Source organism: Vicia villosa, linkage group LG5 (genome assembly GCF_029867415.1).
Source record: "Vicia villosa cultivar HV-30 ecotype Madison, WI linkage group LG5, Vvil1.0, whole genome shotgun sequence".
Classification (NCBI taxonomy): Eukaryota; Viridiplantae; Streptophyta; class Magnoliopsida; order Fabales; family Fabaceae; genus Vicia; species Vicia villosa.
This window is the reverse complement of record NC_081184.1, coordinates 171,912,659-172,056,837: the sequence shown is the minus strand read 5'-3', so window position 1 is coordinate 172,056,837 and position 144,179 is coordinate 171,912,659. Positions and strand designations below refer to the sequence as shown.

General features: G+C 32.8%; 7 protein-coding genes, 3 long non-coding RNA genes and 1 other non-coding gene across 19 annotated transcripts; 5 read left to right on the top strand and 6 right to left on the bottom strand.

The window, feature by feature from the left end:
• Window positions 1-8,796: 8,796 nt before the first annotated feature.
• Window positions 8,797-11,391, bottom strand: LOC131603977 (uncharacterized). 3 transcript variants are annotated; one of them, XR_009284562.1, is made up of 5 exons: window positions 10,801-11,391; window positions 10,313-10,658; window positions 9,711-9,931; window positions 9,207-9,564; window positions 8,797-9,106 (listed from the first exon to the last, which is right to left on the bottom strand). It is a non-coding gene; the product is annotated as an uncharacterized LOC131603977 (long non-coding RNA). The 3 variants fall into 3 exon arrangements; XR_009284563.1 differs by having other exon boundaries at window positions 9,428-9,564; window positions 10,801-11,389; XR_009284561.1 differs by having other exon boundaries at window positions 9,465-9,564; window positions 10,801-11,388.
• An 8,609-nt stretch (window positions 11,392-20,000) lies between these two features.
• Window positions 20,001-22,595, bottom strand: LOC131603976 (uncharacterized). 3 transcript variants are annotated; one of them, XR_009284559.1, is made up of 5 exons: window positions 22,005-22,595; window positions 21,517-21,862; window positions 20,915-21,135; window positions 20,411-20,768; window positions 20,001-20,310 (listed from the first exon to the last, which is right to left on the bottom strand). It is a non-coding gene; the product is annotated as an uncharacterized LOC131603976 (long non-coding RNA). The 3 variants fall into 3 exon arrangements; XR_009284560.1 differs by having other exon boundaries at window positions 20,632-20,768; window positions 22,005-22,593; XR_009284558.1 differs by having other exon boundaries at window positions 20,669-20,768; window positions 22,005-22,591.
• A 17,916-nt stretch (window positions 22,596-40,511) lies between these two features.
• On the bottom strand, window positions 40,512-42,387 carry LOC131608223 (protein MOTHER of FT and TFL1). The gene is made up of 4 exons (XM_058880143.1): window positions 42,131-42,387; window positions 41,985-42,046; window positions 41,865-41,905; window positions 40,512-40,976 (listed from the first exon to the last, which is right to left on the bottom strand). Exons 1-4 carry the CDS (start codon window positions 42,323-42,325, stop codon window positions 40,753-40,755), a joined length of 522 nt encoding a protein of 173 aa, XP_058736126.1. The 5' UTR covers window positions 42,326-42,387; the 3' UTR covers window positions 40,512-40,752.
• Window positions 42,388-54,429: 12,042 nt separating this feature from the next.
• Window positions 54,430-57,164, bottom strand: LOC131603974 (uncharacterized GPI-anchored protein At4g28100-like). Its single transcript, XM_058876460.1, has 2 exons — window positions 56,196-57,164; window positions 54,430-54,890 (listed from the first exon to the last, which is right to left on the bottom strand). Exons 1-2 carry the CDS (start codon window positions 57,072-57,074, stop codon window positions 54,555-54,557), a joined length of 1,215 nt encoding a protein of 404 aa, XP_058732443.1. The 5' UTR covers window positions 57,075-57,164; the 3' UTR covers window positions 54,430-54,554.
• Window positions 57,165-57,374: 210 nt separating this feature from the next.
• Window positions 57,375-64,023, top strand: LOC131603975 (uncharacterized). 2 transcript variants are annotated; one of them, XR_009284557.1, is made up of 4 exons: window positions 57,375-57,705; window positions 57,861-57,953; window positions 58,300-59,091; window positions 63,606-64,023. It is a non-coding gene; the product is annotated as an uncharacterized LOC131603975 (long non-coding RNA). The 2 variants fall into 2 exon arrangements; XR_009284556.1 differs by lacking the exon at window positions 63,606-64,023 and having other exon boundaries at window positions 57,386-57,705; window positions 58,300-63,576.
• An 11,878-nt stretch (window positions 64,024-75,901) lies between these two features.
• On the bottom strand, window positions 75,902-76,959 carry LOC131608222 (uncharacterized protein At5g39865). The gene has a single exon (XM_058880142.1). The coding sequence runs from the start codon at window positions 76,849-76,851 to the stop codon at window positions 75,988-75,990; it is 864 nt and encodes a 287-aa protein (XP_058736125.1). The 5' UTR covers window positions 76,852-76,959; the 3' UTR covers window positions 75,902-75,987.
• Window positions 76,960-84,039: 7,080 nt separating this feature from the next.
• LOC131603972 (pentatricopeptide repeat-containing protein At4g02750-like) lies at window positions 84,040-91,282 on the top strand. 3 transcript variants are annotated; one of them, XM_058876458.1, is made up of 5 exons: window positions 84,040-85,522; window positions 87,139-89,137; window positions 89,293-89,385; window positions 89,732-90,523; window positions 90,828-91,282. In XM_058876458.1, the coding sequence occupies exons 1-2, from the start codon at window positions 84,104-84,106 to the stop codon at window positions 87,943-87,945; spliced, it is 2,226 nt and encodes a 741-aa protein (XP_058732441.1). In that variant the 5' UTR covers window positions 84,040-84,103; the 3' UTR covers window positions 87,946-89,137; window positions 89,293-89,385; window positions 89,732-90,523; window positions 90,828-91,282. The 3 variants fall into 3 exon arrangements, with proteins under 3 accessions (XP_058732441.1, XP_058732440.1, XP_058732442.1); XM_058876457.1 differs by lacking the exon at window positions 90,828-91,282 and having other exon boundaries at window positions 89,732-90,731; XM_058876459.1 differs by lacking the exons at window positions 89,732-90,523; window positions 90,828-91,282 and having other exon boundaries at window positions 89,293-89,386.
• A 1,184-nt stretch (window positions 91,283-92,466) lies between these two features.
• TRNAL-UAA (transfer RNA leucine (anticodon UAA)) lies at window positions 92,467-92,549 on the top strand. The gene has a single exon. It is a non-coding gene; the product is annotated as a tRNA-Leu (tRNA).
• Window positions 92,550-92,589: 40 nt separating this feature from the next.
• LOC131603970 (pentatricopeptide repeat-containing protein At4g02750) lies at window positions 92,590-96,165 on the top strand. The gene is made up of 2 exons (XM_058876454.1): window positions 92,590-94,109; window positions 94,778-96,165. The coding sequence occupies exons 1-2, from the start codon at window positions 92,634-92,636 to the stop codon at window positions 95,582-95,584; spliced, it is 2,283 nt and encodes a 760-aa protein (XP_058732437.1). The 5' UTR covers window positions 92,590-92,633; the 3' UTR covers window positions 95,585-96,165.
• Window positions 96,166-96,204: 39 nt separating this feature from the next.
• LOC131603971 (mitogen-activated protein kinase 9) lies at window positions 96,205-101,428 on the bottom strand. 2 transcript variants are annotated; one of them, XM_058876455.1, is made up of 11 exons: window positions 100,899-101,428; window positions 99,564-99,972; window positions 99,353-99,480; window positions 99,158-99,217; window positions 98,881-99,030; window positions 98,502-98,657; window positions 98,260-98,397; window positions 98,097-98,170; window positions 97,543-97,656; window positions 97,142-97,301; window positions 96,205-96,577 (listed from the first exon to the last, which is right to left on the bottom strand). In XM_058876455.1, exons 1-11 carry the CDS (start codon window positions 101,181-101,183, stop codon window positions 96,503-96,505), a joined length of 1,749 nt encoding a protein of 582 aa, XP_058732438.1. In that variant the 5' UTR covers window positions 101,184-101,428; the 3' UTR covers window positions 96,205-96,502. The 2 variants fall into 2 exon arrangements, with proteins under 2 accessions (XP_058732438.1, XP_058732439.1); XM_058876456.1 differs by having other exon boundaries at window positions 96,205-96,574; window positions 100,899-101,426.
• A 7,234-nt stretch (window positions 101,429-108,662) lies between these two features.
• On the top strand, window positions 108,663-111,173 carry LOC131603969 (uncharacterized). Its single transcript, XM_058876453.1, has 3 exons — window positions 108,663-109,672; window positions 110,462-110,521; window positions 110,615-111,173. The coding sequence occupies exons 1-3, from the start codon at window positions 108,746-108,748 to the stop codon at window positions 110,936-110,938; spliced, it is 1,311 nt and encodes a 436-aa protein (XP_058732436.1). The 5' UTR covers window positions 108,663-108,745; the 3' UTR covers window positions 110,939-111,173.
• Window positions 111,174-144,179: the final 33,006 nt, after the last annotated feature.

Sequence of the window (144,179 nt, the reverse complement as noted above, 5' to 3'; positions counted from 1 at the left end):
AGGATTTTTCAAAAAACTATATGTTTTTACCAGATTTTTCAAAGAATCTATGAGTTTTTAACGAATTTTTTAAAAAGTTTATGAGTTTGTACCTTATTTTTCAAATATTCTATGAGTTTTTATCAGATTTTTCAAAAAAAAATCTACGAGTTTTTATCAAATTTTTAAAAATATACTACCAGATTTTTTCGGAAAACTATATTTTTATCGAATTTTTCAAAAAATTCGGTAAAATTAATTTCGATTTTCTTTTGCCTTAAGAAATGAACTAACGAATTTTTCAAAAATTCCAAAAAAAATTTTATCGGATTTTTAGAATACACTACCAGATTTTTCTATTCATACCGAATTTTTTAATTGCACTACCGAATTTGTCGTTCACTCTTTTTTGGTAAGGGTATTTTGGGTAATGTAAAAATACGTGGGGGGTGCTAGATCAGATTTGTTGAGAAAAAGCATGTGTGAGTTAAGAAGTGTTGAGAAAGAAAGTGTGGAGAAGTCTCACATTGATTAGAAAAGCGAAGACTAGAGCATTTTATAAGTGAGAGAACCCACAAACCTGTCACTTTAAGGTTTTGGGTAAGTATATGGTGCGTCTCTCACAAATGTGTGTTACTCATAAATAAAGACCCCAACGAAAAAATGCTCATTCATGTTGAACCATTGAATTGATGATCCAATTGTGGTATTAGAGTCAGGTTCGATTCACCAAACACCTAGTGTACAACATGAATTCTATCTCCAAAGAAAGAATATGCAAACTTACTCATCCTTGACGCAAAGAATTACAACAAATGGTGCAAGTGATAAGTGCCAAAATGTTGTTATTTTGAGTATATAATTGTGGCACTTATCGATTCTATTCATTCCGTTTTTGTAATAAAATCCCCACTTTTGTGTATATATTCAAATTATTTAGTTTTCATATGTTTTATATACCGTTTAATAGTTTTTCCTTTGTTTTTATAGGTATTCATGCTTATTGGAGCCTCGAGGAATAAAGTGTCGAAGGCACGGCTCTGATTGCGCGATTTTGGATCAAATAAGCAAGATTTGTGCAGAGAGGTCCGCTTAGCGGCGTCTAAGCGCGCTTTCCAGTGGCGAACCAATTTTCCTGGCCGCTAAGCGCCAGCTCTGGCCGCTAAGCGGAGCCCTGTTTACTGTTCTAGATATTTTTGTAATACGTGTAGTCCGCTCAGCGAGGTTTGGCCGCTAAGCGGCCGTAGCAGAAAATGTGTTTATATTTCTTCAATTGTAACATTTCTAGGGTATGGTTTTGGAGAGTTTTTGGTTCCAACTCCATCATTTTCATTCTTAGATTAGGATTAGCTTAGAAAACAACACCGGGTCATGCACTTGGAAGATCGGAGGTGGATTTCTCATCAACCGGAGCTGACAACCCGCGAGATGTTTGGTTTATCTTCTCTATTCTTTGTGTATTTCTTTTGTGTTGGGTTTGTTTTTATAGTTACTCGAATCTTATGTATATTTACCGATTATAATGTTATATTTAACTTGCTTTACATATCTGTGTTGATGTTATCCTGGATTTTTGCTCTATGCTGGGGATTTAGGTTGCTTTAGAGATAAACTGCTTGAATCTTTATCTAGGATGATAATCTGTTGGTTCTGAACTCTAGAGATAGATTTAGAGCTAGCATTCACTATTTGTATCTGTTCTTAATGCTTTCGTGTTTGAGCGGCGCGCGAGAGATCGCCGACGCAAGAATACGGATGTTCTCGTGACTTTGCGTTAGAGATAACCTTAGTTGTGAGATGATCTCGTTTGTGCTCCAGAGATGGACGCTTATGTGAGAGATATGTGATGACATAGATGAGTATCGTAGGTTGAGTATAATGGGTTGGTAAGTGTATGTTTGTGAAGAGCGAATATATTTACATTCCTGATAAGTTCTTTCTCTTCTAAGAATGTGTTTATTCTTTTCCTGTCTATATCTTTGTTTACTTTTTGCTCATTCAAACCCAAGCTCGAAACCGTAGAAATTGTTGAATGGCGTCTCTCAATCTCTGTGGACGATAATTCCCGGATCAATATTTCCAAATCTTTTTTGTTGCTTGCCCTATACTGCATTCAACAGCAAGCAAATGAAAGGGTTGTTTGGCTACCAAGATGTTCTTGAAGTGATCAAGAACGGTGTGAATCCTCTTATTGAAGGTGCAGTGAGCATCGCATAAGGAAGAAAAGAAGAAAGAAGGCGTTATTTTTAATCCATCAGTGCATTGATACAATTAATTTCGAGTATTTGGTGATTAAGAAACATCGAAGCAAGCGTAAGAAATTTTTTAGAAGGCATACACAGGGGCTGACAACGCAAAGTTTGTAAGGTTACAAACTCGCAAACGTCAACTTGAGTTAATTCAAATGGAGGAGAAGGAATCCATCAACGATTTCATAACAAGAATTACTCGGCTGGTGAACCAAGTAAAAGCATGTGAAGAAACAATCACGGAAAAATATGTTGTCGTAAAAATTGTGCGTTCTTTGACGGGAAGATTCAATAACATAGTTGTAGCGATTGAGGAATCGAAGGATCTTGTGATGATGAGAAAAGAAGAACTACAAAGCTTTCTTGATGCACATTAGCAGAGAATGAAGGAAATGAATGTTGATAAGGCAAAGATGGAGATCACTTTGCAAGACCGCTTCTATGAGAGAGACAAGATGAAGGAAAAGTGACCCATGAACAAAGGTAGAGTGAACTTTCAAAATTTTGGTGGAAGAGAGTCCCAAAATTTCAAGTATTCAACATTCTAAAAGGGTGAAAAATATCAGTATCATGAGTTATTGGTTCAAGTGAAGGACCGAATTACTTGTAACAAAAGTACTCCTCACATTTGGCGGGTATGAGGTATCCCATTGAAAAGTGTCAATGGAGGTACATGTTTATATGGATGAAAGAGCTTTCGCTTAGGGGAATCATTATGGATAAACTCACAATTGAGGGAGGATGTTGAGAGAAAGAAAGTGTGAGTTAAGAAGTGTTGAAAAACAAAGTGTGAGTTTAGGGTTTAAAATAAGTATTAATATAACTCACACAATCATATATGAGTGTCCAATTGTGAGTTAGAGAGATACTGCAAGGATATGGGCCTTGGGCCCAATCAATTTCTTTTAAAAATGATATTAATTATTTTCTACATAAAATAAATTAAAAATTCCATGTCAGCAACGTTAGTCCCATTAGAGCAAAGTTAAAGCACCACATTGTTATAATTAAATAATCTAAAGGACCCAGCGGGTAATTTATCCATTTTAATATTATGTGTAAACAATGTAATTTCAAAGAAAAGAATAATGATTCACCTCGTTTTTGTCATAACCGAGGTGATAGTTAAAATAAGAAGATAATTTACCTCGATTTTCTTATGAGGGCTAGTCTAGATTTTACTATAAAAATTCTCGTTAAACAGATTTTACCCTAATACTAACTTATATGTAGCCGCCCCAAAGAGAGAAAATATTTATCACGTCCATTTCATGAGTTGCTACTACAAAAAAATGGATAGATTTGTCATGAAATTTTTTTATCTAGATACGCTCAAAGACTTGGAAAACAGATTTCTGGAATGGATTGCAAGTGCCAAAAAAAAACTTATTAGAAGTTGGATAAGTTGTGGAGTTTTTTTGGGAGAAACAAAGGGTATGCAACAAAGTTTGGATATCACCGAAATACCTTTTTGACTAATATAAGAAAAGTTGTTGTTCTGAAAATCACATAAATATTCTTTTGTTAGTTTAGTCTAAATTAATAATTTAGGAGCAAAAAGACAGTTGGTTTTTTCCAACTCACTTTTCACTTTTCACTTCATATTACTTTATTATTATTATTTTTAATAAATTATTAATCAAAATATTCCAATAAATTATTTTTTAATAAAAAGATTATTATGATCATTTTAAATGATTGTTTATTTACATTTAAAATAGTATTTAATTTTTAAAAATTAACTTTAATAATTGAATATTAATAACGAAGAAATATAATTTGAAATAATTTTTATTTTAAGATAAATTATTTTTTAAGAAAATAATCATAATTTTAGTTTAAAAAAATATTTCAATTAAAATGAATTTAAAAATATACTTGAAAAGGTGTGTTATTGGATAAAATATAAAAATGTGTGTCACTTATCATTAACTTTAGGGTTAATACCTATTTTGCCCCCTGCCATATGGGCTGTAGTTGAAAAACCCCCTGCCAAAAAAAAAGTTGCAAGAAGTGCCTCGTAAAATTTCAGAAGTTCGATTTTGAACCTTTATCCGGCCACATCATCCAAAAGTGTGATGTGGCAATTTTTTTTAATTTTTTATTATTTGGTTCTTAACTAATTAAATGAGAAAGCTTAAAAAATTGGTCCCATTGGGTATTGAACCCATGACCCAAGAATGAATGTCAAACAACCCTCCCCACTGGGGAGCACGTTAGTTTCTGTTATGATATTGCTTTACCTTACATATATTAACTACTCGGAACTTACCATTAATAGTTATTATTTATTAGTTAATAGTTAATTTTTATTACTTGTTTATTAGTTAATAGTAAATTAAATTAGATTAAATGAATATAAACTAATATTAATTAACAACTTTAACAGTAAATTAAATTAAATTAAATATAAAATTAATATAAACTGTTTAAATTAAATTAATTAAATTAAATATAACGTTAAAAGTAAAATAACATTAATTTAATTAAATTAAATATAAAAATTAAATTAAATGAAACTAATATTAATTATAAAATATAAACCAAATTAAATTAATATAAACTAATATTAATTAATAGTAAAAGAAATTAAACTAAATTAAATATAAACATTAATATAAACTATTTAAATTAAATTAATTAAGTTAAATATAACGTTAACAGTAAAACAAAATTAATTAAATAAAATTAAATATAAACATTAAATGAAATTAAACTAATATTAATTATAAAATATAAAGCAAATTAAATTAATATAAACTAATATTAATTAATAACGTTAATAGTAAAAGAAATTAAACTAAATTAAACTAAATTAAATATAAACATTAATATAAACTATTTAAATTAAATTAATCTTAATCTACTTAATATAAATGTAAAGAAGTCATGATGGCAACCCTAGCCACATGTCATCTTGATAACAATCTTTGCCACATGTCATCATTTGCTAATAATTCTAAATACAAATCCTAATTATACAAACTCTATATTAAAATAATTAAAATAAATAATGAAATAATTATAATTATAATAAAAATAAAACTAAACCATCACTAATAATAATAATATAATATCTAACTAACATCATAGTAATAATAATAATATTAAGAATAATAATAATATAATATTCAACCACTGCTATTAATAATAATAATAATAATACTACCACAATTTAATAATATTATATTAATAATATATTAATTCTAAATACAAACCCTAATGATAGAAATTTTATATTAAAATAATTAAAATAAATAATAAATAATTATAATTATAATAATAATAAAACTAAACAATCACTGCTAATAATAATAATATTAATATTAATATAATATTCAATCACTACTATTATTAATGATAATACTACCACAACTTAATGATATTGTATTAATAATATAATATAATAATAATAATAAAAATAATAAATAATAATTTAATATTTATCTAATCATAATAATAAAATAGTAATAATAATAATAATAATAATAATAATAATATAATATCTAGCACTAACTATTAATAATAGTATGATTTATGTAAATTTTAATTATTTATTTATTATTGCAATCCAGTTATATTTAATATTAATTTTAATAAAAATAAAAAGTAAAAAAATATTTAAAGCGTGAGATTACTAATACTTTTTTGTCAGCTATAAAATATCTAATAAATTTATAAGATAAATTATATTCGCCTATAATTTTACACGTATAAGAAACCAAAATATATTTCATTTATTAAAGTAATTTTTATATTTTTTATTTTTTATTTATTTAAACTATTAATTTTGGTAATTTTGTCTATTACTTTAATATTAGATGTTTTTAGTATTTTCTTTTTTATATCAACATCCTTTTAACTACTATTTCATCTACTTTCTAACTATGATCATGTATTTACCCATTATATTAATGTTAAATTTTAATTTATAAATTGATTTTAAAAAATTAATTTAAGATTATTCTTTAAATAAATAGTGATATAATAAATTTGGGATAAATTAATTATTTAAAAATATTTGTAATAGTGAATTTAAATTTGTAACTTTTAAATTAATAAAAATTTATAACTAATAAATTAAAAAAAATAAAGTTTATAAAAATGTTTACATTACTATTCCATTTATTAAGGATATCTAATAAAATAAAAATAAAGTTTTTAAAAATCTAAATTTAATATATAATTTTAGAATATAATTATTTATTATTTATAAATTAATAATAAATTAATTTTGAGTGTTTCACAATAAACATAATAGATAATTTAAGATTAAAAATTCCGTAAAACACTCTTTAATTTCTAACTTAGTGTACTAACAATTAATTAAAAGAATCTTCATTTTCTAACACTATTAAAAATTCATTAAAAAAAAGGTTATTACATTAAATATTCATTATAAACTCTTTAATTTTCACACTTTACAACTTAATAGTCTATTAATATTTTTTACATTATATACTAAAAAAAACATTTAATAGCATATAAAGAATAAAATATTGTAATAACATTGAAAATATAAGAAAAAATTCTTTTGGTTTAATCATATATATATATATATATATATATATATATATATATATATATATATATATATATATATATATATATATATATATATATATATAATTTATACTGTGTAAAAAGTAACGGTTCTTACACTAAAATTTCATTAAAACACTCTTAAAAGAAAATTGTTACAAAACACTCTTAAATTTCATTAAAATATTCTTAAATTTCGTATATTATTATTTTTGATGGTATCCCTTCAAATTTCTATTTTTTTTCATAACCGCTCAGTCTTTATAACCACGATTCAAAGATTTATTTTTCAATCGTATTCACTTTTCATTGGAACTCGGTCTTTTCCACTTTTCATTGGAACTCCCTCAATTGTTTGTTCATGTATTATTATTAATGGTTTTGGCGGTATCATTCACACTTTCCATTGAGTAGAACTATGAGTCATCTAGAATATCAAAGATATCTTATTTAAAAACACTGATGTTATCCACATTCTACATGAAGTTAAATCAAGTTGTAGATTTTATGTGAAAGCTCGCCTCCACCAATAACAATCTTCAGATTCACAACTCCTATTCACCGGGAAGAAATTTATTTTTATGTTTTTAGTTTTTTCTCTCTTCTTTTAAGTATTATAATAAAAAACAGTTTATTTTTGTTATGCATCATTTTAATAATAACGTCTTATATGAATAATAGGTATAATTTCTATTTTATTTTACACATCAATTGAATTGTATAAATTATATTATTATTATTATTATTATTATTATTATTATTATTATATTATTGTTATTAATATGATAATAATTATTAACTATCTCTATATATCCTTTTAAGTTATATAATTATTTACGGGAATTAAAATTGCAAAATTAAATTAAATATAATGTTATAATTGATTTAATTGTTAGTTACATAACTCTGAATATTATTTAAGAAATACTTAATAATAGAGTATTTGATTTATTATAATATTTAAATAATATATATTATGAATAATTGATTTATTATATAAAATGGATAAAAAATATGATGACTTATCATAGTGACAACTCAATATCACTATTTAATAAAAAAATTAAGATAGTTTGGCTAAAATATTAATAACCTAAATTAATAAATTTTAGAATCATCCATGTATATAAAACTGAGGAGAAAAACTCTTTAAAATTTCATTTTTATTTTCAAAATCATTTTTTCTTTAATTTAATTTAATTATTGATGTGAAAATAGTTAATTTATTGACATGATTATATAAAAAATTTATATTCATTACTGTCATACCCCAAATTTGTCCTACCCTTTAATTTCTAACTGGCTTTAGACTCACATTTCATCGGCATACCTCCACTAGGTCATTTAACACATCATGCCTCATTAATCAACAAACATGGCAAGGGATCGAGGTTGTACATGGAGCTGAGGTTTCACGTTGTTTGAAATTCATACCTTGTACAAGCTTGTTTCTATTGAGGTTTTCAATTGGTCATGGATTGAGGTTCATTTCACTATGCTTGTGTCAATTGGTGGATTTTCAGGGTTGTTCCTATGATCATCTTATTGCTAGGGTTTCATTTGGTTCATCCACAAATTCAAAAGTTTGGTTCATCGGATTATTCGGAATACAAGCTATTCGTATGAGGCTTCATTAAAAGAGTGTGAATTCGTTCATATGAAGGTCGCATTGGGCCACTTTCAATTTTTGAAAGCATTTGATGAAACTTTGACTTTGTGACCGAAGTCCATAAGGGATTATCTTATACTTTTATCTTACGATGCTTGGTCAAGTTGCAAATTAAAAGAGTCAATGGTGAAAATGGGTGCTCAAAAGTGATCCTCTTGATATTCAAAGCTTTATTCTAACAAGTTCAACACCGAAATTCTTCCCATCCATATTCTCTTGGACTCAATATCAAGATGGGATTAAATAAAGCCATGGAGGATTTATGTTGAACAAGGTTACATGACTATTAGTTCCATTGGTATTTATATATTTTTGCAACAAAAAAAAAGGGGGATAAGGAGGTATCATGCATCGGACTCATCATTAATCATATATTACATATAGCCATGCAAAAACTTACCACCATGCAAAAATTCAAAAAAAGGTTACTACAAGATATCATGATGCTACACCTTAATAAAAAAGGATTACATCAGAATTTGTCCTTCAGAATCGTGTGCTATTTCTACATGGCTTTACCATCCAGTTATGAGACGATTTCAACGTGTAACTACCAGACATGTGAGTGGCGAAATGGGATCTCAATCGGCAAGTGCATATCATTCTGCTTAATCCTCAACTCTTGAATCCTCATGCCAAATACACCTTCAGACCCCACTGCATACACCTAAAAATTCAAGCAGCATCAGTACTAGTCCAAACCATTATTTCCAAAAATTAATCCACAAAGCATCACAGGCAATTTGCCGTAACAAAAATAACAGAACCTTAGCATACTAAGTTTCCAACATTTTGATTTTTGATTTCAAACTAACATCAATTAACCAAGTTGTACATTCCGATCCTGACAGAAAAAAGCTAATCCCCGTTGTTTCCATACAATCCAAATCCAATCTCCATCTCAAAGTTCATAGCACGACAGTTCGCATTCAGTTCAGTTTCGAACAAATTACCACAAACACATTCAAAGATTACATTAGTTTTTAACCTGTCACAACTCCGTTCAATCTACGCCCGGTTCGTACCTGTACTGAATCAGACCTGAGACACATCACGGAGCCTCAAATTGCAACCACGCTCATCATCTTGTTCCGTCTGCAAGCAAACGCCATGTCGCTGTCAGCCCTGCACACAATAGAACCAGCAATATACATTTTATCCAAATACATGAACCGGTTCAAGCATAACAGAATTTCAGCACGATCTCTAACACGATACAGACATAAATTAAACCATAAAAAAAAAAATCCTGCAGCAAAGAGAGTGGTTACCATACGGTCGAAGGAGCCACCCGCGACTTCTAATTATACCGAATTGAGAATCTTTCCAGCTCTGCACACTCAGACACATCAGAATTTGACTTCGTGCTTACACTATCCCGCTGGCATCTGTTTAGAACCAATTCAAAGTCACACCGCGGCAAGGCCGGTGCATAAAACATCAGGCTTGGCCGAGAATTGTGACATATTGATTAACAGTCAGAATCAAACACCTGCATCAAATCACAAAAATAGAGACAAGAATGCATCAGTCGCAATTCAAGTTCAAGCCAAAACCAAAAGGAAACACCGGTTCAGCACAATGATAACCCCCGTTCGTTTTTGAAATTGCAAAGCAGACTCATTATAATCAGTGCAGAAGAAAAATAATGACCAAAGACATTCATATGGCTAACATGCATAACAGGGATTACAGGTTTTCTTACTAACATCAAGATCATACTAAGTACCTATTCACCATAACTAACATTCAGCAGCCAGTAACTTCCTGTAACTACATAACAAATCAGTAACATTCCAACTACCTATAACAGTTATAACAACCAGTAACAGATTCATAACAAACTTTCAACAGAAAAACAGAAATAACTAACCTCTTGACAGACTCAATCCACACCTTCCATTCCTTTAACTAACTACTTCGATCCAACGGCCCAGGTTCTTCAACTTCTAACTGATTTCCTCTCCTTCAACCTCTATATAATCGAACCATCATCTTCAGATTCTCTCTCTCGATCCATTTTTCACCATTTCTGAACTTCCACACTCATTCACCATAGCATACACGCTCATCCACCACCATTCACTCTCATCTTCAATCTCTCCCACCGTTCTCCAAGCCATCTTCTTCATAACCACTCTACTCGATTCTTCATCTTTCAGAGCTTCATCCATCTCTTTCCATCACCTTCATCTCCAATCGACCTCCTTCAATCACCACTGAAATTCACAAGAAAACAATCTCACTTCAACGCTCAACATACACAGCAACACTATCGCAGAGAAAACTCAAAAGATTCATAGAAAGAAGAAGAAGAAGTGTCGAACACCGAAATACAGAGATTCATACAAAGAAACTCACCTCTAACAGAAACGTAACAAACTTCTGGATTCAATCTCCAATCCTTTCTCTTCATCCTCGAATCTTCACTCTTCGATTCAGAGAGAATCTTCAACAATCACCACAAATCTTCATCTCTCCCTGTGCAATTCTTCATCGATCTTCTTCAAATCCTCACGGAAAAGCTGTGTCTCCGAATCGATTCAGCAACATCCTCAATCACCAACGATTCAACACTTCAATTCGAGGCAAGAACGTACCTCTGCACACATCCATAACACTGCATCATACTGCCGGTGGCGAGGTTGAGAGAGTGACGATTTGAATCGAGAGGGAGATTGAACCGAGAGAGGAGTCGAGTGCGAATCTGAGAGAATCCTGACGCGTCATGAAAGCTGAAGAAAGTCTGAGATCGAGAGAGGACCGGAAGTGAAATCAGAGTGAGTTTGAGAACGAAGGAAGGTGGCCGTCGCGTCTGAATTTGACTTCGCCGGAGCCCCTCCGCCGTAGCTCGCGAGAAGAGAAGAGGAAGAACGTAGAGTTCAAGGGTCACAAACACAGGTTAGCCCTAATCCCCTTTCTATCTTATAATTTTATTTTTTATCATATAGTTTTAACTGAATCAATTAGAATTAATTAGGACTAATTGAGATTAATTGAACACAACCATGACATTTCAATTGGGTTAATATGATTATTAGGATAATTGAAGTTTAATAATTGGATCAAGAAAAATGATGGTGGACCTGAACAAATACCCGTGGGACTATTTGCTATGCTCACCCCCCACTTGGCCCATGCTGCTATCGTTTTTGACATAAGAGATTCTGAAACAAAAAAAAACACTTCTGGGCCTTTCCCTCCGGGCCCTACGCCCTGTTTGCTAATGGCACCCCTGCAATTCAGGATTTCACCCCTTGTTTCCTTTTTTTAAATTGTTTCTTTTGTATTTTAAATAGTTTTTTTGTCATTTCTTTTAGACATTAAAAATACTAATCTTTCTCATACATTTTAGACCTTTAATCCAATTCTTGACATATAAAAAAAAATCAATATAAAAAAAAGTAGTTTTAGGCTATTTTCTTTTAGTCTTTTTTTTGCTTGATTTGTAATTCAATTCTCCCTTAAAAATCACCATATAAAAATAGTAGTATTTTACATCATTTTAGTACTATATTTTGACTTGTTGCTTCATGCTTGTATGTAACTTTGTACCATTGTATCATTCTCCACTTTTTGCTTTAATTTTCATGCTTCCTTAAATCCTAACCTTAGGTAGAAACCATGATAACATTAGGTAGAAATTCCCTTCATACTTAGGCTAGTTTCTTTTTCTTTTTACAACCATAAAACATCTAAAAATACTTGGATTTAATCCCTTTAAAAGACACCAAGAAAACTCATAAAAAATGACTAATAAATACTTTGACTAATAAAAAGGGAATGATAGCTTGTAACTTCCCTTGCTTAAGGGATGTTCGAGTGCTTGGAGCTCCCTTGCTTAAGGGTTCCATTCAGGCGTAAGTTCCCAACCTCTAAAAAACACAAACCAAAGAGTAACTCGAGTTTCCCTTGCTTAAGGGATTTCCTCGAAACACTCAAACTCTCTCTCTCTTCTCTCGCTTTCTTAAGGGCACCGTTATTTCCGCTCCATTGCATCCTAGGTTGTCCCCTTGTGCAAGAGCGCGAACGTTAACGCCGCCCAACTAAAAAACACAAAAACAAACAAAACTATGGAGCCGAACTACGGCGCTCTGATTCCTGAAAAGGATACGTAGGCATCAAGTCGCGGGGCTTGAACGAGCACACTTGTAAATAATTCCTTCTTTTCCCCGTATTTCTTTTTGCATGCATTCGCATTTAGACATAGACATAGTTACACACCCTTTAGATAGAAACAAACATAGGTGGATACCATCGAGTACGATGGGCGCGAGGGGTGCTAATACCTTCCCCTTGCGTAACCGACTCCCGTACCTAGATTCTCTGGTCGCAAGACCTTGTTCCTTCCTTCGTTAGGTTTCCTGGTATTCCTTTCCCTTATGGGATAAATATATTGGTGGCGACTCTGTTCATTTTTCGCGAGCGTGCGACAGCTGGCGACTCTGCTGGGGACGTTGCTAGACCTGTTGCTGGTCCATCCTTAGTGAGTCGATCCTAGCCTGCGTTTGTTTGTTTATTTACTGGGTGTTTACTTGTTTTTATGTCTATACCTTGTATATGTGTTTGCATGCTTAGTCTTTGCTTGCATATCATGTTTATTTCTGTTTGCACATCATGCATATGGATTATATTCTGTGTTCCTTGGGGTCTTCTGTTCTGTTTTGCAGGTGGGGGGTTTTTGAGGTAAAAGGCCCACTACCCAGGCCAGAGACACATAGGATTAGCGTGGATGCTCATGTTGACTACCGTAGCGCTTGCTATGGATGAGTTCAATATGGGGTACCACAACTGGGCGAGGTTCTTTCATGGAACACTGTGTCTGGCACGCTTGTTGCCTCAAACACTTTGTACCCCATGGGAACTGTAGACCCTAGTGACCATTAGGGACCACCTGTCCGTGTCTAGAATTCATACCCGTGAGATTGGGGTGGGACAGGAAACCTTGGCTCCTACATACCATTGCTTCTTCATGGTTGAGGTCGGACCTTTATTTGGTCTGTTCTCATGGTGCTTGATATTCTGGTATTCAAAAAAAGCGTCGAACCTTTGATCCTGTGACACTTGGCCTGTACAGAAGCTTCACATCAGTTATTCAGAGGATTGTACATATGCTACTCAGATTATGTGGACCCTTGATCCCATGCTTGCATTGCATAACATCATTGTTTTATCCACTTCATTTGTGAGGAATTCTAAAGTCTATTTCCAAAAAAGAAATGAAAAGAAAAAGGAAATAGAAAAGAAGGAAAAAGAAAAGAAAAGATTCTATAAAAAAGAAAGCTTTAGTTTCAAAAAAGGATAAAAGAAAGAATGTGTGAAAAGACTTTAGGATTCCTCGGAAATGAAACATTGCATTCATATCATATTGCATGTCATGGTTCCACATCAGAAGCTAATTGGGGTCCCTTTCAACAGATTTCTGCTTCATCATCAAAGCTGACTTCCCTACATTCGTATCATACAAGGATTAATCAGAGGAGAATCATGGACCGTCTTGAACAAAATCAGGCTGAACTTCGTAAGGATATGGATACTATGGGGGAGAGGATGACCCAACTCTTGGAGACTCTCAATTCTATTATTCAGGGGCAAGAAGAGCTCAGACAAAGTGTTGCTAAATTGGCTAATAGTACTCCGACTACTGTTGCTAATGGGGGATCAAAACCTGTGCCTGTGGAAGTTCCTAACAAGGAGGATTTACACCATGAGAACGATTCTGAACTCGAAGCTTTCAAGTTCCCAATTGAGGAAAATGAGAGGAAATTTCATCTCTTGGAAGAAAGATTGAAGGCTTTAGAAGGTCGAAGCTCCTCAGGATTAAATGCTATTGATTTGTGCCTAGTGCCTGATATCAGAATTCCTGCTAAGTTCAAAGTCCCCAGTTTTGAGAAATACAAGGGTACCACTTGTCCGATGAGTCACATCAAGGCATTTTGCAACAAGATGGCACCGTATGCAGAAAATGATAAGCTTCTCATGCACTTCTTCCAAGATAGCCTAAGTGGGGCATCCCTTGAATGGTATACAAGACTTGAACGAATACATATCCGCACATGGGATGAATTAGCAGAGGCTTTTCTCAAGCATTACAAGTACAACAGTGACATGACTCCTACTAGACTACAACTTCAAAGTTTAACTCAGAAGGTGGATGAGTCTTTTAAGGAGTATGCACAAAGATGGAGAGAATTAGCTTCCAGAGTCCAACCTCCTCTTTTGGAACGAGAGCTTGTAGACATGTTCATGAATACTCTGAAAGATCCTTATTTGAACATGATGATTGGATGTGCTTCCTCCGAATTCTCAAGTTTGGTTGTCGTAGGAGAACGAATTGAAAATGCTTTAAAGACGGGTAAAATCCAAGATATGGCCAATATTCCTGAATTCACTGAAGAAGAGAAAAATGAAACAAATGCGACTTCAGAGAATGGAGAAGAGGAACTCCCTGCTTATCCTCAGGTTCATGTTCTTAACTATCACCAAAATTACCAACAACAAGGTCCACGAAGGCCGAGAAGACCACCAAGAAAGATTGACCCGATTCCCATGACATACAGTCAACTGCTCTCTCATTTACTCAATGAATCCTTGGTCGAACTAAGGGAGGCTAAACCCCCTCCAACACCGATTCCTCAAGGATATGACCTAAATGCAAAGTGCGAGTACCATTCTGGGACATCTGGACATTCAACTGAGGATTGTAATATTTTGAAACACAAGGTCCAAGATCTCATTGACTCCAAAGTGATATCATTCACTCCAAATGGTCTTCATATAAATTGAAAGGTTCATGGGGCTCCCGATCGAGGGATAAGCAAGACGTACTCTTATCTTGAGCATTGCATCATTCGCTTTGTTCGAATCCCTTAAAGCATTACCAATTCTGGAGTGACTTCGTCAGATTCTTTTTCCAAGAGGTAATCAAGAATTTCCTGTAGAAGCATCTCTCATTCTCAAGGTTCTTGTGCCCAGTTGTATCCGTGGAGGTTGATGTTTCAGTTGGTGCTTTGGTCTTTCCTTACAACAGATAGCTTCCCTAAGTTTGATGACCACGCAAGGTTCCTCCGTGTTTGATGGTGAATATCTCTCCAACATCTATGCTTGGGGCTCCCGCACGAGGGATAAGCAAGACGTACTCTTATCTTGAGCTTTGCATCACTCGCATTGCTCGAATCCCTAAAGTAAGACAAAAATTTACAACTCTTTGGTGACTTCGTTGGAGTTTTCTTTGGAAGTAATCTGAAGTAATTGGAAGGAACTACAAAAAGTATTCAAGATCAACAAGTCCAGAAGGAGTCAAGCCTCCTCAACCATGGCAATCATCAATTCATTTCTGCATTTTCATTTGTAATATTCCTTGTTTTGTTAAATGTTTCTTCCATGTAAAACTTGTTTGTTTTTAATAAAAATAAAAATGCATTGCATATGCTAGTTTCGAATCAATCCATTCGTGTTCACTCATATCTTTCTGTCTGTCGATATCAAAGTCTTGGTTAAGCAAAAAAACATCAAAAGGAGAATGATGAAAAATAATAAAAATGCAACATCTCTAATTGTATGCTTTTGAATAAAACCCCGCTGAGGATGTACAGGCATTGTTTCTAATCCCCAAACACTGGAGATATAAGGGAGATAGACCCTCGTTAACCCCTTTGAGCCTTGAAGTAGGAGTTTCTTTTCTATACCAAAGAAAAAACCCTCACATTTAACCCAGGGGCAGGGTAGCATTCAATTAATCTGATCGAGCAATCAAAATTCATCAGAAGTACGCATCTGAGGATACAATAATGGTTATCTTTCAAAAGGTTGAGGAAAGTCAATGCCACAATGGTAACCCCTCATCGATCAAAGACTCAGGAAGTCACTCGTTTCCAACAAATTCAAAGATTCAGGATCACACGACTTGTTCAACAATAACAAAAAGGAAAAGATTGAATAAAAAAGGAAAGAAAGCCCGCTAAGTCAACAACTTGAAAACAAGTGACTTAGGCAAAAATTAGGGCATCCCGCTGGGCTCCAAAATAAGAATTTGTCCAGGCAAAAGTTAGGGAAAAAAAAAAGGAAATGCAAAACAGAAACGAAAAACGAGGATTACGACATAAAGATCCTCATCAAAGGAACAATGTCGTGTGATCAGGCACCAAAAAGAAAATGAGTGACTTCCATGTCCGAGAAGACTTCATTGATTCCTCAATCATCTCAAACTCCTCTTGAAGGATGGACGCTCGTATCAGGTTAAGTTGAACTTAGGACTGGAGAACATCACGAAGAATGGGTGGGTTAGGTTAGACTTTGAGCCTTAAAATCCTTTCTTTCTGAAACCGTGAACCAGACCACGTTACAACCCTTAAAAGACCTAATTGAAGCGGGGTTTATTTCAAAAGCAAGTTGTGTAAAACTGACTCCTAGATGTTTTGCTTACCACTTATGTTGATATCGATATGACAAATAATTCAAACACTGAGTGTCACAACTTTGTTTTAATAACTTTGATTTCGAAACTATCATGAGCATTGCATTAAGATTATCATCTTCAAAACAAATATCTTTTACTTGTGAATAAACACCTGACATCAAGGAAGATCAAGCAATGAACAACTGCAGAAAAAGTTGATCGATTCCATGAGCCATTCACTTCAAAGGCTGATTACTCCAAGGGGCAAGTTGTGTGAAGACTCTGTCAACTGAGGCATCCATTCAAGCTTTGATCAATCTGGGGCAATTAAGTCGAGGAATCTCTCTTGAGTTCAACCAATCTGGGGCAGTTACGTCGATATTTGACAAATCTCTCCAAGGATCCTTTGGGGCAAATTCCCTCGTAGTTCATGAAGCTTGGGGCACAATCTTCTGAGCCTTATTGTCTATCCCCAATCATAGAAGTTTATTTCTCCTGGAACTTTGGTCTCTCCTCAAACACATGAGTTTATTTCTCATGGAATTTGTTCCACTCCCCCCAACCTGGTCTCCTTGTTTGAATCTCTCATCCTCAACATGGTGAATCGAGGGAATCTCCTCAAATTCACCATCCCCAAGCAATACAAGGTGTAGGGAAAGTCAAATGAAGTCACTTCCTCCCCAACAAAGCTACATTCTAACCCTCAAGGCAGCTGCCAATAGTCTTTGGTACTGTAGGGTTTCCAACACCGATTCATATTGGCATCTCAAGACAACAAGCAACGGACCCCAATGATCATGCTTCTCTATCTCACTAACGCTTTTGCATATAGAACCCATTGCATATAGCATTGCATCCTCAAAAGCGTAGCATATCCGTCAAAGCGGATCATTACGCCATAGAAAAATTCAAACATGCATCAAAGCATAAGCCAGATAATACAAATCACCACTCAATCAAGACGACGATACTTCCCCACATAAAAAAGTTATCCTTACAAACTCCATTTGATATCTGCTACTACATCACAAATCTCCTCAAACCATGGTGCCAATACCTGGTATTCTCAATCCCAAAAAGAAATCTTATCTTCTCTCTCCTGTCTTTCTTCGTCAGAATCATTGTCTCCGAGGTTATTTCCCGTGTGCTGCGTGAAGATTAGAGTGTGAGTGAGGGTGGGCATTCAACCCACCTCATTTTTCAATCATTTGAATAACCATACTTGGTGTGTGGCAATTCGAACGATTGCCGCTCTTGAAGAGTTACACCCCGCCTTTGGCCTGAGGGATTAATGTAATTCTTATGCTTCACCAGCATCAACATCTCCGTGAATTGCCAATGTTTACCGATCAAGTCTAGTCGTCACTAGTCTTCGTGATCCCATCCCTCGTGCGGGAAAACTTTTAGATCCAACCCCCGTGTTGTGTATCCTTTGCCTTCCGTCCTGGCAAACCATTTCAAAACTAATCCCCAATTTCCAACCTCAGTGTTGATATTAATTCTTTCTTCCTTCGACCTCAGTGTCGATACCTTTCCTTTTTCAACCTCAGTGTTGACGCTTATCCTTTCCTTGTCCAACCTCTGTGTTGATGCCTATCACTCCTTCACCGACCTCTGTGTCGATGCCAATCGTTATTCACAACCTCAGTGTCGATGTTTATCTTTCCTCGTCCCAACCTCGGTGTTGATGTCCTCGACCTCAGTGTCGACGCCTTTCCTTTCACAACCTCAGTGTTGATGTCCCCCAACCTCAGTGTTGATATGCTCCAACCTCAGCGTTGACGTCCTCCAACCCCAGTGTTGATGTTTATCCTTTCTTTCAATTCTTATGGGTCGTAGGTCCGTTGACCTTATCCTCATCTTTTTCATTTCTTGTGGATCGTAGGTCCTTTGACCTTATCCTCATCTTTTTCATTTCTTGTGGATCGTAGGTCCGTTGACCTTATCCTCATCTTTTTCATTCTTATGGATCGTAGGTCCGTTGACCTTATCCTCATCTTTTTCATTTCTTGTGGATCGTAGGTCCGTTGACCTTATCCTCATCTTTTTCATTTCTTGTGGATCGTAGGTCCTACCTTTCCATCAAACCCATACTTTCCAATCATAGTTTCATACAACAATCATTTCCATTGAGAACCTTGTATTCGCACCGTTACCACGCTACTTACTACCACCATTCAAATCCATTACTCATTGTAAATTCTTCCACCAGAAAAATAAAAATAAAAATTCTCTTTCCCCAGCAGATATCAAGATAAAAAATAAGGATAACGCTTACACCATCTTCTTTTCAGGACAAATTTCTGGTACTTTGATATTTAATCTTCTTCTACCTTGAACGTTCGAAAGACTAGCGTCAATCTCACCTTCAGGTTTAAGACGATTAAATAGGGGCAGCTGTCATACCCCAAATTTGTCCTACCCTTTAATTTCTAACTGGCTTTAGACTCACATTTCATCGGCATACCTCCACTAGGTCATTTAACACATCATGCCTCATTAATCAACAAACATGGCAAGGGATCGAGGTTGTACATGGAGCTGAGGTTTCACGTTGTTTGAAATTCATACCTTGTACAAGCTTGTTTCTATTGAGGTTTTCAATTGGTCATGGATTGAGGTTCATTTCACTATGCTTGTGTCAATTGGTGGATTTTCAGGGTTGTTCCTATGATCATCTTATTGCTAGGGTTTCATTTGGTTCATCCACAAATTCAAAAGTTTGGTTCATCGGATTATTCGGAATACAAGCTATTCGTATGAGGCTTCATTAAAAGAGTGTGAATTCGTTCATATGAAGGTCGCATTGGGCCACTTTCAATTTTTGAAAGCATTTGATGAAACTTTGACTTTGTGACCGAAGTCCATAAGGGATTATCTTATACTTTTATCTTACGATGCTTGGTCAAGTTGCAAATTAAAAGAGTCAATGGTGAAAATGGGTGCTCAAAAGTGATCCTCTTGATATTCAAAGCTTTATTCTAACAAGTTCAACACCGAAATTCTTCCCATCCATATTCTCTTGGACTCAATATCAAGATGGGATTAAATAAAGCCATGGAGGATTTATGTTGAACAAGGTTACATGACTATTAGTTCCATTGGTATTTATATATTTTTGCAACAAAAAAAAAGGGGGATAAGGAGGTATCATGCATCGGACTCATCATTAATCATATATTACATATAGCCATGCAAAAACTTACCACCATGCAAAAATTCAAAAAAAGGTTACTACAAGATATCATGATGCTACACCTTAATAAAAAAGGATTACATCAGAATTTGTCCTTCAGAATCGTGTGCTATTTCTACATGGCTTTACCATCCAGTTATGAGACGATTTCAACGTGTAACTACCAGACATGTGAGTGGCGAAATGGGATCTCAATCGGCAAGTGCATATCATTCTGCTTAATCCTCAACTCTTGAATCCTCATGCCAAATACACCTTCAGACCCCACTGCATACACCTAAAAATTCAAGCAGCATCAGTACTAGTCCAAACCATTATTTCCAAAAATTAATCCACAAAGCATCACAGGCAATTTGCCGTAACAAAAATAACAGAACCTTAGCATACTAAGTTTCCAACATTTTGATTTTTGATTTCAAACTAACATCAATTAACCAAGTTGTACATTCCGATCCTGACAGAAAAAAGCTAATCCCCGTTGTTTCCATACAATCCAAATCCAATCTCCATCTCAAAGTTCATAGCACGACAGTTCGCATTCAGTTCAGTTTCGAACAAATTACCACAAACACATTCAAAGATTACATTAGTTTTTAACCTGTCACAACTCCGTTCAATCTACGCCCGGTTCGTACCTGTACTGAATCAGACCTGAGACACATCACGGAGCCTCAAATTGCAACCACGCTCATCATCTTGTTCCGTCTGCAAGCAAACGCCATGTCGCTGTCAGCCCTGCACACAATAGAACCAGCAATATACATTTTATCCAAATACATGAACCGGTTCAAGCATAACAGAATTTCAGCACGATCTCTAACACGATACAGACATAAATTAAACCATAAAAAAAAAAATCCTGCAGCAAAGAGAGTGGTTACCATACGGTCGAAGGAGCCACCCGCGACTTCTAATTATACCGAATTGAGAATCTTTCCAGCTCTGCACACTCAGACACATCAGAATTTGACTTCGTGCTTACACTATCCCGCTGGCATCTGTTTAGAACCAATTCAAAGTCACACCGCGGCAAGGCCGGTGCATAAAACATCAGGCTTGGCCGAGAATTGTGACATATTGATTAACAGTCAGAATCAAACACCTGCATCAAATCACAAAAATAGAGACAAGAATGCATCAGTCGCAATTCAAGTTCGAGCCAAAACCAAAAGGAAACACCGGTTCAGCACAATGATAACCCCCGTTCGTTTTCGAAATTGCAAAGCAGACTCATTATAATCAGTGCAGAAGAAAAATAATGACCAAAGACATTCATATGGCTAACATGCATAACAGGGATTACAGGTTTTCTTACTAACATCAAGATCATACTAAGTACCTATTCACCATAACTAACATTCAGCAGCCAGTAACTTCCTGTAACTACATAACAAATCAGTAACATTCCAACTACCTATAACAGTTATAACAACCAGTAACAGATTCATAACAAACTTTCAACAGAAAAACAGAAATAACTAACCTCTTGACAGACTCAATCCACACCTTCCATTCCTTTAACTAACTACTTCGATCCAACGGCCCAGGTTCTTCAACTTCTAACTGATTTCCTCTCCTTCAACCTCTATATAATCGAACCATCATCTTCAGATTCTCTCTCTCGATCCATTTTTCACCATTTCTGAACTTCCACACTCATTCACCATAGCATACACGCTCATCCACCACCATTCACTCTCATCTTCAATCTCTCCCACCGTTCTCCAAGCCATCTTCTTCATAACCACTCTACTCGATTCTTCATCTTTCAGAGCTTCATCCATCTCTTTCCATCACCTTCATCTCCAATCGACCTCCTTCAATCACCACTGAAATTCACAAGAAAACAATCTCACTTCAACGCTCAACATACACAGCAACACTATCGCAGAGAAAACTCAAAAGATTCATAGAAAGAAGAAGAAGAAGTGTCGAACACCGAAATACAGAGATTCATACAAAGAAACTCACCTCTAACAGAAACGTAACAAACTTCTGGATTCAATCTCCAATCCTTTCTCTTCATCCTCGAATCTTCACTCTTCGATTCAGAGAGAATCTTCAACAATCACCACAAATCTTCATCTCTCCCTGTGCAATTCTTCATCGATCTTCTTCAAATCCTCACGGAAAAGCTGTGTCTCCGAATCGATTCAGCAACATCCTCAATCACCAACGATTCAACACTTCAATTCGAGGCAAGAACGTACCTCTGCACACATCCATAACACTGCATCATACTGCCGGTGGCGAGGTTGAGAGAGTGACGATTTGAATCGAGAGGGAGATTGAACCGAGAGAGGAGTCGAGTGCGAATCTGAGAGAATCCTGACGCGTCATGAAAGCTGAAGAAAGTCTGAGATCGAGAGAGGACCGGAAGTGAAATCAGAGTGAGTTTGAGAACGAAGGAAGGTGGCCGTCGCGTCTGAATTTGACTTCGCCGGAGCCCCTCCGCCGTAGCTCGCGAGAAGAGAAGAGGAAGAACGTAGAGTTCAAGGGTCACAAACACAGGTTAGCCCTAATCCCCTTTCTATCTTATAATTTTATTTTTTATCATATAGTTTTAACTGAATCAATTAGAATTAATTAGGACTAATTGAGATTAATTGAACACAACCATGACATTTCAATTGGGTTAATATGATTATTAGGATAATTGAAGTTTAATAATTGGATCAAGAAAAATGATGGTGGACCTGAACAAATACCCGTGGGACTATTTGCTATGCTCACCCCCCACTTGGCCCATGCTGCTATCGTTTTTGACATAAGAGATTCTGAAACAAAAAAAAACACTTCTGGGCCTTTCCCTCCGGGCCCTACGCCCTGTTTGCTAATGGCACCCCTGCAATTCAGGATTTCACCCCTTGTTTCCTTTTTTTAAATTGTTTCTTTTGTATTTTAAATAGTTTTTTTGTCATTTCTTTTAGACATTAAAAATACTAATCTTTCTCATACATTTTAGACCTTTAATCCAATTCTTGACATATAAAAAAAAATCAATATAAAAAAAAGTAGTTTTAGGCTATTTTCTTTTAGTCTTTTTTTTGCTTGATTTGTAATTCAATTCTCCCTTAAAAATCACCATATAAAAATAGTAGTATTTTACATCATTTTAGTACTATATTTTGACTTGTTGCTTCATGCTTGTATGTAACTTTGTACCATTGTATCATTCTCCACTTTTTGCTTTAATTTTCATGCTTCCTTAAATCCTAACCTTAGGTAGAAACCATGATAACATTAGGTAGAAATTCCCTTCATACTTAGGCTAGTTTCTTTTTCTTTTTACAACCATAAAACATCTAAAAATACTTGGATTTAATCCCTTTAAAAGACACCAAGAAAACTCATAAAAAATGACTAATAAATACTTTGACTAATAAAAAGGGAATGATAGCTTGTAACTTCCCTTGCTTAAGGGATGTTCGAGTGCTTGGAGCTCCCTTGCTTAAGGGTTCCATTCAGGCGTAAGTTCCCAACCTCTAAAAAACACAAACCAAAGAGTAACTCGAGTTTCCCTTGCTTAAGGGATTTCCTCGAAACACTCAAACTCTCTCTCTCTTCTCTCGCTTTCTTAAGGGCACCGTTATTTCCGCTCCATTGCATCCTAGGTTGTCCCCTTGTGCAAGAGCGCGAACGTTAACGCCGCCCAACTAAAAAACACAAAAACAAACAAAACTATGGAGCCGAACTACGGCGCTCTGATTCCTGAAAAGGATACGTAGGCATCAAGTCGCGGGGCTTGAACGAGCACACTTGTAAATAATTCCTTCTTTTCCCCGTATTTCTTTTTGCATGCATTCGCATTTAGACATAGACATAGTTACACACCCTTTAGATAGAAACAAACATAGGTGGATACCATCGAGTACGATGGGCGCGAGGGGTGCTAATACCTTCCCCTTGCGTAACCGACTCCCGTACCTAGATTCTCTGGTCGCAAGACCTTGTTCCTTCCTTCGTTAGGTTTCCTGGTATTCCTTTCCCTTATGGGATAAATAAATTGGTGGCGACTCTGTTCATTTTTCGCGAGCGTGCGACAATTACTGATAAACATTAACCCATAATAAATAATAGTTTTCTATAATAAATAATAGTTTTTTTTATATCTCATGAAGTAAACAATTTATCAATCATGTCATAACATACCTCTTCCACTATAATAAACAAACAAAAAAATCATGAAATAAAATGGAGTTACTTGATTAACATAGGAACACTACAGAAAAAATCAATATGGTATGATATATTATAATTTTAAAAAAAAATCTAGAGAATATATGATTTAAAAAAAAAATCTAGAAAATATATGATTTAAAACTTTTTTGGACTTGACATTAAATTAAAAAATTCATAGTTTCTGTAAATTATAAATTAAACACTTATTCGTATTATAAATTTAATGATTAATCACAAATAATATATACAAACAATTAAACATAACTATTTTTAAAAATATTGCATTATTTCACGTAAATGTGATCTTTCAAATTTAAAAAACATAATATATATATATATATATATATATATATATATATATATATATATATATATATATATATATATATATATATATATATATATATATATATATATATATATAATCATTAAGTATTTTCATAATGTTAAAATTTTATTTATATTTAATACAATTTTAAAACAAATTTAATCATAAGATTATAATTAACTATAATTAATTAAATATATTTTTTTCATTTGAAAAATATTAAGGTAAAAATTATAATCAAATCCGTGCAACGCACGGGCCATATACCTAGTATATATAAATCCAAGGTTGTCATGATGGCAACCCTAGCCACATGTCACCTTGGTAGTATCTCTAAACCAAATTTGCCACATGTCACATCGATAATAAATCTAAACAAAAATTATAATTTTGACTTTTATTAATTTAACTCTATATAAAAAATAAAATAAATAAATATAATAATCGTAATAATAATATAATATGAAATCACAAATAATAATAACAATTATATAAATATGTAATATATAATATCTAAATATATAAAACATTTGAGAAATAACTTATTTATGTAAAAATAATTTTTTCTTAAATTATATTAAAAACTCTAAATAACTTTTATATAATTAATTTATAATAGAGAAAAAATAAAAATATATATAAATACGATTTTAATTTATTTGCAGCAAATAAATATATTAAATAATTTTTTCTTAAATTATATTAAAAACTGTAAATAACTTTGATAATTTTTTTCTATTATGATCACACTAATTTTCTAATTTTTCTGTTTTAAATAATTTGAATAATGTTCTTTTTTTAGGTATTGCAATAAATAATTTAAATAATTTGAATAATTTTCTAATTTTTTCTGTTTTGGTTTTAATTTAAAAAATAAATTTTATTTTAATAATCACTAAAATTATAACTAATAATGATATGTAAGTATAAAATAAAATAAAATTTCATTTTAATAATTATTAAATTTTAACTAATACACTTTAATGATGAGTTTATCTTTAATATTTTTTATATTATTAGTTTATAAAAAAATCAAATTATTTTTATGAATTTCTAAATTTGAATATTTTATTTTACAAAAAATTGTCTTAACTGAAAATTAAAAAATTCAGAGGTTAGATTATATAATATTGTTTCTATAGTGTATATTAGTTATATATTTTTTTGTTTTTAAAATTTTATTATTTATATTTATACAAATTAATATTATAATATAAACTAAAATGTATTCATGTAATATTAAAAAAATATAATAATAATTATTTAAATTATTTGAAATTAAAAAAATAAAAAACAATTTATATCTATGAGTTTGTACAAAAATGTTTATTAATCATAAAAAATCTAAATTTTAAGTTAATTATATTATAAAGAGTATGTAATAAGTATTCAATTACGTTTTTTTCACAAATTGATTACATTCATGTAGCATAAATAAATAATAATAAATAGAATAATGAGTAAATGGACAAAATAAATAACAATTGATAAATAAATAGTGATTAATCCAATAATCATGGTTATTTATTTTATGTAACGTAAAAGAGTTAAAATTTTAAATTCTTCTATTTTTTATGGAATGTTTTAATGAAATGTTGTTAATATTATTAACAGTATTAATAATAGTCTAAAAAAACGGTTATAAAATAGTGTCTTTTTGCATTTTTACACACCTTTATAATCACTCATGATACTACCTTCATCATTTACCAATTTCATTTTGTATCATTTTTCACCTATTTGTTCTTTTCTAGGATTTTCATATCTCATAACAACGATTTTTTTTTCAATTTCATTTGCTAACATTTTCTACCTATTTATTCTTTTCTAGAATCTGCATGTCTCATAACTATTTCAATCAGTAAGAATATTTTTTTCCTAATAACTATTTATAAATTTGTTTATCTTTTTGTTAAACTTCATACACATTTATTTTATTTTCTTATAAAATACAATATATATTTTTGCAGGTTTAGCGAAGATAAAATATTGCAAGGAAAATCATATTTACTTTGAAAAACCTCTGTCAAAAGTGATTCAATGGAGTAATTCAAAAATTATGAATTTATCAAAATTATGAATTTTCTTAAAAGAATAATCATATTTTGATGTAAATTTTTTTTATAAATATATTATAATAAAAACCATGCAACACACAATTTAACGAGTATCATAGTTTTTCATTTCGAAAATACCCGTGCATCGCACGGGTCAACAATCTAGTTAAGTTAAATATAACGTTAACAGTAAAATAATATTAATTAAATTAAATTAAATTAGATATAAACATTAATATAAACATTAAATTAAATTAAGTTAAATGAACATTTATATAAGGTCTTTAAATTAAATTAGAAATAAGCATGTATATTAACTCTTTAAATTAAATTAATTAAGTTAAATATAACGTTAAGAACAAAATAACATTAATTAAATTAAAATAAATTAAATTAAATATAAACATTAATATAAATTAAATTAATATTAATTAAAAACGCAACCAACTCAGTAGTTATTATATTTTAGCTAAGGAAATTGCATAACACAATCCAAAACGTAGCTCAGTGGTAAAGTTGAGTTTCATGTGTACTTTGGGTCATGGGTTCAATATCCCATGGGACCAATTTTTTAAGCTTTCTCATTTAATTAGTTAAGAACCAAACAATAAAATAATAATAAAACTGCCATGTGGAATTAAAATAAATAAAAAATAATTAAAATGCCACATAAGCCAAGCGAGTCATTAAAAATAATAATAAAAAATTAAAAAAAAGTTGCCACATCACACTTTTGGATGATGTGGCCTGATAAAGGTTCAAAATCGAACTTCTGAAATTTTACGAGGTGTAACACCCTTCTAAACCCTGCGGAAATTAATAAAATAATTCAGAGTAAAACATGAAAACAAGGGTGCCACAATTCAATTTAAAACAAATTATCATAAATCAATTGTCATGCTTCACTTAGGGGAAAATCATCCATTTAACAAAATCATGTTTCTATACAGCGTAACATTAATCAACAGATAAGCATAACATCATCTATGCAATATCTCACAAAATTACTCCAATAACAACAAAATAGAGTATCATCATAAACTCTAAACTAACGTTCCCCCAGTGTTACAATATCAGAGCATGACACTGACGCTATACCAAATAAACTGACTCATGAGCTAATCCTCACCGAGCCAAAAGCCGCTATCCTCAATCTGAAAATGTCAACAGTAAGGGTGAGTCTCATTCACAATTAACAAATGTTATCGAATCATAAACAATAACACATCATAGTCACATTATTCATCCAATTTCATTATATTCAGATTGTCAGGAAGTACTCATCAACATACAACAACAAATAGAATACATTACCAAGAAACAACACCATAATTCATACAAACAAATCATAGCCATTACACAATCATCACATATTATAACATTGGACAATCTTCCATTCATGTTATAATAACACAAGTAGCCTAATGCAAATGCAACTATATGCATGTGGTACCAAAATCTGGGATAACCCAACTCACCGATCCACCATCGTCAAGGATACGGCAACACCCACTCACTAATTCCACACAATGGGAATTAGCTACCACTGATCCACCATCGTCAAGGATCAGCCACATGATGATTATGAAATGCATGTATCAACCATAACATGCTCATCATCAACAATAAACAACCAGATGTCATAATCATCAACCAACACAATAATCAATAGCCACACACAGTTATGCTATTTCTCAACCATAACAAACATATATTTTACATCAACAATATATGTATATCAGTCACCAGTTACAACCACAACATCATAACAGATATAACATCCACCACACAGTGCAACAACAATAGCACCTCTCACAATCGTATACCAAGTACAACAAATCAACCCAACAACAACAGAGTATTTACATCATCATTCATCAAAACGCATGATAACCATATTTACCATGAACAACATCCATTTGCATAACAATCAGGAGCAATCACATTATAACAACACACATCATTGCACATATTCAATTATGCAAACCACAAATCATTGCACCTCATCAACTATGCAAAACAAGAATAAACCACATTTGGAGAAAACGATACTTTTCAAAATAAAATCAAGTAACTGTTGTTTTATTTATTTAATATGGTAGAGCATTCAATTTAAGGGACGACGTTCAAAACGGCGTCTAAAACGGGCTTACGGTTTGAAAATTACACATCCTTCCTTTTTTCAAATATTATCATCAGCACGCGGCGCCATCCGTCTTTCGCGACGCGTCACCCAAAATCGACGCCTTCGCGACGCGCACAATGTTCGCGGGGCGAACTGACAATATTTTGTCGCCTTCGCGGCGCCAACCTACCTTCGCGGCGCGAACTGGCAAAAATCAGAGATCTCACAGCGATTGACAGCATTACGGGATTTATCCCAAAATCCCCAAAACCCAAATCAAGTTATATCATGAACCTCAAATACCACCATATCAGCCACATACATGTTATAACACAAATATAACACACAAAGAGGATCATTTAACCATCATAACAATCATATAATCATACAATTCATCAAATCATACAATTCCCCTCAAAATCATCCCAAAACCCCAATCCATCATATAACCAATTGACACAAACAATGCATCTAAATCAGTCCTATTATCTATAATACGATAAAAGATATTAACCGGAAGAGTCCCCCCTTACCTTAGCCAAAGATCTTGATTAGCCCTCTTCCTCTTCTATTCCTCTTTCACGTATCTGCTTTCCAATCTCTCATCTCCTCTGCTCTGCTTTTCACGTTCCTTTTTCCTTTTTCCCAATTTTCCTTATTTCCTTTATTTTATGAAAACATAAAATAATTAGTAATGGGCTTACTCACTTAGCACCCCCATACTACTAATCTCACCACTCCAGCCCAATGGCCTTTAATCCATAATTCTCCAATAATTCAACAAAATACCAAATAATTCTAAATTATAATTTAATTTCCAATTAAATTAAAATTATAAAATATGGGGTGTTACAACTCTCCCCCACTAAAAGAGTTTTCGTCCTCGAAAACATACCTCAAGTAACCAGCTCGTATAAGAGTCCTTTACCTGAGTCTCCAGCTCTCAATTAACATTACCATCAGTCAATCCCCAAAAATCCATCTGACATAACCAACAGGAAACATGTTTCATACATTCAAATCCCAGTTCTTACGTCGCATTTGACTACTCAAAGGAGTACTACCCGTTATACCTCCAAAAGGTTAACAACAATAGTACATTGAGGTACGACTCATACAATACGCCCAACATTTGAATAATATAATTACGCAACCATGGTATGATCACATTGATCAACACTGCACTAATGCATTCCATCTACCAAACGTACCAACCTTAGACACACTCTTCCATCTGAGCGATAAAGTAATACTTACACTTTTCACCAACTGCTTCCGTCAAGAAACTCAATAATAGTATTTTTTTATACCATTGAATTCAAATTACCTGACTCCTCTTAAGTCACACCATCAACTATCCAACACTTTACATTCTGCTTCCGCTACACTACTCCGACTACTCATTACAATCATCTACACCAATTAGATTTCTGAGTTTTATCCGATTCCGACTCTCTTTACTCATTCGTTTCAAGAATCATTCTTCATCATTCATGGTGCTAATCTACCATTTAGCAATCCTTACTCGCATCCAACGAAAACCAATTCCTGATTTACTTCCTCTATTTAAACATCCTAACCATCAGAACAAGTACACACTCATCAGCCTCAATATACCATCGCTTACAAAATAGCTCAACTAAGTCACGCTCCCTACTAAGAATCAAATCAACTCCGTCCTTCATAGAGTGTAGGACTATTGGTGAAGGAGTTAGATTTAATTGTCCAATTAAATCTAACTCCTTCACCATCGCTTACAATATCACTTCAATAACAGCACAAAATTATTACAGCATCATATATTATCAATCCTTCGTTTTAGTTTCGCCGAATACATACTCGTTAACTACGTACAACCGTAATGACATATTCATCATCTCGGAAATTATTCAAAAGAGTTATAATTCTTCGACACGACATCCTTACATCCACTGGATTCTAAATCCAACATATAGATCAATACATATTATCTATGTAGGCTTCCGACATATTAATTCCTTACTTCCCATAAGTAGTACTCATAACACTACTCCACATCACACTTTCGCTGCGCGACTCTGATTACCCGTCTTAAGTCATTTGTTCATTATGTTGCACTCTTTCATATTCACCTCTTCATAAGTTCACACAACATAGTGAGTGATTATTCCCGCGGCTTAGCATTCGTCACATCTTATACCATTAAGGTAACAAAACAAGCTCATCTCATCTATATGATTTTCGTCTACTACTAACAAGAGATTAAGGGTGATCAAGTCCTTAATTTGTCAATAGATAGCCGACAACCATATATAAGCATAAACCGTCGTTACTACATAATAGTGTCCTTTCCGAGTTTGCACTCAAACTCATTAGCATCATCATAGTTCAATAATTCACTACGGTGTCCTTCTTCTAGAATATTCTTCCGAAGCTCAAAACATCAGTTACACAAATCCAATCACTCAACCTCATTACACTGTTCTCGCCGATTCTGAATTCACCGCCTTTACCTTGGTAATTCAAAGTCAACCTATCGATCAACTCAACATCATCTTTCTGACCTTCTCTAATCTCGTCAAGAATACCACTAGCCCGCCTTAGCATACCCAAACTAACACTATTAAGATCACCTTCACATACCAACTCAAGTCTCTAAATTGTCCAATTAAATCTAACTCCTTCACCATTAGCACCGACATATTTAAAGACTTCCTACGCAACACAATAGCTCAACATTTTTCTTACCAGGATGGTAATTCAAACCAAAATCTTAATCCTAAAAAAAAATATACTCTAACCATCTCTGTTGCCTCATATTAAGCCCCTTTCTGACCAAAGACGTACTTCAACTCTTATGATCACCAAACACTTCGAATCCTGAACCATACAACTAACCTGCAAGACCAAGACCACATTCATAACTCGTGGTTTTAATCCAAATTCCATGACATCCTTCACGTCCAAATATCATTCTACTCGGAATCTCAACGAAGTCTTCCTCACATCAATAGGTGTCAGAAATCCTCTAAAATTCTTCTTTTATACTTATCGTTACTTTGCCATCACAAATACGATTCCAAGAGTTCCAAAGTTTATTCCATATTTACTACTAATGCACTCTTCACTAAAATTCATCGGCACTCAAACCATCTTTATTACCGAACATCTCATCAACCTATTCATCAACAACATGTTCTACTCAACTTCGTTTCAAACAATCACGATAGTAGGCATTCTTATTCAACAAGTTTCACACTTCCGTAACCGACTTTAAAATATCTCCTCATAGGATCATTCTACTGTATTTATAACTCTCCCATAAGATAGAACATAATCTCTCCTCTTCATAGGTTCAAACGACACGTCAATCTGACACTCGAAACCCAAGATATGAACTTTCCATCGTTATCCGAAATGCAACATCGACATCATGCAGCGACGCTCTATACGGTATTCCCAAAACTCTTCAAATGGTACATCCAATTCTTAAAATTACTTCTCAACAAACCTTCTAATTATTCCTTAAATCCGTTCAACACTGACACTGACATCCCGTGCAGTACCAATAAACAAGTCTAATTCTAAGAACAAGAGTAACCGTAACTTCACCTCTTTCCAACGTCATCCAGTCACAATTAATTATCTTACAGCTGCTGCAACCATTTTTATAACAAAGTTCATCTCGTTAGCTTTCCGACGTTTCAAACGGAACTCAATTCGGATGTCCAGAACTCCAGTTATGAATTTTCGAAGTTCCGCAGCTATTCAGCAATTTTCCTGCGTTTTACTTACGAAAATCTCTCTCCAAAACTCATTCTCTTCAACTCTATCATATTCCAAACAGCCCCTTATCGTATCTCTTCACTTCCAGACATTCTTATGACTTGAGCAACACATGCTATCGCCGAAGTGCGATTTCTGAAACATTACAACGTCAATCCTCTTTGCAACTTGCAGCTGAATCTCTTCCGAGGTGTAAGGCTACACAACTGACAACTTCGCAACACACCAGCAGAGCTGACAAATTGCAACTCTCTCATTTTCCCCTCCTCCAAATAATCATCAATTACCTCTAATCATCTTCTTTCAAGATGTTCCAACTCAATTACCAGTCAAGTCTTAATTCCAAGTCACCTTCTATTCGGGAAACAACAAACTCCAACAACGCTTGCACTGTTGCCAACAACAGCCTACTGAATCAATCATCTTAAAACTGAAACATAACTGAGAAGCGAAGCTTCTCCCCCACCTGTTTCAATCCAACACCTGCAACAAACAACCAAGTACCGACAGTGATTCACTCACATATCGCGTACCAAGGAATAAAACGCCGACAATATACAACTGTCGCGCAACTCAACTGACTCAACAATTGGCCGGACGGACCGACCTGCTCTGATACCACTATTGTAACACCCTTCTAAACCCCGCGGAAATTAATAAAATAATTCAGAGTAAAACATGAAAACAAGGGTGCCACAATTCAATTTAAAACAAATTATCATAAATCAATTGTCATGCTTCACTTAGGGGAAAATCATCCATTTAACAAAATCATGTTTCTATACAGCGGAACATTAATCAACAGATAAGCATAACATCATCTATGCAATATCTCACAAAATTACTCCAATAACAACAAAATAGAGTATCATCATAAACTCTAAACTAACGTTCCCCCAGTGTTACAATATCAGAGCATGACACCGACGCTATACCAAATAAACTGACTCATGAGCTAATCCTCACCGAGCCAAAAGCCGTTATCCTCAATCTGAAAATGTCAACAGTAAGGGTGAGTCTCATTCACAATTAACAAATGTTATTGAATCATAAACAATAACACATCATAGTCACATTATTCATCCAATTTCATTATATTCAGATTGTCAGGAAGTACTCATCAACATACAACAACAAATAGAATACATTACCAAGAAACAACACCATAATTCATACAAACAAATCATAGCCATTACACAATCATCACATATTATAACATTGGACAATCTTCCATTCATGTTATAATAACACAAGTAGCCTAATGCAAATGCAACTATATGCATGTGGTACCAAAATCTGGGATAACCCAACTCACCGATCCACCATCGTCAAGGATACGGCAACACCCACTCACTAATTCCACACAATGGGAATTAGCTACCACTGATCCTCCATCGTCAAGGATCAGCCACATGATGATTATGAAATGCATGTATCAACCATAACATGCTAATCATCAACAATAAACAACCAGATGTCATAATCATCAACCAACACAATAATCAATAGCCACACACAGTTATGCTATTTCTCAACCATAACAAACATATATTTTACATCAACAATATATGTATATCAGTCACCAGTTACAACCACAACATCATAACAGATATAACATCCACCACACAGTGCAACAACAATAGCACCTCTCACAATCGTATACCAAGTACAACAAATCAACCCAACAACAACAGAGTATTTACATCATCATTCATCAAAACGCATGATAACCATATTTACCATGAACAACATCCATTTGCATAACAATCAGGAGCAATCACATTATAACAACACACATCATTGCACATATTCAATTATGCAAACCACAAATCATTGCACCTCATCAACTATGCAAAACAAGAATAAACCACATTTGGAGAAAACGATACTTTTCAAAATAAAATCAAGTAACTGTTGTTTTATTTATTTAATATGGTAGAGCATTCAATTTAAGGGACGACGTTCAAAACGGCGTCTAAAACGGGCTTACGGTTTGAAAATTACACATCCTTCCTTTTTTCAAATATTATCATCAGCACGCGGCGCCATCCGTCTTTCGCGACGCGTCACCCAAAGTCGACGCCTTCGCGACGCGCACAATGTTCGCGGGGCGAACTGACAATATTTTGTCGCCTTCGCGGCGCCAACCTACCTTCGCGGCGCGAACTGGCAAAAATCAGAGATCTCACAGCGATTGACAACATTACGGGATTTATCCCAAAATCCCCAAAACCCAAATCAAGTTATATCATGAACCTCAAATACCACCATATCAGCCACATACATGTTATAACACAAATATAACACACAAAGAGGATCATTTAACCATCATAACAATCATATAATCATACAATTCATCAAATCATACAATTCCTCTCAAAATCATCCCAAAACCCCAATCCATCATATAACCAATTGACACAAACAATGCATCTAAATCAGTCCTATTATCTATAATACGATAAAAGATATTAACCGGAAGAGTCCCCTCTTACCTTAGCCAAAGATCTTGATTAGCCCTCTTCCTCTTCTATTCCTCTTTCACTTATCAGCTTTCCAATCTCTCATCTCCTCTGCTCTGCTTTTCACGTTCCTTTTTCCTTTTTCCCAATTTTCCTTATTTCCTTTATTTTATGAAAACATAAAATAATTAGTAATGGGCTTACTCACTTAGCACCCCCATACTACTAATCTCACCACTCCAGCCCAATGGCCTTTAATCCATAATTCTCCAATAATTCAACAAAATACCAAATAATTCTAAATAATAATTTAATTTCCAATTAAATTAAAATTATAAAATATGGGGTGTTACACGAGGCACTTCTTGCAACTTTTTTTTTGGCAGGGGGTTTTTCAACTACACCCCATATGGCAAGGGGCAAAATACGTATTAACCCTTAACTTTAATTTATATGATTAAAAATATTAATATATTAATATATGTCATTAATGAAGTTTATACAATTAAAATAATGTCCCCCCAATTAAATGTTAGAAAAATTATTTGTAATTGACGTCATTTCACAAATACTATATGTTCTCAATGTAAATAGGAAATATATATATATATATATATATATATATATATATATATATATATATATATATATATATATATATATATATATATATATATATATATATATATATATATATATATATATATATATATATATATATATATCTACGGAAAAAAGTGTATTATTACTTATTCAATTGTAACATACTACTATTATTTATAGTCAAATTATATTATTATCAAATTCTATTGATTCAAATAGTTTTGTAAATGATAGCTAAACAAAAATAATAATATTTTTATACAGGAAAAGATATATTATTGACCTAAATATTTTTATATACGAAAAAATTGTATTTATGATTCAAAAAGTTTTTATTCAAAAAATGTATACGGAAAAAAACTATTTTTGATCTAAATATTTTTATGTAAACGATACCTACACATAAATAATATTTGTATATAGGAAAAATCTATTAATGATCTAAATATATTTATATAAGAAAAAAGGTATTTATGATCCAAAAAAATTTATTCAAAAAAGGTATACGGGAAAAAAACTATTATTGATCTAAATATTTTTATATACGAAAATTTACAATTGATTCAGATATTTTTGTAAACGATATCGAAACATAAATAATAATTTGTATATGGGAAAAATCTATTAATGATCTAAATATTTTTATATATGAAAAATATTATTTATGATCCCAAAAAATTTGATTCAAAAATGGTATACGGGAAAAAAATCTATTATTAATTTAAATATTTTTATATACGAAAATTTACTATTGATCCAGGTATTTTTCTAAATGATACCTAAACATAAATAATATTTGTATACGGAAAAAAATCTATTATTGATCTAAATATTTTTATATACGAAAAATGATATTTATGATCCCAAAAAAATTTATTCAAAAAAGGTATACAGAAAAAAATTATTATTGATATAAATATTTTTATATACGAAAATTTACAATTGATTCAGATATTTTTGTAAACGATACCTAAACATAAATAATATTTGTATATGAGAAAATTTATTAATGATCTAAATATTTTTTATATATGAAAATTTGTATTGATGATTCAAAAAAAATTTATTCAAAAAAGATATATGGAAAAAAATTATTATCGATCAAAATAATATTTCTATAGGAAAAAGTTTATTATTAATTCAATTTTTTTTAATCTTTTATTTAAAATAAATATATTATATAAACAAATGCGCATATCAAATCAGAATCCGTGCATATCACGGATTTGTTACTGCTTAGATCATTAAGAATCATAGTTTTAGGATTAAGGATTCTGTAGAGGGAACATGGTATTAGTATGCAATGTGAGATTTTAAGTCACTCAATTCTAACGATGAGAAAATAAACGTGACACTTATTAGGGGAAATGACTCTATATACTGATGAAATCTGAGAGATCAATACTTCTGTTGTTGAATGGGTTTCAAATCTTTCATTTCTAGATAGATCCTTCACCTAATTTCATACAAATGGTAAAGTCATGAGTCATCTAAATCAAATTTGTCCTATTTAATGTTAAGTTAGATAGTGTGGGCTATAGACTAAACAATAGGCTCTTTTGGGCACTAGTGTATGGTTGGTTGATTTTTTTTCTCAACAGCAAAGGATATATAAATAATTCTATTGCAAGAAATCGAGAATCAATTATTGTGAAGAAATAGAAGAATATATATATATATATATATATATATATATATATATAATGAACTTGATTTAAATTACAACTCCATATGTACCGACTTGATATATAGTATAATTTTTATTGAGAATTTGCTTGTAAACTTAACATCAAGAGCAAAAGTAATAATTTGTTTGCAATTTGATAATAGATATGTGATAATTATAAATTCAAAATTATAAAAATTAACAATACAATAGATAAAAATTAATAGTGGATATCACATTCACAACAGTTTTAAACCGTCGAAAACAATAACAAAATAAAAATTAAAGGCATATTTATGACAGTTCCAATTGTCAGGATATCACATTCACAAAAGTTTTAAACCTTCGCGAACAACAACGAAAATAAAAATTAAAGGCATATTCACGACAATTTTTAACCGTTGTCATTTCTAGTTAAAGTCAGTCCCAATCTGTCGCGAACTAGCGCGAAGGTTGGTGTGACGATTTTGATAACTTTCGCGAAATAGGTTGGGGACACACAATTCTGCGATAGTACTACAACCGTCGTAGATTGTAAATTGTGGCAGTTTTAACCGTCATAATCTGCCAAAATAATTGTCGCAATATGCCAATTTTCTTGTAGAGAACACTTAAGTAAAAGATTTTGCATTTGTACTATTTACTTTAGGATCCATGGCTTTAGTTACAACACCCGCATATTTTAATCTAATACAGACACCGGCTTTTCAATTAAACAGTAAAAAAAATTCATAAAATTATTTAGCTACTTGATACTTTTCTGGGGCATATCGGAACGTATTAAGCACATATCAATATCCAATATGTAGCAGACAATATCAAATATGTATCTGACACTGGTTCATTATCAATTTTGGAATATCGAAACTTCATAGATTATAAACAAAAATAATGTACTCTTCACTTTAGGATCCATGGCTTCATCTACAACACCCATAAATTTATCCAATGCAGACACCGACTTTTCAATTGAGCAGTAAATTTATTTTCATAAATTTATTTAGCTACTTAATACTTTTTTAGGACATATCAGAGCGTATTAATTAAGCATGTATTAGTATCCAATAAGTAGCTGACAATATCAAATATGTATCTGATATGGGTTCATTATCAATTTTGAAATATCGAAACTTCAAAGATTATAGGGTTAATAGTAATTCACCCCCCTATAATGTTAGTGAATTTTGCTTTTTCACCCACCCTACCTTTTGGCAACGGTTTTTTCAAAAAAAACGTTGCAAAACTTGCCTTTGGCAACGGTGAGGGGGTAAACCGAAACACGCTCATATTACATGGGGTAAACTACTATTAACCCTAGATTATAAATAAAAATAATGTACTCTTCACTTTATGATCCATAACTTTAGCTACAACACCCATAAATTTATCAAATATAATGCAGAGATCGGCTTTTCAATTAAGCAATAAATTTGTTTTTATAAATTATTTAGCTACTTAATACTTTTCTGGGACATATCGAATAAGACCCATAACTTCAACTATAACACCCATAAATTTATCCAGGGTCGGTCCTGAGTTTCTAGAAGCCCGGGACAAATAATAAAATGAACCCTAACAAAAAAATTGAACAATTAATCAAAATCAGAGTTGTCTCATACAATTATTTTAATATATATTTTTCTAGTATTTTAATATATATTTTTCTAGTATATATTTTTAAAAGAATACTTAAAATTTTAGTATGGAATACTTAAAATTATAAATACTAATTATAAATGCTAATCTAAGTACATTCTTTTTCGCTCGGCTACATAAACTATTGATAAATGATCTGAACTATAAATATATACAACATATTTTATATTTTTAAAACATCCAATCTATAATTTGAGGCTTCTAAATTTTTGAGGCCCTGGGTTGTGAGTCTGTTTATCCTCACCTAGGACCGGCCATAGATTTATCCAATGTACACACCAACTTTTCAATTAAGCAATACATTTGTTTTCATAAAATTATTTTGCTACTTAATACTTTTTTGACATATCAAAACGTATTAAGCATGTATCAGTATCTAATATGTAACATAACGTATAAAGCATATTAAACACATATTAGTATCTATAGACTAATATGTAGCATGTATCAATATGTAGCAAACATGATTGTTTCACCATATGGCCACCCTGGGCAACTGCCCGGGCTCTTTAGTCTGGCCCAATTTTTTTTAGGTAAAAAAATTAAAAGAAAAAACAAAAAATAGAAAGGAAAAAGGGCAAAAAAATCAACAGAAACGACAAACCGCAGGGGCGGTTCCTCCATCTCCGTGACCACGACTCCCTCTCCGCCCTCCTGATCAATAGTCTCCTTCTTTGCCCTATATTTTTCTTTCTCTTTGTACCGTTGGTGCGGTCTCCGCCCTCCTTTGATCAATGGTTGCCCTATATTTTATTTTCTCTATTTTTCTTTCTCTTTGTACCGTTGGTGCGGTCTCCGCCCTCCTTTGATCAATGGTCTCCTTCTTTGTCCGCTATTTTTCTTTCTCTCTTCTTTGCCCTCTATTTTTCTTTCTCTATTGTACCATTGGTGCGGTGGCTTCCGACAAGTTATCGATTCCTTCTTCTCTTTCATTGTCGTTAACTATACTATAAGGTCACACTATTATAAGATTATGTTTCATCTCTTTTATTTTAAACAATAATTTTATTAAAAATGAAAATTTACGGTCTTTAAATTTTGTTAACAACATGAATTTGTAGTCTTAATATTATATATAATGTTAAATTTGCGGTCTTATCACTGATTAATTTTTGGTTATTATCAATTTTGAAATATCCAAACTTCATAGAATATAAATAAAAATCATAAATTATTTTAAAAAATTAATTAAAAACTTTCTAGATTTCATGTAAAACACATTTAAGATTTCATAAACTATCCCGTATAATTTAATTAACTACTTCCATTAAATGATTTTTAAGTAAGTAAAATACGATTAGCATCAAATAACTTCAAAAGGTTCTAATTGTGTAAAGTAGTTAAACTTATATCTCTCTAGTTAAGTTAAATGGGTAAAAAAAATTATTCTAAATTCATTCTTTAACTTCAATATTTATTTATGTTTATGTATTAATTTAAATAAATTATTAATATTTATAAATCAAATAGTTTTTAGAATAATAATAACTAAAATTTTATGTCATTTATTAGCAAATGAAGTATATAAAAATAATATCCAATGATATAGAAGTGTCAAATTCAACATTATGATATTTTTATTTTAACAATATATATTATATAATATATATCACTAAAGAAAAAGATAGCTTAACTTAACACAACATAATATAGTTTCATAAATACCAAATGACATGAAAAGCACACATAGATAGAAAGAAGAAATGTAATGTGAACCACAAGAGGTCACATAGAAGTAGCACATTGTTCATAGGTCTGAGACTATATATATAACTATATACATATACTCTCTCCCTCCATTATTCATGATACTAACTGATGATGAAGTACTAACTTAACTTATGCAGCAACTAACATTATTAATTCAAAATGCCTTCAAGTGCGTCTCTTAGTTAGAGGCTCTCTCTGAGAGTTGAAGTAGACTGTAGCTACTGGAAGACCAAGATTCCACTGATTCGCAAAATAACGAGTGTTGAAATTGACCCGATTTGGTGCCTGCTCCAGCAATCCTATAGGTCCCTTCTGCTCAAAGAGAACCAGAATGAACCTGTGAATCCCAACTGGCGGCTTAGGTCCTATGTAAGACAAAATCTCATGTCCTGAAAGCAACAACATAAGAAGATTATACTCTAACCCTAAATGTCAACATATGAAGATTATAGTCGAACACTAAACGTGTTGTTTGTTTCTTTTATTATCTGACACAGTGGTCATCAAATGAATTTAAGAAACTCAAGCAGCCACTTTTTTTTGTTTCTTTTATTATCTGACACAGTGGTCATCAAATGAATTTAAGAAACTCAAGCAGCCACTTTTTTGACATGCAAACAATGGATCACGTGCGTTATAATATAAACACAATACACTTATACACTTATTGTACAAAATGATTGATGTAGATATATTATATGAAATATTAGTATTTTATTAAATAAATGTAAATAAGTAGATATATTATATGAAAAAGTTTTACAATATTATATTAGTATTTATTTATTAAATAAAAGTAAAAAAAGTAGATATATTATATGAAAAAGTTTTACAATAGTATATTAATATTTAGTTATCTTAATTATTTGAGAAATTAAGATATGATATGTTATGAGGCTAACAGGTGTCTTTAGCCACCACATGCAATGCAAGACAGGTGGAGGATGGAAGACATTGGATCCTGTTTCAATAATAAAGAAAACAAGTGTGGAAGGATGGTTTGTTAGGTTGAAACAAACCAAACCAAGATATGATGTAATGTGAGCCTGAAATTATGTGATTTTTTTCAAAAAGAAACACGAAACATGGGAAAAGCCAAACAACATTCATGCATGTCTATTTTTTTTTTTTTGCGCTTTAACTTTTTTTTTTTAAATGTTACTAGCAAACACTATGCATGCAACATCATATGATAAATGAAACATCAAACAATGAATGTTTGATGGGAAATTTGAAAAGTAAATTTTTATAGACCAGATCCCAAATGTTTTTTATACCTCGTTTTGGGTTTGTTCCTCCAGGAATGTCAACCACAACCCTGAAAATGAAAACATAAAAATAGGTAAATTATTTCAAGAAAAAAACAATGTAGATCGAGTCGAAAAAGAAAGACTTACCAGTGTACGAACTCGCGCAAGCTTGGTTCACTGGGACTTGGTGCATCAGGATCAGTCATAACCTGCATGCAAATGAAAAATGGTGAGAAATGGTTAGAGAAACGATGAGATGCATGCAAGATCAAAGAGAAAGTGATGACACTAACCAGAGTGTAGAGGCTGGTCCTATTTCCAGTAAGAGTGATCCTGGGTTGGTTGATAGCTATGGATGGCTTAATGTCACAGCCATTGGTGACATGTTTAGGACCATAGTAAACAGACATGGAAACAGATGGATTGAACATGTCAATAACATCACCAATCACACGACCAACCACCAAAGGATCAGCGGAAGACATCATCGTCAAGACAGTAAACAAAAACCACAACGGAGGACAAAAAAGAGAGAAGCTTTGGTTGGTGTGGTTTTTGAGTTGGGTGGAACATCCTTTATATACTAGTTGAGAAACTACTTATTACTGATACCTGGTAAAATTATAGAGTAAAGTTTCTTTGCTAGTAATTTTTAAGAATTAGGTACATAAATAAATTTACAATTTTCCAAGTGATATTCATAATTGAAATTTTATTTTACTTATTTATATGTCATTTTTGTTTAATATTCAGTAAATTATTCTTATTTTTTAAATGATAACTTAAAAAATGGTCAATAAACTTTTAAAAAAATCTGTTAAAGAGTTCTTATCATTTTTAATAAAAAATAATTTTTATGATATAGTAAAAAATGAGAAACAGAAATTTTAATTTTTTTTTCAACATAATTATTTTATTCACATTATTAGTTTATTAAAATTATGGTTAAATATGTTTTTGGTCTCTATAAATATATCAATTTTGACTTTAAGTCCCTATAAAAAATATATTGACTTTTAGTCCCTATAAAATTACTTTTACACTCACATTTGGTCTCTCTTTAAGGACTAAAACTAAATACAAAAGTAATTTTATAGGGACTAAAAGTCAATATCTTTTATATAGGAATAAAAAGTCATTTTGAATAATTTTATAGGGATTAAAAACATATTTAACCCTTAAAATTATAAGAAAATAAAATACGCCAAATTTTTAAAATTATTAGTATATTAAAATAACAGACAAACGTCAAAGTTCCTCCTAGAATTCTTTGTTTTTGTTGGAGATTTTTATTAAATAGAATCCCGACTAGAGATCAATTGGTGAGAAGGGGAGTCTTGGAGGGAGGAAGTGAAGCGGTTTGTGCCTTATGTTCTAAAGAGGAGGAAACTTTATCTCATCTCTTCTTCTTATGTAATATTACGATCCGAATTTGGAGAAGGGTGTTTATGTGGCTTGATATTTCCGAAGATTTGTCTATTGATGAGTTTGGTGATTTCTTTCATTTCTTCGGGAAGATTCCTTGTTTAAACAAGCGTATGATTGTGGGTACCGTTTGGCTCGCTACGGTTTGGGTGATTTGGTTAAAGCGCAATGCGGTGATTTTTAAGAAGGAAGACTTTAGTTTTACCGAAAGTATGTCGGATATTGTATCACTTTCTTGGAGGTGGTTGTGTGCCTCTCATAGGAGAGTCAATCTTTGTAGTTTTTATTATTGGAACATTCTACCTCTCCTTTGTTTTGAAAGGTAGTTTTTCTTTGTTGTATCGGGGCGGAGCATCCTTTTTGCTCCCTTAAATTTCATCACTTATTTAAAAAAAATATTAATATAATTAATTATATTAAAAATAATAAAATTTACCTTCAAAATAAGTTCATATAAAATTTAATTATTAAGAAATTTTAAATGATGTTTTAAATATAAAAGTCCTTATCAAAACATACTTGTTCAATACCTTATCTTTTATTAATTGAATTTATGTCAAATTTGTATAAATCCTAGTGATTTGAGATTTGACGGGATCTCCATCAATAAAAAGTGTAATGCAACTGAGTTGTCAGTACTACACTCTCCATCTCTAATTACTACTACTACTAGTATGAATGTTTATCGGATAAAAAAGTGCCCTTAAGCATAAATTTTCTTACAAGTTACTTAGTTAATGCATGTTTTCAAAACATCACTTTAGTTAATAATACTATTGTACTTTTGTATAAGAAAGATTAATATTAAATATATGGCTTACTCCATATTTCAGATTATATTTGAAAAAAAATATTAATTTTATTAATAAGCTCAAAATTATAATTAATTTTAAATATGTTTATACAAAGGATAACTTAGTGTTCTCTAGGTTTTTTTTTTAATTTTTACATATATAAATTAATAAATAACTGTTTTTAATTTTGATATTAATGTTTTTCTTTTCCATGCAGTAACAATAATGACTTATTATTTCATCTTATCAACTTTTTTTTTAAAATAATCAAAAATATTATTGATAAATCAATAGTTTATGTTACAAAAAAAATTGAATTAAAAATAAAAGAAACAACAAGTAAATAAAAATAATTTTTTTTCTTCAAAAGCAAGTATTTAGATATGAATGGTGTAATATTTATATATAAAATATACACATAAATCATACTATCAATTTTTTTTAACAAATATGAAAAATCTCAATAAGTATTTATAAAAAAATGAAAAAAGGAAGTAATTATTTATTTAATTATTAATTTTAATATAAAAATACAAAATTTCAATTAAATTCAAAGTGAAGGTTTTGTTTTGTCTAACATAGCTATTGCTAGTTAAAGTACACCTAAAAAGACGGATTGCCACATTTCTGTTTGAAATGGAACAGTAAGTTGTCTTCCATGCATAGGTACTCAGAGAATCCCCGCAGAGAATGAATGACACGTGTATTCTCTTTTGTACTTTTGCGACACGACGATTCAATATACACCGTTGATTTAAATTCCTAGCAAGAATCCAAAGGACAGCAATAAATGACGAAACCATTTGTTCATGCACATGCACCTCTGGATATGTACCAAGTGAGAGCCGTTTTGTGGAGCCCACAAGGAAATTCAGTGGAACATTACCAGGCTACAACCATTTTATAAAAAAATATGATTTTAATTTTTTTTTAATTTATATACATTTATTTTGTTTTTTGTTTGGTCTAGTTTTTATTTAAATTAGAGAAAATGGGTGATGCACTGACAGTGTAAAAAAGTTTTACACTGTCAACCAATCACAACCATGAATCAGGATAAATCAGACTTTAATTTTTAAAAAAATTATATGACATGGCAAAACGATTTGTTTCTATTGGATGACAGTGTAAAACTTGCACTACCTTTAACCTCATAAATTATTATTGGTTGATTTGTAAGTGGGAACCAATTACATTCAAAAGTGAGCAAATTTAAATAAATTGATTTGTTATTATATTGAATAATGAAAAATGAACTATAAACAAAAATAATAATTTCGATATGAAAAATTATATTTATGAAGAGACCAAATATCAATATCTTGTATTTATGAAGAAAGTATTAACACTTGGCAATCATGCATGATAGAAAATGATTAAAAAAAACTAACGTTAAAAGAAAAATAAAGAAATGCAATGAAAACTCTAAGAAAATTATTATTAGAGTGAATGAATATATAAATGGAGGTTTATGTCCTTAAAAATATTATTAGAGTCAATGAATATAAGCGTGTGTGCGGTCTAGCAGTGAAACGTTTGAGTCTTGAGAGTGTGCTCCTTTCAAGGTCTCAGGATTAGAGGTTTGTTGTTGATCCCGTCCACTCAAGAAAGGTTCCTCATTCGAATTGGATTCCCATTTCTGAACCTCGGGTCCTCATTTTTGAACCCCGAACGATCACTGGTCTCCACTTCAGAACATGTAACTCGCCACTTTAAACACTGACAGGTACGATGCATGACATATAAATAATGCAATAATAAACCACAATTATGATTCAACTTCTAACCATAAACAACACGCAATACAACATTCACAATAGTCCTCACTGAAGGTGTGAAAAACACTATAAAGGGAAAGTTTGAATAGGTTTTTAAAACACAAATGTTTCTTTAAGCTTAATCCCCTTTAAACTTTACTATTGATAATAAGACTAGAAATGCAAGAAGGAAAAAACAAGGTATGTTTATACTAGTTCAGTTGAAAAATATCAAGCTAATCTGGTCCACCCACCAAGGTGATTCCGCCTTATCAACAAGGTCTTAGTCCAATAATCTCAAAATTATTACAATACACAAGCTAACCGCAAGTGACTAACTTACAACCTCTAAGACACACTAATCTTAAACTTCTTAAGGATTTTGATCAACTGGTCCCTTAAGGTAAAATCAAACTACAGTTTGAAAAGATATTTGTTAACAAAATAATGCTTCTACATAAGCTGATAGTAAACAGTAATTTGTGAGTATTAACTAAAAGAATAAGGAGCTTATGAACTGTATTTCAATAATGTATGAATGAGCGTGTAACATGAGCAGCCTTCTATTTAAGTCTTCAAGCCTATTTATAGCTAAATAAAATAATATATCCGTCGGAGGACATTCTTGGAATTTCCAAAGAGCTGGCAGCTTGAAACATCGTGGGAGACTAGATAGTACGACGTGTCCGTCCTTTCATGGTAGTGGAGTGAAACATTCGTTTTGAACCATGTACCTTGTACCACATAAACGATATCTTTTATTCTTCTAGACTTCAAAGGCTTCTAATGACCATGAGTTAGAAGAAAGAAAATAACCCTTGTGTCATCAGAACTTCAAGTCTTCAGATTCTTCAGAGCTTCGTCTTCAGAGTCTTTAGTGAAATTCTGGTTACAGCAGACTCAGATGTCATATAAGGATGTCGTGATATCTAATCTGACATTATAAAAACAGACAAGGTAGCAATACAACTAACAGTGCAGAAAGACAAAAAACACAACGAATTGTTTACCCAGTTCGGTTCAACCAAAATACTTTGGGGGCTACCAAGCCAGAGATAAATCCACTATGATAGTATCAATTCAAAGCTAAACTCCCCCGTTTACAACTTCTCGCTTAATCACTACCCAAGTTAGATTTCTATCTAAGACTCACCTAGATATGAGGCCCCTCTCAATCCTTTCGATCACAACCAGTGATAACATCGACAAAGAAACTGAAGACACTCTTCAAGACAAACACCTTGGTCTTGCTTAACAGTTTTGATCAAGAAACAAATCTCTCAACTCTTACCTACAATATTCGAGTGAGAACAATACTTCTCTCACCTACAGGTTTTGAGAAGAACATGGAAGTCATCCCACAACTCGATTGGTCTACCTTAACAAACCCTAATGTTTACATATTTTCAATACTCGGTTTGCTTAGCAAAACTAGGTTACAAAGTTTCCTATTTAGAAACTTATTTCAACTGGACTTGGGCTTACAATTACATCTATATTTGCTATTACAAATCAGCAAAAAACTTCTGCTAAAAGAAAGGTCTTTAATCATAAGTTTCCTCAATATTCTGACTTGATTCTTTTGACCTTTAAATCTGCGCCACATAGGATTGCATAATACTCCATTATAATATTCTGCATCTGTTTGGTTACATCTAGAATCTTCATCTTTTTAGCTTAGCTGGCGCGATGTCGCAGTGTATGTCTTAACATTCCATAGAACATCTTGTTGCTGTACCTGTTTTGTTCATATTTATATTTGCAAGTTCTATAGATCCTATTACATATTGCTGCTACTATGTTTTAGCCAAACATAAATGCCAATTACATAAATCAAGGCATTAACAATCTCCCCCTTTGGCTTATTTTGGCTAAAACTTAAACATTAAATTGCAGCAAAACAACAAAAACATAAACTTCTACTTTCAAGACAATAAAGACAAAAACTACAACCTTCAAAAGAACATTTTACATTCTCAGAATTGGTCTTCAATCTCTTCTGTTCTTCAAGGCTTCACAATATCTTAGAACCACATCATAACATCTTCAATCCACACTGTCTTTAAATAATCCTTTGTTTCTTTTGACAGTAGTGGACTTCCGAATACCTTCGGCCAACTCTCCCCCTTTTTAGCCATAATATGACAAAGATAACACCGATGTCATAATATGCAGTGGAACATCTTCATGCATTCCTTCTGTGAAGTACATAAATTATGGTGTACATGAGGAAAAAGTTGGGAGAGAAGCCCCTTAGCGCAAGCACCAGTTCTTGTCACTGAGGACCAATGGTGGCATAAGAGAACCCTTACTCAGTCTTCAATTAGAAACCAAATCCTAGCTTGAAGTCTAAGAAAGAACTTGAATGAATTCCTACCACCATTTTTCGTAACTCAGATCACAAATCACAACTACCATATATACTATACATGACACTATATATGATGGAACACTTTTGGTGATCTCACATAAACACTCATGACAGAAACGAATAACACCACCAGCCCGTGTTTTTCTTTATCTTACCAAACTTTGGCATAGAAACCCATCATAGTACCAAACACAGACACAACTAATTTAAACACACACGAAGGACATACTGACTGTGGAAAAATATACACAATTCTGTTGTGACTGGAGAAGAGAAAAGACTTCTTTATATAGCCATTTGAGAGCATAGAAGTTAACGACAGTCTTGGCCTTGGTCTAAGGTCAAACTTGTTCTTAGGATACATCCCTAAAAGCAATTACTCTTTCCAAAGTAGTTTTTGACTCTTTCTTCTGGAACGAGTTATCTCTTTAAAACCAACGCATGTATAAAAATATGAAGATATTTGATTTGGCTTGATTTCCAATCAATTTCAATCATCCAATATATCAAATATTTGGTTCAATTTCGTGGCAAGAGAGATTGGAAAGAGAAGATAAAAATTGGACCAAAAATAGGAATATTTTTATCAAATTTTCACCAAATCTCAAAAACTTATTTTTTAATCAAATCTTTGCCTTAATTCTCACCATTATAAATACCCTAAGCCTTTCATACCAAGGGAGTACGAAATTTTAGAGAAGAGTAGGGTTTTCCAAGCTTCAAAAATACTTCAAAGAGAGTGACAAATCGTATTCTTCATTACAAGCATCCTCAAGGCCAAATACCCATCCTAAATCATTCCTGAGGTAAGATAGGGTAAGATTGCATCGTTCTTAAGCTTCTATAGCATCCATAACGTATATACCAAGTTTACATATTCATACATATTTTGTGAAATTCAAATTGCTTGTATCTTTGCGTTTTAATGTGATTTGTTCTTGTATATGAGTTTCTGGAAGCATTTAGGAGAGGTTTGGATCGTTGGAATGAAGTTATGAGGCCAAGAGCGAAATTCACCATTGTTGGGGTATGGAGTTTGTTTTTCTTCGTTTTCGTACCTACAGGAGGTTTCAAACCAAACAAAAGCCACCATCGTGTTCGCAAGGTTGTTTGCTACGAAATCGTAGCTATTCCGCAGAAAAATCGCAGCAAAATTCGCAGGCGCACCATAGTCCATCAAAAACGTATCACACAGGATCACGCGCCAGGTTTTCTAAATCTTTTTGTTTTTTTATATAACCCTTTTCTTTTCTTTCTTTTTGAACTATATAATTTTTTTTAAAACTTAGTTTTTTATTAGGTTTTAATATAGTAATTTAATTAGGTTATTTTAATTAGTTTAATATCACTTAATTATTTAATCAAAAACATTAATTTCTAGATTTTAATTAGTCTAATTTTGACATAGTTTTTTAATTAGGTTTTAACTAATAATTTTTAGGGTTTAATTTAGACATTAGATAATCTGTACATAATAATTAATTTAGAATTTTAATTTAATAATTAATTAGTAATTAGGTTAAAAATATAGTTTTTAAATCCTTACTTTGTTTTTTATTTTAAATTCTCTTCTTCTCATCTCCACCTCTCGACTTCCCGATTTTATTATTGTTTAATTATTATTATTATGTAATTGTTTCAAGGTTGTAATAGTAATTAGGATTTTTTCCGTATTTTATTTCTCTGTAATTTTTCCACATTATGTAACTGCTAAGAGTTGTAATAGTAATTAGGCTTTTATTTTCCGCCTATTTTTATTATTATGTAACTACCCCAAAGCGTTGCAATAGTTTAAACTGGGATTTTACTTTTCCACATCCTCCGTTTTGGTTTGTAATTCCCCCTCCCCGAAGCCTTGCAATAGCGTAGATTTACTTTTCCGCATTTACTTTCCCACATTATAAATTGTTGATAACTGCTTAGATGTATGCTAACTAGGATTGTATGGAAAGATAAAATCAAACTAGAATAACCCTAATTTTCAGGATTAAATAAATCAACCTCTCTTATGCTGCCTTTCGACGAATAATAGTCAAGTCCCTCGAGCGTAGGGATACCTTAGCCTGCTGCCTACGATTCTAAATCATCATAGTCCCTCGGATTTAAAGATCATGGTCCCTTCGATGTTGCCTATGATATAAATGATCTCGTCCCTCGAATAAATGATGTTAGTCCCTTCGAATACTAAGGTATCCTTACTTGTTGCCTTTTATGACTATTCACATCCAATGCATAGGACTTCCTACCCTCTTTATGGTATGGATAGCTTCTATGACTATTCAATGACCCTTCGATGTCCCTCACATCCAATGAAAGGACTACATGCCTAACAATTGGTATGGATAGCCCCTTCAAACGAAAGACTTAAAGAACAAAAAAGACGAACTTAGGGTAGGTAGCTCTTAACTTCTTGCTCACAACAAATTCAAAATTCTTTTCACACCTCCTTTTCAAATGATTTCAAAGGCTACACTTATTTACAAGTTAAAGTCCTTTTTCAAAATCTTTTCTAAACACACACTACACTTTTTCAAACAAATCAAACAAACAAGTGAGCTAAGCAATTAAGAGCCCATGGATAACCATGGATACAGAGGGTGCTCATACCTTCCCTTTGTATAACCTACCCCCGAACTCAAAAATTTTCAAAGGTCTTTCCTGTTCTTTTAGCCTTTCCTAAATTTGATAAAATAAAAGTCGGCGGCGACTCTTGCTATCCGCACACATTTTAAAAGTCAATTCTCCCACTGTATTACACTCTTGCTGACTCAAATTAAAAGACACCTTGACTTGAGTCATTACATTTTTTTTATATAAATCATGAATGAACTCTCAATTTTGAAATTTAATTCGGGATATATGACTCGAGTCATAAATTGGCTTGTCTCGAATCACATGATTCAAATTATGACTCGAATCAAACAAGCTAAATTATGATTTCCCCATCTTAATTCAAGTCATTCTCTCATTTGGTTCAAATCACTATCTTGGCTCTTTTCTCAAATCATTTAGCTAATTTTTCACCTGTTTTATTCCTTATCACTAAAACATGTAAAAAAAAATATTTTTTCTCTCTAGTTCATAACTTGTGAAATATTTTGTGCATAACCTGCAAAAAGAGTTTTTGCATTCTCTCACAATTTTTGAGAAACCAAGAGTATTTTTTAATTCACACTAACTTTCTTTCGAATTAACCTTGATGAAAAACATCTTTCTTGAGTTGATTTCTTGAGTGTGAACAAATTTTGTGTGAGATTCTTCTAAGAAGCTTCATCTTTAAAATTTAGTCAAAAACACTATTATTATGGTTACTCAACTCTAAGAGAGAGTCTGAGTGAGAATTATGAGGTACATTAGTAGTTCTAATGTTTTTGTGAAGATTATTTTTTCTTTTAAATTGAAGAATCAGATTGTGAATGTGATTTTTGGAGTTTGACATTCAATGAGAAAAAGAAGAATTTGTTTCTCCACAAAAATTTCGATAGGAACGAGTGAAAATCACTTTAGACAAAACCTTGGATTTTTTTTAGCTCTTTCATGAGTTCAACTAGTAAACAGTCTCCTACTATAACGAAAGATAAGACATACATGAAATGTGTTCCTTACGCTAGTGGAATTTGCACGCCATGGGGTGTGCACATCTAGATACTTCACAAGCGGTTTACGTTTTTAGTAAATTCATGGCGAATTCAGAAAAGAAGCATTGGAAAGCGATTAAATGAGTTTTAAAATACTTAAATGGTACCATTGACACATGTTTATGCTTTTGTGGAGATACATGGTAATTAAATAGCTTTGTTGATTCTGATTATGCAAGTGACCTAAATAGATAGCGATTAAATGAGTTTTAAAATACTTAAATGGTACCATTGACACATGTTTATGCTTTTGTGGAGATACGTGGTAATTAAATAGCTTTGGTGATTCTGATTATGCTGGTGACCTAAATAGATGATAATCCACTACTGATTATTTATTTAAAATATATGATGCTCTACTTGAACAAAAACATTTGAGCCCGTTTATCATCCGAGCTTTAAAGCTCGGCCCATTAAAAGTACAAAGCATAATCGGACTAACCCGACCGGATTGCGGGTAGCCCACATATTTTTTATGTTTTACAAAATTTCTTACACACTCTATTATAAATACCTATATTTTTTAATATTAATACAAGGTCTAACACTATTTTGAAAATATAGTCTTGCCTTGTGTAGAACTGTATATGATTGTCTTGCCTTGGTTCATTAATTGTTGAACTTTTCTCTTCAATTTATTTTCTTATCTTTAAAATAGAGAAAGAGGTGGCAGTGTCCTCTTCAATTAATTTAACTATGCTAATTCTTAAACTATATAGTTCTGCAGCAAATTTTTTAACCAACACAATGGTGCATTTTTCACCATTAAACTCCATCCTGTTTCTTTATATTACTTGAAGCAATATATTATATTGTCACAGTTTTTTTATTTAAAGCCCATCATATTTATGAAGGCTCTAATGTTTAATTAACTGTGAAACTAGCTCATTAAATTAAGATTATTCATTTGCAATATTTATAGTAGCATATATATATATATATATATATATATATATATATATATATATATATATATATATATATATATATATATATATATATATATATATATATATATATATATATATATATATATATATATATATATATATATATATATATATATATATATATATATATTTGACAAAATTCTAAACTCATATGTTTTAGATTTTAGTTCATAGTTTATTAAAAATGAACTAATTTGTATAAATAATATAATCAAGATTAATATTAAAAAATTATATTTAAGATTATTTTTAATTAAAAATAATATTAAATATAATTCGGACCGTCCCGACCAAATAACCGTAACCTGTAAAAGATCGGACTTGAACAATTAAATTATAATCTCATTTAAGTTCTGAGCTTTTTGACCTGACCCGTCAAATATCCGAGCTCGTTACTGCCCGGTCCGAAGCGGACCAAGTAGTCCGTTTTGCCAGCTCTAATTACAAGTAACAATCACACTACCTATTAGTGAGATCGACTAGATGCCTATAACATAAGGAAGAACAAAGGGAAAAAGAAGAAGGTGTTAATTTAGATATTTTAATTTTTTTGGCAGGAACATAAATGTCTCTTATTTTAGCTTTACATTTGTGTGGCCAACCACATTAAAAATGGAGTATAGAATATGCCTTGTCACGGTTCAATTCAAGAATGTCCAACAAAATTATTGTATAAAAAACTAGACATACTATGTCTCTATTTATGTTTTGTAAAACACTAGTAGTTGTGTTATTTCTCAATAATTAAATTGGATTTCTATTTGTTGTGAGAGACTCAAATGATATTTCACTCAAAGATGACTCTTATTGTATTGTACATGCATTTTATTAGTCTTGTAGTAGTTCACATTCCATTGAAATTGTGAGAGACTCAAATGATATTTTCACTTTTCATTTTAATCTGATTTTCCCCTTTTGCCATGTTCTAGTTTCATGTTGAACTTGTAATGTGTCTTTGTCTTAGGTAAATTCAGATAGCAAACCATAAAGAGATGACAAAAGAGTATATGAACATTCTGGTGAAGAAGCTAACTTACACCATAAATGATAACTCACCCGTGAAGCACACAACTGTCTTAAAAATAATGACACCAAAACTTGTTCAAGTACATCCAATTCTTTGTCCCACCAAAACAATGCACTAGTCAGAAGTCACTATAACCACATGGCTATGGAGCCCACCAAAATAAAATTTAGCATCTTAAACTTTTGGAATTGTTAGATCAATCACGATTCAACTCTTGAAAAATTAACTGTGGCAAATCTATTACAATTTAATCGTAATAAATTTTAGATATTGTGTCGTGGCTCACTTTGTACACTCCTAAAATCGAGTAATTGACTATAAACTTCAGGCTTACAAGAGTTAATCTGAACTCAAATCCCGCAATTAAGGTTTTTAAATAAAAAGTTCTTCAGATCTAATTCAACTGATAAATGTCGATATTGTTAAGTAGAATACTTTGTTATTGGTTCAAATACAAAACCTATCCCGCAAGTAAGATTTCAGATGAAATGTTCGTAAGATCAAATTCAATTCATAAATATCCATATTGTAAAAATTGGGCACTTGGTTCAAACTCAACACCTTACATTATTGTGCGTGAGTTTCGAATTTCTTACGCGACAAAACCCGATAAATACTTCTCACCAATGCTTAAAAAACATCTCAATCCAATTAAATTAATAACTGAGAAAAATTACACTCCTAGAAGCTAGGCACCAAACTAATATTCAAATTTACAAAATACCAAGATAGAGATCAATCTTTTTGTTCTCAACTTAGGTAGATAATAGAATGAAATGCATAGCTAGTACAAAACATAGAACCAACAAAGAATGAAAGATTGGTGATTGGAGATTATTTGATGAAGATTGATCATACATTTCAGATGAATCAACAGCAAGAGGCATTCCATCACTATTAAGAGTGCATGACTGTGGATCAGATCCATCAGGACTCAACATCAAAGCGCGAAGAACCAAAGAAACCGTGTGAATATAAGCTGTTCTATTCTTAGCTAAAAGCCATGTTAATCCCATTAGTTCACAATCTTTGTTATGGATCTTTGTTGTTCTGTCTCCTGGTTTGCTTGAATTTGAAGTCTTCTTTCTAAGCTGTATAAAAGAAAAAGCATACATTATGTCAGTTAGATACTAATAATTAAAAGAAACAACTCATCATTTTGATATAATAAATAGGTTTGGTGTAATGTAACATCCATTTATGGAAAAAATAGTCAAAGCTGAACATGATTAGATTGTAAAGATTTTAATATAGAACATTATGTTATGCTATGATTATTTATTTTTTCTGAAGCAATGCACTTGAAAGTATCTTCAAATGCAATAAACAAACAACAACTTAAGTACAATTGTTTTAATAGTAATATTTTAAGATTCTGAAACAAATGCATGGATTTTATACAGAAGGGACAGCATTTTTGTAAACCACAATGTATAAATCAGAAACAGGAACAATAAATCCAAATGTGGTCACAGATGTTGTCATCTAATGCCGGTAACTATAAGTTAAGTAGGAAATGTAAATCAAAGGAATATTCAGATCTCACTTTCTTTTTATCCGTCATTTTGTAAATAATCTTCACTGATTAAGACATATTTGGAATCACAGTGAGTTTGACATAGGCGTAACTTTTGTCAAAACCAAGTTTGTTCACCGTAACTTTGTCAAACTCACTGTGAATCCAAACATGTACGAAGCTGCTTTAAAATTGATTATGATGTCTTTTCCTTTAAGATACAAAACACTTTTTTTAATCAAGAGCATATATTGTACATGGGATACTATTTAAGTCATCTAATTATGTTTTGTAAACTTTCCAAGAAGGTTAACAAAATAGAGGAAAGAAATTAGGAAAGAAGGACTATTACAAACACTAATGGCTTGACACCAACAATCTTAAAACTTCTATTTTCAATCCATTATAGGCACACATCAGAATATACAATTGTTAAGGTTTCTTTAATCTTACTTAACCCTTCGGTTCTCAGGGAAATGGATTATAGTAATTCAAAATTCAGTCAGAAGATAAGCAAAGTCTGACCAATGATTGTTTCATTTAGGATTCGATTTCAGATTCTCCTCGACGGGCTCATTAACTACTAGAAGGGTTGGTCGGTTGGTGAAGGCCTGGTCCTAAGAGTGTCTTCATCTTAAGGTCTCAATTTCTAATCCTGCTAGGTGCTAACAATTCCTAGAGATTTGCTCTAGAGACCTCGGATTACCCCAATTACCAAGGATCATGAAACTTGAAGATTTCAATGAAGATGAAACCTTAAGGTATTTCATATTGATCTTATTCAATTTTGAGTAAGATCCATCAAATTCCAAGTAAACAATTACACAAGAATGCTAAAAAGAGCACACAAAACAAATGAAACAAATCTCATAAAACTTACCAAATAGAGGCTATGCAAGCACTTAGAGCAACCTCCTAAACCAGGAAAACCATTAACACCATTGCTACTACTCAAACAATTTCTCTCCAATCTCTTCACATTTTCATCTCCAACAAGATTTCCGCTACCAGTAACCTTAAACGATTCAGAACAACTCAAAGGATGAAGCCTAATCCCACAATAACAATAAACCACATCACAAGTCTCATTAGGTTGAAAAAGCTCAATTCCTCTAACTTTCAAAGCCCTTCCCAAATCACTCTCACACGTTTCAGAATCATCTGGCAACAAAGGCATGTCATAGGATGCAGTAGTAGCATGTCCATGTCCCAAACCAGAAGAAACCTTTCCAGTTCCAAGAGCAGTAGCAGAATATGCAGAATATAACCAAGCAGCTAGCACAGGACAGCATCTGCTATGCTGAAGCTTATCATAAGAATCACCACCATGTTTGTTGGACTTGATGGAACATGCGTTTTTGATTCCATTGAAGTGTTGATCAGAGAGAGATAAAGGACATCTTGCAATATCAGCTTGTTCAGGGAAAGCAGGGATAGTTCCTTGTGATTGTGAAGATGAATTTGCTGTGACAGTTTGAACTGTTGCTGCATCTGGTATAGGAAGAGACACAATAGAATAAGGAATGATGAAGAAAATGAACAAGTTTAGTAGAAGGTTATGGTTGAAGCATTTTGTCAGTAACATGGTGTGCAAGTGAAGTGAAGTGAAGTGAATGAGAATGTGGAAGTGATTTTTTTTCCTTGAACCAAAGGAAGGAAGGGAATATTGGTGGTGAGGTATGGGTATGGTAGCCCCTAATGTTAGGGACAGTAAAGGGAAAATAAAGGTGGTGTGGGGTTCTGCAAAGTTTGGCAGCATGCTAGTACTATCTCAGTAATTAGTTTTGTGGAAGAAAAGTATTTCATTCAATCTTTTCTGATTTTTTACTTTGCAAATTTTATCCCTTTTTCTTGTCACTTTTCAAAACTCTCATACTACTTATTAAGTGTCACAAATTTAGTTTAACAACTGGAATTTCAGATATCAAACTCACACTTATGCAATGTAATATATTTCAACATAAATTCAGTCTCAAATTTTTTTGGAGATCCTGTTAAAATTTTGAAAGTTTTGTGTTAGTTATTCGCAACTTACCGATGACAGAACAAATAACAAATAGAAACTATATTTAAGCATAACTTAACTGTGATAATATTTTGTTACAGAGGCGGAGGTATGTGTGGACAGTGGCCCCCCCCAAGTTTTTTTTTAATTTTTTTTAATGTATGTGAAAATACAAAAATACCCTTTATGAAATTAAATATTTACAACCTTGCCACTCAACCCTAAAATTCTCTTCTTCTCCCATATTACGGCAATTTCCCCTCTTTCTCACTTTTTTGATTAAAAACATAAACTCTCTCCCTCTTTCTCTCCTTTTACTACTCTTCCATTGCTTGTCTTACATATTTGTTCTTTTTTCTCCAGCTCTTGAGATTGAGGATTAGAGGTTAGTTTCTTTACATTACTAACAATTAAAGCAAGTGAATTTTGTGATAAGTCTGAAGGGCTATGTATGTTCTGCTAGTGATTAGATAATAAACCAGTTTCATATTTTCTATTATACTTGGAACTCATTTTTTGCTTAATAATTCATTGTTGTAGGCCATTTCAAATGCTGTAGCTACGATTAGAGCCACCGCCACCGACAAGAAAAGTCCAAGAGAGGCTATTGAATTTGTTTTACAGCTATTAAAGGTTTTTGTTTAAGTTTTAGATGCAATTGTATTTATGATTTTTGAGTTTATATATAAAACTTTTGGTATAAAATGTAATATTAATTGTATATTATGAAACCAATGTCTTGTATACAATGTTTTGCTTTTTAGATTTTTCATTTGGTTTGCTACTGTTGCTGTTTTATATTGTTGCTGTTTTATATTGTTGCTACTGTTGCTGTTTTATTTGTTTTAGATGTCTTGTATACAACCTTAGATTAAATTATAATATGGTTGCTAATTTAACTTAGGAGAATAAACAATCTTAAATTTAGGTTATAATTATAATATGGTTGTTAAAGTGTATTTTTCTTATGATTTTGTAGGACAAGATTGATGATGAAGAGTAGAAAAATTGATTCTTTTTTCAAGAGGAAAGAAAGAGATGAAGAAAATAATGCTTCTATATCAGAACCTCAAACAGTTTTAGAGAATCCAAGAACTGAAGAAAATGTGAATAGAGTTTACCCGGATCCGGATGACATTGAGAATTCTTTAGAACGTGATCCTGGAAAACGTCCTTCAATGTGGGAATATCCACTAAACCAAATGGATGAAATACGGAGAGCTTATTTGAAATGGGGTCCATATCAAATTCAATTAGAGCAATATCCATTGTCTGGTAAAGAAGACCATAAAAGAAGATTTCAATATGCTTGGTTTAGCATTTTTCCTTCATGGTTAGAATATTCACCTTCAGAAGATGCGTCTTATTGTTTACCATGCTATCTTTTTAGCAAAAGACCAAGTGAGAATTAATTTGCAATTTCAACTTCGACATTTTATTATTGACGCTCGTCAAGCAACGAGTTTGAAGAATTTATCAACTATTCAAGACTTGTGTTCCTCTATGGTTGCAACTAGAAAGAATGAAATTTACTATTTGATTGATAGATTGGTCCGCCTTGTCATGACTCTTCCTGTATCTACGGCCACTACTGAAAGATCTTTTTCGGCAATGAAAATTATCAAGACAAGATTGAGAAGTAAAATGGAAGCTGATTTTTTAGGAGATAGCATGATGATTCACATTGAAAGAGAAATTGCTGCAAACGTTGATTCTGAGACTATTATTGATGATTTCAAGCTACTCAAAGAACGTAGAGCATTGTTATAAGGTATTTTTAAGTTACACACTTTGAAAATTTCATGTTCAGCTTTATGTTTATTATAACTTAAATATTTTATATACATTATGGTATGAATATTTGATCTATAAATTATAATTTAATTTTGTGGCCACCCCAAACTTTATAGTCTGGCTCCGCCACTGTTTTGTTATGCTCTATTTAACCAAGATTTAGTTATAACAAAATTTTAGATTATTTCCGATAGTTCAATTTATACTCTCACAAAAACCGAGATGTTTTTGTGCAACTATCAACTTAGATCTCACTTAATGGAGAGAAAGCCATTTAAATTATACAGTAATAATGGTGATATTTAATGATGAAGATAGTGGCATGAAATGCGGAAAATTTCCAAAATCCATGAAACTTGTGATGTTTAGATTCAATGGCCCAGTTTACAAAGCAGGTTATTAGTGACTTATTAATAATCACTTTGTTAATTCTATACTGTTGCAACACAGTACACTATATTATTGGGGTGGTGAGCAATATTTTATGGTATTGAGTGTCTCTGAGATGCATAATTGTGTCCCCACCTTAACATAAAGTGATTATTGATGTGATGAAAAGATAACAAACTTTAAAAAAAAGTACCATAGAGATGGGCAACGAAGTCTAAAAAAAATGAAAATTTGTAAATTTTACAAAAATTAAAGTCTCACTGTTCCTAAATCCTAATCCCAATTAGTGAGAGAAAAAAAGCCAGCTGTTGCCAATGTCATTTGTTTCATCGTTTTATGATATAGTAACCAACACACATGATGGGCTACCCTTCAACTTTTTGTTTTTTCCTTAATTTACTTTCTTTATTTATTCTGCTTTTCTTTTTTAAAATATTTTTAATCTTTTCAAATTTATAATTATTTATTGGTGAACACTCCGGTACCCTTGAGTTTAGATGGGTACCGGTACCCTCAACCAATCAAATGCTATAATTTCATGCCATGTCACTTATTTATTTTAATTTATTTTAAAATAAATTAACATTTAATAATAGTTTACACTAAAGGTACCGGTACCCAATTTGAATACATGGGTACCAAAGAATTTACCTTATTTATTTGAGTTTTTCTTTTAAAATTTAAACCATATTCCTTCAACAATCTTTTAGAATCATACTCTCTAATTTTCTTGCGTGCCATTTCTTATTAATTTATTTCATCAACAAGCTAATCTAATTTTCAAATAATTCATTCATTTTAACATATTCATCATCCACTAATAAACATGCAATAAGCTCGCATAAAATTTGTCAAAAATTTAACTTAATATAATTTTTAATGGGAATGAATACCCAATTCAAATTAGTTTTAAAGAACTTCACAATTAAGATCAGAATTAAAGGCCTATGAATCAACAATTAAAAAAAAATTAGTGTTTTTCTTTTCTTTTTTAGGTTTGTCTTACGATCAATAAGACAAACTTCATCAATAAAAAATAGGCTTAAATATGTTATTGGTCCCTCTAAATATAGTAAATTTTATTTTTAGTCCTTCTAAATATTTCCTTCAATAAATGGTTCCTATAAAAATTTTCATCCATAAAATTCGTCTCTAATGCTAAATGGAGTTAACAGCTACTGACGTGGTCGAACACCTGTATTTTAAATTCATTTAACTTTATTTTTTATGATTATAATATACTAATACAAATTCTACGTGGTATATGCTTACAAATATAATCGTTCACAGGGGCGGATTCACATAGAGGAGAGTGGGGGCTCATGACCCCACAAAGTTTTTTTTTTTTTTTAATAATTACTATTAATTATTTGTTCAGCCCCATGTAACTCCAACAAACCCACTAACGTGTACTATGTAACTACCCAATCCTATTTTAACTCTTCAAATTCTTTTTCTTAATTATTACCATTTATTATTTCTATTTTTTTTAATTGTTTTAACTTTTCAAATTCAATTAACGTGTACTATATAACTACCCAATCCTACTTTAACTCTTCAAATTCTTTTTCTTAATTATTACTATTTACTATATCGATTTTTTTTAATTGTTTTAACTTTTCAAATTCAATTACAATCTCCACTCATTCTCTCTCTTAACTTTATTCACATTCTCTCACAATTCTTACGGTTTACTCTCACAATTCTTACGGTTTACTCTCACATTTTGACATAACACTTTTTTGTTTCTTCCTTTTCCATTATTTCATTCAAGTGTTCAAGTTCAACATCAATTTAGTTTTGTGAGTCTGTGGCTTTGTCTAATTGAGTTATTTGCAAGTGATATATAGAGGTATGTTTTTTCTTTAATAATTGAACATTTTCAAAATATGAAAACTCGTAGAGGACAATTGTAAGTTTTTTTATATTTTAACTTTTTTTGTCGTTATATTATGTATTTTGGAACAATTTGAAATATTTTTCTTTAGTCAAAATATATCCATTATTTTTAAGCCCCCACCATAGAAAAGTTCTGGATCCGCCACTGATCGTTCACCCCCAATTTTTCATTAACTTATGTTTCTTCTTCAGTGAATGTCGCCAACATTCATGGTTGTTTTCTTCATCGCTGCCTGAAACTTAAAGGTGTTTCTTTTATTCCATGGGGTTTTCAAAGTCAAGCTCATCTAAACAGGTTTATTTTTCATCTTCTTCTGTTAAATCTCGAGCTGGTCGATTATGTGGTTGCAAGGGTCGAATGGTCTTTTACCAATGCAAGAAGGCACCCAATAAAGGGAGACTATTTTGGAGATATCCATTTTGGAATAACAATAAGACTTGTGATTTGTTTATTTGGGATGAAAATATTGGAGAATCTAGAAATCATGATGGGATGTTGTTGAAGACAAAGGTTGAGTATATGGAAGCAACAAAATATTTGAAAGAGTTTTATGAGCATACAAAGAAGAAGAACAAAAGGCTGAAGACCAAACTCAAAGCAAAGGAATTTTCTGGAAAAATGAAAATGTTGTGTCTTGCTATCATCACGAGGGAGATTCATAATCTCCCCAAACTCTTTTACTGCTAGAGTTTCCTATGCCTTTTTAGTTCAGATTGAATTATTCTATCAGTGAGGTAGATAATTGAGAAGAACATCTTAACTAATGATGAATACACCTTTCCTTGAGGGGCTACGGAGAAAGTTGGATAGGTTAAGTTCTTAAAAATATTTAAAGAATTCACATTCTTTAAAAGCTCCCAAATCCAGGGTGTGAATTCTTAGAAGAGTTCGATCGAAAAACTCTTGGAAAAATCTCACTTCATGTTGTTTGGTGGTGAAGAAATTAGAAAAGGGGCTGGTGGAAAATATTAACCTTTTGGGAGACATGATGGTTTTGAAATAATAATCTCACATTCACAATATTTGGAAGAGAATATGCAATGCAAAGAAGTCAAAGATGAATACCTATTTATAGTGTGCTTCCTAATGATTTGATTGTGTATTTTTGGCAAGCAATCAATGGAGATTTTGTTGATTCAAAATTAAATCATGCAAGTTTTTTCCATATTGAGTGTGTCAATCAATTGGCTAATGGCCTCAATCGATTGGTTAGTCAAATCTTTCTGAATTTTAAGCGTTCATCATCAATGTTGGGATTTGATTGTCTTGGAACACACATTTAGCTTGAATTTGATTTGATCAAAAAACATGAGTGCCAAGCTTTTCCAATCGAGTGTCATATAGTGTTAATCGATTAGGCTTATGTAAGTGAACCTCCTTAGTGCATTTTGGGTCTTGTGCAGGATTTGTTGCTTTTCTGCACCATTATTCATCCTTATTTGCACCCTTTTCTATAAAACACTTAGAAACTTATCTTTTTGGTTACTAAATATAATTTATTGAGATGAGCAAAATTAAAAATAATATTTTAAAGGATTAATCAGAGTTTTTCGATCATTTCAATCTTAAAATACGGTACTAAAAAATAGACCTTTTTGTAATACAATGTTAATCGTATTAATAACTCGTTGGTGGGCGCTTTTTTTGGTGTTTAATGATAAATATTTCACTACGGTATAGATAACAACCGTAGTAAAATATTCCTGGAGTGAAAGGGTTTGAATTCCAACACCAACAATTTTTCATTTATTGGGACAAAATGGGTATATCACCATGGTTTTTTTAATCAATTGTGATGTAAAGTGAAATTATTTCATCACGGTTCATTTTATCAACCATGGTGAAATATGTTACATATTTATTTAAAAACGAAATTATATTTTGCTCTAGTACATAACAATCATCTCTCTCAAAAGAAAACCCTAACATCTATTTCACTCGTCTCTCTAAAAAGAAAACCATAATATCTATTTCACTCGTCTCTCTAAAAAAAAGTAACATCTATGTCACTCGTCTCTCTCATATGGAAACCCCAAACTTATGCAGAAAACTCGTCTTCTTCAATTCTTAGGAAATGGCTACTTTACAGGTTCGTTTTCACAATAGTTTATGTTTCTAAATCTTTTTATCTATTATTGTTTATGTTTCAATAGCCCGTTTCATAATGTTTGAACTTTCTACTTCTTTTGACTTGTAAGTAGAGATGGATGAATGGAAAAAGTTAACGAGGATGAAGCTATAGTGAGCGCTGCAAAGTTGTGTGAAAGACCCAGGATGACATTCACTCAAAATTAACACAAGTTCATAGCTCCCACTTCAACTTCAACTTCAACTTCATCCTCCTTTCATTTTAGATGCCCCTATGGGACAGGTACGTTTTTGAAACATTTTGTTGTTGTTATTAATAAAAGTTGTATGTTTAAGTTTTTTGTTGATGAATGTTGTTGTCAATGTTTGTATAAAATATAAGTTTATTATATCTTATGTGGTTTGAGTGTTTTTCCAACACTTTACTGAATATATAACTTTTTGGATTGTATTAGGAAATTATAATATGATAGATAAAGTTATTGTTAGAAAACAAGTTACACGTTCAATTTTAGACAAGAATTCTTCATCCCATTATCTGCATTTCACTCTTTAACAATTAAAACTCGGTTTAATGCTTATTGTTCTTCTACCTCCCCTTCCTTAACCTCTAACTTTGTTTGCAAGGTAAATAATATGTTGAAAAATGAACTAGAAGTGAGCGAATGAGGTTTGAAGATCTAGGAGCATTAAACCAAGTTCTAACAGTTAAAGAGCTAAATGCGGATAAGGAGCTAAAGAATTCTTGTTTAACATTGAACTTGTAACTTGTTTTTCAAATATAACTTAATTGGTCATATTATAATGTTCTAGATTTCATTGAAAGGTTATATGTTTAGTGAGCATTGGCGAAATAAGTATTTCACATAATTTATAATAAACTAGTGTATCCTGATGATGGAGAAATGCCCGTATATCCAGCACTGATAAAAGAAGACAACCACAACAAATAATAATTAAGAAATATTACAAATAAAAATCAAATAAGAACTAAACACCAACTAATAATTTCTAGTAGACCTGGAATAGACTCAAATAACCAGCTAGTTGTCTGGTCTCAAAGACAGTCGCAACTCTAAGTGTTGTATATAGGATGGTGAGTGCAACACACCCCCAAGCCCAACTGGTATGCTCAAGGAAACTGAACAACCACAAGTACCGAGTATTAATATAAACATGAGACTTATCCGTAAATAGAGTACATGCTTCTAGATGTAGCATGTACGCCTTTGCAGCAGCCTCACACATATGTGCCTCCACAAGATCGTGGTACCTATCCTGAAGCCAAGACATCTGAAGGTGAGCTCCCGTGTTAAATTCAAACTCCTCTAGTATGGCCTCGTCAGTGCCTCCCAAACCTTGTACAATTGTCATACATGTTGTAGTCTGGTTAATAACAGGAGCAATGAAGAATATACTAACAATGGGGAGACGAAACAAGGAGGAGACATCATCCAAAGTGATAGTTATCTCTCCAAATGGAAGATATCTCCTTGTGCCATCGCTCAACAAAAGCAGTTAGAAGCAAAGCGTCAAGCATGGTCAGTGAGCAATCAACAAACTCTAGGAGGCCAAGATCTGCAACAATACGCCTGGCCTGCTTAGGCATCGGACTACGTGGGAAGTTCTTCATCTTCGAACAGTGGGATGTCACCTTTAGCTGCAGAGGGTCCTATAACAAACAAAGTTAAAAAATTATCAGTAAATTTTCAACACATCATGAAACAATAATAAATAATTTGAAGTTAAGCATAAAATATTTATGACTCTCCCTACAATAATCTATATTTGACATGGTCATTAGGTCTTCTTGAGAGCACTGATTGGTCACTAGGTCCTATTAAGAATGCTCCATCAGTGTGATCAGATGTCTCTGTCAAAGCAGGAGTCGTAACGTTTGTATCATTACCATTAGAAGTGTCATCATCAGCAATAGAATTTGTGACAACCACCTCAACAGTCACCTTCGCATCTGTAACAGACACCTCCTCGACAATTGGTACCACATTTGAAATGGGTATCTTCTCAGTAACAAGTACCGCAATTGAAACGGGTACCTCATTAGCAACATGTATTGCATATGGAATGAGTACCTCATCATCTCTGGGTTGCCCATCTAATCTCACCCCTCGACGTTAGGGGTGCACTGAACTGGGCTTGGGATTGCTCAGCCAATTGTTTTCGGTGAGAACTGGTTGGAGCTTCTTGTCCATAGTTGGGAAGACTCTATCGCATTAGCCCTCCAGGGCTTCCGCTCCATTAGTGATTCTGCCTGCAATGGTCTTGTCCTTCCCTTGGTCATCACTGCAAAATGCTAAAATGACAAAATTCAATGAACTACGACCGATTTCCAAGTTACTAAGTTAGTACTACCGATAATTTTGTAATTTTTGGAAAATTTTAATTGTTTGAACTCCTGAAAATTCCGATAAAATGGTTTCTGGAAATTTCATAATTTCCGGTAAAACTTCCGGAAATTTCATAATTCTCGATAAAAACTTCCAAAAATTCCATAATTTTTGGTAAGAACTTCCAGGAATTCCATAATTTCTAGTAAATAACTCACTTTTTCAACAGTTTCCGATAGGTTCTATAAATTTTTGTTATCGCTAGAGAATTTTTGAAATTTATGCAAGATTTGAATGAATTTTGAAAATGATAGAAATTTTTTTCAAAAATATCATAGTCTTTTAATTGAATTTAAATCCTCAAGAAGACTTTTGTTTGAATACAAACAGAAGGAAAAATGTTTCTTTTTAACTTCCTTGATTTGTTTTTTTTTTTTAAATGATTTTTATAGTGTTATATAATTTGTGTAAAAAAAATTAATAATTTTTTTTATAAAAGCTTCAAATGAATATTTGGTTTGATTAAATACTCTTAAAATGTGATTTTATGTATTTCATCTATTTATAGAAAAAAAATTGGATATCAAAATTTCAAAAAATCACTTAATTTTGAAGCTATTTCAAATAGATTTTCATAAAAATCATTTTAAAAATATAACTTTTTGAAAAAATTGTGATTTTGATTAAGTTTTGATCTTCAATAATGTATGTTTATGTTATATGATGTCAAAATTCGTATTTTATTTTAGAAAAAGCGAATATAAATTTTTTTGTAATATTTTGAAAAACAATTTTAAAAAATCTATTTTGAAAAATACAAAGAAAAAATTTATTTTTTTAAAGCTGAACAAATGACCTGTTTGTTTAGGGTTTTTTTTTAAAATAATTTTTATAGTGTTACATAATTTTGTAAAAAAAAATTTTACAAAGAAACTTTTTATAAAAACTTCAAATGAAAATTTTGTTTGAATAGTTATTCTTAAAATGTGATTTTAGGTATTTCATCTATTTATGAAGAAAAAAAATTGGATATCAAAATTTTAAAAAATCACCTAATTTTGAAGTTATTTCAAATAGATTTTCATAAAAATCATTTTTGAAATATAACTTTTTGAAAATATAGCGATTTTGACTAAATTTTGGTCTTTAATAATGTATGTTTTTGTTATAGGATTTCAAAATTAGTGTTTTATTTCAGAAAAAACGAATATAAAAAAACTGACAGTATTTTGAAAAACGATTTTGAAAAATTTATTTTCAAAAATTAAAAAAAAAAACATTTTTGTAAAGCTGAAACAATTTCTTGGAGAGATTTTGAGTATTGCTTTGAGTTCTGTACTCAATTTCTTTTGATTTTACACCTTATTACTAAAATATATTTATTTCTCATAGCAAATGATTAGTAAAAAATAAATTAAATATACTATGCATTTATATAAAAATTAGAGTTTTCAATTTTATTCTTCATTGGGTGTTTTACCTCTAACAATATTTAGCATTCCATAAAATTCAAGAACTATATTAGTTGAACTCACGATTAACGATTTGTAATGCATGAGAGGGTTACATTCTCTCTAGTTAGGTCGCTTTGCAGTTTAGAATACCTAAGGTAGCAAAAGCCTGACTCTATCTCAATTATGAAACTTTAGTTTCATCAAACTGGTAATCTTTTGTCATGTGAATCCCCTTACTAGTTAGTGCATCCACATGACACTTTTTCTTTTATTTTATGTTAAAGTTACTTTTCTTTTTGGGTCCAAGTTGGGAAGGGGTGTCGTGTAATAGCTTCAGTAGTTTTTTATTAAAAAAAAAACAGTATTATATAAAATTTAGATTTTTTTTCCACATCTTTGAAGCTATTTCTTAAAGGAAGATGTTATTTGTTTCAAAGATGTTTCAAAGATAATCACACGAATCTTTGTCATGTGATGTATAGCTCTTTTCTGAATCTAATTGTTTGGATCATCACAAGAGGCTGTGCCATGTCCCTCTCAGACAACTCATACAATTCTTTGCTGGAAAAATGTTGTCTTGAAACCGCAAAAAACAATGACCAGTGATTAACTTTTCCTAACCCTTCACTATCAAAGTCTTTAGAAGCTCGCAGCTGAAGAAATGGTCCAATTTTTTTTATTTTTTTTTGGTTTCAACATGGTCCAATTATTCATTTATTGAGTTCAACGTACCAAAAACATGGTACTGTGAAAAAAATGTACTATCTGAATTTATTATTAATCTTATGAAGAGAGGAGTGTTCTTTTCCATTTTTTTTTTACTTCTCAATCAATGTAATTGAAAAATGGTCCCTGAATTTTTTTTGTGTAAGCAAAATATATTAGATGGAGAACTAAGGGTTCTCAAAATCTGTTACACAATAACGAGATAAACTCGACAAAAAGACATTACCAACCAATTGATCCTACGATAAATAATACAACGGGTCCTTACAAAAATCGTAGAAATTGCAATTGGGGTAAGTAATCTCCCCCATGAAAGACCATCTCCACACTAACGTCTTAATGGCCCATACCGTATTAAGAACGCTCCATGAATCTTTCCGGAAAATAATACCGTTTCTAACTAACCAAATACACCAAGTACTAGCCATCCAAATGCAACTTAGTCTTCCCTCCTTCAATTTCATGTTTCTACAAAAATTGTAGCAAAACATAAAACTCCCCTTAGGGTCTTCCTCCGTCACATCCGACATACCAATCCACTCCGCTATATTCCTCCAAATTAACTTTACAATAGAACACTTAAAAAAAGAGTGTTCCAAAGTTTCAAGATCCGAACCACAAAAAATGGTCCCTGAATAGAATATTCCACCGTGATTTCATCAAATTTGCTATGACTCTAAACAAGCATTCAATTGATAAACTATACACTCAATGCTTGTAACTCTTTTTCACTTTTGGGTAGTATTACAAAACTACCAAATTAGCAATTACACCGTTTTAAGCATAATGAATAGTTTCCGGTTGCACTAATTACCTTTTAAATTTATTTCATCAAATTACATCCTTTTATAGAGAACGCCTCATTAAATGTTGTTTGTGTTGGTTCAAAATATATATGTTAAGAACATTTCATATCATTAGGGATGTCAATTGCATCTGTTAATGGGGATCCCTGTGGGGAATATCTGTGCGGAGATCCGAAGTTGGGGATTTTTTTCCCCGTGGGAATGGGGATGGAGGGAAAAGTTCCCCCGATAACACTTTGGGGCGGGGATTGGAAAAGTATCCTCCGTCCCCGTGGATTCCCCGACTCCGAAGATATATGTTAATTTATATATTTTATATATTATATAATTATATAATTTTAGAATGTATTAGAAAATGAAGAGTCATTAGAAATTATAGATTTGTCACACATAACCAACCACTTGCGCTGGACGACATCGGTATTGTGGTAGTAAATTAGTGGAAGCACGGTAGCAAGAAGTTATGTTACTATTTATTTATTTCTACATAAAAAATATTAGCAACATCAAGTTCTTTTGCTTTTTTTTTATTTATTATTGATGCAAGATGTATTTTGATTTTTTTTATAAAATAAAAATGCAAATATATGCGTTTTAAAAAATACGGAAAAAAAAACAAAATACTAGTGTCATAGTTTTGATCAAAAAGTGTAGAAATTTTCTTAAAATTCGATCTCCGTGGATATCCGTGGGGATCTGTGGGGATGGGGATGGAGGGAAATATTCCCCCGTGGCGGAGATTGGGGATGGGGATGGGGACTAAATTTAGGGGCGGGGCGGGGAGTGGAGAAGCATCCTCCGAACAATATCTGCCCCGTTGACATCCCTACATATCATTTAGTTGAGAGAGTTCAATGAATTCAAATTTTTAATCATAAAATACACATTTTAAAAGCATTTTAAATTTGTATTTGTATTTGATTTGTTTTCTTTTCTCTTGTACTTTTAGGTTAGAATGTTGTGTTGTGAGATATAGGGTGTGTTTGGATTTATAATTGACAGAATTGATTTTGTAAATTTGATATAATTGATTTTAATATAACTGAATTTAGTAAAATTAATTTATGTTTTATTACAATAATATAGAAGTGATTGTTATCAATTAATGTTATTTAAATAATTTAATTAAAATTAATTTGAAGGTATAATTATCAAAATGATAATAAATTTTAATACTCCCTCTGTCCTAAAATAAGTGTCATAGTTTATCTTTTCATACAGATTAAGAAAAATTCAATAAATGAAAGAGAGAATAACGATATTACCAAATTATCTTTATTATTTGCTGGTGTATTTTAATTGTCATCAATGTAATGAGAGATAAATAGTAAATTATAAGTATTAGAAGATATAATCTACTTAATATAAATGTAAAGAAGTCATGATGGCAACCCTAGGCACATGTCATCTTGATAACAATAATTGCCACATGTCATTTGGAAATAATTCTAAATACACACCATAATTATACAAACTCAAAATTAAAATAAATAATAATTATAATAATAATAGAATAAATAATAATTATAAATATCTACTTAATATAAATGTAAAGAAGTCATGATGGCAACCCTAGACACATGTCATCTTGATAACAATAATTGTCACATGTCATTTGGAAATAATTTTAAATACACACCATAATTATACAAACTCAAAATTAAAATAAATAATAATTATAATAATAATAGAATAAATAATAATTATAAATATAATAATAATATTAACCTTAATGTAAATAATAAGTAACAATTAATATTATTTAATAATTGACACAATATTAATAATTAAAATAATAGTAATAATAAAAATATTATTTAATAATTGATGAAATATTAATAATTAAAATAATAAATATTTTAATAATAATATTGAGCCATAGTAATAAATAATACAAATAAATAATGATTTAAATAGAGTAAAACTAAATATACATAAATAATATTTTAATATAAATTGTTGTATTCAAAATATATTTAAAAAAATATTTTAATTATTATATATATATATATATATATATATTATATATATATATATATATATATATATATATATATATATAATTGATTAAAAAATAACGCTTATTGACACTACCTTACGAATAAATAATATTATCATAATAATAATAAATATAGTAATTATAATTAAAATAATATAATAAAGTATTTTTCCACTAATATTAATAATAACAATAATATAAAATAATTATTTTTTAAAAAATATTTTATCTTAATAGTTTTGTATAATATAATCTAGACAAATATTTAATAACGTTTACTCAATTAACGACAGATATACTATATAAATAAATTACTTAAATAATATGTTTTATTGAATTTATTTTGTGATTAAATTAATAAAAATATTTTTAAATATATTTTATATTGATAATAATGAATAAATAGTGATGCCCAAAATTAATTAATAAATTGAAATCAATAGAAAATAAAATATAGATAATAAACAGTAAGGATAGTGAAAACTAAAATACTCAAGTAGATAAAATATCATAAAATATTAATTTAATTTAATAAGTATAGAAATATATCACATAAATATTTGATTGTTTTTTTTCTTTCATTTCAATTCTGTAACTGCTATTGTTTGATTACCATTCATTTAATTATTTTATTTATATAAATATTTATTAATAAGTTATAATAAGAAATGACTTTAATTCACTTATTTAATTTTTTGTAGTCACATTAATTAATTAAAACCAAATATTTGACTATATCATTTTAATTAGAAAGTAAACTATACATTAAGATGGATATTTTCTCATTTTGTTTTTCATATAAATTTGACATTTTTATAATTATCATAAAATAGTTAAATGTTTCTATTCAAATAATATATTTATTTTACTTAAATTTATCATATCATATATTAAGACAATAGTTTGCAATATATTTTAATATAAAAGAAATAAAAATTTGTTTTTATAAATATTTCATAACTATTTGAATGTTTTTTTCTTCAATTCAATTCTGTAACTGCTATTATTTATTTAGAATCATTCATTCATTTATTATATTATATAAATTTGATATTTTTATAAATATAATAAAATAGTTACATGTTTCTATTCAAATAATATATTTATTTAACTCAAATTTATCATATCATATATTAAGACATTAGTTTGCAATATAAAAAAATAACAATTTGTTTTTATAAATATTTCATGATTATTTAAACGTTTTTTTTTAATACAATTCTGTAACTGCTATTGTTATTCACTCATCTATTATATTATATAAAATTGATGTTTTTATAAATATAATTAAATAGTTACATGTTTCTGTTCAAATAATATATTTATTTAACTCAAAATTATCATATCATATATTAAGACATTAGTTTGCAATATATTTTAATATAAAAAAATAACAATTTGTTTTTATAAATATTTCATAACTCTTTGAACGTTTTTTTTTCAATTCAATTCTGTAACTGTTTAATTAGGATCATTCACTCATTTATTATATTATATTATATTTAATTAATATGTTATTATTTTTATTATTTGTTATTGTTCTATTCATATCCAAATCATTGTGTATATAAATATGTGATCATAGTTTATCATCATTTTCTACAAAACAAATCTTTGATGGTGATCTTTTTTTTTTTTCATAATGGTTTTTGTTTCCCTTTACATATATGTCTTGCATTTAGTTTGTGTGGCATAATAGAGACTGAGTTATTCTATTACAAGTATTTAAATTCTCTTTTTTATTGATATTATTTTTTCTATTTGAATCAGGAGAAGATGATAAATTTGTGTTTGATCATTGCTGCTTGGAAAGTCTGCAGATTGGTCACTTATGAATGTTTTTATTGATGTAATTTTTTAATAATTGTTCAAATAAATAGATATATCTTTATCCCTAATATCTTTATTCACCATATTGTTATGGTTACTATTGTTCCATTTGTTACTATTCTATTGTAAATCAGTTGTTACTATTGTTCCATTTGTTCTTTCATTTACCTTTAACGTATAAATTATTAAACTAATAATACTTTAAACCTCAATCTAAAAGTTGATCGTGCATATGTTCCTTAAGGTAATATTGAGAAACTTTACGTGCTAAAAATGTGTTTGAAGAATTCTGATTTAGGGGGTTAAACACATAACATTCTGAAAGTAATAAGCCTGTAATAAGTCTTTGGAGTATTCTGATTTAGAATTTATAGCTGAATATAGTTATGTTATTAGAATATCTATTATTGTTTTATTACAAAAAAATGTTTTTTTTGTAGGTTATTGTATTTGGTTTCAATTTCATATATGGCTTAACAACTAATAATTATTTGATTATTTAGTTTTATAATGGTTCAATTTTGAAGTTTTCTTTGTGTGATGTTCTTTCACGTGATTGTGTTAGGATCGAAACTATTAATGATATTATAATGATATGTAAGTCATTTGAATATTTAATTTTTTATTACATAAATTTAGATGATGGTAATTATATCTTAAGTTTGTATATTTTTTAATTATTATATCAAAATAACATGTCCGTTTATATAATTTTTGTTATTATAGTTTAGATGTTTCTATAATTTATATTTGTTTTCGATTAATAATTAGATAACCATTTAAATTAGAATAATAATAATTATTAAAATTATTTCTTTATAAAGTTTTTGTAATCTCGATAAAATCAATTTTTAATTAATTTTTTAAAATAAATTTATATTGTCTCTAAAAATAATACCAAAATCTTCTCAATAAGAAGTGAACCTAAAAAAAAGGAAGACCAAGCCTATTCTTTACAAAATCTACCCGCAAGAAAATAGGGATGCAATTATAGTTAGTGTATTCCGATACCATTTGTCCAATATTTACCATAGAATCCACACAACTATTCTCTTCTCTCAAAATATGAGAAGCCACAAAATTCATACTATTAGTGATATTAACGCAGTTGACCTATCGGTTCCGAACTTGCCAAGGCACAAAATCCATACTATTATCTTATAAATTTATAAGATAAATTTTACGATTTCTTACAAATAAAGGTCTACATATTTTTGACTACGTAAGTAGTTATCATATAAACATGTGTTATTTAATCTCCATATTATTAACTAAAAAAAAATTTAATTTATAGTCTTTTGCATTAAAAAATTAATAATATAATTGCAAATATAACCTGAATGGCCTACAAGATAATTTTATATCTAAATAAGGAAGCACATACTCGTGCGAAGCACGGGTTTTGGCAATCAAGTTGGAAGAAAAAAAACTAAAATTACATTGGAAACTAAAAGCAACGCTTATTTTGGAATAAATAATTTTTACAAATGCGATATTTATTTTGGGATCGAAGAAGTACAAACTCAAAAGTTAAGAATTGTCACTTTTAAGAGAATTGTTTTTGGAGGAGAATTGATTTTTAAAAAATATCCAAACAAAAAAGAAAATCAATTTTCAAATTAAACTAGACTAAAAGTGCTTTCAGAGATTCAAAGAGATGCACACATAGTTAAATATATATATATATATATATATATATTTTTTGTTTATATAAAAAAGGGGAAAAAAATAGTCTTGAGTTTTATATTATAAACTATGACATGCAATTAGAGCTGTCAAAATGGGCTCGGCCCATCGGGCCGATCCATAAGCCAAATAATTTAGCGCAGGCCGGGCCACAAAATACCTTAAAAAACACGACTTTGTTTTTCTGGGCCAGGCCACCGGGCCTATTTTTTTATGGGCTGGGCCAAACGGGCTTCGGGCTGGCCCATTAAAAAAAGATTTTGGTAAATTTTGGGAGTAAAAGATTGAGATAAAATATGATTTCATCAATGTGTTTTCAAGTGATAAATAAAAGTTAAAGAGGATGAAGATATATTTTGAAGATGATGTTGTCAAGGAAATGATTGTGAGATGGAGAGAAAATTTGATAAGTATTTGTGATAATATTAAGTTACTTTATACTTTTATATGGATGATTTTGTGGTATTCATATATATTTATGGATAAATATTTTAAGCATCACTTATATACGTTTATGATGACTCTCTACTTATGTTGTGTTGCATTTATCCATTACATTATTTTTATAAAATTAAAACTATAACATTGAGATACAGGTCGGGCTGGCCCATCGGACCGCACGGGCTTTTGAAAAATAGGTCAGGCTCAATTTATGTGGCCCATTTAACAATCGGGCCGGACCGGATCAGCCAATTTAAACACATTGGTCCAACGGGCCGAAGCGGGCTGGGCCGGACCGGCCCATTTGACAGCTCTACCTGCAATGCAACATACTTAAGGAAATCATTCACGAGTGAAAAATGATTTATTTTTCGGAAATACTGACATGATAAAAAAAATTAGTGAAGGTAGGAAATTATGAACACGAGTAACGAACCATTCATCAATGAAATGAAATTATTATAAACAAAATTCAAGTATTATAAACACGTACAATTCCATTTTTGCAGTTAGAATTTTAACCATTGATGAATTTTGAAATGGTTGAAACTGATTTGTGTAGTTTACAATATGAACTGTTCAATCACACTAGAATAATATTGTTCTCAATGACTGCAGGCAACCCAGGTCAGATGTTATTTGTGTTGTTTTGAGTATCCAGAATTTGAACCAAGAGTTGAGCACTAAGGAGAATTCAGTGAAGGATGCGCACAAGCATACTAAGCATAGCCTCCACATTCCTGCTTCTATTTTTATTAGATGTTGAAGAAGCCCCACAAAAATCTATTTTCTTTGAACTTTAGGTACAGAAAGCATGGTATGAATAGGCAAATCTGATTCAAATGGTCCTCTAAATGGAGAAAACCCTAATCCTGAAACACAACTCTCCAAACTTGTGCCACAAGGCAATGCTACAAAACTATAAAACTCGGACACCCTAAATACGACATCGATAATGACACGATGACACCAATAATATTTTGAAAAATGATTAAATTAAACGTTATCACAAGTTTTATGCTGGTGTCTGACACGAACACAGACACCATTTTTTTAGAGATATGAGAGCGGTGCTACGTAGCTAAAAAAAAATCTACATTGAAGTTCAAATTAAGTAATAACAATGCAGAAAAGCAAAGGATCATTTTAAGTAAGATATTTAATAAACATAAAATGTCTAAAAACAAAACAAAAACCATAATCAACTAACTACAAAGTGGGCACAAAACTAACCCATTTTCATTACAATCACTACACTTAACAACCACAGCATTCCCCTGTTTCTGTTTCTGAACCATTTTGCAGCTTCCATTACACCTAAAACAAGGCAAAAATCTCATATCCCCACAACCATCACAAACACCACCCACAACTTTCCTCGGCAAACCTTGAAGAACTTCCCCCAACAAACCCTCTTCAGCAACCTTCAACATCTCCTCAGCACCACCGATGTAAAAGCCCTTCACAAAAACCCTCGGCGGAACCACCGTGTTCTCCTTCCCCTTCAGAAGCTCCCTCAATTCTTCCTTAAACCCGCTATCCATAGACACGTCACGCTCGCAGATTTGAATCCCAAACGCATCAAACGCTGATCGAACCGCATTGCAAGCCTCAAACGTCCTCCTAACACCTCTCAATGTTGTTGTATAGATCACAACCTTCTTCTCTCCGTTCGGTGGACATATTCGCTCAAACCGATCCGAAAGAACCGAACCGGAAACAGAACCGGGTTTCTTAGGGTTTAGGTTTAGGTTTGGATTGGTGTTTTCTTTGTGAGAGGATTTGGGAAGGGGTGAGAAGCGGAAGCTTTCGGTGTCGAGGCCTTCCATGAGTTCCCAAGAATTGATGATTTCTGGTGAATCGGAACGGGGAGGTTTGAGGGTGAAACGAGAAGATGGTGGTGGTGGAGTGGTGGCGGTGGCGGTGGTGGTGGATGGATCGAGGGTGTTAAGGAGGCCGTAAGTGGTGGAGGTTAGAGAAACGATGTGGTGGCCGACGCCGAGTGCTGAGTGACCGAGTTGATTCAACTCGTCTTCGTTGTTGAGGAAATTGGAAGAAACGCAACCCATGTTTTTTCTGTTTCTGTTTGTGATTTTGAGTTTGAAATTTGAATTTAAATTTAGAGTGAAAGTGTTGAAGAGAGGAGAAGATAGAGACAGAATGGAAGTTAAGTTTGATTTGGTGGATGGGGTTAATTATGATTTTATTTATTTTGTTTTATTCGATGAGTCACCACGTGAATCTTTCTCTTGAATATTTATCCCGCTCTTAAATTTCTACTATTGATTCTTCATTATTATTGTTATTCTCCCAAAAATTAAAAGACTTTAATTACTATAGTGCTAAAATAAAAATAATTCACACATGCATGAGTGTGGATTTATAAATTTAGTGTACGGAGGATCACCTATGTTTCCGGGTATTGTTTGTATGGTTGAAGTCCCTCTTTACTCTAATGCCTATGTTAGGAAGTTTACTAGTAGATGATTGAATTGATTGTATAATCACATTTTAAAGGTAAAATTTTATGTTTATAGAGTGGATTGAATTTGATGTGCTTTAGTTTGTTGATATGATTGTTGAGATGATCTAGGGAATTTTGATGGATAAGTATGAATTCGTAGATGTGATTGACTCCAAAATAGTTGGTAGGATATATACAGGGCCGGTTCTGGGGCAGGGCAAGCAGACCCACAGTCTAGGACCTCAAAAATAATGGGGCCTCAAAATCTAAATTTTTGGGCTTTATAAATTAAAAAGAAATATAATTTAAGAGTTTGCTACTCCAATGGGTGATCCTTGCAACAATCTTATTGATAAGAGGCATGTAATTTTGAATTTCCAATCTTTTGCTAATCATAGGAACCCCTAGGTACTTGAATGGTAGTTCTCCTTCTTGGAAAGTGGTCTAATTCTTGATTTGCTTCCTGACAGTAATATCCACTCCTCCAAAGAACACTCTACACTTTATTGGCTTGTAGAGTCAGAAAATTGTTGTAACACTTTTATCATCATCCCAACAAACTGTGTATCACCCCTAGAGAACATCAGCACATCATCAGCAAAAGCAATATGGGTCAACTTCACATCTTTGCATCTACTGTGATACTTAAACACATGATTTCTCTGCATTTTATACAATAGTCTGTGTAAGTATTCCAGCATCATGACAAAAAGGAGTGGGAACAATGGATCCCCTTGCCTTATTCCATGTTTAGCTTGCATGATTTTAGTATAGATACCATTAACATTGAACCTATATGAGACAGTCCTCACAGTGAGCATAATCCACTTTATAAATTGGTGAGGAAGACCAATCTCTCTCATGATTATCTCTAAGGCTCCCCAGTCCACCATGTCATAAGCTTTCTGAAGATCTAACTGCATCATACACCTAGGAGTCCCTCCCTTCCTAGAATAGCCTCTTAATAACTCATATGTGAGAAGTATATGGTTATGTATGTTTTGTTTTGGGACAAAGGCAGCCTGGCTCTTACTTATGACACTCCCAATAACTCTTGCAAGCCTGCCAGGCAGAATTCTGGATATAATCTTTTACAATGTAGAGCATCCAGCTATGGGCCTATAATCATTGATGGTTCTAGTTGCATTATTTTCAAATGTTGGTGAATCGATGGATCTCCTTATTTTGTTCGATACCTTTTCGTAATAATGTGTGTATACAAATTATTTTCGACAATTGATGAATCGTTGTTAGTGAATAGTTTTCATCTCTTCGATTTTTGCGTAAAATGTTTAAACCGTGCAAACTTTTTCCGCCGATGTGCACTTTCGTCTCTACTTTTATCACGGTATGTTAATTGTTGTTTCCATGTTCTTTTACTTAGTTGCCAATATATTTAGTGCGCCAAAAGTTGAGTGTGTAGTTTCTAAGAGCCCCCCTATATGCTACTGATCCTTCGATAAAGACAATGTTCTTTTAATATTGGACAAAGTCAACCTCTGCTTCCACCTTTGATATTTATGATCTAGTCATAGGTCCCCTTTTCCAAATTTGAGTATGATTTTATATGACGACTTAATGTCACCCATTCTCAGCTCAAACCTAGTAGATAGGCTTATATTAAGCATTTTGAATTTATATGAAAGAACTTCAAAGTGTCTTATTTTGTTGTTATATTTTTCTACACCTTTAAAGTTATTAGTAAGATTGGTTCATCTTTTTTGAATGACCATTCAACTCAAAATTTTTGTCTCTTCTCGAGTCATTCCAAAAGCACTAGAAGCACAATATCTTCAAGGTTTATTGTGTACGTTGAAAAGATGTTTTAATTCAAGATAAATATGATGATACCATGATTCATTTCTACTGGACTCTAAATCCAATGGGAATTGCTTCTTTGGATGAGGAATTTTTATCCAACTATAACTCTTTGTTATATTGAGTTTGTGTTGTCTAAGTCCTACACAATCTTTAGGTCCATCTTGAAGCCTGATCATGACCCCTCATAAGTTGAAGAGACAGACTTGATAAGAATTTTCTTTTTGCTTCTAATGTGTTATGGGCTTGAATATGAACATGTTGAAGTTGTTATTTTAAAAATTAGATGGCTTTCGATTTGAATAGGAAGAAGTTGGCTTCCTTGGTGGATACCACCAAGTTCTCTGGGAAGGTCCCTAAAAACTTGAAAAATTGATTGTAAGCATCCTTTTGCCTCAACTTGGGCTGTTATCTCATGTTTTTAGCTTTTAGATGAAAAGTAAAGAACATGTTGTCGACTCCTCCTTCTGGCCATATGTTGATGTGAAATATTGCCTATAAGAGAAATAAGTCAATGTTAGTCGTCCTAGCACCAATTTTGAAATGAAATGCCTCTGGCACGTTTGGACTCGTCTATAATGGACATTGTCTTTACTAGGAAATGGTGAGGTGTGATCAGTGGGGTGAAGATTAAACATATGGATCTAAAATACTTAGATAAACCTTTGGATGAATTCTCCGTGATTGGGGCTTCTACGTTTAAACCTAATTAGAATATTGCCTATGAGTTTACTAAGTTGATGGATTGGGTGATTCAAAGAGATGATGAATAAAAAATGTAGACTGAGAGTGATCTCAAATTGTGTTATGCATATATTTTCTGCCACCCCTTTCTTGTCTTCACTTCTCTTCTGCTCCAAGATAATATCTACCACTATAAACATGGAGTGTTATCCTTGATGAAGGATAAGAAGGACCTGGAGAATCTTTTAGATGACCTTGTTGAAAAACTTATTCCAAACACAAGAGAGGGGTGAATTGTGATATTCAAATTTTTTGATTAATCTATTAAAAAAACTTTTGCTTTTAAAAAGGATACAAAGAAGATGGAAAAGAAAAGAGATACACAGCAGAAAAAAAAAGAAATCAAGGAAAATAAATAGAGAAAATATAGAGAGTGGACTAAATTTTTTTACATGTTCGACTTAATCACTTAGTCTACTCATGTCCCCAAGAGTTTCCTCTTGAGAGTTTGAATGAAATCAAACTTAAGCTTTTACAAAATCAACCCGTGAAACTTTAACAAAAAAAACAAACAAAGCTTTTATAAAGGCTTAACTTTTTAAGTTTAGCTTGCAACCTTTAAATTTTTTACAAATATAATTCACAAGAGAATTGCATTCTTGAATAAAGTAGATTAAACACAACATTAGTTTCAACATAACTCTCAAAAGAGTTTTTCAGTCTTTCAGTACTAGGACAATTCTCGTAAAAAAAAAATTCAAAAACAACGAGAGTATAAGAAAGATAGAGTGGTTTCTATTCAGAAATCTAGTGTAAAATGAAATGATGAGAAATCTTCTTTAAATAGAAAATATGTTGGCTCAAAAAGAAAATGATTCATGGGTCATATTAATTAATTAACACCAATTTTTATCAACTAAAACACTTCGAAACTCGAAAACCCAAATTCGGAAAGGAAGCCCTAAATCGACTATATGAATTAATTGATTAATCTTATCTAATCAATAAAGAGGCCTTTCACCCTGCTTTAATCGATTTAAGCAAGTCTGTAATAGATAAGGTGATGAGTTAGCTTCCCTAATTGATTAGAAACACTTTTTAATCCATTTTATACATATCTTGATAGGTTTTTAGAAGTTGAAATAAGAACATAGAGGTTTTGAAAAGATTGTATGTTTGTGTGATTACCTCAGTACTTCAAGACTTACTCTTGACCTTTTACAATTTAAATTGATCACTATAAGACTCTAACTGCATGACCAATCGAGTTTTCACACTTTCTATCTTCCATACTTCAAAATATTTTGTTTGATTCAACGATTAATTAAAACTTCAATGAGATCTTTGAATCATCAGACTGATGAAGTTTAGGATATCTTCTTAATTAGATGTCTTCATCAAGAACTTACTAGACATTTGCAATCAACTCCTTCCCTTGGCAGTTATCACAGAGAACTCTCAACATTCAAAACTTGTTTGACTTACGGAGTTAAATTCTTTAAGGGATTCTTCAAACTTGTCATCATTAAAACTAACAAAATGACGATCATATCTGCAAGCACATAGATTAACATTCTCCTCCTTCTTAATTAAATGTTCTAGTATGTTTTCATCATACTATTTACAATAAATAATACTCTTATAACAAGTGAATGGTTAGTTTTAACATTTGATTTTAAATTCATTTTGTAAAAAATCAAATATAAAATCATTTTGAGCTAAATAATTTATTCTTATTCTAAAAAATAATTTGAAAAAAATAGATTCAAGACTCATTTAGAGCTAAAATTCTAAAAACACAACAATCACTATATTCCTTCAATTTTAAAATAAATGAGATGCATGAATTCAAACCGTATATTTTTAAAATCGAAGTTGTCACTCTAAATTGTAGTCTTAGTTTTTTTAAAAAATAAAACACAAATAGATTAAATAAAAATAAAAGAGATTACAAAATACTGGGGATGTAAAAATCAGACTCAGTCCAACGACATAAAAAAATATTAAACATTTTATACACATAACAACTACAATAATAGTGGTATAAAAAAAAGTAAAAGCACACACATCATATACACTACCCATGAAACCTACTTATCAACGGGCCGCCAAACCAAACTGATTCACTTACCAATAACTTCATGTGAGAAATCACATTAAGAATAAATGCTCTTTCAAGACAAATAAACCTAAATTAAAGTGAACCATAACTGAGAAATTTTAAGTCCAACAAAATGATGAGAAAAGTCGTGAAACATAACAAAATCAGTGTTGTGATGACGTCGACTCAAATGCTTTGAAAACTGTAGATCTCAACAAAATTGAAAAGAACTAGAGATCAGAGGCAAGTCACACCACCAACAAATAACAATTTAAAACAAACTCTTATAGTTTTTTAGGCCAAATCAAAATTATCAGTTCATCAAAGAAGATCAAAATAGTCCATCAGAGATGACCATCTCAAATCTATGTGATGACATTCGAGGTATAATAGAGAGAAAAATCCAACTTAGCAAAAGGGTGATGCGGAGGAAGGAACTTATCACACCACCAAAAAGAAAGACTCTATGGTGACAAAAAAATATATGAATTTGTGAAAGAAAGAGCTAGATTGAAGAAGGACATAACCGAACGAACCGAGAGTTTCGACTTTGCTAAATCGACGTATTCATTATAATCTCACTTATAATTCATAATAAATTATTAATTTATTGATGACATTTATAAAAAAAACTTCTTAAAATAATAAAATTCATTAAAAAATATTAAAAACTAATTAATGACCGCTATGCGTGAATCTTAATCTAGTTATTTTTTAAAAAATCATGGCAAAGGAAATAAATAACTACATTAATAAGTGTTTGTTTTGGCTTTTTTTAAAAATGATTTTTATAGTGTTACAAAATTTTGTAAAGAAACTTTTTATAAAAGCTTTAAATGAAAATTTGGTTTGAATAGTTATTCTTAAAATGTGATTTTAGGTATTTCATCTATTTATGTGGAAAAATTTATATATCAAAATTTCAAAAAATCACTTAATTTTGAAGCTATTTCAAATAGATTTTCATAAAAATTATTTTTGAAATATAACTTTTTGAAAAAATTAAGATTTTGACTAAATTATGTATGTTTATATTATAGGATGTCAAAATGAATGTTTCATTTTAGAAAAAACGAATATAAAAAAACTTGAAATATTTTAAAAAAGATTTAAAAAAAAAAAAAATTTAAAGTCGAAGCAAAGGGACCCTCAATCTAGTTATTTGAGTTCATTCCTGATCAAAAGAGGTGTGACTTAATTAGGGGTGGCAAAATGGATGGATTGGATTGCTAATGGATGGATGCAATCAATCCATTAGTCCATTAACAATCCATTAAATTTTCATCTAAAAAATCCAATCCAATCCATCCATTAAGGTTAAAATCCAATCCAATCCATCCATTAACATCTTTATAGTGGATGGATATCCATCCACTTATTTAAATATTTTAATTAATTTTCTAATAATTTAGATTTTAAAACTTTACAAAAATTTTTTTTTTAATTTCTCTATAATAATATTTTTACAATATATAGATATAATATATTTATGTTATATTTATTCATAATTTATAATATTTGATAGATAAATTTTGATAATTATTTGTTAGTGTTATTCTGTTTTATTTTTCTTTTTTTTCTAATGTTGTTTCTAATTTTTTTATCTTTGTATGAATTTACAATTTCGTTTAATAATTGGAATGATATATTTCTTCGTTGTTAAATTATGACACCCTTGCATTTTTATTTCTCCTTCAATACTTAACTACTGTGTTGAATTATAGATTTTTTCAATTTTATTTTGAAATATGATTTCCAATTCAAATGAATTGGTGCTTTTCAAAGTATATACAAAAGTATATACATAATATATACAAAAGTGAGTGAAAAAACTGATGGTGATATTTAATTGGTGATGAACATGATTGTTTACGTGAGAGAGAAAGAGTAATTTCACGATAGTGGAAATAAAAAATAAAATTATTATTATTATCATTAAAAGTTAGTAACTTACTTGAACAATGAGAAGAAATTAACAGCAGTTATTGATGAAAAATGCAATTGTTAGATGAAAATTTTAAGTGAAACTAAAAAAAATCCATTGGATTTATTAAATGAGATGGATGGATTGAATTCAATCCGTTAAATAGTTATTTGGTTGATGGATGGATTGGATGGATAAATTATTGGATGGATTAGATGGATTTTCCCTTAATAGATTTTATTGCCACCCCTAGACTTAATTATCAACCCCGCTTTGCGCTATAAAATTCCAACAATATAGACAAGCTTAGGTGCGCCTTAATTTTTTTGAATGCGCAGCTTTTGGAGGAAAAGCCACAACCATACCCTGCAACACCTCAAAACAATACGCGGGAACTTCAATCTGAGACACTCACATGATTTCACTTTTCAAGTTCAACGTCCAACCCAAACAACACCCAAACCCCAAATCATCATAGACAGAGACCCACACATTGTGAAATGTACCAATTCAATTTCTACTCACATGCGCAATGGCCACTGTCACTTGGCTCTCAGTGTCTTCAACGCCATGCCTTACAGGAACTTGTTTTCCTGGAACTTAATGCTTACCGGGTATGTCAAAAACCGCAGACTCGGTGATGCCCGCAACTTGTTTGATTTAATGCCTCAAAGGGATATTGTTTCGTGGAATACAATGTTGTCTGGTTATGTTCGGAGTGGATGCGTTGACGAGGCTAAATTAGTTTTTGACAGGATGCCTGATAAGGATTCTATCTCTTGGAATGGGTTGCTTGCTGTGTATGTTCAGAATGGGAGACTTGAGGAGGCTCGTCGGTTGTTTGAGTCGAAGCGGGATTGGGAAGTGACTTCGTGGAATTGTTTGATGGGTGGGTATGTGAAGAGGAAGATGTTAGATGATGCTAGGCGGATTTTTGCTCATATGCCTGTTAGGGATGTAATCTCTTGGAATACCATGATTTCCGGTTATGCACGGGATGGAGATTTGTTGCAAGCTAGGAGATTGTTTGAGGAGTCTCCGGTACGGGATGTTTTCACGTGGACAGCAATGGTGTATGCTTATGTGCAGAATGGAATGTTGGATGAAGCGAGGAGGATTTTTGATGAAATGCCGGAAAAAAGAGAGATGACTTACAATGTGATGGCTGCTGGTTATGTGCAATACAAGAAAATGGATATGGCAAGGGAATTGTTTGAGGCAGTGCCTTGTCGGAATGTGGGTTCATGGAATATCATGATCAGCGGCTATGTTCAGAACGGCGATATTGCTCAAGCTAGGAAATTATTTGACATGATGCCTCAGCATGATTCTGTATCTTGGGCGGCAATTATTGCTGGTTATGCGCAGACTGGTTACTATGAAGAAGCTATGGACATGCTTGTGGAGATGAAACGGGATGGAAAAAGTTTAAATAGATCTACCTTTTGTTGTGCTCTGAGCACATGTGCTAATATGGCTTCTTTGGTGTTAGGGAAACAAGTTCATGGGCAGGTGATGAAGACAGGGTATGATAATGGGTGTTTGGTGGGAAATGCACTTCTTGAAATGTATTGTAAATGTGGTAGCATAGGTGAAGCCTATGATGTATTTGAAAGAATACAGCAGAAAGATATCATCTCTTGGAACACAATGTTAGCTGGTTATGCTAGGCATGGATTTGGCAGACAGGCTTTATTTGTGTTTGATTCAATGAAGATAGCAGGTTTTAAGCCTGACGAAATTACCATGGTATGTAATAGGTTTTTATTTATAAATAAATTCCATATGTTAGAATGAATGCTCCTTATTAAATCGTGTTGGATGAACTATGGTCCTCAAAGCTTAATACTTCACTTCATTGTATTTTCATTTTGACATCACTAGTTAGGACTTAGGTTTCTGATATAATTTTTCCTGGCTTTTATGGTCAAAGCTGTTATGGTAAAATAAGCTCCTCAGGGAAGCAAGATATACCTGGGTTCCATCTGGTCTCTTGAATCCAATTTTAATGCATTTTCTGTGAAGGGAACAAAAACTTATTCTTTTCTAGTTATCTGTTTATTTTGTCTGCTATTTTTATTGCAGTGTAATCCAAAAGGAAGTTGACAGCACTGTAATCCATGCTGTTAGGCATGCCGTTGACCTTAATAATTGAGATAGATTATTTCGGAATAGTTGTTACCGACGTGAATAGCCTAGGCTACATTGAGGCTATATACCTGTTGAGCTGTAAATGTCATAAAATATCGTAAATTGATTTATAGAACAGCTGTGAGATCCTCTGATTTAAGGGTCCGTTTAGGCAGTTATTTTGGATTTATTTCAGGATAAAGGTATCTGAGCAAGGACAGAATTTTGGCTTAACTAACTCTCAGTCTTAACTGATAACTAACCCCTATTCCGTACACAGAATTTTGACTGATTTTGTTTCATTTTTCCCCTTTGAAATTGAATACCATATAATATAAAATGTCGTTTGCTGTTATTACAAGTTAATGAGAATAATTCAGATTTCTTCTCATACTGTAAATAAAGAATGTTGAATTCCCTTATTTATCTCTGAAGCATATATGGCGTATTCTTTTAAATTTATTAAACACAAAATATTTTATTAGGGTACACAAAATCAAGAAAAAGGAAAGTAGACCATATATTTCTTTAAGCTTTCTGTTAGTAGACTCCGCCTAGTTATTTATAGACAGAGAAATGAGTAGCATAGGGGCTCTTTGTTTTAGAAGTGGAATGTGGTAGGGTCTGTATTCAAATTTCTTTTTCTTGTAGCTTTCTAGAACCAAGCTAGCAAATGGGGGTTTCTTCAATGAATTATGTATTCTTCCCAGTTCCCATCAATTCTGATCGAGTTCTATCACAATATCACTTTCCTCCTCATCATAGTTTCAGCATATATGAATAGACTGCATACCTGCCATTTTTTCCTTGCCCTTGACTTTTGTCATTATATTTGACATGTATAGGAAAATTCAGTCAGAAATACTCCATGGGCCTAATGCAGGCAAGAAGTTCAATTGCTAAGGATAGTTGTTATTGAATCACTTATCTTTATTTCTCTAACAAATTTCAAATAGGTGGTCCCTGCATCGATTAGCATCCTACATTTTACAATTTGTTTTCTTCCTCGGTTTGGTATTTTCATTTTACAATGCTAAAGTTTTCTTTACAATGAGTAAAATACAAATGAGCTAATAGTTGCATAATCATAAACAAATATGATCACCATAACAAAACATTGACAAATAAACTAGGATGGATTGAGGTGTCCATATTATCATTATCATTTTACCTATACAATATAATAGTGTGCCTTTTGACTCATTCTGCTTATTCTTTCTCGAATCATGTTTCAGGTTGGCGTTCTTTCGGCTTGCAGTCATACTGGCATGACTGATAGGGGAACTGAATATTTTTATACAATGAATAAAGATTATGGTATAACACCAAATTCCAAACATTATAATTGTATGATTGATCTTCTTGGTAGAGCTGGCCGGGTGAAAGAAGCACATAACTTAATGAAAAACATGCCTTTTGAGCCAGACGCTGCAACCTGGGGAGCTCTACTAGGTGCAAGCCGGATTCATGGCTATACTGAACTGGGTGAGAAGGCTGCTGAGATGCTTTTTAATATGGAACCCCATAATGCGGGAATGTATGTCCTTCTTTCAAATTTATATGCAGGTTTAGGCAAATGGGTTGATGTTGGCAAGCTTAGATTAAAAATGAGGCAACTTGGTATTCAGAAAATACCCGGGTATAGTTGGGTTGAGGTACAAAATAAGATTCATACATTCACAGTTGGTGATTATTCACACCCAGAAAAAGATAGAATCTATGCTTACTTAGGAGAGTTAGATCTAAAACTGAAGCAAGAGGGACATGTTCCTTTGGTAAAATTGGTTCTGCATGATGTGGAAGAGGAAGAGAAGAAGCGAATGCTCAAGTATCACAGTGAGAAATTAGCTGTGGCATTTGGAATTTTGACCATACCTGCTGGTAGGCCAATACGTGTCATGAAAAACTTGCGCGTGTGTGAAGACTGCCATAATGCCATCAAGCACATATCCAAAATTGTTGGAAGATTGATAATCTTAAGAGATTCTCATCGTTTTCATTACTTCAATGAGGGTATCTGTTCTTGTGGGGATTATTGGTGAATGGAAAAACATGGTATAAATTAACCCATTATGTTCAGGTAGGATACCAGTGGGGGGCACTGGATTTGGTAATCGTAAATCAATATTATTCTGGTCCGAGTAATGGTTATCATCAGGGAATATTGTTTTGAAGTAATCTCCCGTGGTCTATTCTGGAAGAATGGGTGCCTTTTTGTGCATTATTTTGTGAAAGCTGTCAGTGGGACGTTTTCCGTCTCATGGATTTTATCCTTAAGTTGGTTACTGAAGGAGAGATTATAGTGCTTGTGCCTCCTTTGGATAGGTTGGAGGAGGACTGTTTTGTGTGGAACTTTACTCTAGATGGCATGTTTAGCACGGAATCTGCCTGCCAACTGGTTCATGGTCATGTTAATCAGGTGCACGGTGATCAAGTTTGGAAGAAGCTTTGACACTGGAATGGCCATCCTATTGAGAGAACGCTTCTGTTGAAAAATCTGCATCATGGCCTTCCGGCAAATTTGTTCCGAGCTCGTGGATGCATGACTGATCGTAACCTCTGTCATCTATGTGCTCAGTGCTGGAGGCGAGGAATTGGAGAAGGACTGCAATTTGCTGCAGTCACCTGGGTGGTTAATGCTAAAAGATTTGATCTCTAATGTTAATATCCATGCTCATAAAAAGCATGAGTAAAAACACATTAGTTAAGAATAAATTTGTTCAAAAAAAAATTTGTATAGTAAATTAACTTGTATAGTACTGACAACAGAATTATGGTGTTGTAAGAGAAGAATAATCCTTGCACTGTGCTATACTTTATTTCTATTATTATGATGCTGGAGTCTATATAGAGCTACAATATAAAAACTGATAATGTACTATTAGACTAAGCCAATGGATTGGAATTTTTTTAAGATAGATTGTTTTCATGATATGAATAGAGGCGGAGGTATGTGTGGACAGGGGGGGGCCACGGCCACCCCAAGTTTTTTTTTAATTTTTTTTAATGTATGTGAAAATACAAAAATACCCTTTATGAAATTAAATATTTGCAACCTTGCCACTCAACCCTAAAATTCTCTTCTTCTCCCATATTACGGCAATTTCCCCTCTTTCTCACTTTTTTGATTAAAAACATAAACTCTCTCCCTCTTTCTCTCCTTTTACTACTCTTCCATTGCTTGTCTTACATATTTGTTCTTTTTTCTCCAGCTCTTGAGATTGAGGATTAGAGGTTAGTTTCTTTACATTACTAACAATTAAAGCAAGTGAATTTTGTGATAAGTCTGAAGGGCTATGTATGTTCTGCTAGTGATTAGATAATAAACCAGTTTCATATTTTCTATTATACTTGGAACTCATTTTTTGCTTAATAATTCATTGTTGTAGGCCATTTCAAATGCTGTAGCTACGATTAGAGCCACCGCCACCGACAAGAAAAGTCCAAGAGAGGCTATTGAATTTGTTTTACAGCTATTAAAGGTTTTTGTTTAAGTTTTAGATGCAATTGTATTTATGATTTTTGAGTTTATATATAAAACTTTTGGTATAAAATGTAATATTAATTGTATATTATGAAACCAATGTCTTGTATACAATGTTTTGCTTTTTAGATTTTTCATTTGGTTTGCTACTGTTGCTGTTTTATATTGTTGCTGTTTTATATTGTTGCTACTGTTGCTGTTTTATTTGTTTTAGATGTCTTGTATACAACCTTAGATTAAATTATAATATGGTTGCTAATTTAACTTAGGAGAATAAACAATCTTAAATTTAGGTTATAATTATAATATGGTTGTTAAAGTGTATTTTTCTTATGATTTTGTAGGACAAGATTGATGATGAAGAGTAGAAAAATTGATTCTTTTTTCAAGAGGAAAGAAAGAGATGAAGAAAATAATGCTTCTATATCAGAACCTCAAACAGTTTTAGAGAATCCAAGAACTGAAGAAAATGTGAATAGAGTTTACCCGGATCCGGATGACATTGAGAATTCTTTAGAACGTGATCCTGGAAAACGTCCTTCAATGTGGGAATATCCACTAAACCAAATGGATGAAATACGGAGAGCTTATTTGAAATGGGGTCCATATCAAATTCAATTAGAGCAATATCCATTGTCTGGTAAAGAAGACCATAAAAGAAGATTTCAATATGCTTGGTTTAGCATTTTTCCTTCATGGTTAGAATATTCACCTTCAGAAGATGCGTCTTATTGTTTACCATGCTATCTTTTTAGCAAAAGACCAAGTGAGAATTAATTTGCAATTTCAACTTCGACATTTTATTATTGACGCTCGTCAAGCAACGAGTTTGAAGAATTTATCAACTATTCAAGACTTGTGTTCCTCTATGGTTGCAACTAGAAAGAATGAAATTTACTATTTGATTGATAGATTGGTCCGCCTTGTCATGACTCTTCCTGTATCTACGGCCACTACTGAAAGATCTTTTTCGGCAATGAAAATTATCAAGACAAGATTGAGAAGTAAAATGGAAGCTGATTTTTTAGGAGATAGCATGATGATTCACATTGAAAGAGAAATTGCTGCAAACGTTGATTCTGAGACTATTATTGATGATTTCAAGCTACTCAAAGAACGTAGAGCATTGTTATAAGGTATTTTTAAGTTACACACTTTGAAAATTTCATGTTCAGCTTTATGTTTATTATAACTTAAATATTTTATATACATTATGGTATGAATATTTGATCTATAAATTATAATTTAATTTTGTGGCCACCCCAAACTTTATAGTCTGGCTCCGCCACTGTATGATATGATGAGAGCAAATGAAATTAGGTGAGAAAAGTTTTTTATTCAATCTATCTTAAGATAAACCTAAAAAATGAAATTGAGTGATGCAAATTCAATCTTGTTTCGGCCTAACCAACAATCCATAATTATTGATCCAATATATAGGTACAATTTAGTCAAGGTGTGCCGGACACTAAAGTACATGTGACTTGCATCCATGGGCATGGTACAAAAGCATACATTCATTCTGTTAAGACCGTTGATATGTATCTAACAGTTACCCGCACTCCACGCTAGGGAAATCAGAAATAATTTTAACAGGTCATTCTATATACATCATTCTATATACGTGTGATTTTGAGTCACACTCAAATAGGATTCGTTACACACTTGTACAATAGCACTTCAATTTCATACTAATTTGAGGTTCAGAGTTCTAACACTTTTTGAAGGTAACCTCTCTTGTCATCATAGAACTGTTACCACCACACCAGAAGCATATACGCGATAACCATAATCAATTATTTGTTACAATACAAAACAATGACGTTGTATGTGAAAATTGTCTTTTAATTCTCTCGAATTCCAATTTGATTCTCTCAACTTTTCTCAGTTGCACCGCACAACCGTTTTTCAATTGCATCAGTTCTTAAAGAACACTATGTGATGAGTTTATATCCCACTTCATAGCACGCAAGTGCCAACTGAAGACAATGCTCATCCTCAACACCATTTAACAATGGAGAAGAAGAATTTATGAGTTCATTGATAGATTCATCAAGAAAAATATATAAGTTAAATGCTAGTTTTCTTATAAACACTTGAGGTCGGATTACATATTTAAATAGAACTTGAGATTATAGAAACTTCAGAGAATGAGCGAGCTGCTTGCTCGAGCTCAACCATGCATCAACTATAAAGATAAGTTAGTGGTTGAAGATGTAGATAAAAACAAGACATATGGGAAATTTGAGGACAATAAGTGATGTTAAGAGGAGACTAGAAGATGAACAAGGGACCTCAGTCTCTATTCTCAAAGTACACCTTATTAAATACGTCTAGGGAGAGAATATTGCAAGATTGTTCTACCCTAGAGTTCAAAGAATAAAAAGTTTGGTTTGTTCTTTTAAGTTGAGAGATGAAGCAAAACTTGCTAAATTGGTGGAGTTAGAAGTTATAGATCGTAAGTTGAAATCTAACAAGGTGCCCAGACGTCGTGATCAATGTTAACTTGTTCTTTTAATATTTGTGGATTAGAGAGTAAGATTACAAAAGATAAAGTGAAGAGTTTATCTCTTCTAATTCTTAAGAGTTTGTGGAGATTCAAGAAAATAAAATGAGTGTTTACAATTTAATTTTTTTTTTTTTTTTTTGTATTTAGAAGTTTTATTTTTATGCAATAAAATGAAATAAAAAATATTTAAATTAAAAAAATCTAATATATGTATGTTTTTGGTATATGTACTTAGGGACGAATTCAACAAATTATTCATCAAACCTTCCAATATCAATGACCTATTTTCATAACATCCAAAATAATTAACAAATTTTAGTTTATTATACACATAAAAAGAAATAGCTTTTAATGATTTGAGACCATAATTGTGACCATAAAAAAACGCCGAGTGCTTTATGAATGTGTTTTGTTGTATACCATTCTACCTTAAACATTTGAGACCATAATTTCAGCATAGTGAGGATAAAATTATGGCGAGTGCTTCATGAACTATACAAAAGTGAAAGTATAGTATTGTTCTATCATGAACATTGAATATATAAATAACTGTGCAAAACATAATAAACAGCTGGTTTGCCCGAGAGGTTAAGGGGGAAGACTTAAGATCTTCTGCACATAAGTGCGCGTGGGTTCGAACCCCACAGCCAGCAATTAGTTTTTTTTTTTTAGTTTTTTTTTTTTTTTGAGGACACTAATGTTATTTTGTTCATACTAGATTAACAATAGAACCGGCAATGTTTCGTATATGCAACATGCGGCGTGTTGTTAATGTTGGAAGACAGAGACACCTTAAACTGAGTACAAGTACGAGGAAGAGAGAAAGTGTAACCAACAACAGTTCAAACATTAAAGACCCCGACATCCTTAAATGGAACAAAACCATTTCTACTCACATGCGCAATGGCAACTGTGACTCTGCTCTACATGTCTTCAACTCCATGCCTCGTCGAAGCTCTGTCTCCTACAATGCCATGATATCTGGTTACTTGAGAAACTCCAAGTTCAACCTTGCACGGCAGCTGTTTGATCAAATGCCTGAAAGAGACCTGTTTTCATGGAATGTTATGCTTACTGGCTATGTTAGAAACCGTCGACTCGGTGATGCACGTAGATTGTTTGATTTAATGCCTGACAAGGATGTTGTTTCCTGGAATTCTTTGTTGTCTGGGTATGCTCAGAATGGATATGTTGATGAGGCAAGGGAGGTTTTTGATAATATGCCTGAGAAAAATTCTATCTCTTGGAATGGTTTGCTTGCTGCTTATGTTCATAATGGCAGAATGGAGGAGGCTTGTCTGTTGTTTGAGTCAAAATCGGATTGGGAATTGATTTCTTGGAACTGTTTGATGGGTGGGTTTGTTAGGAGAAAGAAGATAGATGATGCTAGGCGGCTTTTTGACAATATGCCTTTTAGGGATGCAATTACATGGAATACTATGATTTCAGGTTATGCTCAGGTTGGAGATTTGTCGCAGGCTAGGAGATTGTTTGACGAATCTCCAATACGGGACGTGTTCACGTGGACAGCTATGGTGTCTGGGTATGTGCAGAATGGAATGTTGGATGAAGCTAGAATTTTTTTTGATGATATGCCTCAGAAAAATGAAGTTTCATACAATGCAATGCTTGCTGGTTATGTGCAATCCAAGAAAATGGATATTGCTAGGGAATTGTTTGAGGCTATGCCTTGTCGGAATATAAGTTCGTGGAATACCATGATTACAGGCTACTGTCAGAATGGAGACATTGCTCAGGCCAAAAAATTGTTTGATATGATGCCGCAGCGTGATTGTGTATCTTGGGCGGCTATTATTGCTGGTTATGCTCAAAGCGGTCACTATGAAGAGGCGCTGAACATGTTTGTAGAGATAAAACGAGATGGAGAAAGTTTAAATAGGGCTACATTTGGTTGTGCTTTGAGCACATGTGCTGATCTTGCTGCTTTGGAGTTGGGGAAACAAATTCATGGGCAGACGGTGAAGACAGGGTATGAAACTGGGTGTTTTGTAGGGAATGCGCTTCTTGCAATGTATTTTAAATGTGGCAGCATAGACGAAGCTAATGATGCTTTTGAAGCAATAGAGGAGAAAGATGTCGTCTCTTGGAACACGATGTTAGCTGGTTATGCCAGACATGGATTTGGCAGACAAGCTTTAATGATATTTGAGTCAATGAAGACAGCAGGTGTTAAGCCTGATGAGATTACCATGGTATGTATATTTTTATACATTTCATATGCGTTTAGGTTTTTATTTAGAGCTTATCTTTAGCATGGCTGTTTACTCCTTTATTCAGTTATGTGAAAGTGTGAAAGACTGGTTCTCTCGTCACGTTATTAACAAATTAAAATGAACGCATTCTAGAATGTGGAAACAAAAAGTGTTTTTATAAAAATAAACATGCCCTTAATTTTTGTTGGACCGTTGTTTCTCTGACTTTGTTTTTCTTTGTCAAGATTATCAAAATGGATAGGAAATTCTATTTGAAACACTAGCAAAAATGTAGACAAGAAATCCATCTGGCTGGTATTATCTCATGTTACTGAACCATTTGGTTTTATTTGTAGTATCGTATACGTCAAATAGTTGGTTCCTGTACTGATAAGAGTTTCATTTTGTTTCCCTCGGCACTCTGTTCTCCATTTTTATAATAATGTCTATGCTAGTAAAGCTCTTTCCGTGACTAAATTGAGCCAATAGCTGTTTTGGAGCTTTCCGCTTTTACTTGTTATATATCTGATAGTAATCATCAAGCACTGAGAAATGAACTAGAAGCAAACTTAAGATTGTTTTACTAGCAGTTGAGTAGCACGCCTCTTGACCTTTTCCTACCTGTAATATTACACTCCGCTTATTGTTATTTTTTTATCATGTTTCAGGTTGGTGTTCTCTCTGCCTGTAGTCATACTGGCTTGCTAGACAAGGGAACTGAATACTTCTATTCAATGAATAAAGATTATGGTGTAACACCAACTTCAAAACATTATACTTGCATGATTGATCTTCTGGGAAGAGCGGGCCGCTTGGAAGAAGCACAGGACTTGATGAGAAACATGCCTTTTGAGCCAGGTGCTGCTACATGGGGAGCTCTACTTGGTGCAAGCCGGATTCATGGTAATACTGAACTGGGGGAGAAGGCTGCTGAGATGGTTTTTAAGATGGAACCTCAGAACTCGGGAATGTATGTCCTTCTTTCAAATCTATATGCATCTTCGGGCAGATGGGTCGATGCTGATAATATGAGATTGAAGATGAGAAATGTTGGTGTGCAGAAAGTACCTGGCTATAGTTGGGTTGAGGTACAAAACAAGATTCATACGTTCTCAGTTGGGGATTGTTTCCATCCAGAGAAAGAGAGAATATATGGCTTCTTAGAAGAGTTGGATCTAAAAATGAGGGAAGAGGGATATGTTTCTTCAACAAAATTGGTTCTGCATGATGTGGAAGAGGAAGAGAAGGAGCATATGCTCAAGTATCACAGTGAAAAGTTAGCTGTAGCATTCGGAATTCTAACCATACCAGCTGGCAGACCAATACGCGTTATGAAAAACTTGCGTGTGTGTGAAGACTGTCATAGCGCCATCAAGCTCATATCCAAGATTGTTGGAAGGTTGATAATCTTAAGGGATTCTCACCGTTTTCACCACTTCAACGAGGGTGTTTGTTCTTGTGGAGATTATTGGTAAAATGGAGAGATCACGGATATGGTAAAAATTAATACTTTCTGGGCCTATTATATTGTCATTGAAGAAGTGCTGATAGCAGTGAGGAGTGCAGTCATATTCGGCCGGTTGATAATGAAATTAGTGTCCATGTGAAATGAGGCGATTGGAAAATCTGAGTTACTAACTTGGACTACCTCATACTGACCAAGAGGAGGTATCATCTGATGAAAGTTTGAATTCGATATATATCTTCAAATTATATCAGAGAACACAAATCGGTGAAATTCAAAAGATAGCATGAAATGTATGAAGAGTACGCTGAATTATCAGAATGCTATACAAATGCTCTTCATAAGGTTTTGGCTCCTTGTCAAAGTCATTGGTACACAAGATACGAAATAGGAAAATGGGTGCAACAGCAACTTCTAACAAACCTAGGTGGCTACTCATTGATTGCATCCCTAACAATATTATGAAATGCTTCACTTTTTTCTTATGTATTTGAATTCATTGCGGTAATCCTGTTTTGTATTTTTCCCATACAAAAATACTGTTTGAAAATCTTCCAGGAATGTCATAATAGTATTACATATGGTTCTTAATAGTGATTTTGCCAATGCCAAAATGTACATGCTAGCAGGTGAATAATAATGTTGTTTAATTATAATGAGAAGGAAATGCTGTGACAGAGATGTCCGTCCTTGTTTCAAAATATATCAGCAGTATAGATTGAGTTTTGGTACACACAAATACATCCTCTAATAACAGAACCTACTGCGGTATTACAAAATGACATTACAAAAATGACATTACAAAAATGACATTACAAAATGACATCACAAAATGACATTTTAAGACAATGAGTTCTCATGTTAGCTTCTAGCACAAATAACTGGAAGAATTTCTATGCAATGCTTCAAAATTGTAATTAAACTAGAATTAAGCATGCAGGGCAGCCAGGTTATCCGTCAATTCGTCTGCTGCGTCGTCGTTGACCTCTATAATTGGTTCCTGCTAATACAAGAAATGCTTTTGATTGAGTAGGAATTTGAATGTACACAGCAAAAATGATTTAAAGATAAATGTCTATTGTGCAGTCACAAATAAAAATTCAGATTAAAGTTTTTCAGAATTGATAATAATCATATTGTGCAGTCACAAATTCAGATTAATGTTTTTCAGAGTGCAGTCACAATACTTCAGATTAATGTTTTTCAGAATTGACAAAAATTCGTATTGTGCGTATTTTTCTTCTTTCACAAATTTGTTTGCTGCATAACTGTAATTTTCTTTAGTGTAGTTATAATTTTACTCCAAAGTTCAAAGTACGTTCTTTATTATACATTTATAGAATTGCGAATTTATACATACTATGTTTTATTAACTTATAAATATCCTAGATGTATCCTATCTTATATTTTGAAAAAAAAAATGATCATTGCTATATCATCATCGTATCAAGACAGATACTCGTACCATACTCGTGCACAACTCCATTTTGAAACCATTTTTTGGATATTCTTATTATTGCATAACTTAAGGTAAGAGCTTGCCATTGGATAAGATAGAGATAACTACCTCTGGATCTTTACTTTTTTTCACATCTATACACTTTGAAGCACTAATGCTGGCACTCTTCAACAAGCTACGTGGACTCTGAAGATTTGGTCCAGTCTGAGTCGGCATTTCCACATCGTTGTTTTCATTATTTTCATTCTTGGAAGTATGAACTCGCTCTCTACAAAAAGTGAAATTGCGCTCAATGCATATGAGTATGACTCAAACAAGAGAAAATGTTTTAGAGGCATGTTGCCAACCTCGTCTGTAAACCCGTGGATAATAACATACTAAACACATAAATCCCGTTCCCAAAAAAAAGCCGCAAAATCCCCTATTTAAACAAGTTCATCTAGCTTGGACCAAAAAGAATTGAACTGCTAAGTTATTTTTCACAGAATCAAATATTGACAAATATTTACCTAGGTAAGGAGGCATGCTGTCTCTGCAATGGTGAGCTTCGTTCGCCTTTTACTTTCCCATTGCCGTAATGTTCCTCCAGATGTGCAAACTGTCGCTTGAATCGATCAACCCCACTATGCAACAACATAGAATTACCAACTAATAACCAATAGGTATAAATTTTGAGTTTTAAAGAAGCCACAATGCATATTAATTCTTGGATGACATGCAAAACGCAAAATTAACAATCAGTAATTTGATGCAGGCAAAGTTTTATCTGTTACAAGGATGAGCAGCAACAAAAGATTGAGTCCCTACATAAAATAATTCAATTTTAAATTTCACAAAAGAAATGGGGGCTTTATATTCTCAATAGTGACTAAAAACGGTCCTCATTAAAGCTAAATATGGACTTAAGTTGAATAAAGTTTATGTGAGGACTATACTCCTACATAAGGACTATATTTTAAAGAAACCTGCAAATGAATCAATAAATAAATAAAATTAACATCTAAATGCAACAACATTAAACTATAATGTATCAAGCCTTCAGCAAATCGCCAAACATATTTACCTTGGATACATGAAGCTGGTTTGATCTCCACCACTAAGATATTCCTCAAGCATCTGGGGATGATACTCCAAAATCTGTGTACTTCAACGTATAATTAACTATTACAACGTAAAGGGCAAGAAAAATCATTTGAGGCAAGGATGAGTGAAATGCATGGCCATACCTCTCGATAAATCAACTCTCTGACATCATCTTTAGTCAACTTCCTTCTCTCGAATTCAAACTCAAGTTTTGAAATGGGGTGAGTGGATGGTTCGCGATCGATGTTTGATAAGCCATGGAAATAAGGATCAGACAAAGCCTGATATCACAAGCATAACAGAAATAATGAAATCTCCCCTTTGTTAATTATCAATATATTTTTCATCTTTGGAAGGTAATCATATGCAAGTTATAGAGACCAACCTCTTCAGCTGATGGACGGTTTTTAGGATCAAATGCAAGTAAGCGTTCCAGTATACGAAGAGCCAAAGGATCTATATTTGGAAATTTCTGGGAGAGTGGAACAGGATGCTTTTTTCGCATACTACTAAGATACCTTCTAGCTTTCTCATTTCGAATCTGTAATAAAAATTAACAGTTAAATTTACATATATACAAGAGGACAGAGGAGATGTCATAAAATGAAGCTTCAATTTACAATAAACCATAAGTTGCATCTTAAAAATATAATAGAGGAAGAACTTTTCAGAAACACTAGAAATCCAGCATTAATCTGACTACACCATGTCACAACATGCATATTGATTTCAGAAAACTGCAGAGTAGATTTTGATATACTAACTCTTGCAATGGACTCGGGAGGAGGAGTACCGAGCAAATCAGTCATGAGATCCAACTGGTGCACCACATTTTTTCCAGGAAACAATGGTCTCCCAATAAGCATTTCTGCAAATATGCATCCAATGCTCCAAATATCAATTCCAGGGGTATACTGCATAAGACAGGGAGTATAAATTACATAATATTTCAATACATCAAGTGTAGTAAACTTCTTGTATCAGACACACACACACAACCCAATAAAATATGAAGTAAAAAAATGAAAGGAAGAAGCTTACTTTTGAGAAAAAAGAACCACATAGTTCAGGTGCACGGTACCACCTAGTTGCAACATAGTCCTTCGTAAAGTAGGTAAATCAAGTCAGCATAAGGGTTAGAGAGGTTGCTAGATTGCAATTTGTAGGAAAATACTAAAAGGCAAACAAATTTGATTAATGAAACTGATTAACAAGGTTGCACATTAGAGTACTCACAGTCCAGAAAATAGCAGATGGGGCATCATTAAATGAGACTCGGGCAAGTCCAAAATCACATATCTTCAGTTTGCAATCAGCATTGGCAAGAATATTTTTTGGCTTCAAATCACGGTGAAACACATTTGCTGCCAGGAAACAGATGTAATACATTAGTTTAATATAATAATATAGCTATCTGAAAAAGTGAAGGAACCGGTTATAAGGATACCTGTATGTATAAATTTGAGGCCGCGAAGAAGCTGGTACAAGAAAAATTGATGGTGCTCAAGCGTAAGATCATCATTTGCCTTAATCACTTGATGTAGATCCGATTCCATCAACTCAAACACAACATAGACATCCTTGAACTCCCTTCGGGAAGGAGGAAGCATAATATGCCTAATTTCTACAATATCAGGATGTCTAAGCAAGCGCAAGAGCTTAATCTCTCTAAGGATCCGCGTGGCATCTGATACATGCTCGAAAACATCATGAATTTTCTTGATTGCAACCTTTTCACCAGTATGAATGTCAATCGCAGAACAGACAACACCATAACTTCCTTTTCCAATAATTTCTTGGACCTGGTATTGACTTGCCTCACCATACTCAGTAAAAAACTCTGTCTCCGGCCCACCCTGTTAGAAACAAGAAAACATTAAGTTATATTATTTTGAAATACTTAGAAAACAGAACTTGAAGACTATAAACTTAACTGGTCCCTTCATTTATCTCACCATAATTTCCAAAGTATTAATGTAATATGAAGAAAGTAGAAGAAAAAAAAAACAGCAAGAAATGAGACAATCTATTAAACGAGTGTTTGGATCTGCGTTTGAACACCAAACATCACATCCTAATGCAAGTTTAATATGAAAATGCAGAAGCTCCAAAACCAAGCTTTTGCCCAGATGTAAAATTCCGACGTGATTCCATGAAAGCTAGCGCCGGACCAAACACACACTAAATCAAATGAACATGAATTATCAATGTAATGAAAATTGGTACTTATTCACACAATTTTGATTGAACAAGAATCCTCTCTATCAGGGCTCTCTCTTCTCCGGTCCCCTCCGGCATCTCTCTTTAAATTCCTTATTTTCAATCTATCAATCAAGGTTCCATTTTCTCAGCCTAACTTCCACAATAAGTTGTCTAGAAAAATCTGAATAATTGAATGAATCCAACTAATGCTATTCATATTGAATTGCTAAAAAAACATAAAACATAGGAATAAAAATGCAAACATAAGGGGGGCTAACTGAGTGTGTTGTCATGTCCAAATTGATGCAACATTTTAGTTACTTTACTTAACTAGTAACTACCATCATGTCCACAACAGCAAGGTAATCACAAACTCTGTTAACAATTAGCACAAATCAAGAGATAATTAACAAAATTAATTAGTTGGTTTTAACTCTATCTGTAGCATATTTTCCATTTTCAGATAGTTACAAGTTACAAGAGACAAAAGTTGACCCAGATTTTACGGGAAAAAAAAACACAAATAAGATTCAATAAACGATAAGAATAAAAAAAGAGGAAAAAACAAAAAGATGAGAACCTTTTTGTTTGGATCCATGGAAGAAGGAGGGAAAAGAGGTTGAACAGGAACTTTGATGTTGAAGAGAGACGACTTAGTAGTAGTAGTAGTTGGAGGAAGAGGAGTGTGATGGTGACGATCGTCGTTAGTGGTTGGAATGGTTGCCAACTGTGAGCGTAAATCTTTCACGGAGACGCGGTTGTCATGATCAGCATCATCATCATCATTGCGGCGTTTAGTAGTAGTTGTAGATCGTCGTTGAAACAAACGACGAAGTCCATCGGCGATCGTTCCTCCACCACCCATCTAGTTTTACATTTACCATTCAATCAATCAATCAACTTCTTCTTCTTCTTCTTCTTTCTTCTACTTTTGACTCTCTCTCTGTGTCACTGTCTCTATTATTATGCAAATAATAATTTGTTTTTTGTTTATTAGTTTAATATTTATTGATGACAGTGAATGGTTATGGTGGTTTTGGTTTAGGAGTGGAAGAGAAAAGGGGGAAAATTCAATTTGCAGTTTTTTTTTAGATCTTATCCTATTATATTATACAAGAGAGTTATTAGTTTAGTTGATATTTGTATTTCTTTTAACTTTATGACTTGCTTTTAGTTTCTGGTTTATCTTTTTTTTCTTCCAGCTTCAACCTTGCTGTACGGTCAACTCAACTTAACTCAACTCTGTGTCGTTTCTTACTTATGACCTGTTAATTAATGGTTTATTTTCATTTTTATATAATATACTAAATCTAACGTCAAATAATGTTAGCAAATTTAGTTTTAAGGTGTCTTTGATTCAGAAATGGAAAAATGATTTTGAGTAAATTTATTATGTCAAATTCATTTTAATTATAATTGAATTCAAGATAAAATTATTTGTATTTTTATAAATTTTTATTACTGAGTTGAAACTTACACTTTTAAGGAAGAACATTGTCCCACTTATATATGCTCAAGTACACTCTTTGGTTCTAGACACTTTTCTGAAAAGTGATGCTCAACACATTCTCAGTATACCTCTTTTGAGGTCTCTACCTGAGGATAAGCTGATATGGCACCATGGCAAAGAAGGAGACTACTCGGTGAAGACAGCTTATCAACTTCTGAGTAAGCAACAATTCAACCAAAATCCTGGCTGGCTCTTCTGTTGCTATTGAAAGCCTTTTGTGGAAAAAGTTGTGGAAACTTCCTTTACAAAAAAAGATCAAGAACTTTATGTGGAGGCTTCTAAAAACATTCTCCCCACCAGAATTAATTTGAACAAGAAAGGTATTTGTGTTGACTTATCCTGCCCCCTGTGCCATTCTTGTCCTGAAAGTAGTAGACATGTATTCATAGAATGTGACTTTTCAAAAAGAGTTTTTTTCTCTTCCCCTTTGGGCACTAGGACCCCATCTGATTTAGATGTGTTTGACTGGATATCCAACTGTTTTAAAGCTAAAGATCCTTGGTTGGCCCAGGTAGTTTGTACTGGAATGTGGAAATTGTGGCAGGTAAGAAACAATTTAGTCTTCAAGTGTGAGGTGCCAAATCCATAAGTCCTGGCTAGTTCGATTGTAGATGCAGTGATGGAATGGGGAGACATCAGAAAGCCAGTGGATTCAAATTCTCTCTTGCAGGATTCTTGTGTGATTGCCAAACTGTTCCTGGGTTGTTCAATCTGATGCTGGATGCTTTGAGGGAGGTGTTGTGGCGCTTGGGTGCATTTTAAAGTCTACATATGACAAAATCCTCGCTTCTTCCTGCCAGAGATTCTCCAGTTTCACTGATTTTGCCACTGCGGAACTGATGAGCATTATGTGGGCCATGAAACTTGCCTTGGAGCACAAGCTAGATAATGTCATCTTTCAAACCGATGCTCTTACAGTCGTGGATTGCATCAACGGGGCCTCCTTTTCAGCAAATCTGGAACTGCTTGTGAATGATTGCAGGGAATTGCTAAAGAAGTTTAAGAATGTTGTAGTTGCTTTTTTGAATAGAAATAGTAATGGTGAAGCCCATCATATGGTGCATGTAGGATATAGATTTGGTTCTAATTACTGGACTGGTGTAATCCTTCCTTTGGAGGTGAATTCTGCTTGTACTGCCACTTTGGCCCCATCTTTTCTTTAAGGAATTTATTTTCATCTAAAAAAAAAAAAAGTCACCACGTGCATTTTTAATGTGGGACTATTATCCACACTCACACTTGATTTTATTTTTAACACTCTCTTTTAAATATGAGTCTACAATGCTCCTCTCAAGTGAAAACTCATTAATAAAAATTACACTTTTAAATTTCTATTAGCACTAGTAAAATGCTCCCAAGGTATGTTTGTGACAAAATTACAATTTTAAGTTTCTATTAGCACTGGTAAAACAAACATATATTAAGTAAAATCAAATTTATAAAGTATATAATTCATCATTAAGTAAAATCAATTTTAGTATCTATTAAAATGTTATTACCAAATTACAAAATAATAGTACTCTTCACTTAAAAAAAATTTAAGTCACAAAAAAAAAAAATAGTCAAAATTTAATTTCTCAATTAATTCATCAAACTAAATGCTAGTCAAATTCTTATTTAACATTTTTTTCAACTTTCACTTTTTTTCACCACTCTTCACTCTTTCACACACAGTCTCATTCTTCTTTCAAATTAAAGGTGTGTTTGTTTCCGCGGTAGAAATGTTATAGATGTGCATTTATGTTCAAAAGCTACTCTTTGTACTCTCTCCATTTTTTATTATAAGTCGTTTTGGAAAAATATTTTATATTTAAATATAAGTCGTTTTACAATTCCAATGAATAATTAATGTTGTTTTTCCTATTATATCCTTAAATATTTATTATTCTCTCTCCTTTCAATTATATAAATTTATCTTCCACATGTCATTAATGAAGGATAATTTTGTAAAAACCTTCATAATTTCTCATTTTCATACAACAATTATTATTTTTCTTAATCTGTGTGAAAAGTCTAAAACGACTTATAATAAAAAACGGAGGGAGTGGCTTTTTATTTTCATAGTGGGGAGGAGTCAAGATCTTTTCCATTTTTATCAAAGTTTTGAAAATATTAACATAATAATGTGACATTTGATGGGTCTATTTATTTTGTATATACTCCCTTTGATCTCATATATAGGTAAATTTGCAAAAAAAAAAAAAAACACCATTTAAGGAGAATGTCTTAGTGCATTTAATTTTTATACTCTTTTTAATTTTGCCCCTATTTATTGCTTTGGAAATCATTACAAATATTAAAATATAAAAATTTATAGGGGTGTATTTAAAATAATTGCATTGATTGTAATAATTATAGAATTTTTTTGCTTATATTTGAGATCGGAGAGAGTACTATATATGTCTCTAAAATTATAGTAATGGAGAGAGAAAATGGAGAGGATTCTAACTTGGTGGGGAGAGTGGAAAAGTTGTGCCAAACATGCACTAAATATGATTATCGTATTAAATATTTATTGGTGTATACAATGTTGGCAATTAGTTTTGTTTTTACGACAAATTTAATCAATTCTATTTATTTATTATTATAAAAATATTAGTTAATCTATATTAAACTTTTAGAAAATTAATATTTTATTTTAGGAAATTAGATAATACTAAATAGTTATACACACAACTAAATTTCTATCTCACGGATCACTATTAAAAAAATATCTATTTTATTATAATTAATAATTTTTATTATTTGAGATACAAAATTCTTATTTTCAATTGTCAAAATATTTTTTTCCATACAGGTCACTCACTATCAACAAAATATATATTTTATTTCAATTAACAATTGTATTTATCTGAAAACCAAAATTCTTATTTGCAAATGTAAAAAAAAAAAAAAAATTCTCACAAGTGACAATTAGCAAAATACCTATTTTATTTTAATTAATTCTTTTAAGACACAAAATTATTATTTTCAAATGTCAAAATATCTTTTTTTCTCACAAGGTACTATCAACAAAATACATATTTTATTTTAATTAAAATTGCTTTTATTTGATACACAAAATTTTTATTTTCAAATGTCAAAAATTCTTTTTTTTTCATGGGACAAAATCAACAAAATACATATTTAAATTTAATTTACAATTATATTTATTTGAAACACAAAATTCTTATTTTTCAAATGTTAAAATTTTCTCTTTTTTTCACAAGTCACTATTTGCAAAATAGCTATTTTATTTTAATTAAAAATTGTCTTTATTTGACACACAAAATTCTTATTTTCAAATATCAATTTTTTTCCTTTCTCCATTTTACAGATATTTTTTCCTTTTTGTATAATTATTTAATACATTTGAATTTATATTATTATTATTATTATTGTTCATTTTATAATTAAATAACTCATTTCAAAATTACATGTATATATCTAAATAAAATTTAGGGTTAATAGTAGTTTACCCCCTGTAATATGAGCGTGTTTCGGTTTACCCCCCTACTGTTGCCAAAGGCAGGTTTTGGCAACGGTTTTTTTGAAAAAACCGTTGCCTAAAGATGGGGAGGGGGGAAAAGCAAAATTCGCTAACATTACAGGGGGGAGAATTACTATTAACCCTAAAATTTATATCGTATAAAATAAATTTACCCGTGCGGACGCACAGGTATATTGCTAGTATTTTTATACAAGTGTAATTTTACACATAATATGAGTATTATTAATAGGATACAAATAATGAAACTATAAGATCATTACACATTAACAAAATTAATATGCATATTTAGTGGAGGATTTTATTGTTATTTAATTATTTTGATACAAAAAATGACCTAAAGGCCCAAAAAAAGAAAAAAAGATTAACGAGACACTCTAACACGTTTAAGGAGAAAGCTCTCAGAATTATCCTAAACTAAAATTACATTCAACTCATTCGTCATGGCATTCGAAAGAATAAAGAAATCATTATTGATCAGAGTAAGGCTATAATTAGCTATTGAATTTGCGCAGCGATTTCTTTATGTTAAGTATGGTTGAATTTGATGTGTCAATTCTTATGAGTCATCCTTTTGATTACGCGGACTAAAGTTGGGAAGTTGTGATTGCCCTCAGTCTCAGTCTCAACTACCAGTTTGTAATTATGTCTTGCTAAGCTAGCTCAATCTCATGTATCATCGGTCATATCTCTATCGTTATAGCATCATACAAACTAATTTTCTGAGCATATCATCTCATCCAGTTGTTGCAATAATGTCTGAGATGCATGAAATGTTGAAAATATTTTTTTCAACTTTTCTTCTTCGGTTATAACTATGCCACGTAATTCTAACTGAGCTATAATTTGGTATATGACAAAGTTATATGCAACAAAACTTTTATAATCTTGGAATCATAATTTGTTCCATTGATCCATCAATGAGGGCAATAAAACTTTCTTCTGATGTCCAAATATTGTCTTAAGGTTGTCCTACAATATCTTGAGATCTTTTACACTTGAGTATTCTATTTGTAATCAATTATCAAGGTGGTGCTTGATTATGCGATTTACTTTTAACTTTTTCATTGTCAATTCCTCTAGGTTAAATGTCAACTTTCCTGAATTGTCTCCTTTCAAGGATTTTGTCGAGTGTATCACATGCAAAATACTCAATTAAGTTTTTGTTCCAAGTTATGTAGTTATCCCCACTTATATTTAGAATTTTGAATGGGTGTTTAACTTTAAACATGATTATATCTAGAACATAGGTGCAAATAATCAACATTTAATATATAAATTATAAAAATAACCATTTTATTCAATAACAATGATTACAAATACGATGGCCATATTTTAATAGAAGCTTCTACCAATAAACCAAGCTAAAACTAGTAATGGTAAAATGATAAATATCATTAATGCTACATCATATTTTCCTACATCTTCATGCTTGATAATACCAATAAGGAATAAAATAATGACAAGTAGAGTGATGAGTACAATAAAGCATTTAGCCATTTTGAAAATGATAAATATTTTGAGATTGATGTGAAAATTATGAATGAAAAAGTGAATTATTTATAGAATTAATTTTATAAAATGGTTGTTATTGTTTAGGCTAGGGAATAACGAAAAAATGTTAATTTCACTATTCATTACCATTGAGAAATGAGGGGGAAAAATTGTTTTAAGTGTGTTAAATACCATATGGCCAAAGTTGTAAGTTTATTAAATGTCATCTAGCCAAAACCTTAAGTGTGTTAAATATCATCTCGTTAAGATGCACAAGTGTTAGAAATGATTATGAGATGACATATATGGTGAAAGAACACGCATGATAATAATACATTAGTAATTTAAAGAATATCAAATGTTACTACTCAAGTTACTACATTCATATCCAATGTGAGACTATTTCCCCACTCACTCACTCACTCACTCACTCACATTTGCATTATTATTCTCACTCCCTCTCAAGTGTGAATCCACAATGCTTCCCCTCCCATTTGTATCGCCATTGACTCCTTGCAAGGGGAAGTTTTTTTTTTTCATTGGGGAGCATTTATGCATAGTGTTGGATTATGCATCTTTGTGAGACACACACCACTTACTCACCCAAAATCTCAAGGTGACAAGTGAATGGGTTCTCCCACTCATAAATGCTCAAGTCACCACATTTCTATTCAATGTGAGACTATTTCTCCACTCACTCACACTTGCGTTATTATTCTAACAGGAAGCACTTTTGATAGAATCAATTGTGTTTTTTTATGACTTTCGATAGAAACAATTATTTTTTTTCTATAATATTTGTAACTTAATAGAATGATATAATTGATTACTTTAATTATATAATATTACAAAATATATATTGTTAGAATATATCACAACTAAGAAAATAAAGAGAGGAGAAAGTAGAAAGATATGTCGTATTTTTCAAAATGGTGTACCTTTATATGAATAAAAAATTCAAAAGGTATATAATTATACTACTAGAATTAAAACATTACTATTTTAAATGTATATTATGATAGATAACTCATATTTATTTTAAGTTGATATTTTAGATAAATATTTTAAAATAATAGGAGGACACATATTTCCTATAATTCTAGAATTTTTTTAAATTTTTTTAAATTTCTTATAATAAATCAATTATAATATTAAACAATCAATATATATTTTTTAGAGTTCAATGAACAATGCTAAATAACTTTATACTCATTTTATTAAAAATATATAATTTTTTAAATTACTAAATTAATTTTAATATATTTAAAAAAAAAATTATTTTATTGAATATTGATATAAAAATGTTTTACAATAAAAATACATCTTCTATTTTTAAAATTGACTTAATTGCAACTTTGACCCCATATTTTATTTATTTTTTTCGATTTTAGTTATCCCATTTTTAAACCACGATTTTTGGTAACCGTTTAAGTTTTCTTTTTTTAAGATTAAAAATAAAAATTAATTTTGCAGAAAAAATAAAATAGGAAATAAAAATTGCAAAAAAACTTTAAAAAGTGATTAAATTAATCATTTTTAAAATAGAGAAATAAAAAAAAGACAAAACTTAAAAAAGTGATTAAAATAATAATTTTTAAAATAGAAAAATCAAAAAAAAAAAAGACAAAATAGAAAGACATAATTAAACCTTTAAAATATTTTAAAAAATATAAAACCTAGAAAGTTTAAACAACATAGGTGAATAGTGCATAGTGTAGCATAAGTGAGACGCGATGTCGTTTAAGTGAGACAACCTTTGTGATAGTCTGACCCCACTGATCTTGTTTGACAGCTCACAAACAAGTGTATACGTAACAACATATGGGTCCCATTTACACAGATAGACACGCACTTTACTCTATCATCCCTCTCTCTCACATCACTTTCTTCCTCCCGTTACTCTAATCTCATCCCAATTCTCACTCTCACTCACACCATGGACCCAACTTCCTTCGATCTCCCTCCACCACCACCCACCACCGTCCCCTTCTCCCTCGAACCCACCTTTGCACCCTCCTCCGTCACTCACCCTCCTTACGCCGAGATGATATACAAAGCAATAGAATCCCTCAAAGAGAAAGACGGTTCAAGCAAAAGAGCTATAGGAAAATTCATAGAACAAAACTACGGCAACGTTCTTCCAGAACAACACACCACTTTGTTAACTCAACATCTCAACCACTTGAAATCTGCTGGTCTTCTCATCACCGTTAAAAAATCTTACAAACTACCTTCCTCTCTCCCTCCACCTCCTACCGTCACTAGATCTGACTCCGAATCCCATCTCCCTTTCACTCCTTTAACCCAAAAAGCCCGCGGCCGTCCCCCTAAGCCCAAGCCCGAACTTTATTCCCAACCCGAACTTACTGCTCAGCCCGTTTTCGCATCTTTAGAATTTGAACCTCCTACTCAAGACGAGCCTGTGCCTCCTACTACAACTACAGTTGGCCTGACTCAAAGCCCGGCTGTAAGCCCGATTGTGAGCCCGACGACTCTATCTGCGAAAAGAGGACGCGGTCGTCCACCTGGGAGCTTCAGATCTAAGACGCTGAAGAGTGCTGGCCGTCCTCCTAAGCCCAAATCTGTGTCGAACGGGCTTAAACGACGTGGCCGTCCGCCGAAAGGTCAATCTCAGCCGACTGTTATTCCTTTTTCAGCTCCTGCTGCTGTTCCTTTTCCTTCTGTTGTCACAGATGGAGTTACAGTACCTGTTGTTAGATCTACCAGGCCAAGAGGCAGGCCTAAGAAGTATGCAGATGAGTTGATGTCAGTTGCTCCTACCATGAGGCAGGGTCGTCCTGCTAAGCTTGCTGTCATCGGTGGGCCTAAGAATCCCTTCCGAAGGCCCGTGGGCCGTCCAAAGGTGATAACTTTTTTTTTGCTTCTTATCAGAGTTTATAGTAGTAGTATTTTTCATGCATTGTTTCATTTATGTGTGCTTGACTTGATTTGACTTAGTTTATTTTTGTTATAGTTTGGGAATTGGAGTTGGACATTTATTTTAGTTTGTACTTACTTAAATGCTTGATTATTTCAAGTAAAGTGTAATAAAACTTATCCAATTAATGTCATAAATAGAGGTTAAAGAAATGAATAGATAAGGCATGTTTGATTGTATGATAAGCAATAAAGATTGATAAGAATGTTCTAAACAATTAGTTTCTTAAATTTTGTACTAATTATGCTAGTGAAGAGGGTAGAGAAAGTAATTGGCAATATTTTGTATCAATAAAATAAGTAATCCTTTTTATCTCTTGAGCGAGAACTTTGCTGTCTACTATAGTTATTTATGACTCGAGAGATTAGTCTATTCAGTTGTTCACAAAGTATACCTGATTTATACAAAAAAAAAAAAAACCTTCCGTATCTAATTATAAGAATCATTTAAGGAAAAAAATGTTCATAAAGATAAGCAAATTTTCAAATTTCTAGGTACATTTTTTTCTCTTTTAAATACTACTTCCATTTTTATTATATGTGGTTTTGAAACTTTCATATGTATTTCTGTAATTATTGTTACCAAAAAAAGCAATTATGAAGGATATAACCCTATATTGTCCTGGATATGAAAATTAAATACACAAATTAAATGCCCTAGTTATGTAAATTGTTCTTATTTGCATATTCCGTTCTATTATTTTATATGAATCAGGGAGCAAAAGGTGTGAAAAAGTTTGCTGATGAAGATCTAAGAAAGAAACTTGAGCACTTTGTAAGTTGAAACAATCTTCCATTTGATTGCTCATTATATCTTTCGATTTCGAAAATGTTATATTTCATGCCTATATGTTTGTTTACTTTACAGCAATCAAAGGTGAAGGAATCTCTTGAAGTGCTTAAGCCTTATTTTGATCATCAAAGTCCAGTCAATGCAGTTGCAGCAATTCAAGAATTGGAAAACCTGGCAACACTGGACCTTAAAGCACCGTTAAGAGATGAAACACAGCAACAGCAACCAGAGCAGTTTCCGGAACAACCACCGCCGCAGCAACAGCTACCACCTCAGGAACAGGCTCCGCTGCAGCAACTGCCGTCGCAGGTGCAGATTTATGAACAGCAATATCTCCAGATTCCATTGCAGCAACAGATTCAGCAACTTTTTCAGCCACACAATTTAGCTTCAAGCTAGGAAGATTTACATGACCCTCGGCGGAGAATCGATTGTAGAAGTTATGTTGTAAAGCTAGTTGTAGGAAGTAGGAGCAGTACTGGTATTTTGAGAGTCTAATAACTGTGTTGTCCCTTTGAATTTGTTTTATGCTCCTTTAGATTAATTTACTCCTGGAATAATATTTAGAGACTAGAGTACTGATGATTCTGTTGTTGTTCAAGTTATATTAATTTAGAATGATGTTTATTGACTATTTTGTTCTTGCAATTAACTAGTAATTTTTTAATCGTTCATGTGTTCAAACATAAAGAAGTTAATTTTGGTGTATCAAGAATGAGATGTTTCATAGTAGTAGCTGAGATGGAAAACTGAAATGTTTAAAAGAACCTATTGCATAGTTTTTTGATTCCTAGTTATTGTAAACAACTGAAAGAAAGTGTATTCTATTAAAAGTTTGAGAATTTCTTTGGCCACCTCCCAACCTTCTAGTCCATCTCTGGTGAAAAACCCAAACTACCCCTGACTTCGGAAATGCATTTCCGAAATGCAAGAAAAAGGTGTTTTCGGAGATGCATCTTCGAAAGCGCTTTTTTTTTTTGAAAAAATTGTCTTATTTCGGAAGTTCATTTCCGAAAACAGCATTTCGGAAATGAACTTCCGAAATAATGCGCGTTTTGCAGATTAAGTAAAACAGCCCCCCTCCCCCAAATCATTTACCCTAATCTTCTTTCAAACTTAAACCCTCTTCAAAAATTCTGCAAAAGCAAGTGTGAAGTATCAGAGGTTGCCAAACTCTTCTTCCAAACTCAACCAAACTCATCTCAAACACTAATTGGTAAGTTTATCATTTTTTTCAATTTTTAGATCCATTATACATTACTATATTAGGGTGTTTAGAAACTGAAAAAATCACATTAAGATAGGTTGGTACTGATATTAGGTTGTTTAGTAGGCATAAAAGTAGTTTTGGTTTAGGTTTTTGGGGTTTGCCATTGGAGGTTGCAGAGAAGTTCTGCGCAGGGGTGTTTCGGAAGTTCATTTCCGAAAACACCTCCATTCCCAGTTTCGGAAATGAACTTCCGAATTGTATCAGAAGTGCATTTTTTTATTTTTTTTCTTTTGTCTCGCATATTAATCGATTTCAATTGTTTACATGAACATGTCAGGCAACCAACCAGCACGCATCAGACAGGGTAGGGAGACCCAGACTGCGTCGGCTAGACGCGAGCGGGCGGCGGCGCAACTGGCGTCGACACAGGGACGGGGGCAGGGCCGGGGACGACGTGTGCGAGTTCCCGTGGATATGGGAGAGGGTACATCTACTTCAGGATCTAGGAGTCGGCTGGCTCGGGTATCTTCTTCCCGCCAGCGAGAGGAGGAGGAGGAGGAGGAGGAGGTGGCGGCAGTGCCTTACCACGAGCCGGAGGAGGATGAGGAGGAGGACAGCTATCCGGGAGGGCCCTTTGACACTTCTGTGCTGATTAACTACCACGATCACGTCGCTCGGCGTATCTGGGAGGGAGAGGTATTTTTTATAATTTAACCGTTTATAATTTAGACGTTTATTCAATATTTTCTTAACGGTCTATTTAACATATGCTTTTGTTTGTTTTTTTTAACAGGAGAGAGAGCCGTTGAAAATGGTGAACCACGCCCGCAAGATTTTCAGTCTGTTTAAACCAGCAGCTGAGTGGTTTAACGATGCGGTGCGAGGTTCAGGGCTTAACGGACTCTGCATGACGGGGTACACCACCATCAGCACCGGCATGCAGGGAGCATTTGTGGAGCGCTGGCACAAGGAGACGTCTTCTTTCCACTTGCCGGTGGGGGAGATGACGATCACCTTGCATGACGTGCAGTGTCTTCTCCACCTGCCCATCAGGGGGCCGCTGTTGACCCACTCCCGGATCCGGAGGGTCGAGGCCAGTCACTGGATGGCGCTCTATTTGGGCATGGAGCCCGAAGTTGCTGACTTCGAGTGCATCACGACATCTGGGCCTCATGTCCGGTTCACCACACTGAGCCGCTATTTCGAGCACCACCTGGACGCGGCGGCCGATGCCGAGCAGGCGGGTGACGAGCTATTCACACAGTACCACCGCGGTTGCGCTCTCCGGTGCTGGTACATGCATGTGGTAGGCGCTGCTTGCTTTGTGGACAAGAGTGCAAGGTATGTCGACGTGACCTACCTCCGCTACTTCATGGACTTGGATACCGTTCACCAGTGGAACTGGGGGGCAGCTACTCTGGCATACCTCTACCAGAAGCTGAATGAGGCCTCCAACTGGAGGACGAGGCAGTTGGTCGGATCCTGCACACTACTTACGGTACGTTTCATTTTAATTGTTTCGTATTTATTTATGTTTCGTATTTATTTTTAATACATTATCGTGTTTCTGTTTCAGAGCTGGATCATCTCCTACTTCTCCCGCATCCACGGCTTTCACATCGATCCTGCGTACGTGGACGCCATGCCCAGGGCCGCCAGATACGTTCTCCAGAGGGGGAACGATGCGGTGGGACCATACCGTGGATACCTGGACCGCACGATGCACGACGACGTCACCTGGAGGCCGTTCAGCGACTACGCTCAGATTGTCCCCTTTGACGGCATTGCTCTATATTCAGGCTGGCTGGCATGTGGGACCGGCATCATGGTCCGGTATCTCCCTGAGCGGTGCATGCGTCAGTTCGGATTCGTGCAGCGGATACCCAGGTCACCCTTTGAGGCTGCTCCCGACACTGTGACCCGAGTGCAGCTCACTGCCATATGGGAGGATTGGGAGCGTCATGTGGTACCGGAGGAGTACCGTCGCACTCGGGTCATACAGGACTGGCACAGTGAGAAGGGATACGTCACATGGTTCTACCGGGTGTCACATCCTCTTCTGAGACCCGACGTTCCCGGCGCTCCTAGGCCAGCACACAAGGAGATCTTGGAGAACCAGCAGGCCGAGGATGACCACGCCATTGATCTCATGCCGATCTGCCAGCGGATAGAGATGCTTGGGCGGGACGCGTTGGATCGAGGTGTCGTTCAGCAGGGCGGTCCAGAGGCAGTCGCCGTGATGGAGATGATCGTCACTGATGCGGGCCGTGCGGCGACATACAGGCGGCAGAGGAGGTCCCAGGGAGAGAGGGTTAGGCACACCCATTAGTGGTCGGGTTTATTTATTTTTTTTCCGGATTGTATCTTTAGCACATTATTATTATTATTTGGATTTGGTTGAGCTTGTATATATTTCTTTTTTTTATCATATTAGTATTTTCACCTTTATATGTCGTTTATTTTATTTCCTGGTTTCTTTTAATTAAAAATACGAAACTGTTAAGAAAAACATAAAAAAAAACTCTGTTTCTGCATAATTCGGAAGTGCATTTCCGAAACCCCTCAAAATCTGAACAAGGGTGTTTTCGGAAGTTCATCTCCGAAAACACCCCCCATGAGGTGTTTTCGGAAGTTCATCTCCGAACACACCCCCCATGAGGTGTTTTCGGAGATGCACTTCCGAATTGTGGAAATTTTTAAAAAAAAATCAAAGCTTCGGAAATTCATTTCCGAAGCAGGGGTAATTTGGGTTTTTCGCTGGGGGTGACCCCCATAGGGAGGTGGCTAAAGAAATTTTCTAAAAGTTTACTCATATGATCACCATTGAAAATGAGAATGAAGATTGTGAATAATATTGAATTATGTCTATTTTAAATATCTGGGCTAGACACTGACAAATGACTCTTAAGAAAATTATTTTTCATACCCCATCATTTATCCATCTACCTCTATAAATTATGAATTTGGAACAAAATATTCCTGTATAAATACCTAGACTTTTAAATATTTGAACTAAAGAAATCCGATTCTGTTTTTCAACATACAAGTGAGTTTTCCAGTTTTGGTACGAATTTTTTTACGCAACGAATAACTTGACATGGGGTTATTCGGTTTACATTGTTGCTAATCGGGTAACTTAGAACAATGTTATCTGGTTCTTAATTTTTTAATCCGGAGAACTTTATCCATAGTTATCCGGTTCTCAATTTTTTTAAATAGTGTACAGGAGAGGCCGGAACAGGGATGGATGAAGAGGAACGACAGATAGTCTCACCTGTGTCTAGTCTACTACATCCACAGTTTTTCGAAGGATCGTTCGATATGTCTCTTCTAGTGAGGTATCAAAATCATGTTGCTCGCCATTTATAGTACGACGAAGTAAGTTAATCTCTATCATTTTATGTTGAATAATTTTTAATTTAATTATTTGTATTTTATAATAGATACTGTAAATTATTTTCAGGAGAGACAACCGAAGAAATAATTAAAGATTGCTGCATATGGTATCAAATTGATAGGATGGATTCCACACAATCTCCCACCGCCGATAAAGAGTTGGTTGTCTAATTCAGGTCTATCCTCTCTCTATAGATCGAGTTTGTCGAGGATAGATCAAAATTTAGTACACTACAACAAATAATGCTTTTTATGACGAAGTTTTCTCTTGTTTTTCAATAAAACCGAGGAAAAAATAGATCAGGACAAACTTGGAATCCCAGCTATCGCAGTTTATGTTTTTATTTGTTTATAAGTGAATACTAAATGATCTATCCCTTTGATTTCCTTAAAAATCGAGGGATAACATAGTTAGATTTTACTATAAAAGCACTCATTAAACATATTTTACCCTAATCCTAACGTATATGTTGCCGTCCAAACTAGTACGCATCATTCTTTTGGATGAATTGCAAGACAGAAAAAATCTTCAATATTCTTCCATCCTTGAACAAAACATTTTTCTACCCTTGCAATCTATCTCACATAATGGTGTTGATGTTGTATTTTTGGAACAAATCTATGTTAAAGATTTGTTAAAGAGTGTTGGAAAAGTTTCCTATGATAGATTGCAAGTGCAGAAAATTATTTCTGCTTCCAGGTTAAACAAAGAAGGCTGTTCATATTAAAAAAGAATTACAAGTGTGAGTAGTATGTGGAAGTCCCACATTGGTTAGAAATGTGGAGACTTAAGCATTTATAAGTGGGAGAGCGCACTCACCTATCACCTTAAGGTTTTGGGTGAATAAGTGTTGTGACTCTCACAAAGGTGTGTTGCTTAAAAAGAAAAAATTCCAAAAGTAAAGAAGCTCCCTCGTTGACCCTCCGATTGTTGCGCCAACAGTTCAACCTTTGAAAAAATATATGCAACAAAATCTGGAATTGCAGTGATGATGATGGATCTGGATTTTTTTAATATTCTGTGTAAACAATATAATGTTTTAAATAGTATTCACTTTGATATTATTCTAAAACCCAAGGGCTTACTCATTTTATTTTTCTAATCGAGTATGAGTTCATGATCCCAGATTCCTTGAACTTTGTGTTCACACATTCTCGCCAAATTCTCTCCCATGAAGTCTTCAAAGGAGTATAACCATTGTTCCTCAAATTGGCACGTTATAGGCTTTCTTCATTTTTGAGTATTCTTTTTGCTAATGCCTGAGAGTTGTTTTATTGCACCATGTTATAAACACTATTTAACATATCATTGGCTCCCTGCATGTCGAGATTATCCCGTACTAGTTTAAAATCGGGAAGCAGCTCCTATATAGGCATTACAGGCAGTGGAGGAGGTCTGAGTGAAGGTTCACCTTGGTGGAATAATGGACCAGATTCAAGGAATGTAAGTGATTGGGATTTTCTATGACTTGCCCTAGGTTGGTGTTTACCCAGAAAAATGGTAAACAAGCGCTAGTTTCCTTTTTAAAGGTTACTTTTGCGGAATCAACTAGAATACTCCAGGACTAATTGCTTTATTTTGTTATATTATGTGTATCTGGTTTGTATTAAATGCAACAGTAACTTTAAAATAAAAGTAAACACTGAAATTAAAGGCTTTAAAGTAAATCAAAGCAATAAAAAAGCAGTAAATGTGCACTGAAAGATGAGATATAACGTAAAATGATTGCATTAATTAAACTGGTACGCATACGTACATTCCAAAGTTGCACTCGTTACTCATTTTTGCACAGAGATTTGAGTTTACTTGTGTTTATGTAGAAAATGCGGACCCCTAACTATTCCTATGAAACTTGCTTAAATAGTAAAAATAAAATAACTACTACTAACGGTCGACTGGTTATCAGTCAACACGTGTCTTCGACATGCAAGATCTTCAATTGTGAGACCTCCACGCGTCCTGTAAGAACTGCCAGAAAACTGCTTGAAACTGCCTCTTAACTTCTAATACCTCTCGACTTCCACTTCAATTTCTACAGCAAAATTCTTAAGTCTTCGCATACTTCTGATCGAACGCTGAAGCCTCTGATCATCTTTTTAGTCGAACAGCTTCGACTACTAAGCATTACTTAGTCGAACCATTCGACCCAAATGGCAATGTAATTATTTAATTGAGGCCCAATTAACAATTTAGGGCCTTTTTACCAAATTGAGGCCCAATTACCAATTTTGAGCCCCAGTTGCCCATTTGTTGGTAAGTCGAAAACCTAGGGTAACAAATTGCCCCCCAAGCGACTTCTTTCGACTGACTTTAGGAAAGAGAAAAGATGACGTTTCAGTTCTTTCTTGGGTTTCGACTTTTGTTAATTCCCATTACGCCATGATTACATTTCATTTTCCCAGGCACTAATTATTACCTAAACACTAGGTTAGTGGGCTATAACTGCTCCCAGCTTGCTTGTGTCAGTTTCCAAGATATTTAATACGACCTTTGATTTTCTAACTTCCTTTCCCACGTTTGTCTTGCTGAAGTAACTACATATTCTCTATATATATAGCCTCATTCCTTCCATTTCCTTTTGCATTTCCCTACGCACAACATCTTAAACATTTTCATCCTTCAATCTTTGTCTTCACACCATGGCACAACCTTTAACAAATGCCAACATAAGATCCTGCATCAAGAAAGAATTTAAACTTTCTGAAGAAGAGTTTGATGCGAACCACATCAATGTTCGTGCTCTTTATGCTAGTCAGGGACTTGAATTTTATCCTGAAATTTTAGATGGTAACATCAATCCCTGCATGCTGATTGAATTCTGGAGATTTGCATCTTTGCGCATAGATCCAGAAGGGAGGACTACTATAACCTCTAACATTCGAGGGGCTCATGTCATCATCACTCTCTCAACAATCTCTGATTTGTTGAAATGCAGCAATACCGGTGAAACTTTTGATGACAATATTTTCGACATGAACACTTCTAATATGTTAAGGGACCTCATGGACAATGATCCCTTTTGTGCCAAAGTAATCAAAATTTGGCACCAACTTTTGGTGGGCAACTTTCGTCCACGCAACCATGATGAAAATAGCATCATGGTGGAAGACTTGGAATTCATTTCCTGTGCCCTTCAGGGGAAGAAAATCAACTTTCCTCTATTGATTTTTAAGCAACTTGTGGAGGCTGTCTCTTTGACTGCCTCCCGTCAAGGAATGGTGACTCATCTTCCTTATGGAAGATTTTTATCCTACCTATTTCTCAAGCAAGGTGTGGTGAGGAAAATGCGCAAGACTGGACGCATGGATATGTTCGAAGCCGAAAGTCTGCCTCTATTATCCTTGGAAGACATCGACCGAAGAGTTAACTAATATTGGATATTTTAGTGGCTTTGGGTTTTTTTTTTTAATGACTGCGCATTTTATGAAGGAACTTTTTGTAATGACTGGGCAAGTTTTGGCCATTTAATATAATCTCTTAGTTTTTACTCTCTTATGTGAATTTCTTGAAGCATAGGATTATATTTTTTCAAATATTTACCATTTATCCTCAAGATTCGACCATCTGAATTTAGTTCTTCAATTTCATATGCATTGTTTGAAAACACTTGCAAAATTTTAAACGGTCCTTCCCAACTTGGGGACCATTTACCCAATAACTTATTCCTTTGATCCATGGGCAGAATAACTTTCCATACATAATTACCTACCATGAATGTCTTCTCTTTGACTTTCTTGTTGTAAGCCTTTGCCACTTTTTCCTTTTGTCTTATTAACCTATCCAACGCTATTAGCCTTTCTTCGTCTAATTCTACTAATTCATCTAACATCATATTCCAGTATTTGTCAGACGAGAGACTATTTTGTCGTTGAATTCTTGTCGACTGTAGATGAATCTCTGCAGGCAATACAGCATCATGCCCAAAAGTCAAACGAAATAGGGTAGTATTTATTGCTTCCTTTGGTGACGTCCGACAAGCCCAAAGGATTTGGTCGAGCGTTTGATGCCAATTTCTTGGCTTTTTCCCCACATGCTTCTTTATCAAATTTATAATAACTTTATTAGCAGCCTCAACTTGACCATTAGCCTGAGCATAATACGGAGTGGATGTTAGCAATTTAAATCCTGTCTCTGCTGCAAAAGCTTGCATCTTTCGACCAACAAAAACTGATCCTTGATCAGTAGTAATAGTTTCTGGAATCCCATATCTATAGATAATGTGTTTTTGTATGAAACTAATCACTGCTTCTTGATCAGCATTAATTAGTGGAATTGCCTCTATCCATTTAGTAAAATAATCTATTCCTACTAAAATGAATCTTTGTTGCTTAGAAGATGCAGGTTTGATTTCTCCTATTAAATCCCAAGCCCATCCTCTAAAATGCCAAGGTTTGACAATGGCATGCAATCCACTGGCTGGAACATGTTGAATGCCTGAAAATTTCTGGCACTCTTGGCATCCTCTTGCATATTCAATACAATCTTTTAACATTGTTGGCTAATTTAAACCTTGTCTAAACAACAACCACTTCATCTTATGGCCTGATTGATGAGCTCCACAAACACCACTATGAACTTCTGACACAGCCAAATATGCTTCAGCTTCACTTAAGCATTTCAACAATACACCCTCGGCTATTTTCTTGTATAAATCATTTCCTAATATCACATAGTTTAGAGCTCTATATTTAATCTTTCGATCAATTCCTCTGACTGGATTATTTAGGTATTGGACCAATGGGTTTCTCCAATCAGCATCAGTCATATTGTCGATGGCAAAAATTTCCAAGGCATACAAATCTTTACTTTCAACTTTACTTTCAACATTATCATCTACCCCCTCAAATTTTGACGTCGACAATTGACCTAACTGGTCTAATACTTCATGGGTTTCTTTATTCTTGATCTCGACCATATCTTCTAACTTGTCTTTAGAAACTCTATACCCAGAAGCAATTTGTGCCAATTCATTGGCAATGCAATTGTTAGATCTTGGTACATGCAAGATCTCAACATGTTCGAATTTTTCTAATAAGCGTATCACAATTGCATAATACATTATTAGATTTTCTTTGATGCATTTATACTCTTTTTTGATTTGTCGAATTATTAGCTCAGAATCACCTCGAATCTCAACTCGTTTTGCCCCTAAATCTATTTGAGCCTTCAAACCAGTTATCAAGGCTTCATATTCGACCTCATTGTTAGAGCATACTTCTTTCATTTTATAATGGAACTTTGTTGGAAGTCCTTTGGAAGAAATAATCAAGACTCCAATGCCTGATCCATTTTTGTGACTAGAACCGTTAAAAAACAGTTTCCAGTTAGTTCGTTCGACTTGATTTACAGACAATTCGACTAACCCATGGTCGACTATAAAATCAGCCACAACTTGTCCTTTCATAGCTTTTAAAGGGACATATGTCAAGGAAAATTCAGTTAGCGCTAAGGCCCACTTACCAATTCGACTATGCAAAATTGGTTTAGACAACATATGTTTAATAATATCAAAATGAGAAGACACATACACATCAACAGGCTTTATATATTGCTTAAGTTTGTTGCATGAGAAATACAAGCATAAGCATAATTTTTCAATATCATTATACCTAGTTTCAGCATCTACTAGGGTTCGACTTAGATAATATATGGCTCTTTCGACGCCAATATCATCTTCTTGGGCCAACATACTCCCAATTGTCGAGCCTGATGCAGCTATGTATAACTTCATACTTTTTGTCCTATTGGGGGGTAACAAAATAGGAGGCTTAGTTAAATAAGCTTTTATTTGGTCGAATGCCTGTTGATGTTCTTGTTCCCATTTGAATTGATCTTGGTTCTTGAGTTTCACAAGTGGTGAAAATATCTTCGTTTTACCACTTAGATTTGAGATGAATCTCCTCAAGAAATTAATCTTCCCCAACAATGACTGGAGTTGTTTCTTTGTTTCTGGCGCCTTTAGCTCCAAGATTGCTTTCGTCTTATTTTGGTTTATCTCAATGCCTTTCTTGTGAACCACGAAGCCTAGGAAATCCCCTGCATGTACACCAAAAGCACATTTTAAAGGGTTCATTTTGAGTCCATATTTCCTCATACGTTCAAAAGATTGTCGAAGATGGTCTAAGTGACCATTTTCAGAGTTAGATTTTATTACAATATCATCAATATAAACCTGCATAAACTTGTCAATAAAATCATGAAACATGGAATTCATGGCTCGTTGGTATGTAGCTCCAGCATTTTTTGAACCAAAAGGCATTACCACCCATTCATAAGTTCCTAAAGCACCTGGGCATCGAAACGCCGTCTTAGGTACATCTTCGTCAGCTATAAAAATTTGGTTATAACCTGAATATCCATCCAATAAACTGAGATATTCAAATCCGGCTGCAGAGTCGACTAACATTTCAGCAACTGGCATGGGATATTCATCTTTAGGAGTAGCCTTATTTAAATCTCTGAAATCTATGCATACACGAAGGCTACCATTTTTCTTTATGACAGGCACTATATTAGCTAACCATTCGACATACCTCGCAGTTCGAATAAACTTGCTTTTCAGATATCTTTCAATTTCTATTTTGATTTTTTCCATAACCTCTGGCGCAAATCTTCTAGGAAGCTGCTTGATAGGTTTCTTCCCTGGGTTTAGTGGTAGTCGATGTTCCACCACATGTCGACTTAAACCAGGCATTTCATTGTAATCCCATGCAAATTAAAACAATCTTTGTATTCTTTCAAAAGTCGAATCAACCTGGTCTTTAGGTCACTTGTAAGCCTTGTACTTACATAAGTAGGCCTTTTAATGACTCCATCACCTAAGTCAATTTCCTCAAGAGGATCTTGAGCTTGCATCCTTTTTACCGATCCTGATGGATCCATTTCGAAACCTAAAGGTTCGTCATCGTATATTCCGTCAAGTCGTTCGACTTGGTGATCGACTTCTTGATCGTTTTCATTTTTTACTATCATGGCCTCAATCGTCATATTTTTCTCTAGTTCGGCTTCTAAAGCCGCTTTTTCTTTGTTTTCGGCCAAATAGGCCGTTATTCAAGCCAGGTATTCTGACTCAGTGGTCATCGTCTTTGATTGTTGTCATCTGCTCTGGAGGACTTTTATGGTTCAATGGTTCATTAGGATCTTCTTTATTCCAAATGAAACCATAATTTGGGTCTAAGTTCAGATACTTAGACACACTTTCATCAGAAGGATATACATCTTCTGCTTTGTAGCAAGGAGCTACATTTGCCAAATGCTGGTCGAAGTGTCTGCGACCACTTTCAGTTTTGTAATAACTTTGGTCGGCTTCAATATTCTCCACTATACCATCTGACCTCCAAATGGCCACACGCTGATGTAAGGTGGAAGGAACTGCCCCAATACCATGGATCCATTCTCGACCCAACAGCAGTTTAAAATTTGCCTGCGATGCAATCACCATGAAGACGGTTGACCTGACAGACGAACCAACAACTAGTTTTACTTGAATTACTCCAAGTATTCCACTTGTCTTGCCCTCATAATTTGACAGTACCATATTATGGGGTCTTAAGTCTTTATCAGACTTTCCCACTTTCTGAAGTGAAGAATAGGGCATTAAGTTTACAGCAGCCCCACCATCGACAAACACTTTGTTTATTGGAACACCATCCACTTTCGCCCTTATGAATAAAGGCTTCAAATGATACATCATTCCTCGACCTGACCTCTCGAACACAGCCTTTTGCTCTTCTACCACCCCTTTTCCCATTACATAGTAACAGACAGGTGTTTCTTCCACATTCTCGTCAGGAAGAAAATCATCTTCGTTCTCAGATACTCTGTCGAACTCTACTGGAAGTACAAAGACAATTCCACAGTCGATTAGCAACTCATCTGACTCTATGTCAAAGTTGTCGTCGACCTCTTCGTCCGACAGTGGAGAATATTCAGGCTCTTTCCCCGTATTGAGAGCCGGAGCATCATCATCAAGTAGTTCTTTGATGAGTTTCTTTCCTAAGATCATCCCAGCAGCTAATCTTTCATTTGCTATTTTAGCCTGTTCTTCAGTCAACTTCCTGTGAAAAGGTTTTGACTGATAGTGAGAAAATCCTGCCTGCACCATTTTCGAACCTTGTCCATTCTTGTGGCTTCTTTGGTAACGTCTCCACTGCGTTCGAGTCATGGGGTTTTTTCCTTTGTAGTTTGGAGATATGTAATCTTTTCGTTTAGATCCACTATCAGTCCAAGAATCTTCAGCATTGGTTCCATCGCCTTGAATCTGCCATTCTGGACGTTTACCTCTGAAATTAATGGGTTTCACCCATTTGTCTTCAGGGACATCCGTCTTGGGACGGAAAGTCCTTGGTTTTTCAAACATCTTCCTGTATTCTCCAGCCCTTGACCACTGTTTTCTCCTGTATACATGAATTGACGATTCTTGCCTCGACGAGGGTCGAACCTCACTTTGTTTGCAGCATCGACATTGAAAACAGCATCACACCTTGGGCATAATCCAACTTGGGAGTTGTTATTGTGGCATCTCTCAAGGAATTTCAAAAGACTTTCTTTTGGTTCAGGATAAACCAAGTTCAAAACTTTGCCATCAGTAGCGCCGTTTTGCTTTCTAACGAAACCATCAGTAGTCTCGACCATCATCACATCAGCAAGCTTAGTATAGTGAGCCTCTTCGACTTGCAAAGGATCAGTATCAACTTGCATTGATGACTTTGGCTTTTCTCCAAACTGTAACCTTCCTTCTTTCAAAGCTTTTTGCACTAAATCCCTGAAAAGGACACATTGAGAAGTTTTATGACCCAAGAAATTATGAAATTTACAAAATCCTCTTTTTTTTCTTTTGTTCAAGAGGAGGATTTTTAAGTCCCGGGGGTACTATGATTTGCCCATCAGAAACCAACAAATCAAATATTTCATCACATTTTGTTATATCAAATGAATACGTTTTACTAGAAAAATTTTCATTCTTACTTTCAACCAGATTTTTATTTTTTGAAGGTTTAAGCAATTTACAGATATATGGTGGCCCTGGCTTTAATTCAGCCACGTTGACCTCTCCCTCTTCGTATTCACTGTCGCTATTAGAGTCGAACTCACTTGTAGTAACATAAGCTATTTTTTCTTTCTTATGATATTTACTAGCTCTGGCTTTTTCAGCTTTTAGCCTTTCGACCTGGCGTACTCTATCTGCCAGTTGTGCCATATCTCTCAAATGTTGGGTGTCTAATTTCTTCCTTATGGAATAATCTAACCCACCTGCAGCCATTTCAACTAACTCATGTTCAGGAATTTGTGTAAAACACCTAGCTTTCAGTAACCTAAAACGGTTTAGATAGTCATCGACTGGTTCTGTACCCTTTCGTCTAACTCCAGCTAATTCTTTCAAGCTGATTTTCGACTGTCCCATATAAAATTGTTCATGAAACAATCGTTCTAATTGGTTCCATGAGAACACAGATTGGGGAGATAAGGTCGTGAACCAAGTAAATGCATTTTTCGTTAAAGAACATGGAAAATACTTCATCTTTAGATTTTCATTGTTTGCTATTTCTCCAGCCTCTGTCTGGAACCTAGCAATATGTTCGACCGTCGACTCGCCAGTCTCACCAGCAAATTTGGTGAATTTTGGGACTTTCCACCCCCTAGGCAATTCTGTTTGCCTTACATATTCTGACAACGGGGAAACGAAATTTAGTCTATGCAAACCTACATTTATTCCATTCTGAACTAAAATTTGTTCAACTACATTAGAGATATTATTGTGTCCAATATTGACATCTTGCTGGATGTTCCTAAGAACCTGGTCAGCATCTTTATGCCTTTGTACTATTCTAGGGATCTCTGGCTCAATTTGATCTCCTTGTCCTATAGGTTCGACCCCTCTCACATTCAACCCTTAAGTAGTCGAAAGGTTTGGTTGTGGGGGCGCTCCAAAGAAATCTGCAATTCTGACCATTTGTCCCGCCAATATTTCATAACTTTGATTCGTGTTATTTATCATGGGAGTAAAAACAGTTCCCATTTGTTGAGTAAGGGCATTCACCATTTCATGATTACTTTCGTCCATTTGTTGTCGAATTGACAACATTGACGTAGTACTTAAAGATGGCAAAACCTGGTGATTATATCCTATGCCTATAGGTCGACCCCCTGGATTTGATGTGCTTGTAGCCATCATGCTGTCAGAATATAATGAAGGATTTGTATACAAACCTTGCATCATAGACGTGGGCATTCCAAACTGAGGGTTAAAACCTGGTGGAGGCATCATTCCATGAAACGGCGGTCGTAATGGATTCCACGGTGACCGTACATTCGTTGGTGATGATACCATTATTGCTGCCGTCGATCCACCAGTATTTGTTGTTCCCACTGGGGATGAATCTGCGGCATTTTGCGGTGTTGCTCCGGTTAGAACACCTCCTTGATTTCCAGAAAGATCAGAATTATTTGTATTAACTTCAGCCATGTTAGTTAATTTCCGACCACTTCTTAATATCATACATAACTATTGTACTAACAAATATAAAACAAACAGCAATTGACGGGTCCCACCGGGTGTGCCAATTTGTTTACCCAGAAAAATGGTAAACAAGCGCTAGTTTCCTTTTTAAAGGTTACTTTTGCGGAATCAACTAGAATACTCCAGGACTAATTGCTTTATTTTGTTATATTATGTGTATCTGGTTTGTATTAAATGCAACAGTAACTTTAAAATAAAAGTAAACACTGAAATTAAAGGCTTTAAAGTAAATCAAAGCAATAAAAAAGCAGTAAATGTGCACTGAAAGATGAGATATAACGTAAAATGATTGCATTAATTAAACTGGTACGCATACGTACATTCCAAAGTTGCACTCGTTACTCATTTTTGCACAGAGATTTGAGTTTACTTGTGTTTATGTAGAAAATGCGGACCCCTAACTATTCCTATGGAACTTGCTTAAATAGTAAAAATAAAATAACTACTACTAACGGTCGACTGGTTATCAGTCAACACGTGTCTTCGACATGCAAGATCTTCAATTGTGAGACCTCCACGCGTCCTGTAAGAACTGCCAGAAAACTGCTTGAAACTGCCTCTTAACTTCTAATACCTCTCGACTTCCACTTCAATTTCTACAGCAAAATTCTTAAGTCTTCGCATACTTTTGATCGAACGCTGAAGCCTCTGATCATCTTTTTAGTCGAACAGCTTCGACTACTAAGCATTACTTAGTCGAACCACTTCGACCCAAATGGCAATGTAATTATTTAATTGAGGCCCAATTACCAATTTAGGGCCTTTTTACCAAATTGAGGCCCAATTACCAATTTTGAGCCCCAGTTGTCCATTTGTTGGTAAGTCGAAAACCTAGGGTAACAGTTGGACATGATTTTATGGATGAAGAGACTATCAAAACTTGATCATTATTCCCTAAAGGAGGAGATGGTCGATCTCTAGCAGACACAACAGTGGTCTGTCGTTCGACGGCAGAGAGTTGATTGTGGAAAATTGTAGGAATCAAAAGTCGATTCCCACATACAACACCAATGTTATGTAGTGGCACTAGAGTTGATTAGCAAGTAAGAATGCAGGGCTTGGTGCGGCGGTTCTTTGCTTTCGATGCGGTGGAGATAGTCTGACCTACAAAGTTAACATTTCAACGCTCAAGTCAGTATGACAGTGAAAAATAACATATGAATGAGAAAGAATTTAAATACCTAAAAAATAACGCATTTTTTTGTTTAAATAAGAGACTCGCCTAACAACTAAACACGCATGGTTAAATATAAATTACATTAATTCGTCGAATTGATATGAATGATTAGCAGGACACAGAAGATAAAACTCTGTTCAACACTTCATGTTGTGTTGCTACTTCGTTATTAAGCGTTTATCCTTTGGCCATACGAGGGACCAAAACATAGTCAAATGAATTATGTGAACTAGACTTGCAAATGTGGGGGGCACCATATTTGGATTGTGGACTTTTTAATTTTGAATGAAAAGAAAGCATTAATGAGATGAATGAAAAGGTTGGGTTAAGGACAAGCAGCGCCGTCCGTTGCACTATAACGTATTGGCCACTAACTCCTCCTCACCTATGGGATGGGACCTTCACCTATTTCATCTCTATTTATTGCCTTTTTGTATTTAATGCTCTCTTCTCTACTTTTCTTTATTATAATTTCAATTCAACCTTAGTGTCTCTGACTTTTTCTCTCTCTATTATATACTCCATTTTATACTGGTACAAGTAGTATATGAATTATTAAATCTATCTTAATGGGAAATATAGTTAAAACAAAATGTGAACTGAAGTCTTGTGAGCTGTTTACTGTTGCGCGGCATCTCTTGTAGAGAAATTTATGCATACCAGCTGCTTTATTAGGTGACATTGTTATGTCAAACTATTTTGCAAATCTTTCTCACAAACATTGAGTTGTGTGGCTTTTCTTACTTATCACTCACTTCCACAATAAATTGAATATAATAGGTAAAATTCTACATAATCCTATAATCCTTTTAATTGTGAGATTATATTATTGATTGATTATATAATTGATTGAATTGATTTATAATTAAATTATGTTTGGTAAAAATAATTAATAGTTAGTAACTTATAGCTGATAGTTTATATATGTTTAGGATTTTAAAAAAAGGTTGCTATTTTGACACTAAAAAAACATGCACCGTATGTTACACCATCCCATATATAATGTGATTTTGTATTGTTTGTGTCAGAAAAATAAAAATTTAATTATTATACATAGTAAAAATGTAAAACCGTAGCTTTATACGGTGTGAGTGTCACAAAACGTATAAGAATAATGTTTCTCTTTAAAAAAATAATATGGACTAGTACACACAAGGAGAAAGAGAGATTATACAATAATTAATAGTAGGAGAAAAATGGAGGGGGGAGTTTCATGAGTATGTTAGGAGGGTAATAAGGAGATAGATGTAAAAACAAAAAATCATACCATAATAAAGATATAAGTTACAATATAAGCGGATTATGATGTTTGGCTAAGAAAAATGAAATTAGAAACTTAATTTAGAGTCAGAAGACGGATCTTATATGCATTAAAAAATTTTGAGGTAATTGAGATATCATCATGTGAATTGATGTGGGGTTCTGGACTCTGGTGTTAATGGTTTTGAATTTAAATCATTGAGAGGGAGGTTAAGAGGGATTTATCGACATTCATCCATCAATCATAGTGATTAGTATACTCAACCTAGTCAAATCACGTATGCAAATTGTATAAAACAATATATGGACTAAAACAAACACCATAAACATGGTTGATAGTCTAAAAAACATAGTACTTAGTTGGGGTTTTTAGAACACTAAAAGTAATTCATCTTTTTTCATCATAAAAGGTAAAGATCATATTACTTACCTCCTCGAATATGTTAACGATATCATTGGCACACATAGCTACACAAAATTCTTTAGGGGCATTCATTAAATAATGCAATGTTATTTTTTTAATAAAACATCTAGGTGACTTGCACTATTTTATGGGAATATAGGCTCATAGAGATGCAAGGGGCATGTATCTTAAGTAGTCTAAGTACATATAGTTAAAGAAAAAAAGAAAAAATTGTTTTGGGACACATGATTTCAATAATAGGAATGGAGGTGGATCAAAAAAGAGTTGAAGTTATAGAGAAATAAAAAGTTTCTTTGGAAATGCTAGATTTTATAGAAGATTCATCAATGACTTCTCCAAAATAACAAGGAGTGTGAAAAGGCTTTTAATCTATTGAAACAGACAAGGGCGGATCCAGACTATATATATATATATATATATATATATATATATATATATATATATATATATATATATATATATATATATATATATATATATATATATATATATATATATATATATATATTGGTGTGACTAAATATAAAAGAAAGTACAAACTAAATCATATTAAAAATGAATAATAATATTGTTTAATGTCATACATTATAATGAAATTTGTCTATCATTCATTTCTTGAAAATGAGTTAAAATAACATCATTGTTAATTGTTCCAAGAACATATCTTTCTATAAAAGTTACAAGACGGTCATTTAACCGCTGATCATTCATTTTGTTACATAATTGACTCTTCACAAACTTCATAATTGAAAAAACACGTTCCACGCTTGCGGTTGATACCGGCAAAACTAAAGTTTGTTTCAAAAGCTTATAAACCATATCAAATGTGTTGCACTTATTTGTTTCCACGAGTTTTGCACAAAGATCTGAAAGTCCTTTTAACTTTGTAAATTTTAGAGAGAAAAATAAGGGGTTTTTGGATTAGGAAATATGAGAATAAGAGACAAATATGAGAGATGGTGGGGTTTGATAAGAAGAGAAAAAGAAGTTATTGCGTGAGAAAAGAGAAAGAAAAATGAGAAGAGATATTAAAAGAGAGAAAAAGTGAGTTGGTGTGTTGCTAGTATTTTTTAATTTATGGAAAATACTAACCAGTGTTCTTGGGGCACTCTTTAAGTGATTAAAATGGTAAGTTTTTTAAAAAATGCGTGTATTCAATACATTAAAAATGCATTGAAAATTGAAATATTAAATTTTACAAAAAAAAAAATTCTTTATTTAGTATGCTTATAAAGTGTCCTGAAGACACTCGTTAGCAAGATCCTTAATTTATAAATTAACTTTATTTTAATACAACTAAACATTATATATAATATAAAAAAATTGAAAAATTTGGTGTGGCTAAAGCCAAACCCTGCCTCAAGGTGAGTCCGCCCCTGGAAAACAGATGTTAATTTCAGCACCTATTGTGTAAAATCCTGACTAGACTAAGCCATTTGAGCTTATGTGGGATGTTAGTCATTTTTCTATTAGAGTTGTTTTTGGAAAAAGGCACAACAAAGTGTTTCACACCATTTACTACGCTAGTAGAAGACTCACTAAAGCTCAAATCAACTACACCACCATTGAGAACGAGCTCTTGACACTCATGTTGGCACTTGATAAGTTCATATCATACTTGGTGGGAGCCAGGGTGATAATGTATACTGATCAAGAATCAATCAAGTACCTCATTTAAAAGAAAGATGCAAAGCCAAGGTTGATAAGATGAGTTCCATTGTTGCAAGAGTTTGACTTGAAAATCACAAACAAAAAGGGAGTAAAAAATTTAGTTGTGATCATTCGTCAAGACTCCTTGATGAAGTCTAAAGGCATGACATGGAATACATCAAAGGAAGCTTTCCTAATGAGTACATGCTTCTGATCACTTCTGGTGAGACACTCTGGTACGCAGACATTGTGAACTATTTGGTCAGTGGGTATATCCCACCAACATTCAACTCTCGTTAAAGAAAGAGGTTTTTCTATATGACCAAGAGATTATTGGGATGAACCTTTTGTTTACAAGCGATGTGATGACCAATTTCTAAGGAAGTCAGTAGATCAACCAGAGGCGCGTCAAATCTTGATAGCTTGTCATGATGCACCTTGTGGAGGATATTTTGGAGGAACCAGAACTGCAACAAACGTGTTACAATTAACATTTTTTTGGCCTTCTTTGTTTAAGGATGCTAATGAATTAGATATGGCTTGTGATAGATGTCAAAGAGTTAGAAATATTTATATACGACAACAAATGTCACTCACTAATATTTTAGAAATTAAACTTTTAGATGTGTGAGACATATATTTTACGGGGCCATTTCCACAATCTTTTGGCAATCTTTACATCCTTGTATTTGTGGACTGTGTCTGAACAGATAGAGGCAGTAGCAACCCTCGCCAATGATGCCAACGTTGTGACCAAATTTTAATCAAAAATATATTTTCTATACATGGCACACCTAGAGAAATCATCAGTGATGAAGGTACCTATTTTTTCAATAAAAGGAAATGACAAAAAAGGGCATGACATGAGATGTGAGAAAAGATAATTGGTGGAAGGCCAACATATTCTCTTATTTAACTCAAGATTAAAAATATTCTCTTGAAAGCATAAGTCAAGATGGTTAGACCTAAATTCTAGAGAGAGATGCTCTCCCTTCTCTCTAGAATACCTCTTCCCAAACCTTTAGGGTTTGTTGGTGGCTGTCTCCCACCTTCATGGTGTCTCTCATCTACCACTTTTATGGTGGTCACTCCTCCCTCTATGAAGGGTAATCCCTCTTTCACCCAACCCCACTCTCATACGTCCATCAGATCTAACCCCCTCGTCGGATTTTTCCTCTTTCTACTGCAAACCACCACTCAACCATCCTCCTCTATGTTGAACCGGCCGCCGCATAAGCCACCACCACTACTAGAAGATGAAAATATCCTCAAGGTTGGTCTTAGCATCTCAAAGTCGTCCCTCTCCTCTGTTTATGCTCTACTGGCTACGATTTGCGCACCCCTAAAGCCGTCGTGGTTTTACAATAGGTTGTATTTTGTCCCTCTTTCAGATCTAGCTTTTTATGTCTTTATGTTGTCTAATTTATGCTTTGGTCATTTGGGTTTTAAGACTGCACTCATGGTGTTAGATAAAAAGCCTCAAAGGATTTTTGTGTTTTGGAGTAACACTGTCTCTAGTCAACAACAAAGTTTTGAGCTTTCCATGAAAATGGACAATCTTGAGAACAAAGGAAGTCGATATGCGCATACACAAGTCAAAGAAATCATCCTTAATTGGATTTGGAAAAAGACAATAGATTCTCATTCTTATATTATCACTAATGGTGCTCTAACAAGAGTTGATGATTTGATGATATGTTGTTGTTTCTGGTTTGGTTCTACCTTTAGCTTTTGATAAATCTATGTGTAATGTCTTAGATACTTCTCAATTATGGATGGGGTTTGTCTTATACTATAAGTCTATTGCTGTTTGTAATGCCTCTTGACTTTTCTCTTAATGAAATAGCTTTTCCCATAAGAAAAATGGTAGACATATATAAACAGAAGAGGAATTCTATCATTTTTTTTGAAATTTAAATAACTTAGTTTATGTTATGATTATGATCATTTTATTTTAATAAGTTATGAACGTTTAACATAAAAAATATAAACGAACGCCTAATTATTTATATGGAGTATTTTAAGATGTCTTGATATGCAAGGAGACATTGGTTTGGTATGCAAAGTTGTTGTGGCCAATAAAGTCAATAGTCAACAAAAAGGCAGCAAAAATGTTGAATTTTATAATACCTATGAGATCACATCTTTTATCTTCAATGACCTTTTTTTCTTTCTTTCTTCTCTTTTCCCACTCAAATCATTTTTTTTTCCTTCTTAAAATCAATAAAATATAGAAAGATAAGTTAGTGCACTTTTTGCTGCTCTCTGCTGGCAGGTTTGTCATCTGAATCTTATCTCCACTTCACTTCTCCCACTCTTTTGCCTTGCAAATTGCAAATTATGAATTATAAAAAAACTAAGATGGGAAAACGAGTCTAAATTTATTTATTATATTATTTTAAAATAAAATCTTAATTAATATTACTAATTTAGTTTAGAATATGAAAGTCAATATTATATATATATATATATATATATATATATATATATATATATATATATATATATATATATATATATATATATATATATATATATGTGTGTGTGTACTAATCATGTTATTCCTTTTTAATATAGTATTATATAATTTTTTTTCTTAAAAGACCATATAATAAAAAAAACAGGAGAATAACATTTTTCTTTAAATAAGGTTAACACTACTCACAAATTAATTAACAAAAACTATAATTAAAGTGAGGTTAATCTTTTATGCTAGACACGTTGTCGTTAGTATTATTATGCAGTTTTTAAATCAATCAGTTTTTGCAACACTGGCAAGCACCCATCATGAAAAAAGCAGAAACAATTATGATACCGTTATCCGCGAGCAGCATCCAACTCAAAACATTTGAAAAATACATAATCATCAATTTAATTTAATTTCCTTGCACAGATCAATTTAAATTGTTAAGGATTTATTTTTTCAGTTTAACTTTTTTAATTATATAAATGTATGTGTTATTTATATTTTATTTCTTTGGTTTTTCTTTTTCTTTAGATTCTGCTCCTGCAATAATAGATACCACTACTTTTTGACATAGTTTTCACATGTCACTCAAAAAACAATGATGTGGACAAAACATAATGTGGCTGTGTGTGCAAATGATGCTGATTTGTGAATTTTTATTTGACTATTCATTTTTAATTATTTTTAGGGAAACTAAAATAAAAGGAAGAAAGTACTTTTGAGTTAAATTTTTTATTTTTATATTCATCTCTAGCATTTTTCAGAATTATTGAAGGTCATTCAACAACACCAACTCCTAAAATGAAGACATACATTTTTCTTCTTCCTTTATAGTCTTCAAACATGTACATTACATGTTTTTTTTGGACATTTCCGTTTTAAGAATTTGTAAGCATCAAAGTGAACCCAAAACTAGATTATCAAAGTTTCATGGGTATTGTTTGGACCAAAGTTAAATATTTTTCTTCATAATTTAGTTGTTCCGTGCAGTTGTGAAATTGATGATTTTAAACGGTGAATTTAGGGAAATTTCTTTACCCACCTCCCTACTTTTTTGGTCACCTCTGATGAAAAACCCAAAATACCCCTAACTTCGGAAATGCATTTCCGAAATGTTTTTTTTTCCAAAATTTGTCTTATTTCAGAAATGCACTTTCGAAAATACGAAAAAAGTGTTTTCGGAGATGCATTTCCGAAAACACCCCTTTGGGGAAGAGGGGTGTTTTCGGAGATGCATATCCGAAATATTTCAAACCAAATTGGTCTTGGAATGTTTCGGATATACACTTCCGAAAAAATTCAATAATTATTAAAAAATTAAAATCAAGGTGAATCAATACAATTAATAGCTATAAAATCAAGGTAAATCAATAAAATGAATGTGAATCAATAAAATCAAGGTGAATCAAAATTTCCTAAACAATTTTAAAGTTAAAAATTATTTTACTAACTTATATAAATCAAAAACATTTTAATTTCATAAGTAAATTTTGAATTATATATAATTAAATATAAAATTTATTCATTAAATAAAATTAAGACAAAATCTTTTTTTTAATTTTTTTAAACTAAATAAAAAATTATAACTCATTTTTAATTATGAATCAAAATAGAAATCTATAAATATATAATAATTATTAATTTTGTAAGTGAAATATATAAATATATAAATATATAATAATTATTATAAATTAAAACACTCATTTATAATAATTAATAGTGAAAACCAAGGGTTGCAAAAACTTTTACTTAATAGTGAAAACCAATCGTCGTGCGACCATGATCATAAGCTATGTAGTGCACTATCTATCACAACGGTTACTTCAAACAACTGTTGTGATATTCTTTAATGCATAACATTTCACGACGATTGTTATAAACATCCGTTGTGATATATACACTGCTTTTATTATAAATAATGTGGAATGCTTATTTCGTCAATACTCACTAAACATATAATCTTTCAATCTAATCTAAAATATTATAACATAACAAATTAAGTTATATTAGAAGAACAAGTTACACGTTCAAGACTAAAATAGAAATCTTCAGCTCCTTATCCGTATTTTGCTTTTTAACGGTTAGAACTTGGTTTAATGCTCCTAGTTCTTCAACATCCCCTTCTTTCACGGCTAGTTCATTTTGTGACATATTATTTACTTTGCGAACAAAATTAGAGGTGGAGGAAGGGGCGGTTGAAGAACTAGAAGCTTTAAACTAAGTTTTAACGATTAAAGAGAAAAATGAAGATAATGGGCTGAAGAATTCTTGTCTAGAATAGAACTTGTAATTTGTTTTCTAATATAACTTTATCTATCATATTATAATTTTTTAATGCAATCCGAAAAGTTATATATTCGGTAAGTTGTTGAAAAACACTCATGCCACATGAGATTGTTGGGGTTAATTAAAAATATACATGTTGAAGAAGTCCCACATCGCTTAGTTTTGTGAAGGAAGAGGGAATCCAAGACTATATATAGGATTAAATTTTTTATAAGTCCCACATCGCTTAGTTTAGTGATGGAAGAGAGAATTCAATGCTATATATAGGATTCATGTTCTTCGTTACAAGATGCACGAGTCAAAAACACTTTAAACTTATATTTGAGTTTCTTTGTTCTCTTATGCTCTTGTAATAGAGTGTTGTGAGATGTAGTTAAATATTTGTTTTGAAGGGTTTGAGTGTACTGGAGGTCTGGGTTAATGGAGGGTATATTATGCGTTGTAATAATTTTCACATAGTTGTTAGTTACCAATTTGTGTAAATATCTTAGGTAATTTTTGGTAACTTTCAAGTCCTTTTGTGGTTAATAGTAGTCTTTTATTATCATTTGGTATATATTTATTCTTATATTTATATTAATGTTGAATAGTTCTTATCTTTGCAATCTATGTTGGATTTTGTAGTTTTTTTTAGATAATTGGAAGCTTGGACCTTGGAAAAAGGACTTTGAAGATGTTCCAAGACCAAAGCCAAAGATTGCTGAAAATAGGAAGCGCGCTAAGCGAGGTTGAGCCCGCTAAGCGCGGTTTTGAAGAAAAGAAGGAAGTTCTGGCAGAGAGTTCCGCGCTAAGTGAGGTCTGGAGCCCGCTTAGCGCGGTTGGGCGGTTTAAGCAATTTTTGATGGCGCGCTTAGCGGGCTACACCGCGCTAAGCGCGGCCTGCGAAACTTTGTTTATTTGATTAGGGGCCAAATCACATTCTGAGGGAGGTAGAGATATTTTAGAGAGAACCAAGAGCATAATACACTGTAGCAAACATAGAGTTGAAGATTGGAAGCCTTGATCGTCGATTAATCGCCTTTGATGCTTGTTGATCTTCATCCTTTCCTTCTTGTGCAAGCTACCATTCTCATGGATAGCTAAATCCCTTTTGTATCAAGATAAGATGTAATCTTCCTAGCCTTTTGTATGTTTTTCTTGTGAATATATGTGTATGAACAAGTGATGATCAATATAGATGGTTTAGTTTGTTTATTAAAGCTTTTTCTTTGGTATAAATGTTTGAGACATCAATGTTTGTATCTAGACCTAACTCATCATCTTTCAAACTATAAGTTGCAGACATGGATTTAGAGTTTGATGTTTACTAAGTATCGGTTTTAAAACGTTATTTGTATTGTTTAAACGGTGGAGAAATCGTCGGTTAAACAATACGGTAAATCTAGCTATATCGTTGCGGACACGGACGATATAGGTGTCGATACGTAATTATATTGATCGTTAGCAAGTTCATAAGCATATATTTATAAGGAAACATACAAACTTAGGTCGATGAAATCGAATCTTGATGCATTTTCTTTAACTTAGAACCTTCATTAATTTACTCTTTGCTACTAAAGTGATTGAATGACCTTTTGCAAACCTAAAACTAAAGTAACATTAACTCAAGACAAAATAGGCTATAGAACGACGGTGATATCGCAATAATCCCTGTGGATACGATATAAACGAAAAGTACACCACAATACTCTTTCAACAATAGTGTTATTCTCTGGTTGTCTATTAACAACGGTCGTGGTTTTTTCTCATGTTTTTGGAGTTTCCACGTTATGTTCTTGTGTTGTTATTGTGTTCCTATTTGTTCTTTATGTTTTTTTTTTCCCAACAATTGGTATCAAAGCTTTTAATTCGATTCGGGGATAAGAGTTCTTAGTATGCTTTGTAGTTGCAGCTTTATCTGATCTCCCGCATCAGAAAAGAAAGGTAGTGTTGTGAAAGAGTTGTTGAGCTGCAGCCACAAGTTCTGCTGTGCAATTTGGGTTAGAGAATATTGATGAAAGAATTTTTTTGACTTATGAAAGGTTCAAGTCAAATATGTATTGATACAACAAAGATTACACAAGGTGCAAGATTATGTCGGTGGTTGAAGAGCTTCCTACCAACAAAGAAGTTGCACCATAAGTGTTCAACCTAGTTTTTTATATGTGAAATTCTTGGAGTGGTTTAACTTTAAGTAAAATTTATTCTTCATGAAATTATATGATTGTCAGTGATGACAATGTGAAATTCTGACAGTGGTTTAGCTTCAAGTGACCATACTCTTTATCGCAGAGTATGATTGTCAGTGAAGACAATGTAAAAATTCTCAGAGTGGTATAGCTTCTAGTGACTATACTTTTTTTGGTGGAGTATGATTGTCGGTGAAGACAATGAAATTTGATGTATTATTTTTAATCGAGGTGGAGATTGTTGAGATTGATTGAAAATATACATGTTGATACTCTTTATGGTGGAGTATGATTGTTGGTGAAGACAATGAAAGTTAATGTATTATTTTCAATCAAGATGGAGATTGTTGGGGTTGATTGGAAATATACATGTTGAAGAAGTCCCGCATCGCTTAGTTTTGTGAAGGAAGAGGGAGTTCAAGGCTATATATATATGATTGAAGTTTTTCTAAGTCCCACATTGCTTAGTTTAGTGATGGAAGAGAGAATTCAAAGATATATATATATATATATAATTCATGTTCTTCATTACAGGATGCACCAGTCAAAAGCACTTTAAACTTATATTTGACTTTCTTTGTTCTCTTATGATCTTGTATTAAAGTGTTGTGAGATGTAGTTAAATATTTGTTTTGGAGGATGTGGATGTACTTGGAGTGTGGGTTAATGGAGGGTATATTACGTGTTGTAATAATTTTCACATAGTGTTATTCTCTGGTTGTCTATTGACAACGGTCGTAGTTTTTTCTCCTGTTTTTGGAGTTTCCATGTTATGTTCATGTGTTGTTATTTTGTTCCTCTTTATTCTTTATGCTTTGTTTTCTTCCCAACAATAAACTCATCTTTTAAACAAACGTTAACAACAACATTCATTAAAAACAGGCCTTAAACCACATACAAGATCCTATAAACAACTCATGTTAAAAACAACAAAGTCATCAAAACATAGCATAAAATACATACAACAAAAAATTTTAATTAATAACAACACCAACATATCAACTAATAAATTATTTCAGAAACTTATATGTCCCATAATAACATCCAAAACGAAAGGAAGATGAAGTTGAAATGAGAGCTGCAAACTTGTGTTAATTTTGAATGGATGTCATTCCGGTCTTTCACACAAGTTTGCAGTGCTCACTTTAGCTTCATCCTCGTTAATTTTTTCATTCACCATACCTACCTACAAGTTAAAACAAACAAAAAGTTCAAACATTATGAAACAAGTTATTGAAACGTAAACAATAATACCTAAAAAGATTTTAAAACATAAAATACTGTGAAGACGAACCTGTAAGGTATCCATTTCCTAAGATTTGATGCAACAAAGGTAACCCTTCGAAGAAGACGAGTTCCCTGCATAAGTTTAAGATTTCCATATGAGAGAGACGACATATATGTTAGGGTTTTGTTTTGAGAGAGACGAGTGAAAGAGATGTTAGGATTTTCTTTTGAGAGAGACAATTGTTATGTACTAATGTGAGGAGTAATTTCGCTTATATATAAACATGTAACATCTTTCACCACAGTTGATAATATGAACTGTGATGAAATAGTTGCACTTTACACCACAGTTAATTATAAGAACCACGATGATATATAAGGTCAAATCCATTTTTGTCACGATAAATGAAATATTATGGGTGCTTGGATTCAAACCCTTTCATTCCAGATACATTTTACTAAGGTTATTAACTATGACCGTAGTGAAATGTATTTTAGTACATACCATAAAATTAAAATTGTCCAAAAAATAGTTATTACCACGGTTAACAGGAAGGCCATTGTAATATGGTATTACGAAAGTTCTATTTTGTAATAGTGTTTCAAACTTATAGTTACTTTTTCAGAAAATGTGTTAGTTTTCTCTTCCATAAGAATACTACTAGAAGCGATTTTCAGCATTTTGCTCAAAGTCTTTGCTATTCTTCTTCTTCTCCGGCTTCATCAACCTCACATAACCATAGTCACTCATAATAAAGTTAATCATAACTAAAGATTTCATGAATTGATATTTGAACCAAAGAAAAAATATAAGTTTAAATGGTGTAAATTTATGATGTAAATCTTTATATATGGAAATCTTGCAGTTGTAATCTATGGTGTAAAATTCCAAACCCTTGCAAATTTTTTAAGTTTTCATTTTATATTGTAGATTTTAGCGCACCCAAATTGCACCATGATCTCTACAAATTGTGGGGCAATATTTACATACTTGTTTCTTCTATTTTCATGCTTTTGTGTACCTTTCTTACTACGTGTCTCGCTATCGTAACATCCATCATGTACAAACATCAATAGAGCTCTATGGTAAGTGATTCAAGGTGCAATGAAACTTTTCATAATTGTATTGACTAGTGCTATAATTTTTTTTAAAACATGCAATGTAAATCCAAATCTAGCTAAAAGACTACTAAGAATGTTGAAGTATGCCTTAAAACCTTAGTTTATGAAGAGAAAAAAAAAATATTTGAAGATTGCATAAACCAAAAAATCGAAAATATTCCAAAAAGTATTTTTAGATAGTCAAAAAATCAAAAATCAGGAAAAATCGAGTAAGAAGGGGTCGGAGCCGCGATGTCAATAAAACTCCAGCAAGCAGCGACGCCGACAGAACTTCGGCGAGCAGCGACGACGGTAGGACCGTAGAGGTAGTGACCGACCGACAAAAATCGGCGGAAGTGGTCGGACTGCGTACGATCGGGTCATTGTGATATCCGAATTTTTGAAAATCGAGCAGTTTGCTCGATTTTGGACATCCATTTGAGAAATATGCCACTAAAGCACTGATGCAACTGCAATAAGAGTGCGAAAGGTAGTCATCTTAGAAACAGGAACAAAAGTTTCTTCATAATCCATATTGTTGAGAGAATCCCTTAACAAAAAGACGTGCTTCGTAGAGCTCAATTGGCCCATCATACATAGTTTTGATCTTGTACATTCAACGAGACCTAATAGCACATTTTCAAGGAGGAAGAGGTACTAATTCTCTAGTATCTGTTAAATGCAAAGTAAACAATTCTACTATCATAGCCTGTTGCCATAGATGGTCAAGACTAGCCTCTTTATAGGAATATGGTTCAATCAAACTATGGATAGAGATTATAAAAGAAGCAAAAGAAGTAGGGTAAGTGAAATAGACGAAGTTGGGCAATTGAGTTGACTTACAGCCATGAGAAGGATAATAGGGAGGAGAACTATCAACAATTGGAGGCAGTTCTTAGGTAGCCGTGGGAACAAGAAGGATGTTAGTATCTGGAGTAGCAGTAGTATCAGTCATGTAATTCTCAAAATTACAATCACTAGAAATATTATCTTTATGACCAAAAGGATCGATATAGGTGAGTTTTGAACTGCTAGTAACATAAGAATAAGAAGAAATAGAGTAAAAATGAATATGTTCAAGGAAAACAACATAACGAGAAACATAAAATTTCTTTGCATTAGGATCATAACAACGATAACCCTTTTGACTATCCCCATAACCAAGAAAAACACATATAGCAGAACAAGAAGACAACTTACTACATTCTACTTGTGTGCAAAGAACAAACAAGGTAGAACCAAACACTTTCAAGGAGGAATAGTCAAGGATAAAGTTATACAATTTTTCAAAAGGAGAAAAACACGATATGACATTCGATGGGATTCTATTAATAACACGAACAACATTAAGAACCGCTTTACCCCGAAATTCATAGGAACTAAAGCAGACAACAAAAGCGAACGAGCAGTGTCAATAATGTGACAATGTTTCCTTTTAGCAACTCCATTTTGTTGAGGTGTATAAGTACACGATGATTTACGAGTTGTACCATAAAAAAGCAAGCAATTTAGAGAATTAATTAGAGGTATATTCACCACCCAAATCACAATGGAAGCACTTTATAACAACATTATGTTGAGTCTTAACCATATCACGAAACATACAATAAATGTCAAAAAATTCAAAACGATTTTTCATAATATAAACCCAACAATAAAAATTATATTAATCAAACATAATATCTAGATCCACCTTTAGTAAGAAGCAACTATGGACCTCATACATCAAAGTGAACTAAGTTAAACAGTAACTAGAATCACACAATTGACTAACATAAGCAAGTCTCAAAGTGAGGGTAGGAATATAATAAACATTATAAAATGACAAATTAGGTGTAGAGACATAACCAATGCTTGCTAATGGCATATGAGTGCCATCAATAGTCATAACTAACATATATGGTGCAATGTTCAAAGACACAAATGATTTAGAATTATATGACATATGGTATGATGCTCTAGAGTCTAAAATCCATGTGGAACGAGATATACCAGACAATGAAGAAGAGTTCAAACCTTTAATATAGGAGGCATACATGGCATGTTATTGAGTGGCAAGAGGCTTTTGGAGCTGGTCTGCAATATCAGAAGGATATGCTTGATCCGAACTAGAACCAATGGTAGTAGTAGGAGTAGCAGCAATATTAGATGATGGAATCTTGAAGTTTTTCTTATTTTCTTTCAAAAATTTGGGACATTGTGCTTTCCAATGAATTTTCTCCTTACAAAAGCACATCAATATCAAGCCCAACCCTGCCTTGAGGTTTTCCTTTGTGGAATGGAGCAGCAAAAATAGATGGAGGAGTGGTGAGAATCTTGAAGTTTTTCTTATTTTCTTTCAAAAATTTGGGACATTGTGCTTTCCAATGAATTTTCTCCTTACAAAAGCACATCAATATCAAGCCCAACCCTGCCTTGAGGTTTTCCTTTGTGGAATGGAGCAGCAAAAATAGATGGAGGAGTGGTGAGAACCCCTTTATTTGGAAATAAATTTGAGTGGGACTTGCGTCTAATTTCTTCAGTCAACAATTCATTAAAAAATGAATTAACATTGAGAAAAGGATTATGATGCAGAATACCCCCACGAATGCCTTCAAAATCATCATGTATTTTCAACTCTTTTGCATATTATGCTTCATCCTTTTTATTTGTAGGTTTAATTGAGATCCCATCTATATAACTCCACATCCTTTTTTCTTTCAATTTTTTTCATTACATGACTCCAATAAGGATAACTTTCTCCAATGAGTTAGACACTAAACGATTGAAGAAAGTCATCTTTATTATTACTCATTGTAATGAACTATAAGAAACCATAACACCACAATTGAGCAAAGTATAAAATAAAATTGTAAATAATATTAATAATTTGTCACTATATTCAATCCGCAATGAATGATGCAAATCCAAGTTTATACTCACCAATATGACATTTGCCACGGAATGCAACAAGTGGCGTACAAGAATTCAATTAAAGTGCAATTGTAATACCTGTTGTGATTTCTTGTATAGGATGAAATATTTTTCCTTCTTTACCTTTAGCGGTTCTATCCTTTAGCTACCATATAAAGAGATGAAATAAATAGATGAATTTTTTTATATATAATAACATTAAGGTCACATTCCACTTTGTTCCATCTATTGAGTGTCCACAAGGTGTTTCTCATTATCAGGGGGAAGTGTGTAAGTTGAAGAAGACAATATATGATCTGAAACAAGATCCACGAGCTTGGTTTAAGAAGTTTACTACGTTGATTACATTTATTGGCTTTCGCTCTAGTGATCATGATTCTGAACTTTTTTTCTATGATGAAAGATTTTCCAACGGTAATACCTGTAACGATTCAATTGTATTTGTATATCCTTTAGTTACCATGAACAAGTGACAAGCCTTCTAATTGAGATCACAGAAAACAATCGTTGCGCCAAGTCATAAAATATGTAGACCATTTACGGTAGTTCCCAAAATCAAACCAAGCTCGTTGATACCATGTTAACAATAATGAACATATAAAATATAAAAAAGAAAGAACTTTGAATTAAGATTTCAATAGAATGAACAAAACTTAAAGAGTAAGGGTTACACTAGAGTATAAATACTAAATGCTAGGAAAGACCGAACTATTCTTATAAAGACACAATAAATAATAATAATAATAATAATAATAATAATAATAATAATAATAATAATAATAATAATAACTAACAAATATCATTTGCATGCTTGACAGATATACAATCATCAAACACCCACTATATAAATTTAAGGATATCAATTTGCATCGATTAATGTATATCTCTGTGAGGATTATCTGTTCGGAACTCTGAAGTTGGAGAACTTTTTCTCTGCAAGGACGAGGATGGAGGGAAAAGTCGATGACACTTTAGGGCGGGGATTGGTAAAGTACCATCCCCCGTGAATTTCCCGTCTCCGACCATATTATTTAACTTTTATATTTTATATACAAATATTAATGTATTAGAAAATAAAGAGTCATTAGTAGATCATTTTATTTTTATGTTTTATTGTATTATGTATTGTTTCACTTCCCAAGTACTTAACCCTAGAAAAGGGAATCCAATACATAGAATGTACACACTGTCTCCTCCTTTTCCTTTCTCAGTTATCTTTGTCTCATTCATTCATCATCTCCTCTGTTCTCATTATCATCACAACAATCACTCTCATTTTTTCATTATGCTTATGATAATTACTCTTCAAATTCACTTTACTTCCATTAGTAACATGTTTTTCATTCAATTAATAAATTAGTAGTTATGGATTTGCCACACTCAAACATAATCAACTACTTGCGCTAGACGACGTCTATTGTAGTAAATTAGTAGAAGTATGATAGCAACAAGTTCTGTTAATATATTTTTTTTTGCAGAAAAATTATTAGCAACAATAAGTGTTTTTGCTTTTTATTGTTATTGATGTAAGATGTATTTTTATTTTAAGAGAAAAAAGAAATATGTAAAATATGTGTTTTTTTAGAAAAAAAAAGGAAAACAATAATGAAATCATAGTGTCATAGTTTTGATTGATAAGTATAATTTTTCTTAATATTCAATCTCTGTGGAGATCTGTCGAGATAGGGATGGGGGAAAAATATTTCCCATGGCAGGAATTGGGGACAGGGATGAGAAATAAAATTTAGGGGGTGACGGAAAACAGAGAAGCATTCTCCAAATATCTGTTGATATATATATATATATATATATATATATATATATATATATATATAAAGGTT

Bases quoted from the DNA above. Each gene is read 5' to 3' on its own strand.
- LOC131603974 (XM_058876460.1), bottom strand. From the start codon at position 57,074: ATGCTGCCAAACTTTGCAGAACCCCACACCACCTTTATTTTCCCTTTA. The intron at 54,891-56,195 runs GTAAGTTTTATG...TCTTTTATACAG, and splicing joins GCTTGCATAGCCTCTATTTG to CTTAGAAAGAAGACTTCAAA.
- LOC131603969 (XM_058876453.1), top strand. From the start codon at position 108,746: ATGGACCCAACTTCCTTCGATCTCCCTCCACCACCACCCACCACCGTC. The intron at 109,673-110,461 runs GTGATAACTTTT...TATATGAATCAG, and splicing joins GGCCCGTGGGCCGTCCAAAG to GGAGCAAAAGGTGTGAAAAA. The intron at 110,522-110,614 runs GTAAGTTGAAAC...TTTACTTTACAG, and splicing joins GAAAGAAACTTGAGCACTTT to CAATCAAAGGTGAAGGAATC.
- LOC131608223 (XM_058880143.1), bottom strand. From the start codon at position 42,325: ATGATGTCTTCCGCTGATCCTTTGGTGGTTGGTCGTGTGATTGGTGAT. The intron at 42,047-42,130 runs GTTAGTGTCATC...ATTTGCATGCAG, and splicing joins GGACCAGCCTCTACACTCTG to GTTATGACTGATCCTGATGC. The intron at 41,906-41,984 runs GTAAGTCTTTCT...TTTCATTTTCAG, and splicing joins TTGCGCGAGTTCGTACACTG to GGTTGTGGTTGACATTCCTG.
- LOC131603971 (XM_058876455.1), bottom strand. From the start codon at position 101,183: ATGGGTGGTGGAGGAACGATCGCCGATGGACTTCGTCGTTTGTTTCAA. The intron at 98,658-98,880 runs GTTAGTATATCA...TTTTTATTACAG, and splicing joins CTCCCGAGTCCATTGCAAGA to ATTCGAAATGAGAAAGCTAG. The intron at 98,171-98,259 runs GTATGGCCATGC...TGAAGTACACAG, and splicing joins GAGAGTTGATTTATCGAGAG to ATTTTGGAGTATCATCCCCA.
- LOC131608222 (XM_058880142.1), bottom strand. From the start codon at position 76,851: ATGGGTTGCGTTTCTTCCAATTTCCTCAACAACGAAGACGAGTTGAAT.
- LOC131603972 (XM_058876458.1), top strand. From the start codon at position 84,104: ATGCGCAGCTTTTGGAGGAAAAGCCACAACCATACCCTGCAACACCTC. The intron at 85,523-87,138 runs GTATGTAATAGG...ATCATGTTTCAG, and splicing joins AGCCTGACGAAATTACCATG to GTTGGCGTTCTTTCGGCTTG.
- LOC131603970 (XM_058876454.1), top strand. From the start codon at position 92,634: ATGTTTCGTATATGCAACATGCGGCGTGTTGTTAATGTTGGAAGACAG. The intron at 94,110-94,777 runs GTATGTATATTT...ATCATGTTTCAG, and splicing joins AGCCTGATGAGATTACCATG to GTTGGTGTTCTCTCTGCCTG.